Source organism: Pelobates fuscus, chromosome 5, assembly GCF_036172605.1.
Source record: "Pelobates fuscus isolate aPelFus1 chromosome 5, aPelFus1.pri, whole genome shotgun sequence".
Lineage (NCBI taxonomy): Eukaryota > Metazoa > Chordata > Amphibia > Anura > Pelobatidae > Pelobates > Pelobates fuscus.
The window spans coordinates 24,085,817-24,229,995 of record NC_086321.1 but is presented as its reverse complement, the minus strand read 5'-3'; the positions used below and the strand labels follow the sequence as shown (position 1 = coordinate 24,229,995).

Below are 144,179 nucleotides of genomic sequence, written 5' to 3'. Positions count from 1 at the left end.
TAGACACCTTGTATCCTGCCTTCCAGAGAATGTGTAGTAGATCGTGCGTTGCTTGCTGACATATTTCCTTTGTAACTGCTGCTATCAACAAGTCATCTACATACTGTAACAATACACACTCTCCTGGGATGGACTCGAAATCCAGTAGATCTTGACTTAGAGCTGAACCAAATAGGGTAGGTGAATTTTTAAACCCTTGGGGCAGTCTTGTCCAAGTCATTTGGCGTTTTGAGCCCGTTACAGCATTTTCCCATTGGAAAGCGAAAATACATTGACTTTCTGCGGCAATTCGGAGGCAAAAGAAGGCATCTTTGAGGTCTAAGACTGTAAAGTAAGTAGCCCCGCCCGGAATTAAAGCAAGCAGGTTATATGGATTGGGTACAACTGGATGTATACTAACAACCGCATCATTGACTGCTCTCAAGTCCTGCACAGGTCGATACTCATCTGTACCGGGCTTTTGAACAGGCAGCAATGGGGTGTTCCAGGGGGAAGTACAGAATTTTAGGATACCATACCGTATGAACTTATCCAGATAAGATTGGATGTTCTTCTTAGCCTTCTGCGGGATGTGATATTGTCTTAGGCTCACTGGATAAACCCCAAATTTTAGTTCAATTTTAATAGGTGGAATATTGCGGGCCAGTCCTGGTGGGTTGTTCTCTGCCCAAACTCCTGGTATGTTGAATAAGGACTCATCACTCCTAGGGTTTTGGCTAGTCAACGCTGTATAAAGTCGCCACTCTTCTTCCTTTGGTACGGATAATGTCATAATACCTGAAGGTCCATTAAACTTTAAGGATGTTGTTCCATTTGGTAGGAACGTAATCTGCGCTTGTAATTTAGATAGCATATCACGTCCCAGCAATTGGACTGGACATTCAGGCATATAAAGGAATTGATGTTTTACTACGTGGCCTCCCAATGTACAGAGTCGACTTTTAAGAACCGGTTTTTCAGCACTTCTTCCAGTTGCTCCTATTACAGTAATAGTCCTTCCAGATGGAGGAGCAACTAGATTAGTCACCACTGAATGTTCAGCACCAGTGTCGATCATGAACGCACTCCTTTTTCCCCCTATTGATACATCGACCATAGGCTCCGCTCGACCAAGGGGGATGGAGCCCGGTCGGTATCAATAGTCCTCCATGACCGTGTCAGCCAATCCTACAAAGTCCCTGCCTTCTCTATCGCGGGACCTTTGCGCTGCTGGGAAATACCTATCTTCCCTAACACTTCCTCTGTTCCCATTGCTCCCTCTATTACCATTGCTCCCTCCGGGGCCTCCTCTACCTCTCGCTCTGCCTCTAAAGTTTCCATAACCTGTCCTAGGTCTGTCTCTCTCACACTGTTCTCTTCGCGGAAACTCATTTCTCCAATGCCCTTCTTCCCTACAGTATGCGCACTGATTTCTACTTAGAGGTTCCTCATTCCACTTACTATCGCCTCTATCTGGGCCCGTCTATCTACGCCTGCGATCGCTACCGCTAACATATCTGCCTTTCTACGCATCTTGCGCTCTTCCTCTTTCTTACTTTCTGTTTCCCTGTTCATGTATACTTTATTCGCTACCTCCATTAGTTGGGTGATAGACATACCTGCAAACCCCTCTAACTTCTGTAGCTTGCGCTTAATATCTCCGTAAGCTTGGCTGACAAAGGCGGAGTTCACCATTCAGGAATTATCTGCGTCTTCCGGATTAAAGGGGGTATACAAGCGGTATGCCTCCAATAATCGGTCATAAAAGACACTGGGCGCTTCATCACTTTTCTGAATCACCTCAACTGTCTTCGACATATTAATGGCTTTCTTTCCTCCAGCTTTCATGCCAGCAATTATAGCGTCTCTATAGGCTCTGAGTTGAACCATATCAGCACCATTTACATTCCAGTCGGGATCGGTGTTAGGATAATGTGTTGCGGCCCATGCTGATGGATTGGCTTGATTCAAAGCACGGGCTTTATCCTCTAGCGCTTTAATGGCCGCTTGATTAATTCTTGTCCTTTCCTCATTATTGAACAAAGTCATTAATAACTGCTGGCAATCAGCCCATGTCGGGTTATGTGTCTGAACTATTGAGGTGAACAGATCAGTCATAGCTTGTGGTTTCTCAGTATACGAGGAATTGTGGGTCTTCCAATTCAAGAGATCGGTTGTCGTGAACGGGACATATACGAAGACTGGGTCAGCATGTGCCATTTGACCTGCGGCATCGATATAGGCTGACCCTGGATTCAGACGAAGAGGCATCTGATAATGTTTTAATTGTTGGGTACCGGTCAGTTGTCGGGTTAGTATGGGGCTACGTGGAGGGGCGTCAGTTAGAGGTTCCGGTCGGGGGGTAATAAAACATGAGGGTGTGGGAGCTTGGTTTTGGGAAAAGGTAGTAAATAAAACACTTCGAGCCGAGCTAGAAGAAGCTTGACCGGAAGTCTGAAGTGGCGCCAAATCAGGATATTCAGATCTAATGGGGGTTGGCTCTGGTTCTGGAAGGGGAGATTTAGTACGAGACGGGGTGGATTCTGTACTGGAGGAGGAAGCGGAAGTAGATGAGGGCAACGGGGAAAGGGGTGCAGGACTTCCTGCATTTGCGTCACTTCCTCTTAACGGAAAGTAAGGGGGCGGCAAAGGGATCTCGGACTCAGGGGGCGTGTCCAAAATGGGCCTAACACCAGTCCTAGTGGACAAACAAGTCCTAGCCACCATGAGGCGACATTGCTCCTCGTGGCATGTCTGAATCCATTTTGGCGAGTCATTTACGGCCTGTCTCCAACAATCAATATAAGGAAACTGCCCGTAAAGTTCAGGCCTACCCGATACAGCCACGTGTAAGCGCTGTACCAGAGTTGGATCCAAACTGCCACGTGGCGGCCATGCCGCAACCAAAGTAGGCCACTCCCTAGTACACAAAGTGACCAAACGTTGGAGACATTTTAACCCCAAAATCACATGTTTTGAATCCCTTTTTAAAATTCTTCACCATACAACCTAAGGGATCCAGAATCGTTGACTGCGACGCGCCCATACTTATCAATGGAACGTCGTTGACAACGAATACTATGCACGCGTACTATTCAACAATCACACCCGTTTCCTCTGGCAACAGCACCACGTGGTACAGTTACCAAGTGAAACGTACACAATAACACAATAAACACTCAGGGAATTCCCGTACACACACAGCTGTTACACCAGTCACTAGATAATCAATATTATGCCCTTTGGCGAAACTATACAGTCACCCACGCTATAATTCTCTATATATGAATTACCCGTCTATAACACACCCCAGTAACATCGTCTTTTACAAACAGCGGTTACAGTACGGTTAGCATAGGTCAAAGCACAATTTAAGGTCACAATACAATTATTAGTGGTTATGGTGTTAAACATGCAATAGACGACAATGATTAGTACTTATATACAGTGTCAGTAAATATACAGGGTTATGGTACCGTGCACTATGATACAGCAACACACTATTAACACTCTCGCTAGACGGCTGAGCTCGCGCTATCTAACAAGATATACACTTTACTAACAATCTTTAACACATATACAATCCCAACTAAACTATTGGCCAGTACCTTGAATGGACTACCTAAAACTATCTACATCCGTTTTGGTTAGCCACACTGCCCAAGCACCACATATAGCGAGCTAGAGGACCGAATTTACACAGACGCCTCTTAGTCGATTACTATCAAAAATCTAGTGGGTTCCAAATTTACACGCCTTCCCACTTAGCCAAGATAGGTTGAGAGCTAGCGAACCGAATTTACACAGACGCCGCTTAGTCTCCCGGTCCCTCCGACCTAGCGAACAAAATATACACCCTAGAACGCTAGTCTAGACAAGACACCGGTGTCCGGCTAGGGCTATTTACACCAGAGCCCCGCCTGACTAACAAAATCAAACGGTCTGACTAAAGAGCGTTCGATCGAGCGGTGCGCCTTCGCTCCTTCCCTCCGACAGAGGGGGCAGATTCTATACACAATTCAAACCCCTTATGGGCCTACCGCACAATCGGTATACCCCTAGTGGGTCTGCCGTCTAAAACAGCAGTTGTCTTACCTCCTCGTTCCTGAACCTGAGTTCACACTCATCGACGGGGACACCCCAGCACTTCTCACGTAGAGGCCGATGATCTCCTGGACAACAGACCAGTGGCGCCGAGACGAAGGGAGGTCCACGCAGAAGTTCAGGGGTGCAGCCGTAGAGAACGTGGGCAAAGATAGACCGTCTCACGCCTCTGCCTCTCAGCTACCGTTGAACGATGAGCTTCCCGGCCAATGCACCAAATGATACCGGAGAAACTGACGGAAGCGAAGCACAGAGAGATGGACACAGGTTTCTTCAGGAAGGAAGAGATTCTTTATTGGATCACCGATCGGGACTCAGAGGGACTAATGTCACCAAAAATACAGCAAGTTCTGAGCCCCGGACAATAGTGCAGGCTCCTTATATAGGCACATAACTCCTCCCATATTAAGCTCCACCCGCACATTCTCTTGACCAATCAATACAAATAAGAATTAACTTCCTGCTTGACCGCATGGCATGTCCAGCACAATGGAGGAGGGGAATACTACATCCTGTATTCTTGCACATGCTCCGTACACTACTGATCGTATCTTGCCTCGTGCAACCAACTGATCGATACGTCAGCATATGCACGTACACATGCCACGTGGTAATCTCGGCCTACTAAATTTATTTTTACCGAGATTCCACCACACTAGCTTTTTAGATTTTATTCATATAAATTACGTTTCATATATAAATATTTCACTTGAAATGAAAGCCATGCTTCTCATGAACAAAATTATATATAAGTGTGGGTGCATGAAATAGGTGAATTATGGTTGAACAGTTATATAGTCAAATTCCAGGTTTTGTTTTGATCAGAACGTGTACATTTGTCTCCGTCCTTGGGGGGTTAAAGGAACACTATAGTGGCAGGAATACAAACATGTATTCCTTACACTATACGTCTAAAACACCATTTGGTCCCCTGGCCTCCCTTGAATTAATGCATCTCTCTCAGGAATGATTAGCGCCACCATGCAGAGCATTAAGACGCTGAAAGTCTGTGATGCATATTGTGCTGCACTGACCAGGAAGCACCTCTAGTGGCTATTTGAGTGACTGTCACTAGAGGTGTTACTAGTCAGCAATTTCTCTGAAAAGGCAGTGTTTACATTAAAAAGCCTCCGGGGACATGGTATAGACACCAGAACCACTACAGTAGGCTGTAATTGTTCTGGTGACTATAGTGTGCCTTTAAATATTGAATTGCAGTGAACTGAAACACAAATGTTGAGCAATACAGCTGATATGAAAAAACACTTCAAAAATGTATTCACTAAAGTCCAGATTGGAGAAAAGTAAAATCATTGAAAACATGAGGCTATAATACCCAGGCTGTAAATGTAGATCTTTTACAGATTGGTTCCACATCTAGTTTTCTGTATAATGTGTTATTTGGATTTCAATGAGCTACATTAGTTCGGAGCTTAGTGAATATCACGGCTGATTATTGCCTGGATTTGCAAAGTCTGGTTTTAACTCACTGCTTTGTCCATAAATCAGGCTTTTTCCATATTCTGAATGAATCAGACTGACTGGTAGAGGGTTTATTCACTAAACAGGGCATTTTAGGCATGAATGGCAAAACCTAGGAAATTTTCCAAACCGTCTCCTTTTGCCATTCAAATGTCAGATCCCTCCACTGCGAGTTTAGTAAATATCCCCTTAGCGATATTAATAGTACACGTGGATCAGACTCTGTGCTCGCAATGCACTGCAGACCCGATGGCTGTGTACAGCTGGCGGTGAGAGAGAATGGAGGCTGCGCTGGGTTCGATTGGAACGCGTCCTTGGAACGTTGACCTACACTGCGACCTCAGCGCAGAGCATCCTCAGCCCGAGCACCAGGAAATCGTGCCAGGCTGGGGCAGAGGCTGTCAGGGAGCGCTGTGGGCGGCTTCCTCACTGTCACTCCTCCTCTTCCCTGTGTGTCTGTGTCTCACCCTCAGATCGTGGCTCTCTCTCCAAGCTGTGAGCTCTCTGCATATCCCTGGCAGCAGGAAGAGGCGGTGCCGGCTCCCAAGGTACTGTAACCTCATAAAATAATATTAATAAAAATAATAAGGACCATGCATGGCTTGCAGGCTCTATATCCACCCATTACTGTCTGCAGGGAGAGAGCTGCTGACCCCAATACTGAGAGGGTTTGTTTCTGCATGTGCCTTTGTGTAGAGATTCCGCAGATTGAACGATGGAGGCCACATTGATACATTGTATCCCTCCATGGGGTGACCAGCATTGCTGGTGTGAGATGTGACCCTGGCTAATACAGCACAGCTGGGAGGTGTGGGCTAAACCTGGGGGGAAGACAAGGAGGGGTGGGGAGGACAACTCTATGGTCTCCATCATTAGATGGCAGCTTGATCTGCATGGATGGAGTGAGTGGGACTCTCTATCAGATGGATGGAGTGAGTGGGGCTCTCTATCAGATGGATGGAGTGAGTGGGGCTCTCTAGCAGATGGATGGAGTGAGTGGGACTCTATCAGATGGATGGAGTGAGTGAGGCTCTCTATCGGATGGAGTGAGTGGGGCTCTCTAGCAGATGGATGGAGTGAGTGGGGCTCTATCAGATGGATGGAGTGAGTGGGGCTCTCTATCAAATGGATGGAGTGAGTGGGGCTCTCTATCAGATGGATGGAGTGAGTGGGGCTCTCTATCAAATGGATGGAGTGAGTGGGGCTCTCTATCAGATGGATGGAGTGAGTGGGGCTCTCTATCAGATGGATGGAGTGAGTGGGGCTCTCTATCAGATGGATGGAGTGAGTGGGGCTCTCTATCAGATGGATGGAGTGAGTGGGGCTCTCTATCAGATGGATGGAGTGAGTGGGGCTCTCTATCAGATGGATGGAGTGAGTGGGACTCTGTCAGATGGATGGAGTGAGTGGGACTCTCTATCAGATGGATGGAGTGAGTGGGACTCTCTATCAGATGGATGGAGTGAGTGGGACTCTCTATCAGATGGATGGAGTGAGTGGGACTCTGTCAGATGGATGGAGTGAGTGGGACTCTCTAGCAGATGTATGGAGTGAGTGGGACTCTATCAGATGGATGGAGTGAGTGGGACTCTATCAGATGGATGGAGTGAGTGGGGCTCTATCAGATGGAGTGAGTGGGACTCTCTAGCAGATGCATGGAGTGAGTGAGGCTCTCTATCAGATGGATGGAGTGAGTGGGACTCTCTCTCAGATGGATAGAGTGAGTGAGGCTCTCTGTCAGATGGATGGAGTGAGTGGGACTCTCTATCAGATGGATAGAGTGAGTGAGGCTCTCTATCATTAGATGGATGGGGTGAGTGTGGCTCTCTCTCATTGGATGGGGTGAGTGTGGCTCTCTATCATTGGATGGAGTGAGTGGGGCTCTCTATCAGATGGATGGAGTGAGTGGGACTCTATCAAATGGATGGAGTGAGTGGGACTCTGTCAGATGGATGGAGTGAGTGGGACTCTGTCAGATGGATGGAGTGAGTGGGACTCTCTGTCAGATGGATGGAGTGAGTGGGACTCTCTGTCAGATGGATGGAGTGAGTGGGACTCTCTGTCAGATGGATGGAGTGAGTGGGACTCTATTAATAGATGAATGGAGCGAGTGGGGCTCTATCATTAGTTGGACGGAGTGAGTGGGACTCTCTATCGGATGGATGGATGGAGTGAGTGGGGCTTTTTATCGGATGGATGGATGGATGGATGGAGTGAGTGGGGTTCTCTATCAGATGGATGGAGTGAGTGGGACTTTGTCACTAGATGGATGGAGCGAGTGGGGCTCTATCATTAGATGGATTGAGCGAGTGGGGCTCTATCATTAGATGGATGGAGCGAGTGGGGCTCTATCATTAGATGGATGGAGCGAGTGGGGCTCTATCATTAGATGGATGGAGCGAGTGGGGCTCTATCATTAGATGGATGGAGCGAGTGGGGCTCTATCATTAGATGGATGGGGTGAGTAGGGCTCTCTATCATTAGATGGATGGGGTGAGTGGGGCTCTCTATCATTAGATGGATTGGGTGAGTGGGGCTCTCTATCATTAGATGGATGGGGTGAGTGGGGCTCTATCATTAGATGAATGGGGTGAGTGGGGCTCTCTATTATTAGATGGATGGAGTGAGTGGAGATCTCTATTATTAGATGGATGGAGCGAGTGGGGCTCTATCATTAGATGGATGGAGCGAGTGGGGCTCTATCATTAGATGGATGGAGCGAGTGGGGCTCTCTATCGGATGGATGGAGTGAGTCGGGCTCTCTATCATTAGATGGATGGGGTGAGTGGGGCTCTCTATCATTAGATGGATGGAGTAAGTGGGGTGTGCACTGGCTGTATGATTCCTGTGTCTCTCCCAGCAGCACCTATTATTATTATTATTATTATTATTATTATTATTATTATGCACCCCGGGAGCTCGGTTAGTGACAGGATTAACTTGCTATCTTAGAAGGAGTTACTGTATTTTGTCTTTGTTATTATTTACAGAGATGCTCTGCGGAGGGAGCAGGCCTGTGTTTTACTGGGTAGGGGTGGGGCTGTATGAGTTCAATAACTGTAATAAGCTGGAATAGGTGAATCTCACGCCTGTGATCTCGCTATTCTCGTCTCATCACACTTCTGTGTTTGTTATTGCAAATAAAATGGCTACACTGCATCTTCTAATTGAAGTAGACATTGGGGAAAAAAGCCCATAGCCCTCTGTTGCCAGAAAAAAAAAATCAATGTTACTATTACTGCCTGGTTAATCTTTTCAGTTCTTGATTTTGTTCATTTTCTCGTATATTTAACGCCAGCTGGTTGGCGTTTTTTTATTGCCCTGTGCCACTGGGCCATTACACCATGATGCTGCAGAAAGTTATATTGCTCCTGTCCGCTCCACCTTCTCCTACGACAGAAAGGGCCTCGCTGAAGGCAACGGTTCTGTGTGACGTTTGCCAATAATTTTATATTTATTTTTTTGCATTTTATTTAGACCAAAGAGACACTCTGGACTAAAAATACATTTTACAAATCTAGCTAATATCTTTATGGCTGTTTACCCAAAGATGCTTGCTTTAATAGCAATAGCATATTTTACCATGACGACTGAAGGTGTTGGTTTTGTAACCGCTGGTTTCCTGTTACCAGTTTGCGTGATACAGGCAGGGGGTTAAGGGAAGAGGGTTGCTAGGTAAACCTTGTTAGTTACTGTAACACCGTATCAGGCTGCACACACAGTATACCTGCTGTAAATGGAATTTGATAAATGATATCATACATTCCTGTGTATGTGGTGACAGTCCTTCATGACCATGTGATTTGTTTTATTTGTTTTTATCTTGTGTGTGTGTGTGTATACAAACTTTCTATTAACCCCTTAAGGACAGAGCTTCGGAAGCTTGTCTTTCACTTAATGACAACGGCATTTTTTGCTGTTTGCGTTCAACTGCAATTTGCATTTTACTAATTTATTGCACCGACGCATATTATATACCGTTTTTTAAAGGACAGAAAGGGCTTTAATTTGATGTAACATGTATATGCAGTGATCAAAACACAGATCACAGTATTATACTGTGATCTAATTTTTTTTAACCCTTGACGATTAACTTTTATTTATTTTTTAATCCTCAGGGGTATACATGCTTATTTATTATAAAAAAATACAGATAATAATGTGTGCACAATTAGTGCAGGTTAAGGAAAGTAATTAAAAATAAATTCATTTATTTGTTCTGAATTACAGAATATATAATGTGTCTGGGATTTTAATTTGTTTTTGGTAGTTACAGGTCACAAAGCACAAGGAGTAAAATAAACTTTTAAAGGACCACTCTAGGCACCCAGACCACTTCAGATTAATGAAGTGGTCTGGGTGCCAGGTCCAGCTAGGGTTAACTAATTGTTTTATAAACATAGCAGTTTCAGAGAAACTGCTATGTTTATCAATTAGTTAAGCCTTCCCCCTAATCCTCTAGTGGCTGTCTCACTGACAGCCGCTAGAGGCGCTTGCGTGATTCTCACTGTGAAAATCACAGTGAGAGCACGCAAGCGTCCATAGGAAAGCATTATGAATGCTTTCCTATGTGACCGGCTGAATGCGCGCGCAGCTGTTGCTGCGCGTGCGCATTCAGCCGACGGGGAGGAACGGAGGCGGAGAGGAGGAGGAGAGCTCCCCGCCCAGCGCTGGAAAAAGGTAAGTTTTAACCCTTTTCCCCTTTCCAGAGCCGGGCGGGAGTGGGTCCCTGAGGGTGGGGGCACCCTCAGGGCACTCTAGTGCCAGGAAAACGAGTATGCTTTCCTGGCACTAGAGTGGTCCTTTAATGTGGAGCGATTTTAGAATTTGGTATGTTTGTCTTGTAAGCTGAATAGCCATAAAAGAAAACAAAATTGCCGCCAATCTCTGCTAAATATTGGAGTAAAATTGTGTTTTTGGGGGGTTTTGGCACACAAACTTATAACAAAGAACTTCTCATGTGTATTTTGTAAAGTTGGTGTGTGCTATTCCTGTACAAAGTTTTATTTTGTGTTCAGTTACATCTGCTGAGTAAAATGACACCCCATTGTATGTCTTTGGCACTATTTCGTGAAGTTACAGTGCCATATAGGAGACCTGTCCTTTTCAGTATTCACAGTCGAATTTTGAGAAACGGATTTAATGAGCCTATGCTTCCATTTGGGCTATTATAGTAGTTTGACTGTTCAAAAAAAAACCCACAAAGGCCTACCATTTGTAAAAGTAGACACTCCAGGGTATCTCATAAGGTGCATATTGTGCCTTAACATGCCCCAATTTTTTTTACCATTAAATGCCAAAGTATGTGGTAAAAAATAATTTTGTGCATTTTTTACATACGGATTGCATTTTTTTGGGGCATTTTGTATATTTCATATGTGCCACTAAGTTCAAACCCCCCACATTATGCTCAGCTAAGTCTTCTGAGTAAAAGGACACCCCCATTGTATGTATTTGGCACTATTTCGGGAAGCTACAGTGCCATACAGGAGACCTGTCCTTTTCAGTATTCACAGTAGAATTTTGAGAGACTGATTTAATGAGCCTGTGCTTCCATTTGGGGTATTATAACAGTTTAACTGTTCAAAAAAAACCCACAAAGGCCTACCATTTGTAAAAGTAGATACTCCAGGGTATATCATAAGGTGCATATTGTGCCTTAGCATGTCCCCATCTTTTCACCAATATATGCCAAAGTATGTGGTAAAAAATAATTTTGGGCATTTTTTTTACATACGGATTGCATTTTTGCTGGGCATTTTGTATATTTCATATGTGCCACTAAGTTCAAAACCCCCAAATTATGCTCAGCTAAGTCTTCTGAGTAGAAAGACATCCCCAATGAATGTCTTTGGCACTATTTTGTGAAGCTACAGTGCCATATAGGAGACCAAGCCATATCAGTTTTTACAGAACTTTTGACGCTGGGCCTATGTGCAATTTTCAAGCATCTTCGCAGGTTTTAAATTCAAACTACCCCACAAAGGCCTACAATTTCTTAAAGTAGACACCCCAGGGTATTTCAAAAGGCATATTTTGAACCTTAGCGTGGGATCATTTTTCCGCTAGCTTGTACCAGGTGTAGTGGTAATAAGCGTTTTTTCTGCCTTTTTGACACACAAAGTGAGTTTGCACAGTTTATTTAGCAAACCTTATGTGTACTACCACTGTATAATACTTCATATGTTGCTCAGCTATGTCAGCTGAGTACAAAAATACCCCCGTATGTACCTTTGCCAGGTATATGTGGACATCGGAGGGGCACATTTGGGACATAGCCATTCCAGTTTTTTTTCAAACTTTAAATTTTTACGCTGTGCCCATGTCCCATTTTAGAGTATTTTACCAGGCTATATAATTCAAACTACCCCACAAAGGCATACCATTTCTTAAAGAAGACATCCCAGGGTATCTCAAAAGGCATATTTTGAACCTTAGCGTGGGATCATTTTTCCGCTAGCTTGTACCAGGTGTAGTGGTAATAAGCGTTTTTTCTGCCTTTTTGACACACAAAGTGAGTTTGCACAGTATATTTTGCAAACCTTATGTGTGCTACGACTGTATAATACTTCATATGTTGCTCAGCTATGTGGTCTGAGTACAGCAATACCCCCGTATGTACCTTTGCCAGGTATATGTGGATGTTGAAGGGGCACATTTGAGACACAGCCATTCAGTTTTTTTCTTACTTTGAAGTTTTACGCTGTGTCCATGTTCCAATTTGGAGTAGTTTAGATGGTTGGTTATTGAAACTTCCCCACAAACACATACTATTTATTAAAGAATACACCCTGGGGTAATTCAAAAGGCATATTTTGAACCTTAGCGTGGGATCATTTTTTCTCTAGTTTGTTCTAGGTGTAGTGGTAATGAGCGTTTTTAAATGTATTTTTTACCTTTTTTTTTTTTTAAACTTTTTTACTTTTAAAAACTATTTTTTAAACTTTTGTTTTGCTTATTAATTTTTCCTAAACTTTCTTAAAACTTTTTTTTTTACAGATTTAACATTTTTCGAAGCTTTTTTTTTACCGTTAACCCCTAACTAGCAGTAAGCAGCACTAACCGTAAATTCCCCATTTTCCCATAACTCCCACCCACCCCAGCTAGAAAAAAATATTTAATTATACAATATTTAAATTAGTTAATTAAATAAATTGAACCCCTGAGGATTAAAAAATAAATAAGTTAATCGTCAAGGGTTAAAAAAAATTAGATCACAGTATAATACTGTGATCTGTGTTGTGATCACTGTAGGCAGTGATCGACTGGGAGGGAAGGGGTTAATTTTTATTTGGACTGGGTAAAGGGGGGTGTTTTTAGTTTTTTTTTTTACTTAAACGTTATTAAAACTTTTTTTAACTTAATTTTTTACTTTTTAAAGCTTATTTTAAAACTTTTTTTAACGTTAACCCCTAGTTAGCCTAACACCAAACCCCCCAATTCCCCACTAACTTCCACCCTCCCCAGCTAGCTAAATATATAATTTTAAAATACTTAAATTAATTAATAAAATAAATTTAACCCCTTAAAAAAAAAATCAGATCATAGTAAAATACAATCCCTGCCAATTGATCACTGTAGTCAGTGATCAATTGGCAGGGAAGGGGTTATTTTTTTTATTAAAATGGGTAAAGGGGGGTGGGATTTTATTAAAACTTTATTTTTCTTTACACAGGGGGCAGGATCACTGATGATCCGTCTCCCTGCACTTCACACTGAACCCGGAAGTGCAGGGAGGCGGAAGGTGAGTATACTAAGCACATGTGCTCGCTCTGACATGCTGTCAGAGCGGGCACATGTGCTGAAACAGCCCGATCCGGTGCTCCCGATTGCGGCGATTTGGGGTTAATTTTACCGCGTGACGTTAAGGGTTTCCCCTGAGAATGTGGTAATGAAGTTGAGGCGCCCAGGATCATAATGTCTAGTTAAGAAAATCGTGTGTGTGTGTATATATAATCATTATATAAGGACAGAGACAGATAACCATTTACTGTATATTAATGGAAAGTCTCCATAATGTTCCCATGGAGACTATGTCTACAGTCAGTGGTGTATTCTGGGTTTGTGCTGCCCTAGGCATGGCAAAACTCAGGTAACCTCCCCCTTTCTAAATTTCACATCCTTTTAAAAACCAACACGCTCTTTGCCTGACAGACACACACCTTCACTGATGCATACACTGACATAGACTCACTGACAGATAGATGGATAGAGTGAGTGAGGCTCTCTATCATTAGATGGTATTAGGTCCTCCCGTATGGCATTTAAAGTGTTAAAAACCTTTTTTAATTACCCGGTTACAGTGCAGAGGATCCCTCAGAACTGCTTTGCTCTCTTTCCTTGGTGACGTCACAGAGGAGGCGTGGCATTCTTTGCGATGGTCCAATCTAAAGTTGGCCGTTCTCGTATTTAAACTTTCTCATAGCAAAGCATTGAATCAGTTTTACTTGGTCAGTGCAGCGGAATCGCCTTTAGCGGCTGTCATCCCAGTAGCCACACAAGGTGGCCTTTAAGTGGCACTATTGTCACCAAAACAAGCACTTTATTTTCTGTCCATGCATCTTTTATGGCTGTGACTCACACAGCCTCCATGTGGAAAATTGTTTCATTTTCAGATGTTAACTTGCTTTAGAGATTTTTATCTCCTGCTCTGTAAATTGAACTTTAATAAAATACAGGAGGCTCGTGCAATGACTAGCAAGCTATTAACCGTGCAGGAGACAAGAAATTCTAAAGGAAACGGTCTGTGCAGTAAAGGAGGTGTAAACATTAGATGTCTCTTTACAGGAAGTGTTAAGGAGGGCTGTGCAAGTCACATGCAGGGAGGTGTGACTATGGCTGCATAAACAAAGTGATTTAACTCGTAAATGGTAGAGAATTGAGCAGTGAGCATGGAAGAGCATAATATATACTTCAAAACTGCTTCATTAAGCTAAAGTTGTTTTGGTGACTATAGTGTCCCTTTAACCTCCTATGTACACAGAGTGCTAATCAAAGGAAGGGAAAGCAAAGAAAGGGAATTGCAAAGCACTAGCTCGGCGTCGGCTAAAAGTTAAGAAAATCTTTTTTCCAGGTTTATGTAGGTGGCCCAGTAACCTAAATAGGAAGGGAAACACTTTAACGTTATTGTTCTTTTAAATGGGCAATTAACTGGTAGGGCAGGACAAGCGCATATATGTCCCAGTGCTGAGATTAGTGGTATTTACAGTCCCAGTGGTACGTTGAAACATTTTAAAAACTGCACCAGCTGTCCCATGAATCTATGGCAGAACCAGGATACGTACGTTATTAACCCCTTCTGCACCACGGGGGAGGGGGGACCTTGACAAAGGGGGAAGCTATAAAACGAGTTTGTTTTCCTGGCACTATAGTTTCCCTTTAAGTAAATACAACCTCAGATGAACAACAACTTATGACATATTACACCGTGTCATGATTTATTTACCAAAAAGAATGCCAAAATGGAAAAGCCATTTATTACTGTTGTACAGTGCCATATTTACATGTTTCTATTAGGACAGCCAAGGACAGAACGAATACAAAACTCACTTGTGATACCTGCTTATTGCAGCCAATCAGATTAAAGACTTTAAACATTATACGATGAAACTGCAGCCAATCAGATTATACTGTGTTAATATTGTACTTTGGCTTGGTCAAGTTTTATGGCTTAGCGTTTCCGGATTTAAGATAACCTGATTCAGTCTTAAATCGTGATTGTTTATTAAAAGAACGTAGGCATGAATTGTAATAATGTGGCACTGCACTACGACATATTCACTAAAGAGTTAAATGTGGTGAATTAAAAATCAAATTACAAAAGTTAGGCCAAAAAATATCCAAACTGAAAAAAATAGCTGAATTGGTATGGATTCCCAATAATCTATTTTGGACTGTAATTGGAAATCCGGTTTTTAATTTAATCACAACATGCAATGTTTTTAGAATAGACTCCAAGGCTTATTCACTAAAGTGAGATTTCTCATAAATTCTAATTGAATTTCACATTTCAGGCCAAGGTTGCTAAAATGTAATTTTTCCAGATCAGCTATTTTAGTCATAAATGTGGAATTCTGACAATTCTCACTGTAGTAAATACCCCTGATAAACAGCCTGATGTCATCACTGACTAGAGAGGACACCCTGTGCCCGGTGGGGATCCAGGTAAGAGGTGAAGCTGTTGCAAAACCGTTTGCACCATTACGGGAAAATGGAGCCAGGGTATTCCTGACATTGTAACAACAACAGCAGGCTGTAAGGGTTGTGATGCTTGGCCGTGGAGTAACCCTTTAAACTGTTTAGTGCAGGGCTTGACAAATCCCAGGTCGCCCGGGCGACTAGATATTTTGTCCTGACGCCTGAGTGTTGGTCTGTTCAGCAGCTGCCCAGTCGGCCCCACCGTAGTCTTGTGGTGGCCAGCTGAGCGAGATAGGAGGCGGGTTGCTGACTGGTGCAGAATGAAGGCTGCTGGCTGGTGCAGGATGTAGTCTGTTTGGGAGCTGTAATCTTCTTGCTCTGCAACCCTCGAACGCCCTGTAGTGATGAGCTGAGATATGACATCACTCTGGCTCCGGCATTGATAAACCGCGCACAGGAAAGCAGAGCATGAAAAACTTTAGTAGTGACACTGTACTGTACCCCAGGGGAAGATCTACTCCAGCTCTTCCAAAGGTAGGGAGGCTGGATAGACCTAAATTAAAAAAACAAATAATAATTAGTGAGTGTGAGAGAATATGTGTGTTTGTTTGCCTCTTAGTGAGTGTGTGTTTGTCTGTGTGTCAAATCAGTGAGTGTGTGTATGTTTGTCAGTGTGCCTGTCTGTCATTGAGAGTGTCTGTTGAGATAAACGGCCCCCTTCTGACCACAGTTGTAAGATGTTTTACTCACCTTTTTTCCCCAATCCGTGCCGGTCTCGCTGTAGCTAGTCCTTGATTATCTCAGCCAATCCAATGCTTCCTATAGGAAAACATTGGGAGGCTAATGCGCATGCATAGCACAACACTGTGCTGTGCAAATTGGCATCTCCTCATAGAGATACATTGAGTCAATGCATCTCTATGAGGAACATTCAGCACCTCCATGACGGAGTGAAGAACCGGACTAAGAAGCACCTCTAGTGGCCGTCTGAGTGACTGTCACTAGAAGTGTTACTAGGCAGCAATGTAAACACTGCCTTTTCTCTAGATTCCAAGCAAATTTGTCAAGCCCTGGCTTAGTGAATGTACCATAACGCAGAATCACATTATTACAATTTCTGGCATACGTTCCTCTAATAAACATTCATGATTCAGTGTGTAGGGATTCATAAGAATACCCCTAACTGTCTGATTGGAGATTTTGCATTTTAGCTGAAAGCAGCAAGGTGAATTGTTTGTGTAGAGTTTGACAAGGCAGGTGAGCTTGCACTCTAATGGCCATAGGAGTGATACTAAGACCTCCTGTTATTTATATGTGCATAGGAATTACATTATTTTCTACTTTACTATAAATGTTGTGCCAAAGAAAAAAAAAACACTAATGTCTTAGGTGTCTGCTCCATTTGGCCATCAACACCTAGAAAGCATTGAAGTGTTTATAGTTCAAATCAATAAGCTGAAAAACTGCCAATAAAAGACTCCAAATGAAAACCACTCACACTCCAGTGCCACTCAACACTCTAACGCTCTGGGAGGATCATGCCTGTTATGTGCGGTGGATCCTAACTCTCATCAGGCACATTCTCACTGAAAGCAATAATCTGGCCCCAGAAACACAAGTAAAACAAGATTATAAATGGGGACTAAGCTAGATACTCGAGGACACAGAAATCTTGTTTCACAATTGTATTTTGGTATCAGCATAAAGCCTTTGCTGTCCCCTCTCAGGTAATTTTTAATTTTTTCAAATTTTTGGGCTGCCACACAGCAGTCAGTAGTGGGAATATGCGCGCAAGTCTTAATTTTTTGTGTTTGTATTTACTTCCTCATGAAGACCTCTGAAAACGAAAGGTCTAAATATTCGGTGTTCTCATACACAGCGTGATGATGTAATTGCAGTATAAACAGTTTGGTGTTAAGAGGACAAGAGTTGACTAGGGCTCTTTTTAAGCAAAGTGCATATTTTTTTTTTGTATTAAGATAATCTTTACCGGCAAGTACGCTTTCTCACTGATGAATCACGACGATTGACGTCACAAAACAAACATACTTTATGTTACTCATTTTTGCCCTAACGGCCCCATTTTACCGTGTGCAGAAGCTCCTGCATGCTGATACGTTCAGAACGGAAGGGCATGGTTTGCTCTGCAGTTTGAGTAGACATTCTCCTTCCTTCTAGAAGGACAATAATTGAACTCGTCGTTCACGTACATCTCCATCCCTTCCATCCACTGCTGAGATGCACATAATCTTCTTTGAGAACAATGATCATTGCACAAGGATGAATTTGCTAATACATGTTTGCTCTTAGAGTTGCTTTCTCTAGTTAAGCTTATGATCCGGGCCCACATTTAATCTGGAAACAGCTAAAGCTGTTGGATAAATACTGAATTTAACCATCACTTCTAAATGAGCATGTTCTCCTTCCTTGTTGTCAAGCATTCTAATTGCTTTAACCCATGAAAGGCCATTTTACTATACACACTGTAGAAGCTATAACTGCTTCATCTCATTTAAGTGGTTATAGTGTCTGGAGTCCCCTGGCTCCATCCTTCCATTTAGCATTAAACCATTTTTAATGCTAAAAGAGAACCCCAAGGAGCCCATATGTATGTTCTGCTTGGGCTAATGAGGAGGTATCAGCCTGGGCAGCAGGGGACGACAGAGAGTGTCAGCTGATCACATTTCCCACTGCAGGTATGAACTTGTATGGCTAGAAGGAAGTGCGTAATCTTCCTAAGCCACATCTCCACTAGGGGCAGGTCTGTGGGTGGCCAGAGACAACTTTTTACTGTTAAACTGCTCGAAAATGGTTTAATATTGAATGGATGGAAAGCCAATGAAGATTTCAGGCATTATAACCAATTCAATGAGATAAATTGTTATAGTGCCTATGGTGTCCCTTTTGAGGTTCTATTCATGTAACCTTTATGAGCTCATTTAGTTACCCAGACAATTTCATCTCCATGAAGTGATCTAAAGGCAGTGGCCCTGTCTTTTTAACCCTGCAACCCTGTAAACAGTGCATTTTTTTTTTTAGAAACGGCAATAGTTAACTTGGAGGGTTAAGTCCACCTCAAGTAAAACTCGGTCACGTGACTTGGAAGCCCTCACCGGAAAGCACTGACTCAAAGATTTCCTTTGAGGAAGTTTGAATTCCCGTGCACCACGCACCACGCATGCACACTAGTTCACCAATATTCCTCTATGAAAAGTTGAGGTGGAGAGGTGTACATCGCTAAGCCTCCCCAAATAAACCATACCAAGGAGGAAAATCTGATTTATTACATATGCACGTACCTCCAATACGTTTGCCATAACTCACGCCTTTTCTAAATGAACCACAGCATCGTTCTTAATAATTGATGGCACAAAAGGATCTCCGATAAACTCAAGTGTCAACATCAGGAAATGAACAGCAATCACAGGGCAATTTTGTTTTCAATGCCATATAGTATGAAGTTTTTTTTTTTCGTTTTCTTTTTTTAACAGACTATGTCAGTGATTCCAATGGGTTATTAGATGACACTTCAATATGTAAGCGGCAATTCCATGTTTTTATTCTACCCACTTACTAAACAATGACTTATAGTGTGAATTCAAGGGAAAAAAGCATCTGCATACGTACGTTATATGACACAGTTCAAATAGGTCTAAGATTATTTTCTACCTGGAATTATGCAATTTCTACTGCATTATTTACCAAACACACAAATATAATGCATTCATACACAAAACATTACACGATACATACATTAAGGAATTTATTCCAAAAACTGTGAATTTCACAAACTTTAGGCCAAGCATTGCTCGAAAAAGCAGCTAACTTGGAAAAGTTTTTACAATTCAACAATTTTGTCCCAATTTAAATTTTTAAATGTTAGGCCGAAATTGCCCAGTGGCAAACATGGCTGACTTTTACTTCTTGATAATTGACACGTTATTAAATGACGTTCATACTGTTATTGTGTATTTGTCATGCATGGTGTATAGCGTGCCGAGTATTCTTGTCTCTATAGAATCATGCATTTTAATCTATGCCGTGAATGTGTGAGGAGAGGTTGGATTTTGTTAGTAAGTTGCTCTCCCACTCTTGCTGTTTTGGAGTTCCCATGCCCATGGTTATCTTTTCAAAATGTTGGCTTAGAGGTCGAATGGAAGACAACAAACTCCTCTGTGAATGTCAGTATCTGATGTGTCAGCCTGCTCCCAAATTCCACTCTCCTGATATTACATTTGCTGCTAGTAATAACAGCCTTTGTATAACACGGTCCTGCTACTAACCCCATCTGTGCCCTGCTAACGGTTAAAGGGACACTATAGGCACCCAGACCATTGAAGTGGTCTGGGTATAGTGCCCCTTTTGCCCTTAGTGCTGCACTGTTTACATTGCAGTTCTAAGTCTGCCCACAGTGGGTGTCTCCCAGACATCCACTGGAGGCGCTTCCTGCATTCAAACAAACCTTTGGTCCGGTATCTGGCACTGGACATTCTCACGCTCTGCATGAGGACATCCTGCATCAGAATTTATCCCCATAGGAAAGCATTGATCCAATGCTTTCTTATGGGGAGCTCTAATGCGGAGCGTCGACCTAGCGCTGGGATAAAGTAAATAAAGAGTTTTTAACCCTTTATTTACCCGGGGAGGCAGAGGGACAATAGTGCCAGGAATACAGCATTGTCCCTTTAATACGCGTGTAAGGTTTCAGTAAAGTAAAACTGTGCTCTCCCCTGCCGGATCTACAGGACTGGAGGGGAGATCAGAGATGTAGTGGTTATTGTGCCTAGATTGTTTATTTAAATAATCTACCAGTGCCACTCCCAAGATTAGGGGCCCAGTATATGCCGCAGGGCTGTACATATCTACAACCTAGAAAATAGTTCTGACTTGGGGCGCCTTGGAAAAAATATTGATATATTAAGGGCGCCTTGAACCTAAGAAGTTTGGGAACCACCGGTTTAACCCCTTAACAACAGAGACAATTGTCCAAATTCTGAACCAAAACAAAACCTGGAATTTCACTATACGTCGGTTTAACCATAATTGACCTCTTTCATATTAAATGCAAACACACCTATTATATATCATGTTGCTCAGGAGCAATAGAGCTTTCATTTCGCATTACATATTTATGTATGAAACATAATGTAATATGAATAAAATAAAAAGAAAGTGTGAGAAATTAGGAAATATTGTTATTTTTCAAGTCTTGCATGACATTTTAACTGTGAATTTCATAATACTGTTAGCGTTGACCGCAATAAAACTCTCCTATTTCTATGCTGTGATATCCCACAAGTACAACGCTGTCTCCCATTTACAGGGTTTGTGGGGTTTTGGAAAGTTACAGGAGCAAATATAGGGCTTGCAAATCAAAATCTCTGGTATTTCTGTTGAGCTGTTATGAATTATAGTAATACATATATGTGTGTTTATATAGATATATATATGTTCACATACATGTATATATATATATATATATTTCTTGTTTTTATTTCAAATGTATATTATATGTATAATATATGAATTTATTAATAATGTTTCAGGGAATATGCCTGACAACCCAGGAAGTCCCCCTGCAGCTAATTTAGCCACTACGAGTCACGACTCGGAAGCCGCAGGAGGACTGTCTGGGTTGTCAGCAGCCCCCACCGATCAGGCAAGCCAGAGGGAGTGCTAACGCTATTAAAGCCTATATTTTGTAGTACTGCATGGCATGTTAACACAGTCAGTGAGCATTTACGGGGTTGATTTGCATGCCACCATCTTGGAATTGCATGATTTGATCTTGAGGAAATAAAAACCCTTCATGACTTAGCAGGGCTGATACTGTATGAAGTTTGCTCGGTTCTTTGTTGTGAAAGACTTAATTTGTGAAACTGTTGGCCGTTTTGCCAGCACGTTGTATAGATGAAATAAGTAAATATCCACGGATCACCTCGATATTCATGCTCTTCAGGAATGACCGGAAGGATAAACCTGTCTGTGTAGGATTTAGTATTTTAAATTTCTATAGATATTATTTTTTTGTTCAGCTGTGGTTCACATGCTGGATTTAGGACTTCAAAGATCTGGATGTGAAAAATGTAATAGACGTAATGAGAGTTGTGGAACATCAATGGTCATTGTCAGCGCACACAACGTGGAACCGAACCGACACACAGTACCGGCCAAAACTGGGAAACCATTAATACATAAATACAGTTTGATAGCAGCGCAGTGTAGATTCAGCAGACTGTCTTATTATAAATTGATGAAAATAAAATTACAAATAAACTGTGGGTACTGGTGGCCTATTCCAAGCATGGACCTGGAGTTTCGGCTCCAATAGCTCCTTAAGTAATCTGGTCCCAACAGCCCTGAAGTGGTTCTGGTGCTTTGAGTGTTTCTGCAACACATTAGCCTCTTACAGTCCATTCTATTATATATTTACCTATGTATTTCTCCTTTTAAGGCTCTGTTTGTGAGTTTATAAAACGGTTATTTGTAGCACCTCTAACTGCCATTTTCTCTGGGTTTATGTGATTCTTTATAGCAGATGGCGCAGTTTCATTATCGTAGAGAGTATGGACTGTTACTAGGACACTAGACACCAAAACCACTACATCTTAATTTTGTTTTGTTTTTGTGGTTTTTTTTTTAAGATATGCTGTCCATTTTCTCTGGCAGTACAATATTGCAAATTTTTACAAATGGTAATGTTTACATGTGTTAGTGTCAGTCAGACAACCATTATAGACACTTCTTCTTTAAAGGGACACTATAATCAAGCAGACTACTTCATCTAAATGGCGTGGTCTGTGTACCTGTTTTTTTAATATTTGTAGAATAATATGATTATCTAGCCTATGGCACTGAGAATCTAATATTTAATGGGTAATAGATAACCCATGATTCTTATTGTTTATTTATAAAGTGCCAACACATTCCACAGCGCTGTACATAATTTCAATTGGTACAATACATCCTGGGGACAACACAGATTTTGACAAACAAATACTGGAGGAGTTGAGGGCTCTATTCCCGTGGGAACGTACAATCTAGACGGGTAACAGTGTGCAGTTTTCTGTAGAAAACAGGAACTAATAATATTTGTTGTCACTCTTTAATTACATGAGCGCATTTCTCACCAATTTTATTTATTTATTTATTCTCTTGAAGAACCAGGCTATTATATATATGAAAAAAAAAAAAGGGTTTAACGATGTGATGTTCTGGTAACACATAGTGTATTGTAACCGTGGCAACATTGCCCACGGTTTACACCTCCACATTATTTATCAGCACAAATAATTGTAAATCTGTTGTTTATGCTGTGACTTCGCTGCCCATTATGTAATGGGTCTACTGGTCTTGATACAGGGTACCTGAATGGCGATGCAGGTAGGCAGCAAAATACTTTTGGATAAATGCATATATAAGTTTAACCACAAAGAATGAGGTTGGGTCACTAGGATACAGGGAATTACTTACGAGTGACCTAGAACATCTCTCCCCCCCAAAACAAAGTGGGAGCCGGATACTGTAGCAGGATTTGATGCTAAAGGGGCAGAGGCAAATTGCGTATTTTGTATCCATTTTCAGCAATAGGAGCTCTGGATAATAGATGATGACAAGGACAAAATATTGCAAGAAAACTAAGTAAAGGTTAATGGGAACATGCATCAGGAATACGGCAACATTGTAACAATAGTAACTAGCACAGGAAACAGAGCAGGAACACAAATAGGTCATGAAATTGGATCAAGGAGCTGGATACACACATCCTAAAGCAGGGAACCTGCATTAAATCGTTGCAAAGGGAAAATTAAATCGGACGAGAATGCCAGCTGAAAAGGGGCAAAGTCACACCGGGTAAAGACCAAGTCATGCCGAAAACAAGAAACCAACATTCATCATATGCAAATGTCGAGTAAGATTGAAGCCAATGTAGGCAGTGCTATTCGAAAATAGATATTTCAATTGCAGGAGAAAACCAGTTAGGAAAGAACAAACCCCAAAACAATAATGTAAAGGAAAATGGGTGTTCTTATTCATGTGCACACATTACTACAGTAGCATCACTATTCATTACGACATGCATGCGCATACAATCGCATATAAACGGTCACATGTGACGGGTGCATGCTTTCACCAAAGCGCTGTGACGTGATCATAAATAAGGAAACCAAGAGTTTATTAAAGAAGCGGGTGCTGGCATATTAGATAGCTAGAGGTTTAAATGTTTATTTTATCTTAAAGGGACACTCTAAGCACCAGAACCACTACAGACAGTCCCTGCAGGCATTCAATTGTAAACATTACCTTTTCCCAGATATATATATATCTGGCCTCTTTGGAGGAGCTGGAGAAGTCCACCTCCAGGTTGGAACCCAACTAGGAAACGGAACTGAGCAGGACAAGTCAGCAGTGGGACTGGTGGGTGCCCTATTGCCCGCTATTTAGTTATGCTGTGCGTACAATTTAGTAGATCATGCCTATAAATTAGTTTAAGCTGGTGCACTAGAGAACTATCTCCTAGGCAGGATTTACTAAATTAAATTATGTACATTTAAAATGTGTTATTTAAATTTTTTTTATTATTAACCATGAACATGCCGCATACAACAATTTTGCCTAGTTAAGACACTCACCAATATTTGAGGAGAGAAGGGGTAAGGAGAGCCCTAAAGATACTAGGAAAATTTCATATTTTATCCTGCATTCTTTGGTTATCTGGAAACTCCAACTGAATTTCTGTTAATTCATCTTTTAGTGGAAAACGTTACATTTTAATTTAATAAAACTTTACATTTTAAGTAAATTAATTAATTTACTTTCTTTACGTTGAAAATGCTGTTAGCATCTCCCACAGAAAAGAATGGGTGCCTTTAGCCGCTACTTAGAAACTCTCTTTTAGTAGCAGCTGCTAGTAACTCCCTTTCGCTACTTGTAAAATTTTGTAGTGTGGAAGCAGCTACTGCTCGCTAACAGTAATAACCGGAACATTAACAAGTAGAGGCCGGTCCCTAGAAAAATGTCCGAAACGAATCCTAAGTTTCAAGCCACATAGGATTTTAACTTTCTGTTACTTTAGATAATTTTGCACAGCATCTTTATGATAGGTTTTCTTGTCTAATTTTTTTTTTCTTTCCTTTGCGAAGAACATTAGAGATGGGCATCTTTTCTCTGTCCTTTGGCCATATTCAGTTACTCTACGTTATGGGGCCTACCTAGTCAGCAATCATCTTTTCTCAACCCTGGCAGTAGCCTTGCATGTAGCATTGAGTGGTTATTATCTCCTAAATTGTACATTTGTCACATAAGTTACACAAATGCATAGTCCATAGGTATAGCCTCAAGTAAACGTTTAACGTTGCATTGATGTATCCATAAGGGGATTTGAGATTAATTGATAGATAGATAGATAGATAGATAGATAAACTGCCACAGCTAAACTATCCAACTTACAAGCAGAGGTCAGAGATAGGAAGACAGAAAGTATGTATCGGTCCTTATAATGGCTGGGTTTAACTTGCGAAAAGAGAGGAGTGTAAACGTGATACTAGCCAAGGCCGGGAGACCAGGAATACGATGGAACTAGCCAGGTCAGGAGAGTCAATAAACAAGCCAACATCGAACAACCAGAAACTCAGAGAATATATAATATATAATGCACTATACAAGAAATTAAGAGGAAACCACGGCGGGGCAATGACTATAGGGCTGAAAACTTTATTTACACGCTGAGGTGGGCTCTGAATGAATTCTTCTATATTCTGTTTTTTTTTTTTTTTTATCTATTCTATAAATAGTATATTTGAAAACATTATGCAAAATAAAAAAACATGCACATTTTGAATTTTTGAATTTCAAGTACCGGTATATCCCCTGATTTGATCTGCACTAAGCACTGCCCAGGTAGGGAATGAAAAGTGAACTTCAAATAAGGTTAAACTTGCTAAACTGGAAATGTATCTGTCTCCAGAATGCTTCCAGTTTGGCTACTGTGTCATCAAGTTTGAAATCCACTTTGACTTCTCACTTTAGTGAATAACTCATGTAAGGAAGCTCACCCTCTGCCTCTCCGGTATCCGTGCACAGTCAGCAGTTTGGCAGAAACCTGCAGCTGTGGTGTGACTGCGAGCAGCTCATTAAATGAACACTGTAGTGTTCGTCATACAAAGCTGTATAGTGTCCCTCTGCACCATGCCCTCTTTTGGCAATGAAAGGGTTAAAAATACTTTACAACACTTAAATGATTACAGCCGTCCGCCTCCTCTGATGTCACTGTGTAATGGTCTCATGTATTGTAAATCCCCCCCCACCCCCCCTTTTATAATATTGTAAAGCGCTGCGGAATTAGTTGGCACTATATAAATACCAATAATAATAATAATAATAATTACTAGGGGGAACCTAATGTTCATGCTCAGCAAGTGTGTGCGCATTAGGCCTTCCCCATAGGAAAGCATTTAATCAATGCTTTCCTATGGATTTTGCAAGATGCTGGGTGTCCTCATGCAGAGCCTGAAGACACGCTCTAACCACTATAAGCAGTCTTATCCCTGCAATATAAACATTGCTTCAAAAACTGCAATGTTTTACATTGCAGGGTTAAATATACAGGGACATTGCACCCAGACTACTTCAGTGCGATTAAGTGGTCTCGGTGCCTATAGTGTCCCTTTAAACACTTTCACTAATTCAGTGTGATGGGTGTAACTGTGGTTGTGCATTAACAATAGTAAAACAATAGATCAGAACAAGAGGCTCCGATTGGTGGAGTCTCTTCCTTGTCAGTTAATGGTCTCGGAATGACAACACTTGCCTGTGGAAGTACTATAGTTTTATGATTTTTTTAATTATTCTTTTATAATTTTACTATTCTTTGCATGCATATTTTGCTTACAATATTGTGAGATCTGTTGTTCCTTCATATTGTGTCTCTGTAACTCTCTCTGCAGACAGTGGGGGAAAATAGGTCAGACACAGATCACACACATGGACAGTTAAAATACATTTACTATCTGTCTGGCTTGGTGTCCTCTTGATGCACTTTCTTTTAGAAAGCAGAAAATATTCACAAGAACCATAAATATTGGCCAGTCTTGATTTTGATATTTGTAATTATTGCTTACATTTTTAACAGTTGATCTATCTTATTAATATGTCCATGGACCTCTGTGTTTTTATTTATTTATTTTAGGAAAGCCAGATAACGTCATTATGGAAGTGGACATTAACGGAGATAACAGGACTAATATTTCACCCATAGCCGTGCCTAATGCAATAGAGCGGAATTCGCCAGTAAAGGTAGATGGAGAGAAACCTCGCTGCTCCAGCACCCCCTGCTCTCCAATTCGTAGAACAGTGTCAGGGTACAAAATTCTACATATGGATTCCAATTACCTCGTGGGCTTTACTACTGGGGAGGAGCTCTTAAAGTTAGCTCACAAATGTACATCAACAGAAGAGAATTCTGGGGAATCCTTGTCAACCTTTCGTTCCAAGCAGCATGATACTGGACTTTCACGTTCTTCTCGGATATACAAAGCTAGAGGACGACATTACCAGCCATATGAAATTCCAGCGGTCAATGGAAGGAGAAGACGGAGAATGCCCAGCTCAGGAGATAAGTGCAATAAAGTTATTCCTTATGAGTCCTATAAGCCTATTCATGGTCCTTTGCCTGTTTGCCTTCTCAAGGGAAAGAGAGTACATTCAAAGTCCTTGGACTACCTCAATTTAGATAAAATGAACATCAAGGAGTCAGCAGACACAGAAGTTTTACAATACCAGCTTCAGCATCTAACTTTGAGAGGGGATCGAGTGTTTGCCAGAAATAATACCTGAAGAGTTTTGGAGTGTGTTTAGTTAGCATCTGTCTGAGTTGTTGCACTGGAAGAAAACTCTTTGGAAACAAATACAATTTAAAAAAAAAAAAAACATAAAAAAAAATGATAGATATGGTAATACGTGTGTTGGGTTTAAGTTGCATTGGTAGCAACATGAATGGGGGTAGAAAAAGCACTGCAAACATTTATCTACAACCACGCACCTTGCGGAAGACTGAATTCTCTTTGTATCTCCTGGTAGTAAAGGTTCGATTAGATGGAAACAATTGGTACAACGGAAAGTTCTTTTGGATTTATACAACAAGTTTGCACCATGCAGGAAGAACTGGATGGACATTGCTAACTTTTTATCTAGAAGCATTACATACAGGTTGTCACTGATTTTAAATTAGAATATATTGTGGTTGGTTATGTAAAATGTCGTTGTAAGCAATGGCGAAAAAAACAAACAAAAAAAACAACTACATGTTTTGTGATTTATGCCCTATATGGATATTGAAGTAATTCACACAGATTTGTTTTGCTGTTTACTTATTGAGTATTTTAGGACTTATCTTTGGTAATTTTAATTATAGCTAGATTAACCCTTAGACTAGGTGATTTCTACAGTCACTTCATTTGTATCCCTAGAATTGAATTCATTGCTGATTATGGTTTCTTGAGATCCTGCTTTAGAAAAAGATCCCGTCGGGAGGTTTGTAAATTCCGGTAGTTAAAATTTACATTTGTGATATATATATTTTTTTTCATACTTCTCAAAATCTTAGATGACAATGTTATTTATGTCAAACATCAAAAGAATTGTAGCTATCAAGCAAATCAAGGATATTCAAAAAAATCTGTTAAAGGTGAAGTCCCATTAAGATTTTTTTTGTAAAAATGCATCGCTGTACCAAACTGGATTTTATATTTGAGCTTTAGAACTCTGGAAAACACGATTCACTATGTCTTGCATGTTGCATACAATCATTAGTGGGATGGAGCAAGAACACACAATGCTATGGTTCTAGTATGACATTCATTTTTAATTCATTACCAACCAAGCATCGTAGTTAGTTTTGTGCATGCATCTGAAAACGTTTGTACATCCATACCCCCAAATGCCTTTATGTAAATATGCACAAAAAGTAGAACGACAATCCCTCCACTTGATAGCTTTACCACCAAATGTAAAATGGTGGGGCAGGGCAGAAATATTTACAGTAGAGTCCCGTAATGTGCATTCCTCAAAATAATCCAATTAAACTACTCAACGGGTCTTCTAGTGATTGTGGAACCATTTCATTTCTCATATTTAGATGGTCCATTTTAAAGCATAATATAATGAACTCTTCCATGTTTCACCTTACCACTGCACGTGTTACCAAACCTCCTTACATTTTAAATGTTCACAGAACAGATCTTTTATTTCTTGCAGGGTGAGACGGAGGGTGAAGCATTGCTGACAATTTTGAGGTGTATTTATGTTTTGCTAATTACCAGTTATGAAGTTGATAGTGAACACGTAAATACACATTTCCAGTAGTTTAAGCACGCATTTCAGGTAGCTGTATTGATATGGACTCTGAGACACACTCGTACTCACAAAACAGTGAGTACATATAACGACTGACACTAGAGGTAGATAAGAGAGCAGGGCTGGGTTTACATCACAATTAATTGTCAATACCACCCCATCGAGACCAAAACAATATATATATATATACTGTACACAACATATGCTGTAGTGTATGTGTGAATGTATGCATGTGTGCTTTTTCATATGTGTAGCAGCATGTACAGTAGAGTAAGAGTGTGGGTAGAAATAGTGTAGCAGTGTGGGTATCAGTGAGAATGTGTAGATGTGAGCATAACAGTGTGTGTGTAGTAACCGTGAGTGTGTGTGGGTATCAGTGAGAGCAGCAGAATGTGTGTATGAGTAGATGTGAGCATAACAGTGTGTGTAGTAACGGTGAGTGTGTGTGGGTAACAGTGAGAGTGGCAGAATGTGTGTATGAGTAGATGTGAGCATAACAGTGTGTGTAGTAACGGTGAGTGTGTGTGGGTAACAGTGAGAGTAGCAGAATGTGTGTATGAGTAGATGTAAGCATAACAGTGTGTGTGGGTAACAGTGAGAGTGGCAGAATGTGTGTTTGAGTAGATGTGAGCATAACAGTGTGTGTAGTAACAGTGAGTGTGTGTGTGGGCTAACAGTGAGAGTAGCAGAATGTGTGTATGAGTAGATGTGAGCATAACAGTGTGTGTGTGTGGGTAACAGTGAGAGTAGCAGTGTGCATGTTCCTGTAATTGACCCCTCTTCCTCCTCCATTTGCCTCAGATTGCTGTGTTAATTCTAAAAGAAGGCATGGAATTGCAAAGATTAAGGCTCCCTCAGACTTATCCAGCAATCAAAAAAATCAAAGACTCCGGTACAGGTCTTTGCTGTCTGGGAAGTCGGCAAAGTGCTGTGAGCGGCGTTTACCTGGCAGTGTAGGTACCTGCAACACTCCTCTTAAACACATGCACGTAGGCAGATGCTTACTCTGCTTAATGAGCAATCTAGCCCTGTAAGAGATGAAGATTTGGATCATAAACCCAAACTGTCCCTCTTAGAAGGATATGACTCCCCTTCATATCCAAATAAAAGTGAATGAATAATTCTGCAATTGTTTATCACAAACTAATATGAGAAAAGCAACACTGATCAACACTGACCACATTGCCACTTAGTTTCAGCAGATTTGGATCTTAGCTACTCAACCGAATACTGGATGGGTGAGTTCTTATTGTTTCTCATTTTATAAGTCACTGGCTCTTTTTGGACAGAAACATAAGTTATGTATATGTTATTAGCTTGTTGACCATTTCTGAAATTGTACAGTTAGGTCAGGGACTCAGTCTTTAACTGTTATTCCAAGAGCCATAAGGTTTCCAGTGTACTGGGGAAGGCACGGTAAACAATATATTATGAATGGTTGCCTGGGGCCAGTGAAAACCCAGTCAAATGACATAAAGGCAAAATGTCTAGTCATTTTCCAAAAGTTAAGAGGTTGAACCACTTCTTCTCCTTCTGTATTCTGATTTCAGTAGTGCTACGGCTGCCTTCTCCTTCTCTACTGTGTCTTCACTATCACCACCAATCCCGCCTCCTTCTCTACTATGGCTTCAGTAGCTGCTGATTCTAATGCTCATACCTGATGACTTTTCTAAAGCTTATTATCTCACCCTCCTATGCCAGTGGAGGAAGGAGGGGAATGACTCTGGCAAAGAAGGTGGATGATAAACTAGTTTGAGGCCGAACTTAACAGGGATTGAGTGGAACTAGACGCCATTACTAACAAGTAATGAATTTCTCAACAATTGGCCGAGTATCTAGATCGAAGCCAATAAATTCTGAAGTTAATTCTGCTATTCTTTATTCTCTGATATTTTCCTCTGTATTTCATGAGTAGAAATAGTACTAAATAAAATATATACTCTTGTACATCTCTGATTATTCCCTGTATTTTATTTTGTGTAAGCCACAATCCCCATTCTCTTCCTGTTTTAATGTTCAGTGAGTACTTAAAGGACAACTGTCACCTCAAAACAATTTTTAATATAATTATTATATCATCAATTTTTTTTTAAAGGAAATAGATTTCAATGAGGTAAAAATATAAAAAAGAGAAAAAATGCATCCTCTCCTTACTATATGATGGTATCCTTCAGACATATACATGCACTATGGCTTGGACAGTGTTTGAAAACTGACGGTCTCTATGGTTTTCCCTATTCCACTCCCTGCACGGAAACGGGGAAGACCATAGAGACTAACCATCCGTTTTCAAACATTGTCCGAGCCAAGGTGCATGTATATGGCTGAAGGATCCTGTCATATACTAAAGGTATGGCCTGTGGAAGTACTATAGTTTTATGATGTGTTTTTTCCATTTTTTTTTTTTTTATTGTATGTTTTAATATATACGTTATTATCTTGATGGAAAGATTACTGCATTAAAAATTGTTTTGACGCGACAGTTGTCATTTTAAGATTGTGTATATTTAATATAGATTCCACCTGTATTAGTAAAAACTGGAATACTGGAATACTATGATTTGTATAAGTCAAAGGTTCTTATACCAGATCAAGACCCAAAATCAGACATTGTCATTTTAGAAGGTCCCATTACAACATGCACTTAGTCTTTCTTAGAACCTAGACAAATACCTACAGTAAGTTGTTAACCCAAGTGCAGTGGAGGGCAGTGCAGTTGATCTGAAAATGTTGCACAATTTATTATAATGTGCTTTAACTTTGACTATATAACGCGTTATCTGGGCCTTTGCCAAAAATACCACTGGTACATTTAGATCTGTTCACATACCAATCTGGTTGAACATGGGACTGCACCTTTAAGTATGTAATGACTTAAGTATATTTTATAAAATGTTCGTTTTTATTTATACCACTAATAATACTGGTGAAAAGAAAATGTGTTGTGTGCCTTCTGAACAGTTTATTGTGTTTATGACTAAGCTTAGCAATAGGCATAAACAACACATGGCAAAATATATTATTGTGTGCTTCACATTCTGTCTCCTAGTGTCAATGTTAGATTAGGATCTATAACAAGCTATATTACCAATGCTTTTTATAAATATGCACCTTTTATGCTCTATACTCATTTACTAAACCTGTGTGAACTTTTAGAGTAACAGAAGAGGAACTATGTCATTTAAGTCTTGGGTGCAGACATGTTTTAGATTATCTGTGTCCTATTTAATACCAGGACTGCGTTTCAAGGCCTAGACCCTTTTAGGGTTATTTCTTAAACAAGGAGTTGTCAGGATTTCCTTAGTGAATATCAAATTATAGGCACAAATAACAGAACCAAAAACATTTTTCAATTCGGCTATGTTTGCAGTTTGTCTATTTTGGCGTAGAATTAAAATTTTACTGACTATTATCAAACCGTTCGGGGGTAAAGTGCATAATCTTTGAAATCTTTAATTTCCTGGCTGAAAACTGCTAAGACTTAAAAATAAAAGGTACTGTTAAATGGGTTAACTGGATGTTGTATTGGTGGAGTAAAACGCATAAAATCAACTCTCACAAACCATCAGAACAAAAGTTTTTTTTTGTGGTCACAAATGTGCAATTTATAAAGCAAGGAAATATATTGACCTGGAGTTTGATTGGAAAACAAAGAGTTTAATGTAGAACGTTAGGAGCTATTAGTGATATCTGTAAGAGGCTTGGTTTGTGGGATGTGTTAAAGTTTTCTATATAACTCGTCCGTGTGCTTGACTTATTTGTAAAAGGCCAACTTAATGCGTAACCGTGGGTGGACAACATGTACGAGTAAATAAGTTAAGTGTAACTAAAGTGAATGAGAGGTAACAAGGGCCCTGCTCAAACAAGCATACAATCTAAATATCTGTTTAGATATTTCAACCATTTCATGTGAGTAAGACATTAAGCTTTTATATTCTTAGACCATTATGGAATGTATAGACAGGGCTCAAACTTCCACTTGTTACTAGCCAGTGCAGAGTGAAAATGTATTTCTCGTGACTGTGCCATTAACCTTCCATGTTTGCATTGTCGAGTGATATTTAAGGCATTACTAAGGGCCTAGCACTTGAAATTGTAAGCCCTGATAGGATCTGAGGTACAAGTTTACAGCTTTAAAGTTTAGCCCATTCACCAAGTAGCTATTATATAAATAGGGATCGATTCATTAGTCAGCCATTACATACAAGTAAGAAATGCTCCAGGAAGCCTTTATATCCTCAGGCCATTATGGAATTTACGAGTCCCAGCTACCAACTCTGCAGCCCCAGGAGCCCAAATACTCTAAATCTGAATTTGGCGGAACTAAACTGTTCCGGTGAGCTGACAAATAACTTGCAGAAGAATGTAGGCCAAGTCAGCCTTGGGGACGTTCTTATAAGGCTCTAGTTTTGCTGTATTTTGAAAGTCAATTGCGAACTCCACTCAACTTGTACTTTAGTGAATCCAACCCTGATTACAGAATTGGACTCTGATTGTGCCATTAAGTAAAGTGCGATTTGTTCCGAACGTTCGTGCAATTTCAAGTGAATTACATTTTTAGGTCAAAACAAGTGAACTTAAGAAAAAAAATAGCTGAATTTATAGATTTTTTTTCTAATTAGACTATTATGCCTAAATGCCGAAATTCTCCTTGAATTCGTCTTCGTAAAAAGCCCTGAAATAGTTTCCACTGGTTAGAAGAACGCTTGACCATTTATCTCTGAATTGTTTGAGACGTGTACACTATTCGCTGTCCATGGTGCTGAGCAATTCAGAGCTTGTTTTTTTTGGTTTTCTTAAAGGAACACTATAGTCACCTAAATTACTTTAGCTAAATAAAGCAGTTTTAGTGTATAGATCATTCCCCTGCAATTTCACTGCTCCATTCACTGCCATTTAGGAGTTAAATCACTTTGTTTCTTTTTATGCAGCCCTAGCCACACCTCCCCTGGCTATGATTGACAGAGCCTGCATTGAAAAAAAACTGCTTTCATTTCAAACGGATGTAATTTACCTTAAATCAAGCAAACTATGACTATAGTGTCCCTTTAACATCTTTCTAAAGCAATATATCTGCAGAAGCATTAAGCTTCACTATATAAAACAAAAAAAAAAACTTAACTCTGTTAAAAAAAAAAAAAAAAAAGTATATTAGTACATAGAGCCTCAAACTCGATGGTCACTTCAAACGTGAAATATTGGCCACTCCGTTTCTTTCCTCAGTAATTAAAAGTAGTTCCTCTTCTGTTTTGAAATAGTTTGCTTGATTTATGGTACCTTTAGAAGTTAGTGCAAATGTTGCATTCTGATTGCTGTTGATTAGTTTGTGAACAAAACAAATGATATAATAAATCTACTTATCAAACAATGTTTAGAGGAACACAGAATGTCTCCTGTCAATTAACTGAATTATTTCTTATCTTTGATATTCAGCCATAATGACATGATGGGTCCAACTTAAACTGTTAAGGACCATGTATTGCTTGGTTGAAATGCAAACTAACATTTTGAGCTTGCTTGAAAATGCTACTGTAACGTTTGCTAACATTTGCAAGGGACTTATTCTGATAGCTGTTTGTTCTTGTGATCTGACCATATGATTTCCAAAACAATTTAAAGGAACACTAAAGTCACCTAAATGACTTTAGCTAAATAAAGCAGTTTTAGTGTATAGATCAATCCTCTGCAATTTCACTGCTCAATTCACTGTCATTTAGGAGTTAAATCACTTTGTTTCTGTTTATGCAGCCCTAGCCACACCTCCCCTGGCAGAGCCTGCATGATTGACAGAGCCTGCATGAAAAAAAAACTGGTTTCACTTTCAAACAGATGTAATTTATCTTAAATAATTGAATCTCAATCTCTAAATTTAACTTTAATCACATACAGGAGGCTCTTGCAGGGTCTAGCAATATATTAACATAGCAGGGGATAAGAAAATCTTAATTAAACAGAACTTGCAATAAAGAAAGCCTAAATAGGGCTCTCTTTACAGGAAGTGTTTATGGAAGGCTGTGCAAGTCACATGCAGGGAGGTGTGACTAGGGTTCATAAACAAAGAGATTTCACTCCTAAATGGCAGAGGATTGAGCAGTGAGGCTACAGGGGCATGTTCTATACACCAAAACGTCTTCATTATGCTAAAGTTGTTCAGGTGACTATAGTGTCCCTTTAATAATTTTGACAGTGGTTTCAAAACCTTAATGAGGATTGATAGTCCTTAAGAAATACATACACACTCTGAAATTGTAGCGAATTGAAATACAATCCGCAAATCATTATCCTAAAATAGCCAAGCTAGAGTTGGATATTTTCAAATCGGTAGTTTTAGTTAAAACATTTACATTGGGATATTAATCGCTGCAATTCTTTTAGTGAATAGACCTGTGAACGAAAGCATTACAATTATGCCGTATCTTTCTGTATAGCGTTGCACGGTAAGTCTTTTGACGGCAGTGGAACATGCTGCCCTTTTAACACAGCCATATTTTTTAAATGTTTTTGTTTCTGTTTAGTTGTTGTAAATGATACTTGCACTGAATTTTAATTTTCCAGGAAAACTTGCTCAGAATATAAAAAAAAAACCTCATTTGTGAGTTGATCTCTCCATTTGGGGGTATTAGAAGCTTAACGAAAAATAATATATTCTGACATTTTTTTTTAATCTTACTAACTGGAATAAAATATGTATCATTATCCAATAGGACAGTTTTGAGGATTTATTGCATATTTTTTAAATATCTATGATCTCACTACACATTGTTTAATTTCTAATTGTCTTAGGTAAATGCTGACATTTTGCATATTTGCATTAATGCACATGTGAATATTAAATACTGTTTTACTGATTTATTATTTATTTATTTACTACCTATTTTAAGAAAAGCCCAGGGCTAGTTTAGACTGTCATACTCCTTAGTTTGTTTGCTTATGACACTGGAAATCATTAAACAAATTAAAGGAATTAAAATCTTACAATAAAACGCACTTTTCCTAGGTCATGTTATGGTGAATGATATGTGTATATATAATGATCTGTTTTAGTTTGGAGGATAACCTAATAAAACACCAATTGTAGAAGGCATTTTTATAGGCTTAACTTAAAAATAAATCTTGAGGATTTAAAATGGAACTGTTTTCTGCAACAAAACTATAAAAATCTACGTATGTTATCGATGTGTGTGATCTTTTATTTGTCGTTTAATTTTCTTTATTTAATATTTGTATGTGGTTTTAGGGGCGTCCTCGTTTCACATCCTGATGCCTTTTGTGTTTTGCCGATCAGAATATTTTCTGTGAGCATGTCACAGAGCTCCACAGCAATAAATCCCATACTGTTTGTGTGTTTCTCAGAATTATGTAGTGCAAAAACTGTGGAGCTTACTGTATGAGTGTTGTGTGCATTAATGCACCACCTAATTCCACCTAATTCCACAAAAACGTGTATGTGTGTGTTCACATGACGTATGCATTGTTGTCCTTTTGGCATATGCAAAACATTACCCCAACCCAAAAAAAACCAGACACCACTTGTTTGGGAAAAAAATTGTCACAGCTTCAATAGGTGATAAGATCAATAAACAATGTAAGTATTTGCCACCATTAACAATTATACCCTGGAGAATGAACCACTTAAACAATAAGTTGGTCTCGCATTACAAACAATCTAAATGACAAACCACATAAACCACTGCCCCCGAGGGCATCATTTCCATGTTTCACAATGTAGGAGTATACTGAGATACCCCTACACACAACAGGTTCGGAGCTACCAACGAGCTTGAAGCTACCACTACCATTCCAAACCAAACCATTTTTACCGAACTAAAAACTCCCACTTATGGAAAACCGACCTACCCCCTCCAACTTTTCTATCCATCCTCTGCCGCCGTGACTAAAATGTTAAAAACAAAAAAGGGAGGGAGTGAGTGAGGATTAATAAAGATGGCCTCTAATCTAAAATGGTACTCAATCACTGACACTGCCAACATTCTATGCCTGTCTCCTAGCAATGTCAAGACCCATTCCCCTTAGCTACACTGCTCCATGGACTACAAGATTTGATTCACATCAATGTGTAGATACACAGTAGTAAACCACAGTATAATGTAAAACTACACCTTTTGTATTACCAGTCAATTAAATTAAAATGCTTTCAGGATTATCCATCAAAATGTGAAGTGTCATAAATTCAAAGTGGAATTTTAAAGGGACACTATAGTCACCAGAAGAACTACAGCTTATTGTATTTGTTCTGGTGAGTATAATATATTTATGAGTATAATTATTCCCTTCAGGATTTTTGCTGTAAACACTGTCTTTTCAGAGAAAATGCAGTGTTTACATTACAGCCTAGTGATAACTCCACTGGCCACTCCTTATATGGCTACTAGATGTGCTGCACTGTGTGACATTCAGTGCCTCCTCCCTCTGCGTGCAGACACTGAACTTTCCTCATAGAGATGCACTGATTCAATTTACCTCTATGAGGAGATTCTGGTTGGCCAGGGCTGTGTTTGACTTGTGCTTGCTCTGCCCCTGATCTGGTCACTAAGCTCAAAGGTATTATTTACTGAGCAATGAATTGTAGACTCAGTGACTGATAGGCTGCATAAGAAGTTAGACCGCACTAGGCAGATTCTTCTGTGTTTATTGAAAGGGTTACTCTGAAGGCAGCTCTGCTGAGAAATACATTTCTGGCTTGGTTTAGGCAGTTCCAGCCGCAATTTATATACTGGTTACAGCATGATTACGAAAATTATGGTTACTAATGTTTTTACGAAAATCTAATAATTGGTTAGAACATTCTTACTTAGAATTGAAGCAGAAAATGACTGAATATACTCGTCAAAAACAATAAAGCAGAGACCTTTCTGGGTGTTCTAACCAAACAAGGATATGGGAGGCACAGAATGAATCCATTTCTAAGTTTTATTATCATACTACACTTCAAGGACAAGATATACTCTTTGGAAACCACACCAGAAAAGAAAATTGTTAGACAAACAATGAGAAGAAGAGAGTTCACAAAAAATAACTGTGTGCTTGAAAATATACCAAGAACCTTTGATAGACCTCTGGAAAAAAATGGCAGCTGCAAACAAAATGGGGGTCAGTCATTAACCATTTTCTCCCAGTAAGCAGATTATTATTATTGCCATTTATATAGCGTCAACAGATTCTGTAGCGCTTTACAATATGAACCTCAATTTTCCTCAAATGTTGGATTGAAGTTTAAAATGCTAAATATATTGCAAAGAGAGTGCAATAGACTTGCATAAGCCGGAAACTGCATCTTCCTAATATTACTGAAATTAATTAATTGTTAAAGGGACACTATATAGTCACCAGAACATCTACAGCTTAATGTAGTTGTTCTGGTGTCTACTGCCTGCCCCTGCATGCTTTGTAATGTAAATGCTGCCTTTTCAGAGGAACCCCTCTAGTGACAGTAAGCCATATGGTCACTAGAGGTGCTTCTTGGGTCTGTGCTGAGGTTCAGCATCTCCACGCTCTGCATAGAGAGGCTGAATGCTCCCCATAGAAATACATTGATTAAATGCATCTCTAGGAGTAGATGCGGATTGGCGTGGCACAGCACACTGTTTTGCTACTCATTGCTTTCCTATGGAAAAGGATTGGATTGGCTGCAATGTTCAAACTTAATGATCTCAGCCAAGGAGGCGCTGCACTGGAAAATTACCAGTAAATCACCTTTTAAACAGGGGGGAGGGAGGAGGAGCACTTAAACAGTGGTTTTAGAACTATAGTGTCAGGAATACATGTTTGTATTCCTGACACTACAATGTACCTTTAATATAAATGCCTTTATTTTTTTTATCTTAATTTCTCTTTGTTACAATTTATGTATTTTTGTGCTACAAAAACAAATGCAAAATGTTTAAATAGAATTAAATAATTAAGATATGGAAAAACCCCCATTAACCCCTTAAGGACAGACGACGGATATATTCCGTCATGATTCCCTTTTATTCCAGAAGTTGTGTCATTAAGGGGTTAAATTAGTAACATCAAATTAATAATAAATCCATATTCAGTGGTTCCATGATTCGATCGGATTGAATATACAGGTACCAGGCACTGACATGGAAAGCTTGATACTATTAGCTGCCGGCTCGCAGCGGCACTGTGACATCACAGTTATCAAAGTATAAATATGGGGATTTGTTTCCACCATATGGCCATATGTTGTGAAGCCCACCACTACTTTCAAAGTACCCCATTATTGGTGGGTCCTACACTAAAATGTGTGGGGCAAATAAATAGTAATAGTGTTGAAAATAAAAAAGTGTTAAATACTAGTAAGAGCATAGTGAGTATACAAACATAAGTGATGAAAGCAATTAAAAACAGTTTGTATACTCACTATGCTCTTACTAGTATTTAACACTTTTTTTATTTTTAACACTATTACTATTTATTTGCCCCCCACATTTTAGTGTAGGACCCACCAATAATGGGGTACTTTGAAAGTAGTGGTGGGCTTAACAACATATGGCCATATGGTGGAACCAAATCCCCATATTTATACTTTGATAACTGTGATGTCACAGTGCCGCTGCGAGCCGGCAGCTAATAGTATCAAGCTTTCCATGTCAGTGCCTGGTACCTGTATATTCAATCCGATCGAATCATGGGGATATTTATACTTAGTTAGGCATTTTAGTAGCCTTCTTTGTTTCTTGTATTTGTTTGTAGTCTGAATGCGCCGCAACTATTTATTCTCTCATTCATGAAGTTTTGGTCACAGCGGCAGCACCTTTCATACAAAATTCAGGTCTCAGGAGTGCCCCCTATCCTTTCTCTGTTTATATTACAGTTTTCAAAGTCACCATTTGGGCACCTGACAGCAGCTGCTAGCTCAAGTCATTCTCAACAGTCTATACTGACACTAGCGTATCATGCCGACATCTTTTTTTTTTTTTTCGACAATCTTTAGTTTGAGTGAATCACATCATAGTATACATTAGATACGATGAGTTGAGTAGGTCTCGTTTAACAAAACATTTGGCTCATCTTTGCAGCGAGCTAGTAAAAGTTTAACATGTTGCAAGATGTGTGGAAAAATATTGAACTGATAACTATTTAGGTTTCCTTAGGTGGGTGTAGAAATCGAAGTTAATAAAGTCAAGAGGGTTGAGCATGCCGACATCTTTAATCTTTTTACTTACCTACTCAGTGGCGGCCGGTGGAGTTTTCAGATGGTAGTTTTTTCCCCCCAATTTCATTTAATATGGATGTATAGGCCCATATGTTAGACACATATTTAGGCATTTATGTTGGCATATTTCATATACCTCTAAGTGTGTGTGCGCATGTATGACTGAAATATTTATCTATAACACCTACTGTTCTTTGTGTGTATCTGGGTGTGTGTGCTTGCTCAGCTAAACAAACCAAACTAGTGATAGAATCTTTCGAATATCATCTGTCCTGCAAGCTATTCATTAACTAAGATAGCACAGTCAGTTACTATTTGTGGTAGATGTGGAATATATGTAGTTTTGTATTATTTTTACAATTTATACTTTTTTTATAATTTAGAGGTACAAATAAACATTTTACACATCAAAGTTTTAATATAGTTAGAGCTGGATTAGCTGTGTTATCAAGGTCTTGCTGAGCTTTGGGTTACAGTAAAAATAGGAAAGAGGAGAATACTCTAAAATGTTAAAAGGTTACTCTAACACTTCATTTTTGTTTGTTTAAAATGCCCTGTTGGTAATCATGTAATAGCCCCCCCATTATAAACCAAAAATAAATGATTAAACTTATCTGGTTTCTAGCACCAGTGAAAGCTCCTAGCGTTGCCTTCCACACCCCGTCTGACATTTACGATGCCCATTTGTGCAATAATCGCTTCTCATAAATATGCATGTTATTGGACCGTTTCTCCACCACGTGTAGGGGAGGGAGAAAAGGAAGGGGTGGACAGGGGAGGGCAATTAAAAATGCAAACAAAAAACAATTTAATACAGGGAGGCGAGAGGCACTGCTCAGTGGGAGGGAAGAAAAGAGGAAAAATCAAGCTTCCCATTGCCTGGGTGCTGCCTACAAAGGAGAAGATGGTCATTGCTGTCACCAACACAATATGTGGGCTGAAGACAAACCTAAATATTGCAATGAATTGGAATTTGGCAATTCCAGGCTGTTCCAGGCTGCCAAAGTCACTGGTGCCGGGGTTGTAACGAGCCCCTGGCCCACAAGTGCAAATATCAACTACATTATAATATTTTCAGAAAATGGCGGTAAGAAAATCCATACACAAGTTTTAATATAAATTTATTTTAAAAATAAATAATCAAAATTTTCACAAAAGCAGAGTAATTATTAAGGTATAAATGCTGGTCAGGAAAAGTAAATTCAAAATATAATACCTATGTAAATCGTAGAATCAGTATCTATCCGTAAAGATCAAGAAGAAGATCTGATACAAATTGTTTTTATATTAAGATCCCCTATAAAGACTAGTAATTCATGAATGCTAATGTATTTGAATATGTAAGCTAATTATGCTAATCAACTTATGCAGACTTAGGCTTAATCAAATATGGCGTTCTATGTAACCACATAATGATTTAGTCATTGTATTAAAGTGACATTAAAGGAATGGAACATATCAGCTATGAAGAAATGTTAATAAATGTAAACCTCTTTAGTTTAGAAAAACGTCACCTGAGAGGGGATATGATAACATTATACAAATATATCCCGGGCAAATACGAACCATTGTGTGGATATCTATTCACAAACCGGACTTTACATAGGACACGAGGCCATGCGTTTAGACTGGAAGAAAAAAGATTTCATCTAAGGCAAAGAAAAGTTTTTTTTACTGTAAGAACAATAAGGATGTGGAATTCTCTGCCTGAAGAAGTGGTTTTATCAGAGTTTGTACAGATGTTCAAACAGCAACTAGATGCATACTTGCAAAACCAGAATATTCAAGGATATCATTTTTCTATGTAGGGTAAATGCTTATTGATCCAAGGATTAATCTGACTGCCATTCTGAGGTCAAGAAGGAATTTTTTTCCTAGTTTGTTGCAAAATTGGAAGTGCTTCAAACTGTTTTTTTTTTGCCTTCTTTTGGATTAACAGCAAAAAACAAATGTGAGGAAGGGTAAACTTGATGGATGCAAGTTTCTTTTCAGCTATGTAAATATGTAACATGTAAAGCTAACCTTCATATGTAAGTATGAGATCAAAATCCTAAACTAATAAAAAAAAAAAAACATGCTCCGTTAGATAAGATAATGTTTTGGCTTCTTTCAAGGCAGTTCGGATTCTCAGGCACCTAGTGAAGATTCTTGGAGCTGACTGACCTTCTATTTACTGAATGATTAGATATGTCACTAGAACAATTGTGTGAAAGTGTTCAGCTGGCAGAAAGCAAATATATTATTCTAGCTCAAATTATCCTGCTTATACACAAATTAACTATTTTATATCCAAATGCCCATATCATACTGATAATGGTAATTGTGGTCAGAGTAACCCTTCAAGAAATTAAAAGAATCTCAGTCTGATTAACATACTCTATCGAGTAAGATTAAAAATTTCACACCAAATTTCTTTATTTCTCATAAAACGCTATAAATGTATTCAACTGTTAATTAAACATATTCAGGATATTTACTAATGTGAGAATTCAAAGTGAATTTAAAATCTAAGCAAATGAAAATATAAACAGTTGTAAAAAAAAAAAGGGTGGTATCTAAAACATAAAAAAGTGCTACTGTAATCACTCCACACAACACAATCAAGTGAAGAAATACTCAAAATACCAAATAAAGGTGAAAAGCACACGCAGAAGTACCAAAAAATGTTACCATCAAATGTATTTCAGGGCAAACGATAAATCATATACAATCCATAGTGTACTATATAAGATATGCAATAATATAAAATATATGTACAATTATGTGTATTGCACTCACATACTGCTGAGCCACTTGTATTAGAGCTCTAAAGTGTTGGGTCTCCAGCCAGATATAATAGGCAGGATGTGTAACGAGAATATACCCCAACACGCAGAATTAAGCTAAACAGAAGAAAACACAGAGGAGAGATATGTCTACCGGACCTTAGAATGGCCGGACTCGACGTATATGAGAGGAGTACAGAGTCAGGAGCGATCCGAGGTCAAGGGCACAAAGAGACAGCGTAAACTAGGACTAGCCGGGGTCTGGTACACAGTAAACAGCAAGCCGGCAAACAGAACAGATAAGGATAAAGAGATAACGTAGTCAGAAACAAAGCCAAGGTCAGTACGAAGGAACACAACTGAACACAACAAGCGCTAAAGGGAACTGCAACAGAAACCACGATAGGGCAGGGAGTAAAGGGAGAGGTAAGTATATATAGCTTCTAAACTAATGTGATTGGCTCCTGTCATATCCACACCCCCAAAAGGTAAGTGTATGGGGAGTGTGGCATGACAGGGGCCAATGGGAGCCTTTTGGCAATTTAGGCTCCCACTGTCTCTTTAAGAGCGCGCCCGAGATTCGCGGCACGCTCTTAGATTCAGGCGGGACATGTGACCGCTTCTTGCGGTCACTGCCCGCCTTCCTATTGAAGCCGTCGGATGAGCCGCGCGCGGCTCGTGCAGCAGCAGGACCGCGCGCGGCTCGAAGAGAGGACCGCGGCTGGCCCCTGGACAGAATCTGGAAAAAACAGGAGACATATACAAAACAAAAAGAAATAGCACAACATGTTTCGACTGTGGTCCATCTACTTCAAATGATGATCTTTCCTTCTTATAAAACGCTCCATTGTTGATTTCCACATGTTCATCCAGACCAGACTTCTGTTTACGTCATCTTGAGCATGCATCTCTTCATAATTACGTCTGACTTCACTGCGTAATTGCGTATGACATCATCTCAGAAATGCCTCCCACTGGCATCTTTAATGTTATACTTAACTTATGATTCCATTACCAGGCAAAACTATTCACGATATAGTAGCAATCAAGGAGGCAACATATAAGGCAATACATTCATTAAAACTAATTTAAAAGCATGTGGTATCTCACCTAAAATGAAAATGGGTTAATATAGGTAGAGATTCTGAGTGACTGATTTGGGCGGCATTTTAAGGCATAGACGGCTGCTTTGGTAGTTGTTCTATATTGATTAACTTCTAGTTTGCATTGGTATTTTGTCCCATTGATTTCACTCCAAGAATGAATATTTACAGGTCGAAGTGAATCACGAACCCATGGCAGAACCCCATAAGGATGTGGGATGTACTATGCCATTTGGCAAAATGTGGGCTTTAACACTGCAGGTCAGCATAGTAATCCCTGCAGACTGCAACCCCCACACCATGGCAATTAATACTTACCTACCGTGGCGATCCCGATTGGGGGTACTGCCTGACAGTCAGTCCAGCTATCCCGGGCCATGTGATCGCGATGACATTGCAATCACATGACCCAATCAACAGTGAGCTGCACTGCCTATAGGAGGACTTCCTGGGTTGTTAGACATTCAAGATTGAAATAAAGTTAAAAAAATATATAATTATAACAAAATTCATGAAATAATAAGGAATTATATAATATAATAATAGCAATGTTATATATTGCATTTTTTACATAATATACATATATATGTATATATATTCACACACATATATACAGTTGTGCTCAACATTTGCATACTCTGGCAGAAATTGTGAAATATTGGCATTGATTTGGGAAATATGACTGATCATGCAAAAATGGTTTTATTTTATTAAAGGACAGTGATCATATGAAGCCATTTATTATCACATAGTTGTTTGGCTCCTTTTAAAACCATCATGACAACATAAATCACCCAAATGGCCCTGATCAAAAGTTTACATATCCTTGAATGTTTTGCCTTGTTACAGACACAGAAGGTGACACACACAGATTAAAACGGCAATTAAAGGTTAATTTCCCACACCTGTGGCTTTTTAAATTGCAATTAGTGTCTGTGTATAAATAGTCAATGAGTTTGCTAGCTCTCACGTGGATGCACTGAGCAGGCTAGATACTGAGCAATGGGGATCAGAGAAGAACTGTCAAGAGACCTGCGTAACAAGGTAATGGAACTTTATAAACATTAAGCGAAATCAAACAGCCTTTAGTCCGAAGACAAGAAAAACAAAAACTTGGATCAGTCAAGAATAGGCATTTTTAGTCTAGTTTGACAGCAAATTAAAGCAAACAGATGCCAATACGTTTAAAAAAAAAAAAAAAGGAATTGCAAAAAATGAAAATGAGTACACCTTCAACAACATTTCTAAATATGACCTAAATAATGCACATGGAGTTCCAACTTGGTCTCCTGCATGAAATATGCCAAACAGCCGTCATTCAGCTGATGAGAGTTAAAAAAAATAAAAAAAATAAACCGTTGTTGCAAAACATAAGCTTTTGGGGTTTTATGACATATTTGGCCATTTCTACTCAGGTGTAATCATTTCTTATTTTTTGGCAGAAAGTATCTTTTTTTTATTATCGATATCGGTGGACTGATGATTTTTTCACCTACTTGTCAGCGTTAGTCTGTCAGCAGCTTCCGGTAATTAGAACATCAATGAAGGGATGCACGGTGGGATGCTGCTGGGAATGTTCTTAGGAAACAGACAGTAATGAAAACCATAACAGCTGACTAGTGTTTGAAGAGTTTACGTCCCCCACCAATAGATTTCCATCCACAATCATTACCTGTAGAAGATCAGTTGTGTGTTCCAAATGAGAGACTTTTCGTTTCCAGATATGCTCTTCTTTGCATTCTGGTGCAATGGGAATGAATAAACGATATAGGTAGCAAAGATACAAAAGTTTCTAACACTAGAGCAGGTCCATGCTCCATCTCATTCACTCTGCCATATGGGCTCCACCATTGGATATTCTCTTGTTTATCTTTTTATACATGTGACGTATTGGAAATATCCACCACCACTACTGCTGACAATATATCCTGAGACGGGGATTGTACCGTCAACGCTGAACACAGCAGAGCTCTTTGAAGCTCTAGAAAGTGTGAGTGTGTTTTTTGCACAATACTCTCTCTCCCCCGTCTGTAATTAGACATACTGCACTATTCATTTTTCTGTTTCTTTATTTCTTTGAGATACTCAATAACTGTGTAAATCCGAACAGAGGATTCTATCGACATATGTATGTATGTGTGCCTGTTATGTGATTTCACAGAAGGGTTATTATCTTTTTAGGTGCAGATATCTATATTTTTCTGTTTTTACTCTCATTTGTTCACAAGGTTTTGGGGAATCCTTGTTACGATTGTCTGCTGCCTGTCTATTGAAGTATATAGCGAGCACCTTCCCCTTTTTGTATCCATATTACCCTATAGTTGTATCAGAGTAACTGGATCAAACAAATTAAGGAAACTTAAATGTAATAAGTTGCCAAATTAGGCCTCAATTTGAATATTTTGGACAAGCTTTAATTGATTTAATATACTGAAAATATTTTATTGTGTAATATTTTTGATATATTGATATATTTTTTTATATGATATATATTTTTCATATTTTAATTTGCTTAATAAATAATTTTAAACATTTTATCTAAAAAATATTAAATCATTTGGAAAGCTTATTCCACAATATTAAATTGACGCCTACTTTGTTTGAATAATCAAATTGGCAATTTACACAGCGATCCAACTAATTTTATTAACTACCAAAAAGCAGCCAAACTAAAATGCAAACTTGATTAAAATACAAAAAATAGCATTTTGTATTTTTGAAAATAGGGTTTTCTGTTCTACATACTATAAAACCATAATTAAGAAATAAAAAATGTCGTTTATGACATTATCTAAATCAGATGTGTGGGGAAAAAAAAGAAAATTCCGTCAATCATTTGTATTATACATCACTTGTTAACCCTTACCTATACACTGTAAAGAGACACACATTTTCTCCATGATCGTGAAAAATGAAAAGGTTATTAAACAAAAAAAATTGTTGAGAATTGACAAAGAAACTGCAAATTGTATACCAATAGAGACAAAACGTTTTCCAACACAGCTTTTTTGACTTTTAATAAATTTCTGGCATACATTTTTTGAACTTCTCTTGTGGGTTCCGGATGGGTCTCTGTTCCGTTAATAATCCTACATTTATAGAAAATGTATATAAAAGTGATCAAGTTCTTTCTTACAGACTGTCTGAACGATAAAAAACATATTTATTTCAAAAATATCTGGTTATTGTATACGGATTTTAGCTTCCAATGTTTCTAGTAGCTTAGTCAAGAGACAGCAATAATATAACTAGTATAATGGACACAATGAGTGCACACATTTGCTCTTTAATTCGTGTCACTTTCAATTTCCAATTTTTTATTTTTGTTTTATTGTCCGTATTACATTACATGAAATGTTCCATTAGTACTTAGTACTTGATTCTCAATAACGCACAATGCATTCATGAAATATATACAAATGTTTCAACAGTAAGTGAGAGCATAACAATCCTATACTTTGGTTTTAGCCAAAGGACACTTAACAAAATGTTGCGTATTTAGGATATGTACACGCTTTGCATCTATGTTCTGCATAATCTTAATGCAACCTGATTTATTCACTAAACAGTGGGACATGGTGAACATAGGCAAGTCGGAAAGTGATACATTTAAAAACAACAAACACAGTGTTACGGGAAAAAAAATAATTTTGACGAAAATTCATTGTATTTATTTTTCTGTTTTTTGTTTTTTTTCAACAAATCTGTTGCTTTGGACTTAATTTTTCAACTTTGATGTCACCATCAAAAAATCACAGTTTAGTTTATACAACTCATGGAGTACCATGTATGTTTACAACTTATTGTACAAACATCCAAACTAGCTCAAATTCTGGCACTCAAATTGTTTTATATTTTTATTTGATATTTTAACTTGTTTTTGTTTTGTTTTTTTTACATTTTGTGTTAAATTATTCCTCTTCATCTTTATCAGAAATCTCCAATTTCGGCATCTTAATTACATTCTGGTTTCCTCCAGCGGTCGACTCATGAAATCCTGGATTGCTTGATGAAGGGGTAGCCATTTGTTTATTGAGATCTTCAATGATGTTATCCAGCTAAATCCATATAAAATATAATATATATAATATATCAACAATAAAACCAACAAAAAAGTATGTTTATGTTAATTATACATTATAATATGAAAACAGAAGTCTGCAAAACACTCTACGTGTCTCTCTACTGACTTTCCACAGCCCTTCCTAAGTCATATCCCAGGTTTAGTCCTTTTACGGTTTCTCTTTATTATTGAGGAATGTGCCAATCATCTAATATTTTTAGCCCAGGGGGTCCTGAGATGTAAGTCCAGCCTTGCTTCTGAGTTCTTAGGCAAGTTTATCGATATTGAACATATATCAGCAACAGATGGACTTTGGGCAGACAGGAGTCTGACCTCTACTAAAGTTAAGAAACAAAGGCATGTCAGTTCTACGATTCAGATGCACTGTAGACAGTGACCAGATTTCTACAAAAATTTCCCTAAGGAAGATTGCATTTATGGTGTGAAAAAGGTTATAAAGAGTACTATTTACATGTCAACTAAAACAGCCCAGAAGATCACAAGGATGCAGGAGTGGGGACATGGTGCCAGTGGACCTGACTGGGACCTAGGGAACATGAGAAACGGTATGTTAAAAAGTCTTGACACCAGACAGATGCCCCATTAGTTAGGTAACGGTTTACTATAGAGAGTAATTTTAATTTTTTTTTTACTTTACCTATGTAGTTTCTTAATTAACTGTTTATTGGGTTAATCATAAAGGCATTTATTTTATTATGGTGTTGGGATAATGGCTGTTGTTTGTTGTGCAGATATTAGAAGAATAGCATTGTGGTGTTGCACTAGGACTGATGATGTTTTTAAGCTAATTGCACTGGGAGCTAAGTCTAGTGCTTGCTAGATTTATGATGGACAAACAGGTCCACTCCCATTTGGTTCTACTGACAAGTAAGACAAACTCACAGTTCAGCTATCCTATTAAACATTTGCATGGTGAGCATTTTATATTGGGGCGTGATGCTCTTAGTGTAAGTCTATAACATTCTTTATTCAAACTCATTCAAACCACTAATGGAATCTAGAAGGTCCCTTGATATTGTACTTTGAATATATGGCTCAATTTTGAAAGTGCAACATCATTTTAGTTCAATTATACAATTGTATTGCTCATCTTACTACCTTACAGACTAAACAAGTGTTTAGCTTGTAAGATGTGGTAAAAAAAAGAGAATTCTTATTTAATAGTATTATTGTACAAATAAGCTGCTATTGCCTATTCATTTCTATACCACACATAAAAAAATCTGCATGGCTCGGCAGAGGACACCTTAAGGCAGCACATCTGCTATTGGCAAGAACAGGACCCTTCAACTGCTGTAGGTCATCAGTTCAAAGTATTGATGCCGCTCACTGGCTTTATGAGAAATCTAGCTCATTGGTAGAAGGAGGGCCAGGCATGATTTGTCTGCAAATAGACCCAAAATGTCTGGGTGGTATCTGTGTTATAATTCAAACCAATGATTTTGCTTTGCTGTCTTCATGTGTAGCTACTGACTACACAAAACGTTTAAATTAAAATAAAAACTTTCTATGTAAAATACAAAATGTTTAATAAAATAAATATTTTCTATGTAAATGGTGAAAGTGTGTACATTTTTACATGAACAGTTTTCATTGCAACATTAGATAAGCCTGAGCTAATGTCAATGGCCATATTCTCTACGTAGAATAGACCAAAGATTCCGTGCATTAATGACGGCTAGGAATGGACATATACATACCGCTTATTTTCCGCTGCATTTCCTGCGCTCAGGTAAAAGGTTTTAAATTCTTCAGATGGAGGCCGGAGCTCTATGATACATCGTTTTGAGTTCACAGATTGTTCAAATACGGTATACCCTTGGAGGTAAATGCCACCTGCCACGTGCAAAAGAGAAGAGTTTAAAAAAAAAAATCTACTTTTACACCCGCGGATAGCCACGGTTTATCCTTAGCAGAAAGAGATTTGTATTTTCAATTATCAATCCTTATTAGCCAGTAATTGCGGGAGGGTTTGTTATGTAGTTTTACCTACCTATCTTCTGTCCCCAAAGCCATTACATAACATTTCAAAATCATGGCATTGTGTTGCCATGGTAATAAGAATTGATTGAGCACAACATCATCTGCTACTGATTGCTGTATTGTTGGGCTATATTAAAAAATTCAATCTGCTCAATGGCCGTCTGTTATTATGCATACACCATTCAGGTTACACAGGCCTCTATGTAAATCTTACTTTCATTAGTTTTGTGAGTTATATTTTCTATACATTATTTCCTCCCCCCTGCATTTAGCTTCCCGAGCTTCACATTCTAAACAGCTTTCATGCACCATGTAACAAACAGCCCTCACTGTAACCAATGCTACCAGTTCAACATGCATGACTTATGCATCATACCCAGCCCTCTCTATAAACATTACCATTCCCAGCTCTTTAAACGATGCATCATATCGTTAGATGTGGCTCTTTAGAGGCTATACATGTCCTATTACACATTTCACATTCATTTGTTTGGTATGTTACTCATGATAAACTGCCCTTACCTTTAACTCAAGCTCTTTGAGCTATGTATTTTAAACAAAACCAACTATCAACTATAATGTTGTATCCTCTAAGTAAGAGCAGTTGTTATAAAACATTCAGCTCTATAAAAACTTTTCCCTATTAAAGCCTTGAACTATTCCATGTGCTTTAGGATTTTACGAAAATGCTATGTATTTCATACCGAGACACAGGAGGACATTATAGATTGTTTTTTTATCATGCTGGGGCAGAATTATACACATATACAGGCATAACTCGCTTTACATACACTCACTTTAAGTACACTCGCGAGTACAGACATACGTAAAGGTGCCTTGCGAGTACAGATATTCCCGCGAGTGAACAGGAAATGGAAGGTTCTATTCTTTCCCAGAGCAGCTCAGTTCAGTGTCCTTGGGGCAAGACCTTTTCACACTTTCTGACATGGCACAGGTTAATCATCTCAGATTTATAATGTCTACTCCTAGCTGAAAATATATATCTTTTTTTCTGCCCCTACATTGTTCATATTCTGCAATCGGCGCCATCCAGTAAAAAAGGTTTACCCTGTCATTTTCTATAACTATGATTTAGCAGCTTAGCTGCATTAGCCACAATACTGAGGATTCAAAGTTAAACCATAAATGCTTAAAATGAAGAAGACATATTTCTAAACAAAGTGTGCAACTAAGCTGCTACCAAATACAAATTGGCACTGTATTTACAGAATATGGCCCAGTGGGCAGGTTTATTTTACTATTCCTCCCAGTATAAGGTTGTCAGATGAGTAAAACATTAAAAATAAACGGTACAATCTGGAATGAGATTTTTCTTTTTACTGTTTGTTTTAACTGAATAAGCCCACTGGAAATCACTAAATAAATCACTGGAAATAAAATCACTGGAAATCTGCAGTTGCAGTATCAGTTATGCCTGTAAATTACTACTGCAATGCAGCACATGCATTGGGAAGTCAAAAAAGGTATTACTTCACTTTAAGTACTTTTTCATTTTACATACATGCTCTGGTCCCATTGTGTACTTAGAAGTGGGGTATGCCCATACATCATTGGCGGATCCAGGGGTGGGGCAACGGGGCAATTGCCCCCCCCGAGATTCTCCCCTGCCGGCTAGTGCAGGGCTGACATTGCCCAAGTGCCAGCCCTGCATTGTGCCTGCAGACCGGGAGGGAGATCAGTGATCAGTGATCTCCCTCCCCGGTCCGCAGGCACATTACTGACAGCCGACCGGCAGGGGAGGGAGAGAGGACCCGGGAGCTGTTACCAGCAGCTCCTCCGGGTCCTCCTCTCGCGAGATTTGGAGCATTGCCGCGGTTACCACGGCAACGCTCCAAATCTCGCGAGAGTGAACTCTAGCCCTGGAGCGCGGGCTAGAGTTCACTGGAACCACTGGACCACCAGGGATTCCCCACTGGGACCACCAGGGATCCAGAAATGTCCCCCCTCCTCCTCAATAAAGGTAAGAAGGGAGGGGGGACATAATATATTTTATTAAATACATTTTTTTTTTTTTTATTAAAAAGCCTCCCTTCCCTCCTCCCCTCCCCCATACACACTGCCCCCATACACACTGCCCAACATACACTGCCCCCATACACACACTGACCCCATACACACTGCCCCCATACACACTGCCCAACATACACTGCCCCCATACACACACTGACCCCATACACACACTGACCCCATACACACACTACACACACTGACCCCATACACACACTGACCCCATGCACACACTGACCCCATACACACACTACACACACTGACCCCATACACACACTGACCCCATACACAAACTGCACACACTGTCCCCAAACACACACTACACACACTGTCCCCATACACACACTGTCCCCATATACACACTGTCCCCATATACACACTGTCCCCATACACACACTGTCCCCATATAAACACTGACCCCATACACACACTACACACACTGACCCCATACACACACTGACCCCATACACACACTACACACACTGACCCATACACACACTGACCCCATACACACACCATACACACACTACACACACTGACCCCATACACACACTGACCCCATACACACACTGACCCCATACACACACTACACACACTGACCCCATACATACACACACTGCCCCCATACACACAAACACTGCCCCCATACACACAAACACTGCCGCCATACACACAAACACTGCCCCATACACACAAACACTGCCCCAATACACACACTGTCCCCATACACACACTGTCCCCATACACACACTGTCCCCATACACACACTGTCCCTATATACACACTGTCCCCATATACACACTGTCCCCATACACACTACACACACTGACCCCATACACACACTGACCCCATACACACACTACACACATTGACCCCATACACACACTGACCCCATACACACACTGACCCCATACACACACTGACCCCATACACACACTGACCCCATACACACACTACACACACTGACCCCACACACACTGCCCCCATACACACACACACTGCCCCCATACACACAAACACTGCCCCCATACACACAAACACTGCCCCCATACACACAAACACTGCCCCCATATACACACTGTCCCCATATACACACTGTCCCCATACACACACTGCCCCACACAAACACTGCCCCACAAACACTGCCCCATACACACACTTCCCCCTTACACACACTGACCCCATACACACACTGACCCACAAACACTGCCCCACATACAAACACTACACACACTGACCCCATACACACACTGCCCCCACAAACACTGCCTCCATACACACACTGCCCCACAAACACTGTCCCCATACAACACTGTCCCACAAACACTGTCCCCATACACACTGCCCCATACACATACTGCCCCGCACACACTGCACACCTATACACACACAGTGCCCTACACACCCTGCTGCCCCCCCATACACACATTGCCCCAAACACACACACACGACCCCCCCATACACACAGTGCCCCCCATACACACACTGCCCCACACAGACATACAGTGCCCCCCATACACACACTGCCCCACACAGACATACAGTGCCCCCATACACACACTGCCCCCTAACACACACACTGCCACCCTTACGCACTCACACTCACTTCACCGCTCACACACACACTGCACCTTTCACACACACTTCACCCCTAACACACACCACTTCTCCTATGCCCTATATCCCAGCAGACCCCAGGTAAGTTGTCAAACTGTTCTTAAACGGTATGACTACTTACTCCGGGGTGGGATCCTGGCACTACTGGCACCATAACTACTACACTGAGCTGTAGTGGTTATTGTGCTAGGATTATTTTTTTTATATAATCTACAAGTGCCCCTCCCGAGATCAGGCTCTGGATCCGCCACTGCCGTACATACTCTTTTTTTCTGTGTCATATAAAGAATATATATATATATATATATATACACACCGTATAAATATATATTTTAAACAGAGCAGATACATTGAACTCACTGAAATGAATTAATTTTATGAAACATATAGACATATTTTTTGTTGTTTTGCCTAAAGGCAGTTGGTGTGTAAAAATAAATGAACATATGTTTAGCCCTTTATGCATTCCCCCAAAAAGAACATGGAAACATAGTCTGGATACGTCTTTGATAAGGTGGATCCTCAGTGTTAAGGTGACACTGCTTCAAAAAATTTTTTTAGGCGGGGAGGTGGATATTGGGTGAGTTCCCACACTTTTCCCCCCAGGACTTGACCCCTGAGTCCCTCCCCATCTCCTTCCACTTTCTCGTTTCTCCCTCTCTCAATTTTTTATGTTTTTATGATCTAAATATATCATAAAACTGGTAACCCAATGCCTTAAAACTAAGTGAATTCTGTTTAGATGAAGTTTCATATTCCAAATAAACAGCTTTTGTAAATAACTACAAATGGATTGGCACACATTATTTTCTTTCAGTATTGTCCATTGACAGCTGTTTGAATTGCTGCTTCGTTTGAAAAGTACACAAAGGATTCAACGTTATTCCTAAACAGTACTAACTCAGGAAAGGAACCATGAAGTTGATGTTCCAAACTAGGTTGTAGAAATACAAAAACAAAAAATAGAGGAAAAGTCCTCCGTGCACTGCTTTCATTAGAATAGACACTGCCCCTTTTTTTAGCCACTGGATGAAGTTTGTAAACTTACTTTTGATTTGCTGTGTTTAAAAAGTATTGAAATTTTAAAAATGTAAAAAAAAGATTTCACTGTAAAAAAATTAAATGTTCTTCTACCTACCTAGAGCATTGGTTGAGCGAATACTAGAATAAAAATATAGACATCCATCCTTCAGGATACAGTAATGTTGAACCCAAACATCTTTGTTCTTGTCCAGTTGATGAAGAAGTCCCAAGCATTCAGGATTTTTAATAGCAAGAGGAGGAAGGCTGAAGTTGTGCATGGTGACATCGACCCATACATGGTTCTATGAAATGTAAACCACAAACAAACATTACCATAAAAACTGCAAGAGTTCACAAAAAGTACGAAAGTACAAAATTCATAATGCAGTTCATAAATACAAATTGGAAATGAGTGGCCTCTTGGACTATTCTACACAGATCTAGCCTCTTTGTAACTCTACCTGGGTCAAGTATATCCCTCAAGAGATCTCCAGCTTCTACCCAGGTAATACAGATTGTTGGAGTTAAGCACCCGTCCACCGCAACAAAACTTAAGCATATCATATCTATCACCAGAATTACAAATATTCTACTTCAATATCCCACCCGACAGGCTCTGTCGTTCCTCAACTTCCTCAGAGTTTCCATCTGCTTGAATAATGTATACTATTAACCAAAAGTAATACATCAGTAAGATATATTACTGCTTGTTATTAATGCACCTTTTTTAAGAAGGCACTAAGGAGGTCGTGGTAGGACAAAACACGTAGGGTGGGGGCATAGAAATGCAACATTTGCAATCCTGTTCATATATTTGATCTGCCTGGATTTTGTTTTCAAATGTTTTTGGAGGTGCCGTTCTCTCTCAGTTCCTCCTTTCAACCTGGCAGATTTTACATAATAGGAATGGAACTTTGGACTGCAAAACGTGTATCAATATATGTGTGTGAGTGCAATACCTAACCTATCGTTGCTGAGTGACACTAATATGGTTACACTACTCTACATATTTTGTGTTCATTTAAGACTGGCTGTATCTCTATTCCCTTGTCATGTTTTTCATATCTCTATGTGGCACTAAGGGGATGGTCCCTAGCAAAGCCGTCTATTTGATTTATGTATATTTATATATTTTTCCATTCGGTGCAGTGGATGTGTGAGGATATATATTACTTAACAATTATTGGTACTCTTCATATTTACTTACAAAGTATGAAACGTACAAAGAACATTGCAATAATTTGTAATACTTTTTCAATTTATCATATCATGCTTGATGTGAATGGGTAAAAATGTGTTACCTGGCTGAGAGGATGTATGGCTTTATCCATTGCATCCAGCCATCTAAAACAAAACAAAAACAAATATAAAACAAATACTAAAGAAAGGACAATTAAAAAACAACAAGAACAATGCAAGGTGTAATGTATTAAAATCTAATAAAACAACCTTATATCTGGTAGGTAAAGGACAATTTTTCTATAGATGTCAAAAGAAGGACATTATATATTGACCAAGGTTAAAGGACCACTATAGGCACCCAGACCACTTCAGCTCAATGAAGTGGTCTGGGTGCCAGGTCCCTCTAGTTTTAACCCTGCAGCTGAAAACATAGCAGTTTCAGATAAACTGCTATGTTTACATTGAGAGTTAATCCAGCCTCTAGTGGCTGTCTTCCTGATAGCCACGACGAGAGGCCCTTCCGCGATCCTCAATGCGAAAATCTTATTGAGGACACGCTGGAAGTCCATAGGAAAGCATTAAGAAATGCTTACCTATGGGTGGTTTAAATGTGCGCGTGGCTCTGGCCGCGCATTCGCATTCGGAGCTGACGTCGACAGGCGGAGGAGAGGTCACCAGAATCGAAAGAGCCCGGCGCTGGATTAAGTTAAGTGGCTGATGGGGTTTTAACCCTTTCAGCCCAGCGGGAGGGCTGCCCTGAGGGAGGGGGGGACCTAAGAACCCTTTAGTGCCAGGAAAACAAGTTTGTTTTCCTGGCACTATAGTGGTCTTTTAAGGTTAATTCTCCTTAATTCACATCTAATATAGTATTTCTTTAAACAAAGGCACATTTATAACATGGTAATATCTTCTAAACAGGTGTCTTTTTTACCATCTGTTGCCAAAAATTAGCCCACCACATTCTTATAAATTCACGCATATAGTGACTTTAGTGATGGAAAATGGTGAGTAAATCCATTTCATAATTATCCTTTGATAGAGCTGATACAGTATGTCAAATATGTTTCCTTTTGTTTTTTTGTATTCCAAAAAAAGCCAGTTTATGTTGGATCAGCACATTTAATAAGGACAGTGAAAAGCAAGCTTTTGGAATTTAATTTAATTTTAAATTTTTTTTATATTTTGGGAAATATACAGTTATTGCCCATTTTAGACAGAAAAAGCGATCGTGAGAAATTCTCCATTATTTATTTAGACGAGTTATTCGGGCCCTAAAATTTGCAATTCGATGATAAATTAGTTCAAAGAATGAAAAAAATATTACTCATTTCCAAGGATCTCAAAAATCCTTTCACTGACAGGGCTTGAAAACAGAGCTACAAACACCAATGTCACCTGTTTTGTTAAGCTAAAAATATTGTAACAAAAGCATGGTACCATAACAACTTCAATAAGCTAGAGCAGTAATGGTAGCCAGAGTGTCCCTTTAAATTGGAAGAACTGCTATTTGATCATTGTGAAGGTAGTATCTGACTACAGGCAGAAAATAAGAAATGAACACATTCAAAGACTAACATGATGTTATGCTGATTTCACTGTTTGAGAAATGGGCTGCAACATCAAAGGGAACTTTTGGTATAAAGGTAAACCTTTGTTAAGATTGTATCTGTTCTGGCAATAATCATATACATTAGTTTATAAAAGGATGTACCTTTTCATCTCTTGGTTAGATGTTGCACAAAAGTAGTAAATGCGGTTTGCAGACAGAGGAGCACATCTAAACACAAAGGGCTTCCCCAAAGTAGTGTCAACACCAATCTCAGAACCTTCTAAGTTTGTAATTTCAAGTGGCCGGCTTTTGCCTTCATCCTGCAAAGTGAAATATAGATACTTTTTTATAATTAATAATCAGCCATTGTTTCCTTCTACGAGTGAACCCTTTTATAAATCAGTCAACTTTTTAATTTTTTTTTATTTAAGCAAAGAGTAGACAGTTGTAGCGGTACTTACCTTATCCGGGGGCCGGACGAGGTCCTCAGTTCCCGCCGCGCGCGGCTCGCTCGGGGCTCGAATGACGGCAGACACTGACCGCGGGATGCGGGCACACTCTTATCGCACCTAAGACCATATAGGGGACTGGCCTTGGGTGTGATATCTAAGTCCCCCAAATTGCCTCTTAACCGATTACTTCTCCCTGTTTCTCTGCATGTGGAAAAGAATTGCATAGCTGGGAACATACTAACCCTGGTCGATTCAGGGGCAGCTGAGAATTTCATAGATTCTGGTTTTGTTAGGGAAAACAACATACCCATTAGAGAGAAGAAGACACCCTTGGCCGTTGAGGCCATAGATGGTAGACCATTATGCTCCCCAGTTATTACTCATGTAACCGAACCGTTGCATATGTATACAGGGATTTTACACTTGGAAACCATTCGGTTTCAGGTAATTACCTCTCCTTCCTCTCACATCGTGTTAGGGTACCCATGGTTACGTTCTCACAATCCCATTTTTGACTCCACTTACCACCCCCAGTCTAATGGAGCTGCAGAACGTGCCAACCAATCCCTAGAGCAGTATCTTCGTTGTTTCGTATCCCACCATCAGAAAAATTGGGCTGACCTTCTTCCTTGGGCTGAGTTTGCTCGTAATAACGCTGCTCATAAATCTTCCGGTAATAGCCCTTTTTACGTTGTTTATGGCCAGCATCCTGTTGTTCTTCCAGCTGCATTCTCCTTACAGGGCATGCCAGTTCTGGATGAGCATTTGGCTGGTTTACGTACTACTTGGGAGCAGGTTCAGCGTTCTTTGGTGGACTCCGCTGCTCGCCAAAAGGTTCAGGCTGACAAGCATCACAGGGCGGCTCCATCCTATGTCGTGGGGGAGAGGGTTTGGCTTTCCACTCGCAATATTCGCCTTTGTGTGCCTTCTATGAAGTTGGCTCCTCATTTTATCGGTCCTTTTCATATCTTACATAAAGTTAATCCTGTTTCGTATGCCTTGGATCTTCCTAGGCTAACGTCTTTCACACCTCCTTGTTGAAACCCCTCCTGTGTAACCGTTATACCTGGCATGTTCCCCCTGCCCCTCCTGTTTCTGTGGAGGGTCATGTGGAGTTCGAAGTAGCTGCTGTGCTTGACTCTCGTTTTCTCAGGGGTCGCCTACAGTACCTGGTGCATTGGAAGGGCCATGGGCCTGAGGAACGCAGTTGGATTTCCGCTGACGCTGTTCATGCTCCTCGCCTTGTGCGTTCCTTCCATTCTCATTTTCCTGCCAGGCCAGGTCTTCCCCGCCCGGTGGGCGTGTCTTCAGGGGGGGTACTGTAGCGGTACTTACCTTATCCGGGGGCCGGCCGAGGTCCTCAGTTCCCGCCGCGCGCGGCTCGCTCGGGGCTCGAATGACGGCGTGTACTGATCGTATCTGGGTGGCCGCCGTTTGGCATATGAACACGTGGCGGCGGCGGCCATCTTACGCACGAAACCTCAGCGGTGTTTGGTCGTTGAGTGTCTGGAACTCAAATCGGACACTCAAGTACCCGAACACCGCTGAGACCTCCAGAGCTCCGTAACTCCCGAACGGAGGGGCCAATCAGGCCCTCGTTCGGTGAATTCAACGTACCGAACAAGGGGATTCATACGAACACCGTTTTAATAGTGGATGGCAAAGATTTATGTATGTTTTATCTCCCGAACGGAGACCGACCACAGGAAAACACATGGAACCCTTTTCGGATACCATCTGATGTGCGGCCGGTCAAATTGTCTCTTCCACATAACTCCCGAACCCCTGGTCCGATCTGGGTGAATTTTGAATATGTTAGTCACCCAGATCAGGGCTACCAGGGGGTGCCACTTAGAAAATTGTACCTCACAGTTTTAGGGTACATCCAGACACCGGGTAAAACTGAGTAATGTATAAGTGGATTATGTGTCACACTGAGGGGAGGAGATGTATGGGAGGTAACTATTGTACTATTGGCTAATGTATCAATTACTGTAACTCCCTCCCTTGCATGGGAGAAGCCTTTATAAGGAATCTGTGTGATTAAAAGTTCAGTTCTGCTCCTGATGCTGTGTGTCGTCCAGTCATTGGGATTGATGTTGGGATATAGTTGGATTGTTTTGCCTGCTGGAATTATTGCCGTATCGATTTATAATTCTTGTTCCTGAGCCTTGCTGGGATCTAAAGTGGAGATAACCTGTGTAATAGCAGCTCTCCGCTACAAAAACAATGCAGGTTAATAATTCTAGCTAAATGCCCAGTTGGTGATATTTAATATAATCTGTTAATAATTGTGATATTGGATGAAGGAATATAAACCATATTATTGTTAATTATTTACCTGCAAAATATGGCAACAGTATTTAATGATAAGAATCATGGGAAAACTATTTGACTTCTATTAGATAATAAGAAAATGGTAGGGAAATACTTAGATTTTAGTAACTTTTAGTATTCACTGTAAATGTTAAGATTTACACAATTGTTTTGCTTTAGAGGAATGTTTTGATTTTTAATAAATTATACATGACCTAACAGATTGCTTCCCCTGCAACTGTAGGAGATTATGAGCAGGCTTAGTAATAGTCATTACTTGATAACAGAGGCATGTGCCCTGTACACAAGCAGCAGTTTAAACATAAGCCTATTTTGGAGGTAAGCCGTTTACATAAAATACTTAGACTTACACACGGGAAATTTGGAAAACAGGATGAAATGGGAGATTTTACGTGTTTTGGGGGGGAAAAAGCAATAATGTGTTTTGAAATGACCTCAGACTACTTTGAAAGACATTGGAAAACCCATATTTTTTATTTTTTTGAATGAAATGAAGATATTTATTTCCATGGCAGATGAAATTTAATGTTGAAAAATGCAAAGTTATGCACTTCGGCGTAAAGAATACACAAGCAACGTATACCCTTAATGGAAGCGAATTAGGGATAACAACACACGAAAAGGACTTGGGAATTGTTATAGACAACAAACTATGCAACAATGTGCAATGTCAATCCGCAGTGGCCAAGGCCAGTAAGGTATTGTCATGCATGAAAAAGGGCATTCATTCTCGGGACGAGAATATCATTTTGCCTCTCTATAAATCACTGGTAAGACCACATATTGAATATGCTGTGCAATTTTGGGCACCTGTTCTAAAGAAGGATATCATGGCACTAGAAAAAGTGCAGAGGCGGGCTACAAAATTAATAAAAGGAATGGAACATATCAGCTATGAAGAAAGGTTAACAAATTTAAACCTATTTAGTTTAGAAAAACGTCGCCTGAGAGGGGATATGATAACATTATACAAATATATTCGGGGCCAATACAAACCATTGTGTGGAAATCTATTCACAAACCGGACTTTACATAGGACACGAGGCCATGCGTTTAGACTGGAAGAAAGAAGATTTCGTCTAAGGCAAAGGAAAGGTTTTTTTACTGTAAGAACAATCAGGATGTGGAATTCTCTGCCTGAAGAAGTGGTTTTATCAGAGTCCATACAGATGTTCAAACAGCTACTAGATGCATACTTGCAAAGACAGAATATTCAAGGATATAATCTTTCAATGTAGGGTAATAACTGCTTGATTCAAGGATAAATCTGACTGCCATTCTGGGGTCAATAAGGAATTTTTTGTCCTAGCTTGTTGCAAAATTGTGCTTCAAACTGGGGTTTTTTTTTTGTTTTGTTTTTTTCTCTTTTGGATCAACAGCAAAAAACAGGTGTGAGGAAGGCTGAACTTGATGGACGCAAGTCTCTTTTCAGCTATCTAACTATGTAACTATGTAACTATGTAACTATGTTCGTAAAATACTGTCATCTAATAGCCCCAGCTAAACAGCAAAACATTTTAATGAGTTAAATGAGCACAATTGAGCAAAGACGAGTTTCCCTAAGCTTTTGTCCATTCTCAGAGTTCTGATGGTGTCTGTTTCTGTTTCAATGCACTGGCTTAATTAAGACGTGGACCCTGTGCTCACTGTGCCTAGATGGATATTAGCTACACCTCACTGATGCGGGCCAAATAAGGCCAAAACAATCGTCTTGGGTTGCTGTATCTCTCGTTAAGATAGAACTTGTTGGCATTTCGGTTCTAGACTGCCCTTATGGGTGAGATCCGTCTGATATGCCTTGGAATTGGTTCTCTCTGCAATGGTACGAGTGAGCAAAACCTATTTTGTGACCTGAGTGGGGAATTTACTGAAGGGCAAACTACGGAGTTCCTCTAAGGTTTTTTGTCTGTTGTCAGGGTTCTTATATACTCTGTTTTTGTTTAAACAAGACTTGAACTTGATAGAAATCAGTATACTTTCTTCTGACTATGAAGTTATATTCTAGTTTCCGAGCTCTTAAATATGGCGACTGAGTAAAGTACAGAATGGAACTCCAGATATAAAGCAACAAATGAATGTCAAACTAGAAGACATGAACTAGGACAGAAGATAGGAAGTACGATAATGTTGACATTAAGATCAAAATTAATTATTAGATGACTCACATAGAGAATAAAAAAAAGACTAAATTGGTATAGGGCACTTTGAAATAATCCAGATATTTCTATTTTGTCCCTTATCTCCTTTTTTTTTGGTCTATATTTGTTCTATGATGGCTTTCAAAGCTTTCACAATTTATCTCCATGTGTGTATATATGAAAAAATCTTTTACATGTATACTGGCTTACCAGAGGTGTTCATAGGACAGGTTGAATGCTTAGTTGAGCACATTATAATTGTATCTATTTATTTTAAATTAAATTAAAATTATAATGGAAAATGTTTGGAAGGATGCACCGAGAATTACTCTACTACTGGCTGATAGTTTCCATCCTAAACATACCTTTAGGGGTGTTCCGAGAATTAATTTGCCTAAAGTATAATTGCTCTGGTTTAGAGACCTTTGAGATACATGACAATTTATTCAAAATCCTGTTATGACAAATAGGCAATTCTAAGTCCCAGTTCCAGAAAGACTATGTGTCAGGTAGGGCAATAAGCAGGACATTGCTTTTGACCAACAGCACACATTTTGAAAAATCTAGCTGGGTGTCTTACACAATATTCTCAGGATAAGATTTATGGCTTCTCCAGGATCCATCAAGTGAGGGGTATTGCTGAAAAGGGGCCTGGTCGGGCGCCGCAGTCTTGTAAGATCATGACCGGGCCCCTTTCACATCGGCAAATGGAAGATCTTCAGCTAGCATAGCATCATGGGAGTTGAACAACAGATGGAGATCTACCTTTTGGCCACCCTTGCGCTAAAAGGGCCCAAAACAATTTCTTGCACCAAGGCCCTCTCTACATGTGGATGCATTTGCAAATTCTGTAAATTTGTCTTGAAAGGGTATAGTTGTACCTCTAATACAGGGGTGCCCAAAAACTACAGCTTCCATGATGCTTTGTCATTCTACGGGCAGTCTAAAGGCATGCAAAGCAACATGGGAGTAGTAATTCTACAACATCTGGGGATCAACTTTTTTTCGGCACCCCTGTTCTAATTTGACTCAGAAACTTTATACAATTAGGACCTTCATTTGTTGTTGCTCTAAAATAGTTTTCTATTTATTATCCTGTTTGGAATGCATCAATAAGTGGGAGAGACCCAGTGAGAATTCACAAGTTACATCAATGGTTGCTTAACATTTGAGTGCAATGAGGGTGACACAAGTAAATTGTTGGCTAGGCACAGAAACATGTTTGACTCCTGTTAACCCCTTAAGGACACATGACATGTGTGACATGTAATGATTCCCTTTTATTCCAGAAGTTTGGTCCTTAAGGGGTTAAGGGTGGAGATGTCCATCAGAATGGTAGAAACAATTAGGCTTTTTGGATCTTTGAAGTGTGTACCAGGTTCCCCAATGATTTAGTAAAGCTTGAGATATTGGCTCAATTATTAGACATTGATATCACTTTATTTTTTATTTTTCATATTTAATAATATAGAACTATTTCCTGTTTATAATAATATTATACATTGTTATGACAATACATTGTTTATAACAATATAGTTTATAACCTGTTTTTGCTCACCTTGGGTTTGTGGATTGCTTGTTCTTTGCTTTACAAGCTATTGTATATTTTTCTAGGGGTGAATTGCCATACTGTATTTTTTTTATTAACAAGTTAATGATTACATGCAGCTAAGCCAATGTTTGTTTCTATCTTGTTAGACTCTGGGCTCTTATTTGATTGGTTATTTATTTATTTTTTATTTTTATTTATTTTTCTTGCTGGAACATAATGTTGCTGTTTTTTTTTTTTTTTTTTAATAACCATACTATTTCTCTTTTATATATAGAATCCCAGCAGGTAATTCTATTTTTTTTATTTTTTATTTTTTTACTACTTAGTGAATCTCCCACCTCTCTCTTTTGTGGTTTGAAACAATCAGCATAAACTAGCAGTTCCCAAACCAGTCCTCATAACCCACCAACTCTCCAAGGTTTGCCAGTGTCTCCACTGGAATAAAAAAAGGGAATTACATCCTGAATGGTTGGTGGGCCATGAGGACTGGGTTGGGAATCACTGGCATATACTATTAGGGACATTTACTAAATGGAGAATTACAATTGAATTAAAAGTGAATTTTAAATTTAAGGCCAGAAAGTAAAGCAGAGACGTTTTCCAGTCTGGCAATTTGACCTCTACCTGTTGCTTATAACTTTGTGTATTTCAACCCCCCAATGGCTGAGATTTTTACATTAGTCTTTGCTTTTGAGAAGAAGCAGTTTTAGCACTTTGAGTATATGTGTATTCCACTGTAATGTCCAGCTTTCTCTTTCAAAACAAATCCTCCAATCTCCGTTACCATGATAGCATGATGTAGTGGTTATGATTCCAAGATAACACTCCCCAATGTAAGTAGTCAACCATTTCAGAACAGGTTAAGCCAAAAGCTTCCAGTTCTGAGCTAATCCTGGCAGTGCTGGGCTTAGCTCATTGGCTGAAATCATCCAATTAAAAAAAGCCCTGCACCGCAGGACTCAGCTCAGGAAAGGTAATAGAAGCTCCTGTAAGACCCTTCTCAGACAGGAAGGAAGTAGAAAAGAAGGAAGTAGGAAGCAGAATCCGCCAGACCCAAAATACAAAGTCAAACAGGGCACTCCTCACACTATAAGAAGGTAACAGTCCTGGGTCTCCATTCCAGAGGGCTTCTTATTACTAAGTGATTTAAGTCCACTTTAAAATGAATGAATTACTGTAGGAATTATAAAAACTTTAATAAGATGTTGTTATAGTGAGCACAGTGTTCTTTTAAGTTTCATTAACTGCAAAACACTTTTAGACAATGAGAAAACAGCTACAGCTCAAACAAGGATCACAGCCATCTTGTTTGAAAGAAAGAACACAAAAAGACAAGAGAGAACGTGTACAGCCTAAAATCCACTATAAATAAACCCTGGTGTAAAACATATAAAATATAGAACTAAACTATAAACTATAACTAAAAAAGCATAACTAAATTGCAAAAAAAGAAAAAAGGTTGCATTTACGTATTCAAGTATTAATAATTGTGGAATTATTCCTGATAGTACATTTTATATATATATATTTTAAAAAAATGGATCAACATTACAAACTATTTAGGTCTTTTTGAGGATCTTGAAAAAGACCCGAATAGGTCAAAACATTGATTTACCTTTTCATATAAAATGTACTTGGTTGTGGAAGATATTTCGGTTGCCAGAATCCTACACTGTCCCAGTATCCACATCAAGGAGTAAGAAAAACGAGATTTCCCAACAAGCAGCACTATAGGTAAGGGACCGCACTTAACTTTAATTAAAGGAAAAATGGTCAGAGCAAGAAAGGCTCAGGGCCTTCATTTCTTTGTTGGTTGCTAGCTGCAGAGAGGTCACCAGAGAGGTGACATGTAAAAGTGGTTTATTTGCCTGCTGTATTTTATTGAGGCTCGTGAATGGATTCAGCCACCCGGCGATAGTCAGGAAGTGATGGTGTTTTAGTTAGTGTTCAGGTGAGAGCTAGGATTTCTTTTCTGTTATTTAGTTTTGGGAGTTGCTGGGAAAAATAGCCATATTGGACTGAGATCGATAGAGATATTTTTCTGCCCTTTGCCTCTGGTCATTTTTATACTCACGTTTTTATGCTTATAGTATTGTAGAGTACCATCATGTTTCAGGACGAACCACCTCTTTCTCCATCCTTTGAATAATCCTGAATGGGTACGCTTATGAAGGTATCCACGACAAGTTGGTCTGGGGGTGTTGGGAATCCGGCTGATATCTGTTCCAACGACCAGTGTTAACAGATCCGGACCTGTAGTGTAATTAAATATGTGCACTCTGTAATTGTGCAATGAAACTGTGTCCAAAATTAAAACACATACATATAAATGCACAGTTTCAGTCATGGCTACTCTGTGCCACCTAGTGTCAGGTCAGCCATTCACCTATTTCAGAAAAGTATTTTCAATTTATTTCCAGCCTGACTATTTTAACCTTAAATTTACGAATTTCTTGCCGATTCTATGAAATTCTTGAATTATTAGCTAACGTAAATATATTTTAAGAAATTAAGCAAAATTCCTTCCCAGTGCTAGGTGTTGGCTTACTTCCTATACAGTAAAGAACTATGGCTGCCTCTTTATCTCATCCTATGTTTACCCAACAATTCCAAGTGATCAAAATACCAAAATATTTCTCACTAGTAGAGATAGATAAAGCTAATGTAAACACATTTAAACAATTCCTAGCTACCTTTCCCACTTTACCTCTAGAAGAAGTGATATTAATGAAGTGATATTGTCTATGGCCTTTAATTTGAAAATATAAACCATGAAAAACGAAATAAAATACAGTTATTTTGGCAATTAATAAGAATCCCTGATCTATCAGTCCAATGACTCGAGAGAAAACGAGACAACAAAAAATCTCATGCAAAATAATCTAGACTCTCCAGTCTGGTGACTGTTAAAGGAACAGTCCAAAGACGATAACCACTACAGAAGCAGTGCTTCTCATCTCGACTACTTTTGCTGGAGAGCCAGAAGCTCCCAAGCAGTAGCCATGCAATATATTTTTTGGGATATTTTAGGTTACAGCTGAATATACTATAGCACTCTATTACCCAATCTATGTTTATTCATGCTTCACTTGGATAGTACTATGGTCTAACCTTGAGTCAATCTCTGTTACTTATCACTCAGACCATGGTTTAACCCCTTGTCTACCTGGGCTAGTATATTTCACCTGCACTGGGGATATATGTGGTTTGTGTATGTATTGGTGCATTGCAGAGTGGACTGTGATCCCATTTACCTCAGGATACTGAGGATACATTTTTCCAGTTTTTACCTCGTCCACTTTATTGTGGATTAGGTGAATCTTTCCTGCGATATATAAAGTAACAGAGAAGCAGAAAAGGTTCGAGGAAAAGAAAGAGGGATTGAGGGAGAAGAAGGAGATAGGGCCCCAAAACCCTGCACTGAGTATCCTAAAGTATTTTCCTGTGGACACAACCAAGCTCTACCAGGGACATATATACATACACACACACACATATATATATATATATATATATATATATAGAGAGAGAGAGAGAGAGAGAGAGATCCAGAGAAAGAGAGTGAGATCCAGAGAGAGAGAGAGAGAGATCCAGAGAGAGAGAGTGAGATCCAGAGAGAGAGAGAGAGAGATCCAGAGAGAGAGAGTGAGATCCAGAGAGAGAGAGAGAGCGAGAGAGCGAGAGAGAGAGAGAGAGGTTCAGAGAAAGAGACAGCTATTCATGTATTCAGGAAAGCTTTCACATGTTAAATTACACCCAATCTAAGTAAAACTTAACGTTTCACAAGTCTAAACTAAATCTTTAAAAGTGTGTCCACGTGTGTTAATTCTGATATCTTTTATGATTATATTTATTTCTAAAAAGGACTGGAGGTCTGGATTGAAGATTCCAGGGTATGCTGAATATTCTAACACATTTTCCTATGGCTCCAGATGTGTTTTGATGAAACACTGGCTGCAACAATACTGAGAAACGCATTGATACTATGATTCAGATTATCTCAGTTACTCTACTATTAAGATAGTGCTGTTTGCTATCTATGACGAAGGGCCCACGCAGTGCACTAGTGTAACCTTGGGAGACATAAGTTTAGCCTATCCAGACATCTGAAGAACACAAACAACAATTACTGAAAGCCTTGGATCATCTGCAAGCGGAAGGATTAAAGTTATTTTTAGTGATGTATGCATTTCCTAGAAGCTCCATAGCTTTTGTAAGCCATATAATATTAGCAGATCCTAAAGCAGTAAATCTACCAATGTAGGGAAGTTTGAATTATGGACTGATAACAATCTCCTCAAAGGAACCATGTAGCATTAGGAATACATATCTGTATTGCTAAAGTCCTGGTGCGCCATATCACCCCCCTCCCCATCTGTACAAAACAATAAAATAACTAATTACTCACCTTTTCTCCAGTGGCAAGTCTCCCTCAACGCTGCCGCAACACCCTATTCAGGATGCATTATCCTGAAAGCATGCCTCTGGGATGATGGGCCAATCTAACGCTCCTCAAAGAGGATCATTGGGAAACTCGCCACTATGCCCCTTCTATTCCTCCATAGAGAATCATTGAGTACAGCTATTCTGTATGGCCAACCATGATGCATTGGCGTATGGCGTCATGGTATGTTACGGTATAAGAATCGGAAGGGAATATTCCCGACTCTCAAAACCAAAGCGCTTGGATATTTGGCTTTAAGCTGCACTTCCAAGCCTTCTAATTAATATAATAGGTTATGAGGGTTAGGACACCGGGTGTAGGAGGAGGGGGTGGAGGGAACAGGACTGCACAGGCACTACAACAACTTTAAAAATATGAAGTTGTTAAAGTGTCTACAGTGTCACTTTTAAATATATCTTGACTAGAGCAGTGTCAGAGACACCAGACATACTATGCCCTTACCTTTTTTAAATTATACACTCTGTAAAGTTGGCCCACCAACATAGGTCCTGAAGACCACCTATGTGACCTAAATCCCACCTGTAGAAGGTCAGATACAAATCCCTGGTACTGAAATGAGGTCTTTATGTAAAACGTCTATCATAGAGGATACTGAGCTGCACTTACCAAAGCTATATTGTATTGACTCTAAAAGTTGTAAAGAACCTACAGAAAGGACCAACCTGCATTCAATAGGGTTTTCTGCCACATATGGTCAAACAGAGGGAGAATGAGTATTAAAAAAAGGAACAGGGGAAATAGGGCCGAAATAGGTCCTCCACCTCAAGGGTTATTTGAAAATCATGCCATATGCATTATATGAGAGCTATATCACATTGGTAGTGTATTGACATGGAATGTTGACAAACTAATTTAATGGCAGCAAAAGTAATTTTGTGTGATTTATCAAGATTTCAAAATAAAATAATGAACGTGAAAAAGTAATTTCAGTAGATAAGCTGGACAGATGTAATGAAAATATAAACAAGAGAATTGTTAGAGAAGCCATTCCCCAATAATCAACATTTATAGTTTAGCATTTTAGAGAATTTTTCAAGTGCTTTGAGATTATGAAACAAGCAAAAGCCATTGAGGAATATAATTCATCTTAATTCATCCATAAACTGATGGGGAAAACGTCTCACCTATTAAGTCTTAGCAAACAGAGGTACAAAAGGCTAGTTATAAATTGAGAAGAACTAAATGTATCTAATAGCAGCCCTCGGAACTCCTTATCACTGGAAGCAACAACGTAATTTAAACCCTTCACTTCTAAACAAGTCTAGGCCCCACGCAAATTACCTCTAAAAATGGAAAAAAAACATTGTGAATATTTTTGTAAATCAGAATTGCATGTTCCGTTTCCCCTCACAAAAAAAAGCATTAATTCATAAATAAAAAAAGGAGTGTACATTTCAGTAAATAGGAAGAGGCTTGACACTCGTGAAAGACCCTGTTGGGGAGAGGCCAAGAAGACCAAAAGTCAGGTCCATAAGCTATCAAAAAAAAAAATATATATATATATATATATATATATATTTCTTTAATGCTACTGGAATTTAAGCCCATGTTTTCAACACACCATTGAAAATCTCTGGTGAAAGAAGAAAAACATTGGGTGAGACATTTGGATTGTTGTTAGTTTGTATATGTATTATTTTCACTGTAATATAGTGCATTTTTTTTTAATAGTGAGTGGATTTATGGATTTCACAATTATTTAATGTCCTTCTGTGATAAGGTTCATCCTGTATCAAGAGGATATGGAACCCATAATATAAGCCAATTATATACCCTATAATAAATACTGATTTCAATGAGTTATTGATACAACATATTTCATGGAAATGCATGCATATAGCTTTCCATTGTATACATTTGTATTTTTTATGATTATCCTTCTGATTTATTTAAGAAAGATATGACATGATATTTGTTCTAAAAGAGAAAACCCAAACTCTCAAATGGGACTCAAGTTCAATATTTCGTGTTGGACTTAGATTCCTAGGTGACCATTGTATACCACTGGACAGGAAGTTATAATAGATAGATATAGAGCTCCCTTTAAAAAAGATAAAAATAGAGGAATAAGAAATCACTACCAATTTCAGGTGGAACCAATAATTATTTAGAGAACTTAGTTACATATATGATTTAGAGCCATGTAGAAAAGAATATTAACGTACTAAAAAAGATGAATATAGCAGATTTTAAACATCCTTCAATGTGAATGTTTTTGCTGAGATGCTCTGTTACATACTCTATGCATTCAAACACCCAAACAAAAAACCTTTTCGGAATTTACAGAAATAAGTGAAACCAGGTTGAGAAAGGACTTGTGTTCCAAAGATGGAAATTGGCCACTGATGGCTATGATTGTACTCGCATACGACCAGATGGCCCATTGGATATATTGCCTCTCTATATCTATATCTAGCCTTTGTCAAGATAAATTGATTAGTAAACATGTGGCTATCATCAGATCCGTTAACAAGTTACCATACTATCTCATCTCAAACTTTAAGATCCATTCCCCTCTATTAACAAAGCACAACATTTAAATAGTTTTTTTTACCTCTCTGGTATGAGAGTGGTATTATTAAACAAATAATTCCATTGCACATGTTACTCTCTCAAGGTTTCACCTCTTGTATTTTATGTCGTAACTCCAGATACCAAAATTACATCTTCTGCTTCCATTCACTCACTACCTGGTTGCTACCAAACCACCAGTTGCCCTTCGTCCTCTAATTGAATATCTAAGCTATCAATCTTGGTTCAATTTTCTTACACAATTTTGTACTTCTTGAGTTCATTCCATTCCTGTCTATGTTTACATTCCTTATGTATTGCATAGTGTGGCATATTACCATATAACCCCCATATTACCCACTTTTCTAAACGTAGTTTGTACGCTCTACAACCTACCATTTCTAATACAACCAATTCCCGGTGGTGTTTTTTTTGGCTAATATCTCAGTAACTTGACAATTGACCTGAAAAATTAAGACAATAACAACAAGTTTTTGGAATGTGCTGCTACAGAGGTATATTCAGAGATCAATATTTTTTAAATGAACTTATCATTATAATGTATAACAATAGTTGGTAGGTCTACTCAAAGTGTCCTTTTAATTATTCTGTTCATATGAGTTCTGACTCTAACCATTTTCCATATAACTCTTTTATCTGTTCTTTAAAGATGATCATAAAAACAACTTATATTGAAGGAATTATCTAGGCAAATGGCCACTAGAGCAATCCTTAGTGGTTATATTACTGTACGTGTTACCTAAGCATGCTATTGTGTGTCAATGTCAAACTGTTTAGGAATGGATTGGCATAATTTGAGCTCTTCCTGTAGCCTAGAGACTGCCCTTTCTTGGATTCATTGATAACATCAAAAATGAACGTCTGAATTATGAATGACAATTTCAACGAACGCTCCCAATAATATCTGAAATCGTGTGACTATGCAGTTTCATGTTTAGTGATTGGAATTGAAAAACGGGGAAATGTGAGTTGATCTTAAAGACTAATAAAAACCTTTTTGCCATTACACTGTGATCCTTGAAATGCTACCACCTGAATTATCATGTATATTAAGCATCGAATTCACTATAAAGCACTGGTGTCATTAATAATTACAAATTGGGCCATATGATCAAAGACCATATTAAGGAATAAGAGCATCCATAAGGGGTTCTATTTCACTTCTCAATTGGTGCAAACACCCTTCACTTGAAAATGTTGTCAGGTGAAAATGAAAACAAGGCTTATCTAAAACTATTATAATATTTAACACGGAGAAGAGGAATTTGGAGGGCAATGATATGGGTCGAGGATATCTCCAGCCTTACCATGATTAATGTCGAATGTAAAGAACTGATGTATGTTTCCTATTTTTGGACCATACAAGGGGGAAACACGTTTTGTAACCACAGCCATTACTGTTCTGTAACTGCAACTTTTCTCTGATGAAAAAAATGAATGTATTATTAACATTACTTGTTTTTAGAATTCCCATTACTATCACTGAGCACTGTACGCAAACGATACGCTATAGCACTATGGCATGCATGAGTATATAAAATACACATAGACTGCTATACTACATGGTAGCTAAGCTATGTTCATACTTAAGCAAATCCTCAAAACTACCATACCTGGGAACTTGGGAAGCCAGATCGGACAAATTTTAACAGGCACATATAACGTCTACAGCTGTTGGGCAGCACAGGAAAACTGCTACCTGGCAGTATGAAGAAGTCATATGAGATTGGAGGGAAGTCAATTAATTAATCAAGGCTGCATCTCTTAAAAATACAATGAAAACATGTGCCCCTAGAGGCAGAATACAGAGATTGCACTAAAGATGAAGTGTCTCACAGTGTTACAATCAGAAGGGCAAATCAAAAAAGTCTAAACAAATACAACGTGCAATGGGTACACTCCACTGAAGGAATAGAGTCCGAAACTACTTTCGTTCTTCTCCAAATTGTGTTTCTTTGTCCCGCTGCCCCCACATTTTTTCGTGGAACTTATGATATGTGTGGAAACATACCTATCAGCAGCATCACATAGCTGAATATATACATGTATAATTTATTTAAAAAGCAAAAACGCTAACAATTTTTTAAATGTTTACTGGAGACTTCCCTTTGATTTCCAATTTTTCTTTCTTTAAATACCTACTCATCCACATATGACAACATACATAGCTGTTATCAATTTTTTTCTCTCTTTGAATATATATTATTTCTAATCTGAACTTTTTAATAATTACAAAATACTAAAGATTATTTTTTGAAATGTACACAGGTCAGGCGGTATTTGTCAGTGAAGCCCAGGAGGAAGGAAATGTCTTAGTTATGAGACCACTGCATAAGGAACCTGGAAATGGAAATCTTTCTCCTGGCTGTGAGAAACAGCATGGGGGTTGAACAAGAAAAAAGTACCAAAAAAAGATAAGGCCAAAGAGGTAGTCAGGAATTCCAAGCAGAGTACAGTAGATAAGGAACTTTAGCCATAGGTCAGAAAGCCAAAATATTGATGTAGGGAATAGTATGTGAGGAGCTACAAAGTGATACCACAAAACTCAATTAATTCTTAGAATTATTTTCTTTAAAAAAAACAACAAAACCTCACAGATGCCTTTGGCACCAAAACATATGGTAATACATTTCAGTGGCTTGGTATGTGGTTGGCGTATGGACATATATGCTGTCCAACATGAAACATACAGGATGATGACATGTACATGCTCAGAGCTACGCACATCAGCCACAACATTAAAACCACCTGTCTAATATTGTGTAGGTCCCCCCCATGTTGCCAAAATAGCTCAGATGGGCTCCATGAAACCATTGAATGTGTCCTGTAGTATTTGCCACAAAGAACTTAATAGCAGATCCTTTAAATCCTGCAAGTTGCGAGGAGGGGCCTCCATGTATTGGATTTGTTGTTCCAGCACATCCCACAGATGCTCAATCGGATTGAGATCTGGGGAATTTGGAGGCCAAGGCAACACGTTGAACTTTTTGTCATATTCCTCAAACAATTCCTGAACAGTTTTTACTGTGTGGTGGGGTGTATTATCCTACTAAAAGAGACCACCGTCATCAGTGAACACCATTTCCATGAAAGGGTGTAGTAGCAACAATCTCTAGGCAGCTGGCATGTGTCAAAGTAACATCCGCATGATTGCTAGGATGCTAATTTTCCCAGCATAACACAGCCTCTGCTGGCCTGCCTTCTTCCTTTAGTTCAACATGCTGCTATCTCTTCCCCAGATAAATGACGCACAAGCACCCGGTCATCCACCTGATCTAAAAGAAAAGATGATTCATTAGACACTTTTGGCAGTGGACAGAGGTCATCATGGGCCCTCTGACCGGTCTGCAGCTAAGCCACCTCATACACAGAAACTCTGATGCACTGTGTGTTTTGATACCTTTCTATTATGACCAGCATTAAGTTTTTCAGCAATTTGAGCTGAGGTTGCTCCTTGCTATCAAACAAGATGGGCTAGCCTTTGCTCCCCACGTTCATTAATGAGCAGTGGCGCCCATGATCCTGATGCTGGTTCACCGATTGTCCTTACATGCACCACTTTTGGTAGATACTTACCACTGCATACCAGAAGCGTCCCGCAAGACTTGCCATTTTGGAGATGCTCTGACCCATTCATCTGTTTGGCCCTTTTCAAAGTCACTCAGTTTTTTTCTTGCCCATTTTTCCTGCTTCCAACACATGAAATTCAAGAACTGACTGTTCGCTACCTTTTTAATATATCCCTCCCCCTGACGGGTGCCATTGTAACTATTTAAGCAATGTTATTCATTTCACCTGTCATGGTTTTAATGTTATGGCTGATCAGGAGACCTGTGGAAGTGCCAGATTAGGTTTGAAACATGTCAGATTAAATAATTTCCTCCCCATGTAATGTCTTCACTGTGATGTTGCTTCAGTAAGTTTCCTTTTCTCCTTATTTCTTAAGGAACCTAATATCCAGCAGTCACAGAGCTTGCTAATACCAGATTTAAGGTAGGTTTAATCAAAGGTTTCGATTCAGCCTGGAAAGCTGTTTTTTTTTTCTCTTCCTCCAGTATTTTTTTTAAATTTCGTATACTGTAATAATCTATTATATAGAGGATTGCAGGCCCCCTCTTTCCTTTTCCTAAGGCCTTGCTCCCTCCTCTTACATTTCCTGCAGTATTAGTGAGCCATGTTGTCTTAATCATAGAGTGTGAGAGAGTTTAGAATCTTCCTACACACTGCAGAGAGATTTAATGCAGAGAAACTAAATACTCCATTGGGTAGAGACTGGCACTGCAGCAGAATTGAATGTAAATAGGCTTTGCTCACAATGCAAAACCCCAAATTCTTGTTTATATATGGAGTAAGGAGGGAAGAGATAAATCATAGACTTCATCATGGATTTAAAGTTTAAACCAGGGGTAGTCAACCTTTTTCTACCTACCGCTCACTAATGCATCTTTCTTGATAGAAAAATTTCCTTACCGCCCACCAGTTTTCGCGCAAGTGCTGAATATTTTTTAGAATGAGGATGTTTTTTAAAAAAATGTACGTACATTTATCTTTTTATTTCTACTTAATGCATGTTTATAATGTTTTTAACTTTATAAAGTTTAATGAGAAAACAAAGTAAATTGAAATTACCTTTACTAGTTATTAATGAGATCCTTGAGGTTGATGCTGCAAGACTAAATATTTGATATCTGGTTCGATTTTCGTAAGCAACAAACGAAGGTCTCCTCTTTCGATGATATTCAGACGTTTTCTCTGTTTGCTCATAATATGATTTCTCATCTGTGCATCAGCTCCCCTCCTCTCCCTCCTTAATTCCCCTCCCCACCTTTTTTTCCCCTTTTTATTTTTTTTTTACCTTCCTTATAGCAATGCCCAGCAGGAAGGCTGAGCTAGGTAGCCCACTTATTATTATTAGCCAAGAACAATTCTCTCCTTTTCCTTTTTATATTTTTATTTTCATTCTTTCTCCTTTTTTTTACAAATACTCTGCTGCTTCTTTCTCCTATTCTACAAGTACTCTGCTCTTTCTTTACAAATACTCTGCTCCTTCTTTCTCCTATTCTACAAATACTCTGCTCCTTCTTTCTCCTATTCTACAAGTACTCTGCTCCTTCTTTCTCCTATTCTACAAGTACTCTGCTCCTTCTTTCTCCTATTCTACAAGTACTCTGCTCCTTCTTCCTCCTATTTTCTCCACTCCCTGCTATCGTGTATCCCCCTACCTACTCAAACTCCTCCCCTTCCTCTACCCACGTGTTACTCTCGTTCACGAGCACACGCATTCGTACGTGCATACGCCCATGCGATATGGGCGCACATGCACGTTCAGGCACACATGCTAGCGCTTTCATGCACTCGCATCTGCAGCCTCGCACTTCCTGCTTACCACTGAGTGCACGAGAGACAAATAAAGTGTTCATCTCTCTAGATGGAGGGAGGATTCTGCTACCGCTCACCTGGAACCCCAAAATGCCCACTGGTGGGCGGTAGGGACCAGTTTGGCAACACATGGTTTAAACAATATCTAGTGATTGTGCTGCATTTAGAGTTAATACACACCAATAAAGGAACAATCATCTAGTCATTCCTTGATAAAATTAGCATATGAATTAATTATGTGTGACTATGGGATTCATTTGAAATATTTTTACAAAACATGTATGACAATCTCCACCATGAAAAATTATTTTTGGGGCACTATAGAAATTTCACATTCTGCTGGACAGCAGTTGTCCTGCACCAACGAACTGCATTAAAATTAAAGGAACAGTCCAAGAACCATAACCATTGTAGGGAGTTAATCTATTTTGGAACAGTTTGATGGGTTATCAGTTCACGGGTCTGCCAGGCACTACTTCCCATCTTCAGTACTTTCTATGGAGTGCTGGATTCTCCTAAGCAGGAGCTTCTGTTAGCTCTCTTGACAATGTAGGGCTAGCTCACTGGCCAATAGCACCAGCTGATCATTCTCAGCCAATGACCTAGGCCATGTACTCATGGGCATAGCTCAGTTAGTAGAGCTTCCAGCTCACAATAGAAACTAATGGAGGTGGGTATCAGCAACAGGTGGTTCACAGGTAAGGAGTCAAATCATTCTAAAATGGTTTGAATTCTTACAACCAGGGAGTTCCAGGGCTCTCTTGGCATCAACTCAGATACAGTGCACTGCAGTGGTCATGGGACTTGAGGTGTCCTTTTAATTCTCAAGAATCAAGAGTCTTTTAAGTTCCTCTCTTCTAGCATCCATCCATAATTGGAGGAGGGTGGAATTTCATTAGGGGTAGTCTGGAAGTGGAAGATACTTATTGAGGTTTAGACTTACCTTACAGGCTAGCATTAAATTGCTTTACAAATTTAAGAGTTCCCAGGTATGTCTAGTGCTACAGCTACATGTCAGAATATAAAGTTACCAAACATGATTTAATATGAAAAGACACGAAACAATTCAAAATTACCTAAAGTGGAATTTTGGATGATCTAAAATATAGCAATTTGATTCATAGATGTCCTAGCTAAATTGAAATAAAATGCATGATGTCATGTTTTTTACACAAAATCTATTGCATCCAGGTATTAATGCACATTGAGATGGTGATTGGATCTTGTGTGTAAGCAAGAGAATTGCAGAGCACGATTTGTGATAACGCACAGTAAGTTTCCCACATTGTGCTATGACAAATGCGTGCATTTAATTTATAACCACAAAAACATATACATAAAATGATATATTCTATGCAAAGTTGATTTTGTTAAAATTTGGATATGGATGACAGATCCATGTTGATTTATCTTCAAAAACAATGTGCAATCGCTTGAACATTGAAAATGGAGTATAAATTGTATTATCAATTTGAAATGGCTCAGCGTTTAAATTGGATGGAAACCAGTTAAGTGTATTGTTCAATCAGACCCTAAATAGTGGGAACTACACAATACAAAACAAAGCATGAAGCAAAACTGCCGAAAGGCGTATTAGATGTCCAAGTATTGTAATTTGACATGTAATAGAAAATAATTTATAAAAAAAAAGAATAAAAATCTAAAAAAAAAAAACCCAGGGTAAAATATAAATTTGGCACATACAATTACACTAAATGTCAATATTCACAAAAAATAATGGTGATGTAAAATATAATTCTACAAAATTGTATCAATTGGAAGTGTAGCACTCCATTGTTATATTTATTTAATTTCTTTGACAATATTAAGAGCATTATATTAGAAAAAAAAGTTGCTGTTACAAGAGGAAAACTATCTTGACTAACGTTTTTCATGCTCACATGCTAATTTATCTTGATCCTTTGTTTTTGCTTCTTATCTTGTTTGAGTAATCAGCTAATTTGGAAAAGCCATTTATTCCATGTGATATATTGAGTTTTCCAGAATTTAAATCTTTTAGCAATGGCATCTAAAAGGATTTAAATACTTATAACACAATATATAGTCATTTTTTTTGTTTTATTATTAACTAACATTTTTTTTAGGTATCTTTGATGTAATTTAATTTGAAGAACAACTAAATCTGAGTGCAATGCAGAGTAATTGCAGAGTAATTTGCCACTGCTGGATGCAAACATGAATATATATATATATATATATAATTTTTATATATAATTAAAACAGAATAGGCATTAATCTAATATTTTTGGATACACTTTCCAAATGATTTCATATTTTTTAGATAAACTTAAATATTTTTTTTCAAAATATTGAAATATCAAAAAAAACTGCATGTATAAAAAACAATATCAATATATAAATAAATCAAAATATTAACTAATTTTAAAAGTTCATTCAAAAATATTAAATCATCTGCAAAGCGTATCCAAACATAATAAATCAAGGCCATAATTAGCTATAGATGTTTACATTGCCAGTTAAATACAATTCTTGGAGAGATGTACAAAGGTGTACTATGTTATGACATTTTCACTCCAGTATGGCTATCCTCTCCTTTCAGTCTCCTTTCAGTCCATCCAAACTTGATGCTAAAGTGAGGCAGATTTCACACTCTGTTTCTTTTCCAATAGGCACAATCAAGTTTATTTTGAAATATCGCCAGAACTGGTAGCTTATAGCTCAGAACAAGAACGTAATTCATCCTACATAACATATGCCATGTAATCAATGTTTTTAGAAAGGCCTAATCTCACCAAGTGAGGCCATCACTGTCATCATCTACTTGGTCAACTTCAGTCCATCAACTCATCCTCTGCAGGTGACTGAAAAAAGACCTACTAGGGTTATATACAGCAACAGAACATTATAAGGGACCAGACATATTATTATATTATTATTATATTATTATATTATTTATAGAGCGCCGTCAAATTCCGCAGCGCTTTACAATGCGTGGACGAACAGACATGTAATTGTAACCAGACAAGTTGGACACACAGGAACAGAGGGGTTGAGGGCCCTGCTCAATAAGCTTACATGCTAGAGGGAGTGGGGTAAAATGACACAAAAGGTAAGGATAGTATTAGACTAGTGACAGTTGCAGAAGAGGAATCAGTTGGGAGCTATTAAGAGTTTAATTGATACGCTTTTATGAAGAAGTGGGTTTTTAATGATTTTTTGAAGGAGTGGAGACTGGGTGAGCATCTAACGGAGGAGGGAAGCGAGTTCCACAGGAACGGTGCAGCCCTCGAGAAGTCTTGAAGGCGAGCATCAGAGGTGGGAGTACGGACAGAAGATAGACGTAAGTCTTCAGCAGATTGTAAGGGCCTAGACGGGACACACTTGTGTGTAAGGGAGGATAGATAGGTGGGAGCAGCATTATGTAGACATTTGAAAGCAAGAACCAGAATTTTAAATTGAGCTCTATATTTTATAGGAAGCCAATGTAGGGACTGACAGAAGGGTGAGGCATGGGAGGTGCGGGCGGACAGGAAGATGAGCCTCAACGCCGCATTCATTATGGACTGTAACGGCGCAAGTTGGGAGCACGTATAGAAGAAGTCCCTATTCCAAGGCATACAAAAATATATGTGAAATCTTTCTTTTCAACAGTTTGTGAAAAAAAAAATCTCCTAGAGCTGAGCACTACACCAACTACAGAATATATTTAATGTGACCAAACCAGCAATGTTGTTCACTAGATGTATCTCCCATTTCCACAATTTCTCTCTTGCCACTCTGGGTACTTAACTCTACCCCGGGAAGGTAACTAGCATTGGGGGTTATGAGAGATGGAAATTCATTCATTAGATCCCTCAGCACACCACTCATACTATTGACTAGTAACCCGTAATGTGTACAAACAAATGACAATATCTAACTTTTCTCGCTGTATCACCCAGGTAGATACAGATCTGCTGTCAGAGGTGAGTGCAGTGAAAACTAGTGAATTACCTAGATATTAAATATAAATTAAAAAAAATATCTCATAAATATAAGAAGTAAATCAAGCTCTAAAAAAAATAAAAGCCTAAGTCTGAAATCATGAGAATGTGGAAATCTAATATTATTTCCCAGTTTGTCCTGAGTAGCTCCTCTGTGATTAATCAGCTGTAAATCGTGCAAATCCCAAAGCATCATTGAGCGGGTATCCCACTCATGAGGTTTCCTCACATACATCAGATCCAATATCTTGACTGATGTCTCCATTGAGTTGCCACTGTAGGGAATATCATAATCAGGGCCAGATTAATGTAGGGGCTGATGGAGCTACAGCTCCAGGCCTATGCCTAAGGAATAGGCCCATTGATTTAAACATGTTCTTGCTTAAGTATGAAAACTTAAGAGGGATGTAGGGAACAAAACGTGTGTGGACTAGCTGACAATTAAATTAGTTAAGGTAAAGCTGACCTTGCGCACTATATGCTCTTGCTGCTTCAGTCTCTCTAACACTGTGGCATGTTTCCTTTTCTTCTACACTCACTACATACACTTTTTCTCTGTCCCAGACTGTATAACAGGAGCTTCTGCCTGCTAGTAAGAAGGTTAGGAGAGGAGTGCCTAGCGAGTGCTAGGGGAACAGTCCTTAGAAAGCAATAACAATATAATAAATGAAAATAGAGCACTATTTATTTGAATAATTCAGACAATATTAGATATTTTGCATAGTTATTTTGTTCAAATTCCAATTCAAATCATGGAAATGTAATTATTGTAACAAGTGCTTCCTATTTGTGTCGCTATTGTGTCTGAAATTTGATGTCATATAATTGCATTTCAAACTGTATGTATAGAACACACTATCATTCAATGTTCAGTCTTATCTTAAAATAAGAGAGTAATAAATAATGATAAGAATTAAAAAAAATGTCAACAAGCATGGGAAAATATTCATGTAGCAAAGAGTATTTGCACGGGTACATTTTCTTAAATAAACTGGGGTTTAGTTGTGCTAGATGAAAAAATCCCATTTTAAAAAGTAAGAACCCGTCATGCTACCTATATATTTCCAAAAATGTTTGGATACAACAAAAAAATGTCTCTCTTACTTAAAAAGAACCCAAAAGGACACACAGAAACATATACTGAATATACTCGTTCAATCTGTAAAATTCATAATTATAAAATGTGTATATATCCAACTTGCATTAAATCAAATAATAGACCTAAATATGGGGGGCATTGATATAGTCAGGTACAAATGAAACAATTTCATTGCATTTGCACAGTCTGCAAGCCACAATACACAATATAATAAATTGTATGTGTTTGTTTTTGGTGAGGATCAGAAACAAATTAGAATTAATTTTGGAAGAAATAGATGTTATAATGACAATGTGACAATTGTACAAATGCAACAATCTAAAAGGCGTCTTTTTGACATCTGTGGGTTTATTCACTAACCTCGGAACTGTAGCAAATTCAAATCCAAATTTTAAAATTATGGTTAAAATAACTGATCACGAAACAAATTCTCCAACACAGCTAAAATCACAGAATAGCTATTTTATTTAGAATTTTGTAATTTAATTTTATTTTGGTATGATTTGGAGTTAAATGAATATCCCTGTTACTATTATTAAACTTATCTGACCATGCATATCCACTTTTGTCATGTATAAATCACCGAGTACTTTCTTCTAAGATATAACCTTTGCCAACCACAAGTAGAGGACACATTCATGAATCTAATTTAGGGTAGTATTCATTAGCTGAACTTGTTATACTAAAAATAATATGGACTTTATGCAAACTAAATATAAATAAGCACATTTCATACATTTAAATAGGGTTTGTTTAGGTATATTGTATGCGGCTTTTATACAAATATGACTTAATGAAATTAAAAAGAAATTGCTCAGAACCGACCTGACAGTGAAATAATTAATAGTAGGATTATAGTAGACATTCACCTGATTAGGAGATTGCTCAACAATGCCCCTAAGTATATTACTTCTATTTACACTGCCCATAGAAAAGGTAAACGCGTGGGATCATTGCACAGTGAACCACGCTCCCCTCCCACTTCCGATTAGTAGGGTTATGTTAAGCTATGGTAGAATAGCCAGCCCCAATAGCAATTCTGTATGACGGGTATCTATAGATAGATGTATTTTTCCGTATTCCCAGGATCATCTTATGTCAGGAGACTTTTTATTCATGGAAGAGCTGACCCTTCATCTAACAATTTCATTGGAGAAACTCTTGGGTGATAGACCACGAACATCGCTGATAGAATCTAGCTTACCCCACTCCGTTTGTGAGATATATTGAACTGTGATAAGTTAGAAATTGTTTTTTTAAAAAAAAGTAAATAAATTGTTTTGTGAAATCTTTACTAGGGTATAGAACATCTTTCTCACTTTAGTACATAAGCTCAAGATACTGGAGTGGTTCATCACACATTCGTTCATCTCCCCAAAGATATATTGAAATCAATCAAAATATATTTTACCATAAATGTTTAAAGAGTGATGTAGGCTTACCTTGTCTTGCGAGAGTCGCTGCTTCCGAGTGGGGGATGCTAGTGACATCCGTTCCATTAACAGCCATTACTATATCTCCAACCTGAAGGCCGGCTTCTTCAGCAGGTCCATCTACCGGACGATAGAAGCTGATATTAATTCCAATGAAAAAGTAGATGTTAAATACTTGAGGACCAATAATTTACCAGGCATGCCATGATTTAATAAATCACAGAGTCACTGATCGTTACAGGGTTTAAAATCAACTAATTATGTAAAGAAACAATTTGAAAAACAATTGATTTAAAAAAAAAAAAAAAAAGAGTTGCCAACTAACAATGCAGCTCTGGATAAAATAAATATATTTAGTCATCATTGCCCACTACTAATTTAGGCCTCAATTTAATATTGCTGAATAAGTTTTTCAAATGATTTAATGTTTTTGGATAAACCTTCAAAATTATTTAATTTTATGAATTTGTTTTTTAATTTTGTAAGTTTTTCATATAGTTGTTTTTACATTTTAAAAATATTATCGATATTAATGTGAGGCCTTAGTCCTGTGATTAAGCATAGGGTCCATCATCAGGATCCACTCAGATGCTTATAAGATGATTAAAGTGCCAGGCCACAGGTAGGTCGGGTTACAAGAGTCAGTTTCAGAAAGAGATGCAACTACCATGAAGCCTATAAAAATCTTCTTTGCAACTTTATACAACTTTTCAGATCTCAACACTTTAATCTCCCGCCCGTGCCTTTTACCAGTCGTGACACCTGACCAAAAATAATTTAATTACGTTTGCTAACATTAGAAGACATACTTGGAATATAAAATATATACCATTCAAGATTTGAATAACCTTTATTTTAAATATAGGCACACAAATACACACTCACAAAATGGGCACTCAAAGCACCTTAATCTCTAAAACATAAGGTAGTGGTGATGACTCAAATAGTCATTGGATATTCCCCCCCATAGCGGGTACCAAGCCACTGCTGACTGGCTCCCTCAGCAACAATACCAAGTCCTCAAATGTGTCTAATAAGGAAGAGTGAGCTTTTACATTGAGAGTACAATTTTGGATGGCATTGCTAACATAATGAGTTTGATAATATTGTATCAGCCAAACCACAGTGGAGGAGGCAGACTTTGGGTGCAGATAAATGGTTTGACACAATATAGGGAGAGAGCATTCAAGGACTCCTGGAACAATAAACATTATAACTAGCCGTAGTGGCTATGATGCTAGTTTACCCCTTTAAACGATATCTATGAAGAATAAATGATACTTACTTGTATCCACTTCAGTAACAAGAATAGGTTTCGAAAACTGGATACGGAAGCCCCAAGGGTAGTCTCCTGTACCCTTTGTAATTCTCACTGTCCGTTCACGAACTGTTTAACAGAAAAGCAGCGCATTTATTACTGAATTTCAGCCCAGGGAAAATTACCAGACAGACGGCTTTCTGCGTTGCCTTTTACGAGGATCTCAAATGCATGACAATTCCAGGGATTTATTCAAAGAAAGCGTAAGCAGAAGCCATAATATGACAAAAGGTGCACAAGTATGTCTTACATTCTTTAAGGAAGAATTCTGTAGCCAATTATTTCTAATGTCTCTATAATCTAAACACAAACATGCACAATGTGGTGCTGTAAACGTTTGTTAATGTGCTTTTTATGCTGAGACATGGGTTTACATTGTTGTTTTACATAATGATATCCAATAAAGAATTGTTTAGTAATTTTACATTAAAGGACCACTATAGCATTAGGCAGACAAAACTGTCCCGCTGTCCCACTATAGGTCCAACACTTACACTTATACTTACATCTTGCCAGTGCTGAGGACCCTGGGCACTTGTCGAGGAACCGAATGAGCATACTCAAAGAGCACAACATTTTTATTAGTTGCACTATTTGCCTTTCTTTGGTGGTATAAATAAGTATGCGATCTTTGTATAGATATATATTTGCTATACTAGATACATTTGTAGAAATATGTCAGTCCAGACAATTCTTTCAGTTACAGATAATATGTAGTCTAGGGAGACCTCTAGTGGTACATTTCTATATAACAGTGACTCCTGATGTTAAAGCCATCAGAGGTTATTCATAAGTTGTTCCATAGAAATAACTTGTATCACATCTGTAATAGGTTTTTTTTTTTCTTAAATGTTATCTTTAGTCCAATATTTTCCCCGTATGACAATAAACGTTTTATTTTTCAGGCAGCTTGCGTGAGAATCTTTTTATATTTGATATTCCACTGAAGTTCCCATCCATGTCTCCTATTGTGATTACACACGCCATGTGTTATATTTTACATACTTTTCATTTGTTTATCTCTTTTGTGTAGCCTTTGTTCCCGTAGTTGCTGCTAATTGTCTCACATTCCTGTACTTTCTATAGTAAAAAACTCACAGTAGAAAGACGACTCCAAGAGACTAGTTACTATATAGCATTTTAGAATGGTGCAAATCATTGCACTGGGGCAGCAATGCATAACAAATCTATTATATATCAAAGTGAGGAATTATTATTTTTTTTGTGCTAATTTCTGCAATACATTTTGCTTAAAGGGACACTCCAGGCACCCAGACCACTTCTGCTCATTGAAGTGGTCTGGGTGCCAACTCCCACTACCCTTAACCCTGCAAGTGTAATTATTTCAGTTTTTCATAAACTGCAATAATTACCTTGCAGGGTTAACTCCACCTCTAGTGGCTGTCTACTAGACAGCCACTAGAGGTCACTTCCTGGGTTCTAGCACAGGAAACCTGTGCTAGAGCGTCGCTGGACGTCCTCACGCTGTGTGAGGACCTCCAGCGTTGCTCAAAACCCCATAGGAAAGCATTGAAATGATTTTTCAATGCTTTCCTATGGGGAGACGTAATGCGCATGCGCGGCATTTCCGCGCATGCGCATTAGGTCTCGCCCACCGGCCGACGCAATCACTGGGAGGAGCGTCGCGGAGGCGGAGACAGCGGCGAGGGACATTGCCGCTGTCCCAGGTAAGTGACTGAAGGGGTTTTCACCCCTTCAGTAACCGGGGATTCGGGGGTGGGAGGGAGAGGGACCCTCCAGTGCCAGAAAAACGGATCGTTTCCCTTTAATAAAGTGTAAATATTTGAAAATTCACCGTGAACTCAAAGAAAATTTATTTTTAAGGCAATATAGCCAAGTTAGAACATTTTTCCATTTGGACTGTTTGTCCTCAAAATCTAAATTTTCCTAGAATTCACACTTTAGAATAACCTAGTGCAAAGGGAAATATGGACTAGGGACTTTGTAGCACTATAATTAATGCAAAATATAGTGTGTTGCTATGGTACTTTGTACATTAATTTACGTTTTCAATGAAACCCCTGAATTAATAATGTTTAGAAATAAACAACTTACTTGCAACTGATCTAGACCTTTTACTGAGACATCTTGGACTATTTTCCGAACCAGCGTCATCACCTCTGAAAATCCACGCAGCCGAGTGAAAGCTCTCGGTATATAAACCTTTATCCTTGTTTTCAGCTCGAACTCCAGTCTCTGCAGAACGAGATTCTTCAGAGTTTCCTATGTACATACATAACACAAAGTAAGAAAAGAGCAAATAATGGAAAGAAAACAGTATGCACTCAATAAGATAAACTTACACTTTAACAAAAAATGAAAAAATGGAACCCCAAAAGGCCCCTAATTGGGAGAGTAGTGGTGAAAAGGGAGTCCCTGCCTTTAATAATCCTAGGGATATAGGGGAATAAAATAGACAGGAAGAAAAGACAGGGTACAAGGATTAGATGTGTAATAGCACATACAAATCCTACCAACTACTAAACAGGGAGATAACCAAACCCAAAGTGGTTGGTATGAATTCCTCCAAGCTGCAAAGTGTAAAGGTATAAGTAGGTAGAGGAAGGAGTAAAGGGTAAGGGTGGAGGAACACCTCCAGGGGGGGGGAGGGGGGGGAGGGGGAAAAAAACACAAAAATTCCCACAATCAAAACCCCCCAAGCCCCAATCCCAGTAAAGAACCTACTGTCTGAGAGAGGTCCTAACCCTATTGTACCTCGGCACAGTGAACTCCACAAGTGCCTACCTGTTACCCTTCTGTCTCCCTGGCTAGGTAACTAAAATTACAAATCAACTTAAATTAAACTAATCCATAAGTGCTACCTCAGTGAACAAACTGACCAAAATAAAATAAAAAATAAATGAAAACTCGACGCGCGTTTCAGCGTGCTAACACGCCGTCGTCAGGAGTAATGAACCTTTGCATGGCTTTCTGCTCGTTTATATAGGGGTTGTAACAATTAACTTGTAACAGTTTGCTGGTGTGTATCCAGTAACGGCAAGGAGGGGAAGAAATTTCAGAGATTCTTTGGTCCAGAGTCACCTGGCACCAAGAAAAAGAGGCACCAATAACTACTTACCGAAAGGCTCATATAGGTGCGGGCACTGTAGCGCATGTGAGTTTATGGAAAGAAAGTCCAAGGAATTTACTGATAGCAGCAATACAGAGGTTTTCCCTGTTCGATCATTCTTTAACTGTAGAACGGAGGGCGTGATTTATTTACTAACCTGTTCATGTGGTATCAAATATGTGGGGAAAACCTTTAGAGCTTTTAAACTGCGGATCAGGGAACACATTAACTCAGTTAGGAGACCGTTAGAAACTCCTATATCCCGCCACCTTAGAATACACCATCAAAATTCCTCTAAAAAATTGAGGTTTATGGGAATTGAGCACATCCCTCAGACCCAAAGAAAAGGTGATTGGGATACGAAACTTAAACAGCGTGAGTCCTTTTGGATTTACAGACTGAAGACCCTTTCCCCTGCTGGACTAAATGAAGGCTTTTCATTTACCGCTTTTCTATGATTATGACTACTCTTCGAGATGTAATATATAATTAGGGACATCCCTCATAAGTCCTGTGTATATAGTAAATAAGTTGGACACTTGTATATAGTCACTGTTCAAGTAAATGTATATATCACCCTTTGCATGCTCTGCGTATTAAGGTATCCAGTGTGAGATTTAACAATGGGACTATTAATCTGGACATTTTGTATGTCTCTTCTGGATTTATCAGGTTTATTTGTTATGCTGCTAAATAGGGAGAACAATAGAGATGTATGTAACTCTCAATATTCCTTCATAGCAGCTCCCCCCTTTATACTCTCATCACTGGGTCTCTCGTTTTTATGTTTCTGGTTTTTGTTTGGGTATGTTAGGAATACTTGTTATACAGCTTTGTTTATTATAGGACCCTATGTATTGATATCTTAGCAATACATTACTATGACATTGTGGCAATAGGACCATTATTCCTGGCTTAATAGCCAGAGGTAGGTCTGATAGACTTATGACCCACCTATTATGTGCCAAACTCCCCTTCAGAGTATTATGATGGGCGGCTCTGGACACATAGAATGCGGTGGGCCCCTTTAAGTATGCCAGTCCGAGTCACCGGAGGGTTCCTACGTAAACTGTATGCTGCATGAGGGGCTGGGTTTGGAAAATTCAATGACGTCAAGATTGACGCGATCTAAACCACTCCCCCCCCATATCCCCACGTGGGTATTACCCAATTGAATAGCGTTCTGATAGACTTATGACCCACCTATTATGTGCCAAACTCCCCTTCAGAGTATTATGATGGGCGGCTCTGGACACATAGAATGCGGTGGGCCCCTTTAAGTATGCCAGTCCGAGTCACCGGAGGGTTCCTACGTAAACTGTATGCTGCATGAGGGGCTGGGTTTGGAAAATTCAATGACGTCAAGATTGACGCGATCTAAACCACTCCCCCCCCATATCCCCACGTGGGTATTACCCAATTGAATAGCGTTCGCCTGCGGTCACATGGTCCAAGCAGTAACCCAATCACGGACTGTGTGGGCTGCGTTGTGACCAATCAGTGAACCGCAGACGGAAGGGTACTACCCAATCGAACGGAGTCTGCCTGTGGTCATATGGTCCAAACAGCAGCCCAATCACAGACTGTGTGGGCTGCTTTGTGACCAATCAGCGAACCACAGGAGACGGAATGGGGATACACACGCTGGATACACACCAGCAAACTGTTACAAGTTAATTGTTACAACCCCTATATAAACGAGCAGAAAGCCATGCAAAGGTTCATTACTCCTGACGACGGCGTGTTAGCACGCTGAAACGCGCGTCGAGTTTTCATTTATTTTTTATTTTATTTTGGTCAGTTTGTTCACTGAGGTAGCACTTATGGATTAGTTTAATTTAAGTTGATTTGTAATTTTAGTTACCTAGCCAGGGAGACAGAAGGGTAACAGGTAGGCACTTGTGGAGTTCACTGTGCCGAGGTACAATAGGGTTAGGACCTCTCTCAGACAGTAGGTTCTTTACTGGGATTGGGGCTTGGGGGGTTTTGACTGTGGGAATTTTTGTGTTTTTTTCCCCCTCCCCCCCCTCCCCCCCCCTGGAGGTGTTCCTCCACCCTTACCCTTTACTCCTTCCTCTACCTACTTATACCTTTACACTTTGCAGCTTGGAGGAATTCATACCAACCACTTTGGGTTTGGTTATCTCCCTGTTTAGTAGTTGGTAGGATTTGTATGTGCTATTACACATCTAATCCTTGTACCCTGTCTTTTCTTCCTGTCTATTTTATTCCCCTATATCCCTAGGATTATTAAAGGCAGGGACTCCCTTTTCACCACTACTCTCCCAATTAGGGGCCTTTTGGGGTTCCATTTTTTCATTTTTTGTTATTTATCAATTGTGGGTTATTCCCCAGCAGGGAGGAGGTAGTAGGGCTTTTTTCATTTTTCTTCTGTAAAACTTACACTTTATTTTCTTTTGCTATATGAGTAATTATACTGTTTTATATAACAAAGTTTATATATGTTATTATTATTATTTCTAAAGCACCAACAAATTCCGTAGCGCTGTACAATGGGTGAATTAACAGACACTTGTTTTTAACCAGACCAGTTAGACGCACTTAGGGGTTTGAGGGCAGGGCCGTATTAAGAGCCCATTGGGCTTGGTGCTGACAATTATGATGGGTCTAACTACAGAATCTTATGGACAGAAAAAACTAAAACAGTTATACCTCCCAAGTGTCATGTGTTTGGTGGAGGTGGTGCTGGAGGGAAACTCACAGGATCTAGCTATCAGAAAACACATATCCTATGCTAATCTCTCACTTATATCTTTCAAGTAAATCCATATCCAGGGCCGTCTTTAACGCAGGGCAAACGAGGCAGCTGTCCCAGGCCCAGTTGCTGCTGGGGTGGCCCAGAGCAGCTGCCCTGTGGGCCCCACGATTTTTTACAGCCCCATGGACCATGTGGTTTGGCTGCACAGAGCCGCACCGGCCCGCACACTAAGGAGGCCCCCGGATGGCCCATGCACTAACGGCCACCCGGTGGGCATGTGTCAGCAGGGGCCCGGTTGGGCGCTGTGGCGCTTACACAGTGCAACCGTGCCACTTCCTGTTCGGCAGCCGGCTGGGAGGAAGTGAATGCCATGCGTCACTTCCTCCCACCGGAGATCACAGCCACGCGGGAGGAGAAAGGCAGGGAGGAGGGGAGTTCCAGAGGAGAACTCCCAACTGCCTCAGCCTTCCACCGGACCCCAGGTAAGCAGGATTTGAATTGTTTTTAATATATGCATGTTCTTTTTCTTTCTTTCTCCTCACTCTGAATATGCTGGGTCTTTGTTAATTACGGATACACTGCCTACACGTATATTTTTTCACTCCTTATAGTCACTTTTTTCTACACTATCGACCAAGCACATCCTTTATTGAGGACATAGATCTTTTGCTACCATTATAGATCTTTATTACACAATCACGTTTTGCATACAATACAGAATTGTATAGCGATCATATTTATATTAGTATCTTAGCAACGAGCCACACGTCATCACGCCTCACTACGGCTAGTCACGTGATCGCGGTATTCACTTCCGGGTACACACGAAGAGAATCAAGGGTTTCTTCACTTCTGGTGAGTACACTTATGTATTTCTTATATATATAACTTTTGAATGTTGGTACATTGACCTTGAGAAAGACCTGTCACTCGAATGGGTCGAAACGTCGGTTATTTTTTCAATGTAATACCTTCTTTAATAAATCCTCCTATTTTCATTTGTAAAGCCCTGAGAGTGCATCTCTTCATTTTTTGTTTATATATCTCTTCAATGTGGGATTGCACCCAGGCAAAAATCAATTGCTGTCTGAGAAAGGGTGAGTGACAAGTTCTTTATTTTTATATGTCGCTATATATATACCTATATATAAATAAAAATAATGAAAAAAAATTATATACATATATATATATATATATATATACATATATAGATATATACACACACACATATATATATATATATATATATATATATATATATATATATATAATAATTCTACGTATACATTTATGTAATAAAATTTCATAATTAGGTCATTTTATTGATTGCAATTTGCGGGACCTGCCTGACAACCCAGACCAAAAGTCCAGGGAATTTAATTTGCTAGCACTATATTTAACCCTGTAACTTTCCAAGACACCATAAAACCTGTACATAGGGGAAGACTTCGCTGAACACAAATATTAGTGTTTTAAAACAGTAAAATGTATTACAACTACGATATTGTCAGTAAAAGTGTCATTTGTTTGCATTTTTCACACACAAATGGCACTTACACAGACAATATAATTGTTGTGATACATTTTACCATTTTGAAACACTAATATTTGTGTTCAGCGAAGTCTCTCAAGTATAACAGTACCCCTCATGTACAGGTTTTAAGTGTTTTCAAAAGTTACAGAGTCAAATATAAGGCTTGCATTCAGTTTTTTCACATTGAAATTCACCAGGTTGGTTTTGTTGCCTTTGAGACTGTATGGTAGCCCAGGAATGAAAATTACCCCCATGATGGCATACCATTTGCAAAAGTAAACAACCCAGGGTATTGCAAATCGGGTATGTCCAGTCTTGTTTAGTAGCCACTTAGTCACAAACACTGGCCAAAATTGGCGTTCAAATTAGTTTTTTGCATTTTTCACACACAAACAAATATCAACACTAACTTAATTAGTAATTCTCATTCCTGGGTTACCATACGGTCTCACAGGCAACGTAACCAATCTGAAAAATGTAACACGCTATATTTGACTCTGTAATTTCCCAAAACACCATAAAACCTGTACATAGGGGGTACTGTTTTACACGTGAGACATTGCTGAATACAAATATGTGTATTTTTTGCAGTAAAAGCAAACAGTATTATGACACTCACAGTTAGAATGTCACGTAGAACTCATTTAAAAAAAAATCTTATTTTTTCCCATTTTTATATTTTATTCATATTAAATTATGTTTTATACCTAAATATTTGATGTTAAATAAAAGCCCTGTTTCCCCTGAATAAAATGATGTATAATAAGTGTGGGTGCACATAATATGAAAGAGGCGAATTATGCCTGAACAGACATATAGCGCAAATTCAAGTTTTTGTTTACGTTTTGTTTTGATCACATGTACATTTGGCTCAGTCCTTAGGGGTTAAGGAAAGAAAAAACATAAAAAATGTTGGCACGCATGTTAAAGGTCTACAACTATGAACAAGCTGAGAGGAGAAGGTAATATCAGAAAAGTAGATGGCGAAGAAGCATTGGAAGAGGTTAGAAATGGACCACAACGCAAAAGAGTCATGAAGACCTTGGTGAAGAGGTGGAAAAAGGTGTGTGTGGTCAACAGTTTTACCAGCAGAAGATAGTTGGTGCTATATAAGTAATATTACTACTATACTACTACGACTTTTTATTAAGCAACAATACAGCAAGCTGTCATTCACAAAATAATTAGCTATAAGACATTAACAGCTGTAATATAAGTAACTGGACACAATCCTCTTATTGTCAAAGATTTGAGGCAATGCAAAGTATATGGTGGGGTAACTCGCAGCACTCCAGGAAGTAAACTATTGCCTACAACGCGCTATGCAGTACAACAGAGCGAACAGCATCAAATGCAAAATATCGTGGAATAAAAATAAATAAAAATTAATCACATTTTCTATTAATTGAAAACATAGTAAGCTCATACAATGTCACATTATTATTATATTATATAGTTACATGAAATTTTACAGTATGGCATGAATAAATTATTATTATTATATATAGACATAAAAACTAAATATAATGCTAGCATTTCACAATTTTATTTTTTTGACAAAGAGGTTAACAAAAAAAAAAAAAAAAGCCAAATCCTTCAAATCATTTTGATGCCTGTAAATATTTGTCTACTTTACTGAAGACAGATCAGATTGACAAAACACATACATACAGTTATTACCTGGCCTTTTATCCTGAAAAGAAGATTTATCCATTAGAACATAGTCATACTACCTAATGATCTGAAGAGATATATGTATCAGATACCAGCTGCATTTATTTTACTTTAACAGTCTGCTTTATTATGTCGTATGAATCATCAGCATGAAAAAACTGTGTTAATAAACAGATGGTTACATAATCTGCAAAATTCTTTGAAGTAGCCAAACCTACATGTCACATCTTCCTGTAAGTGTATCATTTTCAACCATTAGCAAAAGAAAACCCCAAAACAGAGACATGTTTGTGTTGTTTATTTGTGACATATTTATCAGGCCAAATTTATGGCATTCGCTTACAGTGACTTAAACAGATTTTTTTCTGGGGGGAAGGGAGCTGATATACTGTACCCACTGCTAAACTGTACGAAAATCTGTTTTGAAATCACAATATATGGCAGTGGTAGGCAAATTTAGGCACAACATCAAGGGAGATGTAATCCATCTGGAATGCCGAAGGTTTCCTAATCACGATATATGGTATAGAAGCCTTCTTCATGGCAAAGCTATCCATAAAAATTTTGGAAATTTACAATAAGCACAAAGTCAGATTTATTTTTGTCAAAATAGTCACATTTGAAAAATGATCCAGGTCAGCTATATTTTTCTCTTAGCTATTTTGGCCTCAGAGTTTTTAAAATAATTGTCTTGGAATTGGCAGAAAATCACACATTGGTGAACAATGCAGTGAGTGCTGATTTCCAAAACAAAACTTTGTGCCTGTGGAAGTTTCAGAAAACATTTCCCTTAGTATAATAGATATAGCTTTTTCTTCTTGGTGAAGTAGACATTCAGGACATTTCCTTTATTCATTGAGCATGAGGCAGTGGGGCTGACAACCAATTTGCCCACTGCAAGCCAAAATAATCAATTTCAGCATGTCCAATTTCCCAGGTTGTTTTCCTACTACTATACAGAGCTATTTGCTAAAGTGAGGATGCAAAATAAGTCCAACGTGAATTTGACCAGTTTTATTCACTAAAGTCTTTCAGATTGCATTCTGATTGCAAAATCTGGGCATTGTTGATGGAATTCAGCAATTTCCGGATTGTGTAAATCAGGTCCCGAACAGTCGTAAATTCGTTCGGGATTTCATTCGTACTGAACACCACCGGATAGCTGAAATCTGGATCAGATGAATTAAACTTAAAGGCTTCAATTCCAGGTCAAGATTAAAAAAGAAAAGAAAATTTGAACTATTCGTTTACTGGCAGTGCTAGCAGCCAGGGAGCAAATAGTCAAAAACCCACTGTGGTGTAAGGGTAATTACGTACACGCTAAACAGCAATTGTTAACTGGCCGCCATATAAAAAAAAAAAAGAAAAAAAATATGATATAAATAAAAATTCTATTGGGGTCCATATTACCATAATGGTGGTATTGTACCGCTACACACTGATCAGCCACAACATTAAAAATTTGTTGTTCCAGCATATTCCACAGATGCTCAATCGGATGGAGGTCACGTTCCTCACTCCTGAACAATTTTTGCAGTGTGGCAGGGTGCATTATGCTGCTGAAAAATGCCACTGACATCAGGGAACTGCATTGCCATGAAGGGGTGTATGTGGTCTGCAACAATCTTTAGGTAGGTTGTACGTGTCAAGGTAATATTGACATGATTGCCTGCCTTCTTCCCATAGTGCATCCTGCTGCCATCTCTTCCGCAGGTAAATGACACACATTCACCCGGCTATCCACCTGACCTTTATAAAACGTGATTCCTTAGACCAGGCAATCTTCTTCCATTGCTCCATGATCTAGTTCTGATGCTCACGTCCCCATGGAAGGTGCTTTAAGCAGTGGACAAGTATCATCATGGGCACTCTGACCGGTCTGCAGCTAAACGGCAAACTGCAATGCACGGTTTGTTCTGACACCTTTCTGTTATGGCCAGCATTATGTTTTTCAGCAATCTGCGCTACATTAGCTCTTCTCTGTGATCGGACCAGACAGGCAAGCCTTCAGTCCCCACATGTATTAATAAGCTTTGGGTGTGCATGACCTTGATGCCGGTTCACTGGTTATCCTTCCTTGTACCACTTTTAATAGGCAATAGCCACTACTGGGAGAACCTTAAAAGACTTGCCATTTTAGAGATGCTCTGGCCCAGTCATCTAGCCATCACTATTTGGCCTTTGTCACTTACCCATCACAACACATGACATTCAAAAACTGACTGCCTTATATATCCCACCCCTTGATGATAATGATATAACCAATGTCTCTCACTTCATCTGTCCGTGGTTTTAATGTTGTGACTGATCAGTGGGTGCCCCCCATGGATGATTGGAAGGATGGAAGAAGGATAGAATAAGCACTCCTACTGCCGTGTAGTTGAGACAATATGTGAACATTGATATACAAATACAGATACTAACCGGATTCCTCAGTGAGAATACTAGTCAATGAGCTACCTCCAGCAGAATTGTAATTTTTGGTTTCTTTAAATTGCTTTCTTTTCTTTGCCCAGCGATCTGACGTTTCCTCCTGCATACTCCCACTGTCTCTTGTTTCTTTCAGAACTGTATCCATGGGCAGTTTTAAATGTTTGCTGGCTATTTCTGATCTTTTATCTAAATTAGAAGATAAATATATTATCACAAAGATGTTTATCTCCTTGTGTAATTAAATAACTACTTGAATACACATATCGTTTGTCTGATGTACAAAACATTAATTTATTAGAATTACATAGATATATTAAATAATACAGTAATACAAATTTGTACAGATATTCACTAAAAGGTGACTTATTGGTAGTTCAAAGTGAATTATTTTTTTTTATACAATCCCCCCTAAAGGGGGGAGTAAGACACAAAACTTAAAGAAACAATATAAAAAAAGTATAATAACAAAATAAATATAATAATTAAAACAATGAGCTGCTCCTCTCTCAGCCCCTATCCTACCCCACAAACCCTCTCTTTCACACTACACACATACACAATGCACCCTTACACATACACAGAAACACACAGAGCATCCCTACACACACACACACACATGCACAGAAACATGCAATGCATCCCTACTAACACACAGACACACCGAAACATACAATGCATCCTACACTCACACAGAAACACACAATGCTTTGCTTACACACACAGAAACACATGATGCATCCATTACACACACACACAATGCATCCCTTACACACACACTGCATCCCATACATACAAAAACACACAATGCATCCCTTACTCACACACACTGCTTCTCTCACACACGCACAGAAACAAAATGCATCTTTTACAAACACAGACTCACACAATGCATCCCTTACACTCACACACCCAGAAACACACAATGCATTCCTTACACACAAACACACACTGTATCCCCTATACACACACACACTACATCCTTTACACAAATTGGTATCCCCATACACTACATTCCATATGAACATACACACAACACATCCCCTACACTCATACACTCCACTCCCTGTGAGCAAACTCGTGGGTGGGCCATGTAGGTGGACTTATGGGATGGCCTTGGAAGCATACTCACGTTCAGGCCCTGGGGCCCAGACATTGAGCTGTGTAAAGGGCCCCAAAAAATAGAGCTTCCTGTTCGTTGATTTTTGTGAGCACTGTTACAAACAGCCTCCAGAGAGCATGTTCTACACCACACCAGTGGAGCCAGACTGCAGCCTGAGCCCATCATCATCCTCTTGTCCTCATCTGGTGGTAAGTAGGCAATCCAGTATATTATTAGTAGCACTAATCTCTAATTTACCTCACATTAAAGGGACACTGTAGTCACCAGAACTACTACAGCTTAATGTAGCGGTTCTGGTGCCTATAGCTTGTTCCTGCAGGCCTGTTAATGCCTGCAGTGACAGGCTATAGGCACCAGAACCACTAGACATGTGCAATTTATTTCGGTCCGAATTTAAATTCAGATGAATTTTGGCAACCCTACCCGAATTGCTGAAGTGCCGAATTTCAGAAGTGTTGAACCGAATTCCCAAAGTGCCGAACCTAACTGCCAAAGTGCAGAATTTTGGAAGTGCCGAAGTGCTTTGGATTTCTGAAAAGTGGCAAAACAGGAGAGGGAGGAAAAATTAAGGGAATGATGACAGGAATCCAACCCTAGCCCTAATCCTAGCCCTAACCCTAGCCCTAACCCTACCCATAACCCTAGTAAGGTTAGGGTTAGGGGTAGAGTTGGGGTTAGGGGTAAGGTAAGGATTAGGGTAGTAGTAAGGTTAGGGCTAGGGTTAGGACTAGAGTTAGGGGTAGGGTTGGGGATAGGGTTAGGGCTAGGTTTAAGGGTAGGGTTAGGGGTATGGTTAGCGGTAGGGTTAGGGCTAGGGAATTGCCGAAGTCCCAAAGTGCTGAAGTCCAAAAGTGGCGAATTGCCAAAGTTCTGAATTTCGGAAGTGCCGAACCGAAGTGCCGAATTCCCGAATTGCCTAAGTCCCGAATTTCGGATTGCCGAACTGAAGTGCCTAAATGCTGAATTTAGGAAGTGCCAAATTCGGAAATGCTGAAGTGCCGATTTTCGGAAGTGCCGAATTCCCGAAATTAGAAAGTGCCGAACCGAACCAAATTTTTACCCATGCACATCCCTAATGTAAACACACTGTATTTTGAGATAAAAGACATTGTATGCAGCACTGGCATTGTCCCATATGGCAGATCATATGGGGGGTGCATTGTGATGTCACCTGGTGGGCAGAGCATATGGGGGATGGCAAATGTTTGTTTGCCTAGGGCAGCAAAAATCCTGGCACTGGCCCTGGCAGAAACCTCCTGTATGTGACTTCAATTTACAGAGCAGGATATAAAAACGTATAAAGTAATTATAAAATCATTAACATCCCATTGAAAATTGAAATTGATGCAGGCTGTGTGAGTCACAGCCAGGGGAGGTGTGGCTAAGGCTGCATAAACAGAAACAAAGTGATTTAACTCCTAAATGGCAGAGAATTAAGCAGTGAGACAGCAGGAGCATTATCCATACACCAAATCTGATACATTAAGCTAAAGTTGTTTTGGTGACTATAGTGTCCCTTTAACCTCCAGAGAATTATCTTTGCAATGTTGCCAAATTATGAAGATGGTAATTGGTGCTGTTCAATTTAGCAAAATGTTCAATTGTTTGGGGTAGTGGGTAACCCCAACACCCCAACTGCCAAATGCACAGATCCAGCAATAAAAATTGGAATTGTTAATAGTTATTGCAATTTAATTTAGACTAACTAAAACATTACCAGACAATGCTGCTCTCAAACATTTCAAGTGAGCCTTACTATGCAGTATGTTCGTGTTTTCACTCGTGTTTTTAATGCACACTGTAGCTTAACATTTTGTTACATATATGTGTGTTAGGTTTATTTCAAAATCCTGCCTGTCTGTTATTGGTAGATTATGTTTTCACCAGTTTATCTCTTAGTTGAGTTGGTGGGTTCTTGGTGGCCAGAATCTTACCATTCTGATCAACAGGGCCACCCTAAGAAATGTCAAGTCTTATGGCAAGAAATAATTGTAGGGCCCTATTTTAAATGATCGGTTAATATCATTATGGTTTTTTTTTTTTGTTTAGTTTTTTTAATAAAAAAACTAAGTTAAGCAGCCAGACTTACACTGACTCACTTGTTATGAGCAGGGCAAGACTGAGACAAAAATTTGGCCTGGTCATTTACAAGCATGCCACCCCCAATGTGAGCATGTTAGTTCAATGCGGTTCCAGGGCAACCTGTGTGCAAAGTCTTACTAAAGAGCCCTCAAATGGGAAAACCCCTGGTATTTATTTTGGACAGGACAAGTGAATTTAATGATACAGTTGCGCTGTGTTTTCTGGTGGCTTGTATGTGGTGTCTCCATAAATGGGAGGAGAAAAGGGCCAGAAAGTATGTAGTGAGTGTGTATGTATAGTGGACAATGTGTGGGTGTGTATAGGAGCGGATGTGTGTATAGGGGATACAGTTTGTGCTTGTAGAAGATGTCATGTGTCTGGACGTTAGTGTGTGTAAGAGTGTAGGAAGTGTGTATGTGTAGAGACTGCAGATAGTATGTGTGTATAGGGAACCCAGTGTGTGTAGGGGATCAGGGGATGTAAGTGTGTATATGTAAAGTGGATGTAATAGGTGTGTGTGTGTGTGTGTGTGTGTGACTGTGTGGGTGGGACTGGGGCTGTGTTGTGGGGAGTGAGATAAAGACTTAAAGAAGTGTGTGTCTGATGAGGGGGTGGAGAAATGTAATACTTTTTATTAATTTTTATCATGCATGACCCTAGTCGTTCAGTGGTGAGAGATCCTAGCCTGCATCTTTGACAAGTGCAGACTGAATGCATGTCTCTATGAGTTCTGGCAATGTGTAGTATTAGATAGTTGTTATGGTATCCCACATCAATGGCCAGACCTTATGGTTATGGTATCCCACATCAATGGCCAGACCTTGGGGAGGGTACACATAATCTAAAGTTTTGCTGGGCTGGTGAGGGTGATATTTGATCTCTTCAAAAGTCCTTTGATCTCCTTGTGTCAACCTTGGTCCATGGTCGTCACAGCCTACTTGGAATTTGCCTGGTTTGCCCAATGGCCAATCTGGGGTTGGTTATGTAATTGTAAATATAAGCCTAAAATAGTCAAAGTGGAAATAGCTCCAGTTTTTAGCTATTTTTTCCAGCTTCATTATTTTAATCTAAAATTCTATATACCTCACAGTTCAGTGAATAAACCCCAGCCATTAACTGAAGGAAACACTGACTAAACATCTCACTATTAATATCTCATCCATTTTCTATATTTCATATAAGTTATATGATTTAAACTATATATTTCAATACTTGCTAAATTGCATCTCTATTGTTAATTTAAAATGTCATCCAATAACTCATCTCACCATAGGTTGACCGATATTGTCATATTTCTTCAAATAACATTTAATCACAGATTATTATATATTTATAAACCAGTTCATATTAATTTGCTATATCTAGATCCATCCATATGGGAATATTCATTATGACAAATTTACTACATGGTCCCCTTATCTATCACACCTCTGTTTCGACAACAGCCTCCACCCTTTCAAGATATCTACTACATGGCTCACCTTCCCAAATATCCTAAACAGATAACCTTTCACATGCCATAATTCCTCTGCACAGACTCAAAGGTAATCTTAACTAGAGGCAGGATTTAATCACGTATAATCCCATACCCTTAACATCCGATACCCCGTAACATTGATGCAGCCATATAGATAAAGAATTAAAATAATTGAAGGATTTAAGAGTTCATTGCTGGACAATACCTTGAGGATTTCTACAAATGTGCCTGGGACCCTAGTGCTTCAGTTCTGGAGCAAGAACAGGAGGTGTGTACCTATGTTATGCCCCACTGCACCTTAGCAGCCTGGTTGTCTTAAGGAAACAACAAAAGACCTTGTTTTCTGGACTTGGTATTTAGACAATTCTTTTTTTTTTTTTAGCTTCTTATAACAAATCAGAGACTTCTATGAAAGTCTTTGTGGTGGGGTTTGTAAACTAATGGGCCTGGGACACAAATAATTTGTCAAGGGCCTTTGTGTAAAGACACATATGAAATTTCTTAGAAACATAGAAACATAGAATGTGACGGCAGATAAGAACCATTCGGCCCACATTACTGTCTTGCCATATTTCTAAGATTCCCTTTAAAATAACTTTTGGAAATTTAACTTTTGGTATTACAATAATTAGGTGGAACATGTCTCCCACTATTTTAACTAACAAGTAGTTGAACTTGTTTTTTCCATCCTTCCTTGCTTACATTTACCTGTCTTACAAGTCTTCTTCCTAGGACTTCCTGGTTTTTCTTGGGCTATATCTTTAGACTCCGAATTCTTTCGACTATATTCTTCAGAATCTGATTTGACCAAACGTGAATTCTGGTATGTCATTGATTCAAAAGAAGTTCCTGGCATTGCACTGTCAGAGCTATTTCGTGGAGATGTATCTTGTTGAAAATTGTCAGACATGTCATTGCTTTCTTCCCGTTCAGAACATATGCCTTCATTTGCTCTTATACTTGCAACATCTGCCTCATTACATTGCTTTTCTATTGATAAAAATGGATCAAATGTTTCAGATGTTTGGGAAGAAATATGCTTGAATGTGTATGGGTTCTGATCTTCAAAAGAACTGTTCAGTTTTAAATCTAGCTCTTGTTCTTCTACATCTGGTACTGGTGTAAGCACAGAGTCTCGAAGTATAATGCAGGATTGCTTAGAATCTTTTAGGAGCTCTCTTTGTGCTCTAGAAGCAATAGCTTCACTAAGAGCTTGACTATCACCTTGAATTAATAGCCTTTGCTCAAGGTCACCTGTTACAACTGTAACAACTGAGCCTTTTCGTTTTCTGGTGGGTATATCAGAGTCTGTGGAACCTGATTGACATACGTCTTTTTTGAGTTCTATGTTATGTAAAGGCTCAGAAGGTGTTTCGTTATGGTTACTTTTCTCAAAAACATGTTCCTTCGAAGTACTTCGAGATGGTGGTGTAACTTGAATCAAAAACCCTTTATTTAGTGATTCAGGATAGTCTGTATGATTGTCACTATCCAGAATTTCTTCATCAAAGCCACTCTCTGCAAAATCAATCTGTTCGAAAGTATGTTGCATTAAATCCTCAAAGTCCTCATCCTCGTCAACTGTTTTATCAACAGTGTCTAAATATAGGGGATATGGAGAGCATGTATCTGATTTTATGTCCTCAGTAAGTATATTACCATCAGGGTGATTTTCTGTAGAAGGAACATCATCAATAAAAGTATCAGTTTCTACAGATTGTAAACCAGTTTTCATATAATCTGATTTAGAAAACAGGTGGTCATTTGGAATTCCAACAGTGCTTGAAAATGGTGAAGAGCTTAATGATCTTTCCAGTTCAACTGTAGGAAAATATCTATGCCTCCTGTCCAAGTTAGCATTTGAAGGACCAAATAACTCTGGGCATACTGTAGACATAAATGGATGGTCTTCTGTGTCAAAAAAAGATTCTCTAAAATGATTGTAGGCTCTATATGGATCATAGAACATTTCTGGCACAGTTCTTCTTCGTAGGACTTTGGCATCAAAACAACAATCACTTTTGCTCTTGTGGCAGAATCTAGATGCACCTAGCTTTAGTTCTTGTTTGGAAATAAATGGAAATGTATTTATCTTGGCTTTATCTGACTGACTTGTTCTCTGAGAACATTCGGCACATTTTTTCATATACTGTAAACAAAGGCCCTCATCAACTTCAGCTGTAGTTTCAGGTATGCAATATTCATCATTTGCTTGATCGTGATTCTCTAACTCCCACCAACAAGGTGATATAGATGGCAATGAATATGACTCTTTCACAGAATCTTCAAAAAGTAAGGCCTCATCAACTGGAGTTGGATCGATACATTTTTCTTTTTCATCTGCAAACTCTTCAGGGGGAGGTACATCTAAATACCACTCTGGAGATACAGATCTTGCAAATTGTTTGTTCCTTTCATGCACACTAAAGTCAGATACAGGGTAAGAGTTGCATGATCCTTCTCGAGATACATAGTCAGTTGTATTTTGTGCACAGTCGACTTGAAAATCATCTTTCTGATTGTGAACTTTACCAGCTTCTATGTGAAATATCAAATTATTGTTAATGGTTTTACATTTTACTTCAATTCCTTCTCCTATAATCTCCAATTTGACCAGTGGTCTTTCAGACCTCTTCTTTTTAGTCATTGAACGGATTTTATCCTTGCCAGGTCTATAGCCAGCAAAATCCCACCTACAATCCCCACTTTGCTGACTTTGTTGATGCTGCCTGTCGTGGTAACTACGACTTTTTGTTAGAGTTTTTTTGTTTGTTATTAGAATCTGGGTCCGGCTTCTTGGACACTGTCTGTTTTTTATTGTAAAGTTCATATGTATGCAGTTAGCTTTCACCTGTGTAGCAATTTCTTCAACACTTTCATCAAGATTCTGAGGCAGTTCAGATTTCTCTCCCGTGGGCAAAGTGGAATTATCGGTTACATCTACATTTTGTGTCATGTTTACTGCTGAAGCTGATTTCCCACCCTCGGTTTCATCTTCAACCCTACACACCTCTTCTTGATCACCTTCTTCACATGTTAGTAATTCTGTCTGAATTCCAGTTGAGTCTTTACATGAATTTATTTCACCATCCGTTCCTTGATCTGTCTCAGAACTCCACTTTTTGAAAACAGGCTTTGGGCTTTCTTTTGATTCTGCATTGTTTCGTTTAGTAAACACTTTCTGGCATCTACAAACATATAGTGGCTGTTCACCTGAAAAGAATATAAAATAAATTATACGTGCGTCAATATCAGATTTCTGAGAAAATTAAGAAAAAGTATCATTACTAATTACATCTATTGTTGTAGCAAGTGATGACGTCACATGTTAGGAACAAAACAGTTATTAAGAGCACATATCACCATCTAGGCTAGTCACTAAACCATGAACTTCGCAAGGAAATTACAAATATTGGCCAAAATACTATACTAACCATTTCCAAGTCAACTATGCTCTCAGTTTGGCTCTTTCAGGTTGAAAGGGACATTATATTCACCGAAACAACTTTCGCCTAATGAAGCAGTTTCTATGTATAGATCAATCTCTGCCATTTAGGAGTTAAATCACTTTAGTTTCTGTTTATGTAGCCCTACCCTCACCTCCCCTGGCTATGACTGACACAGTCTGCATAAAAAACAAAATGGTTTCATTTTCCATCGGATGTAACTTACTATAAAGGTAATGTAACTTACTGCTCTGTAATTGAACTTTAATTACTTTTAGGAGGCTTCTGCGGGGTCTAAACTACTATTTACAGAGCAGGGAACAAGAAATTATAAATTAAACAGAATTTGCAATAAAAGACGTTCAACCCTTTAGTAATCAGACCGCTTTTCAATTTTCTTACCGTTTGGGACCAGGGCTGTTTTTACATTTCTGCGGTGTTGTGTTTAGCTGTAATTTTCCTCTTACTCATTTACTGTACCAACACATTATATACCATGTTTCTCGCCATTAACTGGTCTTTCTAAAGATACCATTATTTTCATTATATCAAATAATTTACTTTTTTAAAACTTTTTATTTACTATAAAAAAATATAAAATATGATGAAAATTTTTTTAAAAATCCACACTTGTTCTAACCCCGAAAATCTGTTGCGCATCTAAAACTGCCAAAAAACACCGGTCCTAAATAGTTAACATGTACTTAGCTTTTTTTGGAAAGTTATAAGGCTATAAGTACAAGTAGCACTTTTCTATTTCCTAAACCATTTTTTTTCCTCATTATTACCTTTAAAACTCAAAGTTAACATTGTAACACTGATATCTGTCAGGAATCCCTGAATAACCTTTCACATGTATATATATTTTAAAAGAAGACAACCTACGGTATTAAACTTGGGATATTTTGACTCTTTTCATGCTCTTTTTATGTAAAAATTTTACCACCAATCTATGCCAAATAAAAAAAATAATTGGTGATTTTTTTTGACACACAGAGCAATTTAAGAATACATGTATGGAGAACTTTAAGGGTTACTGCCACACAACACCCCAATATGCGTTCAGCAACATCTCCTGAGTACAGTGAAACACCCCATGTATAGGTGTGTCGGGTTCTCTGGGGACTAAAATACCTTATTTGGAGGGTGTGCATTCCAGTTTTAGAACTTGGAATTTTCACAACTGGTCATCACCCATATCCTATTTGGGACATTTCTGAAGACGGCCAATGTAATTTACCCCCATCAAACCATATTTTTTGAAAAGTAGACAACCCAGGGTATTCAATATGAGGTATGTCCAGTCCTTTGTAGTAGCCACTTAGTTACAAACACTGACCAAAGTTAGCATTTATATTTGTTTGTGTGTTAAAAATGCAAAAACTTTGGCCAGTGTTTGTGACCAAGTGGCCACTAAAAAAGACTGGACATACACCATTTGCAATACCTTGGGTTGTCTTCTTTTGCAAATGGTATGCCATCATGGGGGTAATTTTCATTCCTGAGCTACCATACACCCTCAAAGGCTACTTAAACAATCTGGCAAATTTCACTTTTAAAAAATGGCCTACTATTATACTCGGTAAACTTCACAAATATTAGTGTTTCAAAACAGTAAAATGTATTACAACAATATCATCAATGAGTGCCGTTTCTGTGTGAAAAATGCAAAAAACGTCACTTCACTGACAATATCATCGCTGTCAACACTAATATTTGTGTTCATCAAAGACTACTAAGTAAAACAGTACCCCCAATGTACAGGTTTTAGGGTGTCTTGGAAAGTTACAGGGTTAAATATAGTGCTAACAAATAAAATTCTCTGGAGTTTTGTCCTTGGTTATCAGGCCAGTCCCCCAAATTGCAATCAATACAATTACTTAATTATGTAAAAATATTACATAAATTTGCACGTAGAATTTAAATATATATACATATTTATATATTTGAAGTCTACGTCTATATTTATGAAATTATGTATATGGACATATGTATATTTCGTATTCTTTTTATTTATATATACATAGATATATATATATATATATATAATTTTATTCTAAGTGTATTTTGATATAAATATATATATATTAATATCAAAAAACAGTTATAATAAAATGACATATATATACATATATAATTTTTTTAATATTTTACAATTATTTTTACATTTTTTAAATTTATCTTTAATTAATTATTATTTATTTTTATAATATATATATACACATAATATATATGTATAGTTATTATATATATATATATGTATATATATATATATACACACACATGCATGTGTAATTTTACTCTAAGTGCATTTTTATATTCATATATGTAAATATTAATAAAAAATACACATAGTATGACTTTGTATACAAGATATATATGTTGGAAGGCCATTTGGCCTGAATTTGTGGGAGGAGTTATGACCCTTTATAAACCCTACCCCCCTACTTACCTTTGCCATTCAAGCTGTTTTGACTGTCACCATAGTTACCTGCATTTCCGGTCAGCTATTCCCGCCAAATCCTGCATCAAGCAAACAGTCTCCCTCCAGCAGCACCTACCGGCTGCCCCGCATTTTTCCCTACTCTTGACCTGGCTGTCGAGCTTCCGGTCACGAGACCGGCACGCAAACGTAAGCATCAACGTGGGAAATAGCGGTCGGCTATTTCCGACGTTCGGGCCTAAAAACGCAGAGATTGGCTACCTAGATATATTACTTACCCATTTGTGTAAATCCGCCGTTCGTGTACTTCTGCGTTCGGGCGTTTTTTTAGCCGACCGCAGAGTACACACGCTTTTCGTTCTTTCTTTCGTTAAAATTTTACCGAACGCTTATACTCACCTTACGTTCGACTGTTTCTCACTTTCGTTAGACGAAACACATACAAGCGGCACTAGCATTTTGTTTCATTAAATCTAACACATGCGGTCCTATTATATTCCTCTTGCACGTTCGTTAGCCGAACGCATGAGGTTCTATGCATTTTAATTTTCATATTTAAGTATGTTCCTCTATGTATTATTTTATATCATATGTTCACGGTTCTACCTACGTTTTACCTTACTCTAAATGGCATTATTTCGCCACTCATTGTCACATATAATTATGTATTTATTCCCAGGGGTATTCTCTTAAAGTAACAGTTATCCCCTTTACGGTTTGGTTTTTCCTCTCTCAAAGGGCTGAGCCCCATCAAACCTCTTAAATTTATCAAGCTCCACGCTCACTTTTCAGTAGCTCTAATTTCCAAATCTTTGTTTATATTGAAATACTATACTCAGGTTCCTTATTCTTACTTAATGAAAATGTTTTAGGTTGTACTACTCTATCTTCAAGAAGACTCCAGGAGGTGGTTCCAGTATCCTGTGTCACGGTATCAGTTAAAATAAGGTTAAAACTATTCACGTTTCTCCTGAGGCCTCATTTCAGCCTCCACGGCCTTTTTTACAATAACCTCCCAAAGTGGGCTCAAAACTTTAAACACACCTGGTTAAAGATGCCTCAGTCTCCATGTTACTATTATAGTAAGTGTTAATTCTGTTTTAATTTCTACATATCATTACTTAGACCTGCACCATTGCACAGATTCACTACACCTTCAACGACCATCAGGTTACCTGGTTCCCGACGTTTCAGTAGCAGGTATTCTTAAATCTTACTCACTACAATTACGTCCTTCTAAGGCCTCACTTCGCCTTCATATCTGTCACAAAATACTGCTCAGTTGTGGGATCCCAGGGGCTTGTCTCAAAAATTAGGACCAACGTTCAGGTCCCTCTGATTACACAGGTGTTTATGATACAGTTTTACTATTACACACCATTCCATACGTTCTACATTTTTACACTTGTCTTACCAATGGCACGCCTCAGGCCTACTAGCATCTTTCTTACCCCTAGGTTCCTGGACTGGACCTGTTCTTCACAGTATATATAGACATATATATTAAAGTCGCCCTGAGCATTATCCAAATATACAGAACAAACACTCAAGGTCAGTATCTACATACATTATATACTTCCTTCAAGAGACAACCCCCATCAGGGTAGAGAACTGGCTTTCAGGGTCAGGTGCTGACCCTAGCTTCCTCCAATAATACTGCGGTCTGCATGGTCTACACCCCTACCTCATACATGGAGGTTCAGCCCCACGACCAAATCATAGCTAGCCACCTCGCTCGCTCTTCTTTTGGGCTTCAGTCAGGGCTTCCCATGTCACGGCCACATGTTTTTGAATCTCTTACAGTCACCGAGAGGCCGACATCCTGCCACCTCGTTCTGGTGGCCACAAAACCCCCTCGGCCCAAATCATAGGTAGAGCCTCTCACTGCAACTTGGCAATAGCAGGGCCTCACCTGTCACTTGGTTCTAATTATAATTCTTCGCTTTGGCATTAGCTAGCAGGCCAGTTCTCCGGAGGTCTCATCCCACCTCCACTATACCCTACTTATCCATATCATTATTCCTTTCAGGATGTCTCAAAAACCAATCATCGATCCCCCCATCAGACGATATACCCAGCACGCCAGCCAGGCCTGGGTCTCCGGTGGAATCCCTCACTCCTTCTACACCCAGATCCCTAAGATATTGGACCATTCCAAAAATATCGGCTGAGCTCAGGCTCAGGGGAATCCCCTTTCCATCCACCACCAGAAAAGCGGAACTTTATAAACAGCTGATGACTCAGGCCAACGACCCAAGGCCCGGCACGAGTTCACAAGGGCCTCCAGTTGGCTACTCTGATTCCACCCAGGAAACTCTGGCGGCTATACTGGCCAATCTGCAATCCATTAACAGCAGGTTGCTGAAGGTGGAATCAGCCATAGCCACTCCAGGTGACTTAACAGCCCCAGCAGTCCCTACACCGGTATCCTCGACCGCTCTGACTGCCATTCCCCTCATATCCCTTCCCCCACCCACCAGTTTAAACTTGCAATAAAGTGTGTTTACTTTGAATTCCTTTTTGCCCTCTTTTTACAGGCCTACTCATACGTTGGTTTCGGCACACCTCAACCAACTTAACTTCTCCTCTACATTCCATTAACCTAATAGAGATTCCGAGCACAAGTTGGAAGGACATTTGGCCTGAATTTGTTGGAGGAGTTATGACCCTTTATAAACCCTACCCCCTACTTACCTTTGCCGTTCAAGCTGTTTTGACCCCACCCACCTACACCCTCCTTTACACATTTCTCTTTGTGGGCCCTCGTACGTTGGTTTCGGCACACCTCAACCAACTTTGCTTCTCCTCTACATTCCATTAACATAATAGAGATTCTGAGCACAGATATATATACACTGCGTGCAGAATTATTAGGCAAATGAGTATTTTGACCACATCATCCTCTTTATGCATGTTGTCTTACTCCAAGCTGTATAGGCTCGAAAGCCTACTACCAATTAAGCATATTAGGTGATGTGCATCTCTGTAATGAGAAGGGGTGTGGTCTAATGACATCAACACCCTATATCAGGTGTGCATAATTATTAGGCAACCTCCTTTCCTTTGGCAAAATGGGTCAAAAGAAGGACTTGACAGGCTCAGAAAAGTTAAAAATAGTGAGATATCTTGCAGAGGGATGCAGCACTCTTAAAATTGCAAAGCTTCTGAAGCGTGATCATCGAACAATAAAGCGTTTCATTCAAAATAGTCAACAGGGTCGCAAGAAGCGTGTGGAAAAACCAAGGCGCAAAATTACTGCCCATGAACTGAGAAAAGTCAAGCGTGCAGCTGCCAAGATGCCACTTGCCACAAGTTTGGCCATATTTCAGAGCTGCAACATCACTGGAGTGCCCGAAAGCACAAGGTGTGCAATACTCAGAGACATGGCCAAGGTAAGAAAGGCTGAAAGACGACCACCACTGAACAAGACACACAAGCTGAAACGTCAAGACTGGGCCAAGAAATATCTCAAGACTGATTTTTCTAAGGTTTTATGGACTGATGAAATGAGAGTGAGTCTTGATGGGCCAGATGGATGGATTGGTAAAGGGCAGAGAGCTCCAGTCCGACTCAGACGCCAGCAAGGTGGAGGTGGAGTACTGGTTTGGGCTGGTATCATCAAAGATGAGCTTGTGGGGCCTTTTCGGGTTGAGGATGGAGTCAAGCTCAACTCCCAGTTTCTGGAAGACACCTTCTTCAAGCAGTGGTACAGGAAGAAGTCTGCATCCTTCAAGAAAAACATGATTTTCATGCAGGACAATGCTCCATCACATGCGTCCAAGTATTCCACAGCGTGGCTGGCAAGAAAGGGTATAAAAGAAGTAAATCTAATGACATGGCCTCCTTGTTCACCTGATCTGAACCCCATTGAGAACCTGTGGTCCATCATCAAATGTGAGATTTACAAGGAGGGAAAACAGTACACCTCTCTGAACAGTGTCTGGGAGGCTGTGGTTGCTGCTGCACGCAATGTTGATGGTGAACAGATCAAAACACTGACAGAATCCATGGATGGCAGGCTTTTGAGTGTCCTTGCAAAGAAAGGTGGCTATATTGGTCATTGATTTGTTTTTGTTATGTTTTTGAATGTCAGAAATGTATATTTGTGAATGTTGAGATGTTATATTGGTTTCACTGGTAAAAATAAATAATTGAAATGGGTATATATTTGTTTTTTGTTAAGTTGCCTAATAATTATGCACAGTAATAGTCACCTGCACACACAGATATCCCCCTAAAATAGCTATAACTAAAAACAAACTAAAAACTACTTCCAAAAATATTCAGCTTTGATATTAATTAGTTTTTTGGGTTCATTGAGAACATGGTTGTTGTTCAATAATAAAATTAATCCTCAAAAATACAACTTGCCTAATAATTCTGCACTCCCTGTATATATATATATATATATATATATATATATATATATATATATATATATTTTAATTTGTTAACTTTTTTATTTATTTATTTTACTTTTTTCACCAGCAGGGGGACTGCCTGTCAGTTCAGGTAGCCCCCCTGCTGGCAGCACTATGGACACCAATTGCGGCCATGTGACCGCTCCTTGAGAGTGATCACATTGCCCCTGGGGGTCCTAATTTGCAGAGTGGGGAGTGTCTGGGCTGTCAGACAGTCTCCCCATAGAAGAAGAACTCTGATCGCCGGTGAAGGAACGGCGGCGATTGGGTAAGTACATATGGAGACATAGGTAGGCAAGGGGTTAATTTTTTTATTTGTATTTTATCTGTTAAAATTTATTTTCTCTTCACTGAGTGCCTCGACCCCTCGAGGCACTCAGCACAGGCGGTGAGGGGGGGGGGGAATATTGCACGATGCCTCGACATCGAGGCATTACTGCAATACCATCAGAGCAGCTGGAAACGATAATGATCGCTTCCAGCGCTCTAATTCGCCGCGGACGTATCAGGTCCTTAATGACCGTTTTTTGTCAGACGTACCTGATACTTCCTAGGTCCTTATGGGGTTAAACATAAGACGACTCTTTGTTGAAAGTGTTTAGGAAGACTGTGTAAGTCACATGCAGGGAGGTGTGAGTAAGGCTGTAAAAAAAATATTTTCATTCCTAAATGGCAGTAAATTGAGCAGTGAGGCTGCAGGGGCATGATCTATACACCAAAACTGCTTCATTAAGCTTAAGTTGTTTTGGTGACTATACTGGCCCTTTTAATTTACAATCATCAGAGCGCTCACGACGATAGCAAGTTTAGTGAATAACTGTGTATACATATTTAAAAAATAAAACGTATAATCTTGTTTCCAAGAGTAACCAGCATATTACTATTTTATCGGATTGAACTAAAACATTATTAATTCATCTGTTATTTATCTCACTTGCTGAGTTCCTAATATCACTCTTGCAATGTCTGTTTTATAATGTTTGTTTATGTCATGGTACTTACAGTCATCGCTGTCAGAACTTCTTTTGCTCTTGTTTTTCCTTCTTTTTCTGCTCATTTCTATGTTGCAGGATTCTCGCCAATACGTCTAATGTAATTGTTTGAAAGAAACAATAATTATTATGCGAAATCATGTGCAGGCACTTCACAGCTTTCCTACCTGAGAAAGATATATCCGTTTTTATCACCTGTTTATTAGCTACACTATAATTATAAGCCTGATTGGGAAAAAAAAGAAAACTGGCATCTTTTCTAACAAGCAGGTAAAAATGAAAGGGTGAAATCATAGCTCCAAATACAAACTACACCCTCATCGCCCTATCTATCATCTGCTCATAGCAAAAGAATAATAATTGAAAATCACTTTTCTAAAGGACAAATATTCTATTTTAATAAAATGAACTTCATGTGAACCTGTCACTTTAACAACTAACAGCTCTGAAGTTCATTATATATTTGTTTTTTGGAACGGTTACATTTTTTTAACTTACCTGAAGCCGCTTGCTCCAGTGCCATCATTCTCGAAGGTCTGTGCATATTACAGTACCATAACACCCATCCTCCAGTACTGTCCCTGTCTGCTGGGATTGGCACAGTTTGCTGACAATTTTCAAAGCAGGGACAAACTCAATGCTGATGCTAACACGCTGTCTTTATTGCCAGCAGTTTGGCATTAGCGTGTCCAATACTCCCCCAGCAAGTATGTAGAATGCCTGCTGGGGAGTAGCAGTGTGACAGGGAGTAAGAGAACTTTTGTCAACTTATTGACTTCCTTGTCATTCAATCCATTGGCATTGCACCTTGTGTGCCAGCAGATCACAGGTCTAGTCCTGAGCATTTGCTTAATTGGTGAGCTAGATTCCAACATTAAATGGACGGACGGACAGACAGACAGACGGAATTTGATGCTCTTTAAAATGAATCTACCTTCTGTGTGACAGATACACTTTACGTTTAAGAATTACAGTGTAGTTTTAATTAATTTAGAATGAATAAAATGCTTTACTAAATAGTTTACCCTATATACAAGTAGAAACTAATTTTCCTCTTAAAAAACATTTTAGAATAATCACACACTTCAGGTAGACATTTCAAAAGCATGACTGACTTTATTTATAAAGGTATGTGCAGGGAGGGGTTTTGTCTGCCATATATATAAAAGTATTTTAATTTTTAACATTTTTAGTGCTATGAGTGTACTTTAAGGGGAATCTGGTATCTAAACGTAAAATGTTAGCAGTTAAAATTAACATGTGTATTTATATATTTTGCAAGAATTGATATTAGGCCCTACCTTGCTAAAACAAAATTAAAATAAATAATAATTAAAAATAAAACTATTACTCTTTCTATAATCCAGGTCTGGGGCAGACTTCGCTAAGCAGCTTGATGACCTCAGGTCGAATCCAATATTTGTCATGCCGTGCTCTGCCAATACAACACTTCTCATAAAGAAGCAGAAAAACCAATGCTCCAAAGATCCCACTAAACTCTAAGACCTTCAAAAAGGAAAGGTCCTAACTAAGAGTTGTCTCCAGCGGCTGGCTATTTGAAATCCACCAAATGTATTTGTTTCCAGACAAATGTAAACATTGCGGTTTCTTAAAAATGGCAATGTTTTGCATTATCACACCTGCTCCTATACTAAAATTAGCCTATCGAACTCTCTGAGGAGATTACTGCAGTTATGTGTATAATAATATTTTTAATAATACCAAATAATTAATTCATTACCCAATTAATAATAATAATAATAATAATAATAATAATAACAATAATAATAATAATAATAATAATAATAATGTAATTGAACGTGAAAATGTGTTTCACACATAACGTTCAGTGTTGTGGTTCATGATAACCCAAGAGCCCTCAAAGTTTATGTTCCAAAAAGATATGTTTCAGCACTCTATGAATATATTAAATACGTATTTTGTCATTATTCTGGATTGAATCGAGTAGTATAGTAAATAAAATAATACAAATGACTCACCTGGAATGTTTGGTTTCTTGAAGAAATTGCTAAAGAACAGAATCTTTTTATGAAGACAAAGGTAAATCAGGTGTCTCGTTCAGCGTCCAGACTTGTTCTGCTCAATTCATTGCTATTTTAGTCACATAAGCCCAGAATCTGCTTATCCCCTTTAATCCCCGGTAGTATCAAGATGCACTCCTTTGTTTTAATCAGCCTAGATACTATTATTAGATGTTTCGTTTATATGTACATGTCAAGAGCATTCCACAAATGAAAACGAAATCACAACACACAAAAAGCACATATAAGCAAATATTTAACTCAGTGAGGGACAGCACACGAACCCCACACACGCAATGGTGTAAATTTAAATGATGGGGTGAGTCAATTGACCTCTCCGTAAAAAAATCAAACCCTGTTTATTTTACTTTATGAAAAACATAATTTTTATGACATTTTCTTATTATACAATGATTTATAAACTAAAGATGAAAATACTGGCAGCAAAATGGGTTGTCCAAGACTCTATGATTAAGTCCATTCCGCTTTACAAAAATATAAGAGGATGGACTTGTGTTTCCCTTCGAAGGAACTGTAAGTTTATGGAGAATCTTCAAGACAGTTTTGTTTTGTTTTGTTAAACTGAATGCTTGTACAAAGTATTTTTTCACTATTACCTTATTTTTCACTATTACTTTAGAGAGATGTGTGCATACATTTGATAAGGAAGCATTTTTCCAAATTGAGTGGAGTGACTAAAATGGCAGACGTATGGTGCAGCATTCTTCAAAACTCTTGTTTTTATGCAACACCTATAAAGATTTAGACAATCAGCCCCCTGGTTTGGGAGGAGTACTGATAATGCAGGTATACCTGGCCAATCAAGGTAAACTTTTTGTTGTCAGAGTGGACTTGCACAGCGGGGTAAGAGCTAGTGTAATGAATGACTTTGGAACCAATACTTTCCTTTATGCCCAGTTCTGTATTCCCATTGGTTTAAATCTAGGTATAGATTTATAGATTTAGGATCACATGCAGACATATAATAATCTGTAGAAGAGTTACTTGACTTATGGTCGGAGTCTCTGGTTATTCGTAGAATCAGGAAAGAAACTCTTTATAGCCTTCAAGTGTCACGTTATGCAGATTAGGTAGGTTGTACCAGGCTGGTAACGTAAAGGAGGCTGGTAACAAAGCAGGTCTGTAGCGTAATTACTGTGGGAACAAAATTTAATAAAAATGCATAAAGTTCTGAAATTAAGGTTTTGATCCTGACATTACCTAACAGCTCCAGTAAATGCTATGACTCAGCTTTGGTAGTGTATCCACTGGTAATGCAGGATATACTGCTCTAGTATATGGTTACTATAGGATATTCTATCTATCTAGTCCTCTGGCAATAGTCTTATTAGTAACTTCTCTCTAGAGGACAATGAATAGCAATATACCTGTGAGACCTTAAGGAAGAGAGAGACCAGCTTCTTCTTGGCAACTCAAAGAACTCGGTTTATTGTAGAACCTGCCATCATATATAGATCACAGCACACAGTAAAACATATTGTACACATATTTACACCAATGGGAATACAGAACTGGACTCGGCAAACAGAGCTTAAAGGAAAGTATTGGTTCCAAAGTCATTCATTACACTAGCTCAGGAATAGGCAACCTTCGGCACGCCAGATGTTGTGGACTACATCCCCTATAATGCTCTTACACACATAATGCTGGCAATGCATCATCGGAGGTGTAGTCCAAAACATCTGCAGTGCCGAAGGTTGCCTATGCCTGCCCTAGCTCTTCCCCCGCTGGGCAAGTCCACTCTGACAACAAAAGTTTACTTTGATTGGCCAGGTAAGTATCTGGACTCACTGTCCCTTCAGAGCAATCTCTGATTACATTAACACAGCCCTTTGATGTAGTAGATAACATGTAATTACAAGTGTAGCAGATGGTCACTTACAATATCGAATTGAACTTAATTAACTTACAAAATACATTGCAAACGGTATCTCATAGCATCCATTTTTTAGCCTGACAAAGTGGCGCTGCCAACTTGCGGCTTGTGCAAAACAAATCAGGGGGATCAGGCCATCCATTACACAGGGGTAGCCTCTACTACTTCAAATCTTTCACGCAATGTTTATAATTCATTGCATCCTTTGGCACAGAAGTCCAAGTCATATATGAAGGATATAGAGAACAGTAGAAAATATTAATTGGGAGAAAAATTTGTTTTTAGTGACATGTAACGTCACATCAATGTATAACTCCATTAAACCTGATAAAAGCAGATTTTTTTTTTTGCAGACTACTGGTACATCAATAGGGGGCCAAATGGTACCCCGCTATACCACTTTGTTTATGGTAGATTGAGAAAATTCCTGTGTATGGCAAAAGCATGGTTGGGTTGCAGATCTGGTCCTTTATAAATGCTATATAGTTATACCCTATTTGTTTTTTTGAGAGGTCAAGAATCTGAACTTTTAAATGTTTTTTATTGTCCATTCATTCCAATTCCACAGGTATTTCTTTAAATTACAAATATAGTTTTGAAGAGTTTTTAGATTTGGAATTGTTTGTTGAGAATCAGACTATTAAATCTAAGACTTTGTTTCTAAGTGATTTATGTCAGCAGTTTTATTTTTACTTCTATTTGTCACTATGTACCGTGGCTGAATAATGTACCTTATGGGCAATCGAAAGTCATAATTGGACAGATTTAAAGTTTTTTCTTAGGGCAAAGCTAGGTGATTAGAGAGAATGAAAAAATAACTTTATTTAGGTGAATCCTTTATGAGAGTGGAGATTGAAGATAGAGGTCGACTTTTTTTTAGTATTGAAGAATAAAAATAATCAGAAAGGGATTGAGCCATACACATTTCCATTGATGTTTGATTATAAGTCTGATAGTATTAAATTAATCATCAAAATGCATAAGACTTTTTTTTTTTTGATCGAAGATCCTATTTTGACCTCTGCTATTCCTAAGCATTCTTAGAGAGATTTTAGAGGGGACTCTAATTTAAAGAGACACAATAGGCACCCTGGCCACTTCACCTCATTGAAATGGTGTGGGTCCAGTGTCCCTGTTCCCTTAACCCTGCAATCTAAGAGGTTGTAATTTTTGAGAAACAGCATTGTTTACATCGCAGTGTTAAGACTGCCTGTAGTGGCTCTCTACCAGAATCCACTGAAAATGCTTCCTGAAGTTTCACGGAGAAATTACGCTGGATTTCCCCACACTTCGCATGAGGACATCCAGTTTGTTGAAAACCCCCAAAGAAAAACACTAGGCTCCCCTATTGGCTGATTTTGGAGGAAGAGCTCGGCCAATCGCCGAGGGACATTGTTGCTGGAATCAGGTAAGGGGGCAGAGGGTTCCTATAGTGTTATAAATATACCTTTGTATTCCTAACACTATAGTGTTTCTTTAAGATACACGTTAGTTGTTTTATACCCCATACAGCAGCCATGTTTTAGAATAGAATAATGGCTCTTTTGAATGTGCCAATTATTGCAAATGAAAAGTGGGTAATTCCTCCATACATAATAATTTATTCCTTCCCTTTTATTAAATTATTTTTAAAATTCTCAATAGACACAAAATCGCCTAAATGGTAACAATCTATTCTTCCAATAGTTTATATATACACTTTTCTAGAATCTGTTACCATTTAGGCGATTTTGTGTCTATTGAATATTTTTTAAATAATATAATAAAAGTGAAGTTTCAGCCTATAGAAATCTCAAAATCCTTCAACAAAACCCCACATTGCACTCCAACTTTGCTTTGTGTTGACAATCTTCATATTTAGGGTTACCGCCTTGAGGAGTGTATAGATCAAGCTAATTTTTTGTTTTTTTCCATACATTTATTCCTTCCGGTCAACTCGACAGTGACCAAGAAAACCTGCAATATCAGAGTTGTCATTGCTTGTCATTCTAAATGTGTAAAATATCTGATATGTGGGTCAATCTAACAGGAGCCTCAAAGTCTGTTTGAGGGAACATGTGATTAGAAATACGAGAGACATTATCCTCCAACTGTGCCCAAGTTCATTGGGGGATCCAAATACTTAAAATGTTTTAGTTATTCAATTTAATTTTACTATAAGTATTTTTTCCTATTAATTTATAGTGCTGCAAGTTTGAAAATAATTCACACCCAGAATATGCATTTTCCAGTAGTGCTGCTTCTGTAAAGACCAAATATATGGTTTCTTAAGATCACCTTATATCTTAGCAAACCAATACGGAGATTTAGTTACACCAAATGGCCATACGGTGTTAAGACCATCCCTTCGACAATGCAAGATGTAATGGACCAGTGCAAAATTAATGGAAACCAAGAAATGTGGAACCAGAAAGACTCTGCCAAACATCCCAGACAATGTTGGCTAAACCATGCAACCTGACTACAATGACACTGTTTTGTGCAACACTATCAACCTCGCAGTTGTGTGCACTGACTTGATATGCTGTTTAAATGTTCTGGTTTTTTTTTTTGCCTGTACTGGTGTTTTGTTGTATACCATTTCCCCCACATTGTCATGGTCTATATGTTGTCTTATGCTACTCACCATGAGTTGAATATGGAGTTGCTACAGACCAGTCCTTGTGTAAAAATAATGTAGAGTGGAAATAACCACAGTGGGGCATGTACCAAAACTAGATAGCCCAAATACCGTTGCTTGTTTGTTTTTCAGTGAGTAAGATAGGTGAGTAAGTTAGTTCCCTGTTATTTGGGCCACCATTTCTTCTTTAGAGAAACTCTTTTCAGGGTTGGGGCAATGCACCTAGTGAGCATGGTCAGAAAATGATAACAGAAATGACTGGGTATGAAGGGGACAACACCTGTCATGAAGAAAGATTAGACAGAAGGGACAATAATTGTCAGTCCAGTGACCTTACCCTGAGATGGTCCAGAAATACAACAGAAGTTTCTTGGTGGCAGAAGATAAAAGATGGACAACATAGCAGGACAAGTCTGCATCACAAGCGAAGGGCCAGTCCTCCTGTTTCCATTATAAGTGTTAGCTTAACTTTAGCTTAAATAAGCAGTTTTGTTGTATAGATCATGCTCCTGTAGTCTCACTGCTATATTATCTACAATTTAGGAGCTAAATCTCCTTTGTGTCTGTTTATACAGTCCCAGCCACACCTCCCCTAGCTTTAACTCATGCAGCCTCCCTAAACACTTTCTGAATACATTTTTATTTTTACAGCATAGTGTGTTTACTTTAGAAATGTGGCTAAGCGGCATAAAGAAAGTTAAATAGCAGATAATTGAGCAGTGGGACTACAGTGGCAAGATCTACACACCAAATCATTTAATTAAGCTACAGTTGTTTTGGTACTTAGGGTGTCCTTTAAAACAGGAATTGGGAACTGAAAATGTAAGTTCATATTTTAGACCTTATAGTTATGTTTCCAGTTTTGGACAACCATTTACAATTCTGTGAAGGTGCTCTTCATTGAAGGGACACTATAGGCACCCAGACCACTCTAGCTCATTGAAGTGGTCTGTGTTCAGTGTCCCTGTCCCACTTGGTTCTGCAATGTAAAACATTGCAGTTTTTGAGAAATTACAATGTAAAGTACTGTGACAGCTTCTAGTGGCTGTCTAACAGACAGCCACTAGAGGCACTTCTGGGAGTTTACTGGACTATGAGTCTCCTAAATGACGCTGGACGTACTCACTCTCTGCATGAGGACATTCAGTGCCAATGCTTTCCTATGGGGAAGACCTAACACGCTCACAGTGCAAAAATTCCCCCCTTCGGATGTTTCATTTTTAACTGAAATATTCTACATGAAATGGTTGTTAATGGATTATTTACATTTCCCTGAACACTGCAGACTGTGTCTGTGCCCACAGATAAACACTCCAATAGGATTAGTAGGGTTATTACCTAAGAGGGATTTTTGTAAAAGCCACAGTGGACTTAGTTGCTGCTATCAGTTACAAAGATCTGCATTTTCTGAGTACAGATGCAGCAATTAGGACTAAAATAATGATATGTTGCAGTAAATGTATTCATCTCTTATGTTTATTTTTAAATTAGATCAAACACAGAGATCAATGTTTTCAATGGCAATCTTTCATTTCAAGGAGAAGATTAATTAGTGCCTTTCTACAAATCTGAATAGAAAATGTTAATGAATACATAAAATAATTATTAATATGAAGAAGGCAAAAAAATTTATTCTCAAATATAGGATCATGATACTTCATAGTCAATATACATGTCTGGGTTACTGGAGTTACTCTTTATGATTTGTGCACCTCAAATAATATGTACACAATAACCAGTGCTAACCTGACACAATTTGAGAAAAACATATCAATTAATTCCAAAAAAAGTCAAACAAACAGGGTATATCATGGTGGCTGTATATTGAAGTACAACAAAGAATTGCATAAAGGTCTCTTGCGTTAAATCATTGTTTTATTAATAATTGACCCCCATACATACAGTCATGGGTAAAAGAAAGACCACCCTCTAAGAATTCTATGGTTTTACATATCAGGACATAATAACAATCATCTGTTCCTTAGCAGGTCTTAAAATTAGATAAAAGCAACCTCAGATGAACAATAACACATGACATACTAAATACTATGTACAACTTCTTTATAATTTACAGGGTATCTGGATAGTTATATTCACTTTTCTGGTTTTTGACATGTTTGTTTAATAGTGTTTTTTGTTGTTGTTGTTTTTTAACCCTTCCCCCAACATTTGTCTATTGGCAGTTTGCAACACGTCTGTTGTAAAGTATATTGCGGTTATATCATAACAGTCACTGTAGATATCTCTTATAAGAGAAGCAATACATAGTATTTTGTTTCTTGTTTGATGCGCAGGATGCTGTTATGAAGAAGCAGAATGTGATCTCTCGGAGGGATTCATTTTTTCAGTAGATGTTTGTGTACAGAACTATGGGTTCCATTGCTCCATCTCTTTAATATACAGCGGATGACAGTGTTAAATTAATGATTCCCATAGACAGTCGTTGTCTTATTCTGCTGAGTCCCAGAATGCAGACTGATTATGATCTGAAGAGGAAACGACAGACAGGCAGGTGGGGAGCTGAAAGAAGAATTCTGAGTGTAAGTAGTATAGATTTGTTTTTACAGGTAATGGGGGAGTAGTTAGGACCTGGAGCACACCTAGCCCCTGAGGGGGAGTGTCAAGGGACCTTGATTTTGGTAGGTGCATACTACTGGCATGCCCACCCCCCTTTCACTTAATATCCCCCCAGAGGATGTAATCTTGGTGTCTGGGGAACACCCAAATTAATTTTGAGCCCCCACTTGTAGGTGCAGAGTTAGACAGTGGCATGTACTTCCCCATAATAAAAATTTAACCCCACCCAATGGGCAAAGGAGAGGCTTATATGGAGTACCTTTGCCAGCCCATCCCCCCTCTATTTAATGGCCAGATTCCAATAGCTCTTCATTCACTTGTTTTTTTTAGCCCCAGAACTGCTAGGGCCAGGTGTCAAACTCTACACCCAAACAACATTCATGCTTATCACTTCCCAGTGCATTTCGGCTGTTTTTGCTTAGCAGTACTCTGACCTTTTCATATGCTAACTGACAATTAGCAGTCAAGAGTCAATTATCTACCAAGGGTCATATAGCCGAAAACAATACTGATCATAATCGAATAATCGTGCCTGCTAAACATACTCAGAAAGATGAGAGTATACTCGTAGGAAGAAGCCAAAACATCACTAATGTACCTTAACGCATTTGTGGAAACTGTGGAAATCTGCTATATTAATTTATAGACAATTTGAAGATGTCTTTGAAACAAATAAACTGTGACCATATGTCAGACATACAAGAAGAGATAAAAATATTTGTATAAACTCCTTAACATAGATTGGTGTTTGAATCTGTGAGGAGAGAGGGGAGGTGTAATCAACCTGCCCGTTCCTGCAGTCACGCCTAACATCTGCCCTTCGATACTTTGATCCAGCTTGGAATTCTGGGAAGCCTTGGAAACTTGCAATGGCACAATGGGTATAAAAGCTATGACATATAAATGAGCCATGTGCTCATGTGCGAGTTATCAGTTCCCCTACCTGTATTCCCCCAGGACAGAAGATACAATTACTGCACTAGCAAAGCGAGTAACTGGGATTTTCTGTTAATGTATCATTTTTATTTTTAAGTGTTTGTTGGTGTAAATCATTTATCATCTTTTTATGAATGCACTGTAACAATGTTTGTTCATTAAACATTTTTTATTAAGTTCTGCCTTTGCTTGGTAAAATAAAATCATGCCAATAGTATTTTTGACTACACAGACATTTTGATGTATTGTGTGTTGTGGGTTGTGTTGTGATACATTGAGTGTTGTGATAAATTGTGTGTTGTATGTAGCCGACTGGTTGTTTCAGATTTGCTTAGAATGATCGAATTTTGAGCAGATTTGGCTTTAGTAAATATAAGAATACCCAATAGTTATTTTTACCAAATGTCTTCAATGTTTAATGAATTGCCTTCTTCAAACACTGCCAGTGCTGAGATATCGTATTTTACTTTCCTGAGTGCAACTCCAATTACAGCAGCTGGCATTAGTTAGCAGAGAACCAGGCTAACGCTCCACCATACCTGACAACCCCCTGCCGAGCTTGCTCTTAGCCAACGGACAGCCAATGCTTCTCTACGAGAAACATTTCATTGTACACTGCTCAGCACAAGCCAACAAGTTCTTGAAGTCAGATCTGCAGCTAATGCAAGACAAGGATGTAGGACTTAGGAAAGTAATTTTTAGAAAAATAAAATGCATTTTCATGCACATTAAATAAAAGCATTGATTAGCTTACTGCTCCTTTAACTTCACCAGTCTATCTCTCTGTTGGTCTTTCAATGGAATGGGTCCATACACTGTCATCATTATCTGATTCGTTCATATAGCTTGTGAGCTGTATTCACACGTGCACTGTAACCAGGTGATTTTAATTACCATGTACCAATATTATGCACATTTTTTATTATGGGTGTATCCCTTTGGTTTTCATCTCATTTTTTCTTGTTCCTGTTCGAACTATAGAATAACTGAATAATGGGGGGTTATTTGTTATATCTGGAGGTGTGAAACATTGCTATGATGGCAAAAAAACAAACAAACGCTTGAAATTGCTGAGCTGCCGAAATAGTTTTGTTAAAAATGCTTCTAAATCAGCTGTTTTGGCCTATAATTTGAAATTCTCAATTTTCCACAATTACTGATCTAATTTTAGAGTCCTTAAAAGAAGAATAGTTCTTTTTTTTACAGGGACTATATTAGACACCCAGACCACTTATTCTCAATAAATGGATCTGGGTTCCATGCTTTAAACCTGAAACTAAAAACATTGCCATTTTACAGGAACAGCAATGCATTGCAGGGTTAACATGCCTCCATCTTCCTGACAGCCGCTAGAAGCATTTTTGCACCAATAAGCGAGTTAAACTTCACACTTGAATCAGATGGTCTCATAGAGACCATTTGATTGGCGCAACGTGATGTTTTGCAGCACATGCCCTTTGGGGAAACTTTGAATTGGCTGAGATGACCAATGTTGATGATCTCAGCCAAGAAGGTGAGCTTCATCAAGAATACTGGTGGTGTGCCAAAAGATATGTAAACCTCACCTAAGGAGTGGAGACCAACATAGGCAGGGGGACACTTTAGCATTGTGAATACAAACAGGTTTTCCCTTTAAATATGGAAAACATGAACATGCATATAAATTGGACATAAACATCCAATGAGGAAAAAATAGAAAAAGAAAAAACTACTAGAAACTACTCATTGTAGGGTTTGTCATTTTAATAAATAAATGTGTCCGTGCAGACAGCTATTATGGTCTGCATATTAAAGAGGAACTGTCGCTTCTCTAAAACATTGAATATCACGTATAACTTTTAATCTCATGCATTTTTCCATTCTCTTTTACATGTATCTTAAAGATTTAGCAATAATTAATCTAGTTAATCGCAGCCCAGGTACACATTGCATCGGAGGAGGAGAAAGAAAAATTGAGGGTTTTATATATATATATATATATATATAGAGAAGTTTTCACTTTTACGTTTGTTGCAGTTATGGTTGCAGGCACAATTTTGATATCAATAAAGCTGTTACTCCACACTTTATACATGCCTTTGTTTCCCACGTTTTTCTGTATAGCACCAAAATAATAGCAGTTTTTTATTCCCTTTTTGGGGGGATTTTTGCGCCTTTTTCTTAATTTTACCAATAATTAAAATGGCAAAATAAGATAAATGAGTAATATTACCAGAAAAAGGCACATTCACAATTTGAAGAATTTTTCGATATATTAAACAAAAGTGAAGAACATGAAATCTGCTTACCTGTAGTTTTATAAAAAAAAATGTATCAATAAAAACAATTTGTAAAGGAATTCCACCAATGAGACAATGGCAGAACAATTTATCAGAAAGAAAAGGTGCAGTTTGTATTTAATTTTCATGCTACAAGTGACAAATTTGTGAACAATGGAACCAATTGGACTAAGAATAAAAAAGGCAGAAGACGTGCAGTTAGGTATGTTTGGGCATAAATAGGTGTAAATGGGGGAAAGTGAACTTGATCTTTTGATGCACAACCTTCTGATTCTTTGTGTCTACTTTTCCACCAGTTTCACTGTGTTCATTCCGGGCCTATAACTACCTCCCTCCAGGAAGATATGTGATGCACATTGTGTGGTTCTATGCTGACTGATAGATGTAAAAAACATTGTATTTATTGTAAGGTCAGAATAAATATAGTTGACAAGGTGCTAAAATGTATAGGGGAAAATACAGTGGTAAGAATTTCTACATTTAATGGTATTTTTCAGATATTTTTTTTAAATACAGGGGATAAGTAAACATTATAATACAATTAAATAACATACTGGGAAGTGACTGTCCTCCTTTAAGAGGCATTGCAATACAATTTAACAAAATCATTTTGCAGACACTGGTCATTTTCCATTTTTGGAGTATACATTACACCCCCATTTGAAGGTGAATTTGTCGACAGAGTTAAAATCACAGGTTGAATTTTTATAACATTTTACAATGGTAACAGCATACATTATACAATATTTATTGTAAAATAACTTGCAATTATATTACACAATTTGATATTTATTTACAATTTAAGTGATCTAACATTGTGTTTCTTTTTTTCTTCCTTTGATACATTTTTTTTTTTTAAAGATTAGCATTCATCCCGATCCAGTGTTTTATTAATTGATAAGCGATAGCCTGTCTTGGTGGTACTATTAATGATTGCTGATTTCCTTTGATCACAGCTTCTACAACCTGGAAAGAAAAAATAAAGCAGATTGCACATACATTTACACACTACAAATTGGACCTTTCTCTTAAAATCATTTATTTTAGTTTTTTTGCTTGACTTCTGATTTCTGATGTGAAATCACTCATATTCTGATTAGCCAAGTGCCTATTAATTGATATCTTCAAAATAAATAATAAAATAATTTAAAATTCTATCACTTTCTAGTGTTTGACAGACAGACAGATAATATTTAAACCTTCTTGAAAGCATAGTTTATATATATATATATATATATATATATATATAAAAAAAAAAAACTCTCATTATAACCCATAATAGCTTCTTAAAGGAACACTATAAGGTCAGGAACGCAAACATGTATTCCTCACCCACCATCTAGCCCCCGCCCCCTTAAATATACCACAATCTTACCTTTCTTCCACTCTGCTGTGCTGGCTCTGTCCCTGATCTGCCTGCTTGGCTGACGTCATCAGAATTGGTGATGTCAGCCAATAACAATGCTTTTCCATAGGAGATTGTTAAGGAGGCAGATCAGGGGCAGAACCAGCACAAGCCAAACACATCCCTCCTCATAGAGATGCATTGAATCAATTCATCTCGATGAGGAATGTTCAGTGTCTCCATGCAGAGGGTGGAGACACTGAATGTCAATCACACTGTGCAGCACTGACCCAGGAGGTATCCCTATACTGTAAGGTAAACACTATGCTGTAAGGTAAACACTACCTTTTCTCTGAAAAGACAGTGTTTAGTGCAAAAAATCTGAAGGGAATGATTGCAGTCACCAGAACAAATACAATAAGCTGTAGTGTTCTTTTAAGTTAAATCAGATATCAAGAGTTCGTCCAAAAAATCTTCACCCTACATTTAAATGCAATGCATTTAAAACATACCATTGACGACAATATAAAAATGTCATGTCATAGGTATGGCAATCCAAGCACAGTCCCTGACAAAACAGGATTATGGTGGGGTATGTTGCAAAACATATGTAATAAAACAAATCAATATCTGTAGGACATTACTTTGAACTTTACCTGTTCTCTGGTGAACCAACGGGCATCCTCAATTTCAATCTTGTCAACTCTAATTTCTGTAGATATTGCCACAGCTAAGCATCCAATCATTAGGGATGAAGGCATCGGCCACGGTTGACATGACACATATTGAACATGTCCGACTTTGACTCCACTCTCTTCTTCAACTTCTCGTCGAACAGCATCTTCTATAGTCTCTCCTGATAATACAGAGTGAACTACCAGATTAAAACATGGGTTTTCCAAAACAAAATATTCAAAGCATGTTTTATTAAATGCAAATATGGAAACTGTATTGTTGTTGTGTAAAACCATGATCTTGAATGAAAACCCATTCCATTTTTAATTAGTCAAAAGTTTGCACTTACGACCAGATCTTATGTTCTGTATTCTGATATTGTTTTAATATTTTAGATTCTTACCTCACTATGTATATTATTTGTCATATTTTACTTAATATTATAAAAGACTAAAGAATATTGTATTGATATTTCTATAGTTTTTGATTGTTTAAATTATTTGTATATTGGTAGGTCTTTTAGAATTTTGTATCTTTAAAAGGTTTTACCTCTTTAACCCCTTAAGGACACATGACATGTGTGACATGTCATGATTCCCTTTTATTCCAGAAGTTTGGTCCTTAAGGGGTTAAGAAGGTTAGCAGTGGTATGAACTATTTACTAGCTTCCTATAGTATGCTATCTAATTAGAACTTTAGGTGTAACTTCAACTGTTGCATTACCCTCCCTAAAAACTATAACCTCAAAATGTAAAATATATATCATTGATGAAGAATAAACTATATGATTAGTTAAAATAAAAATAAAATGAAGAGTACACTTTATATATATATTTTTAAATAGATTTTATTTTAAAATAATTTATTAATGAAATATCCTGATTTTAAAATAATATATGCTTGTTCCCCATTTTATATATGAATTTGTAACATATACAACTATATTCCACTTTGAAAAACGCCGGTCCGGAAATCCTATTAAGAGCACGAGTGAACCGCATGGTGAAACGCAAGGAAGTGACGTATCGGCGAATACAGAGAAACCGGAAATGACGCGACGGAACACAAACCCGGAAGTAAATAGGAAAAAAAGGCTTGAAACGCAGGGCGTCACCGTTTCTATGGTGATTGCCCGCGAAAATACAAGCCTGGACACCAATCATTTACCCCCTAGAGGGGTACATATAGCAGGGAGAATCCATTAGAAGACTTCATCACTACATCCAGCTGAGGAAGCCTGCACGGCGAAACGCGTTCTGGAGAGACTGTGAGACTTTTGGACTATTGGATTTTATGCCAATTTAATATTGTTTTGTAAATATATATATATTTTTATATCTTTACTGTTTTAATAAAGTATACTATATTTTTATACTATATATTATTGGCATTATCCCTGCTATTTTTAAAAGAAGGTGTGTGGTCCTTAACCACACAGGCGTTTGGATTAGAGCCGACCTGGATGGCTCTAAGCTTGTGAGTACCCCATCTCAAATAATTCTCACATTAAAGAATTACGGTATTGCACCATATATGCTTTTTCCATCTCTATAGGAAACAAGGAGCATTTATATACAAGAAGGGTGAGTGTCGCCTTTACGGACCCCAAGAACGCTGTTATTGAGCTATTACACATTAGCTCCATAAATTGTGAGTGGGAATTTTTCCCTTTTTCTCTTCACACTTGTTTATATCATTCAGTCTGCACTATGTTTGGTTTGTTTGTTTTTTTACGTCTTATAGAATTCATATTCAAGTACGTGAAACTAGACATAAAGAATATTCAAGGTATTACTACCAATATTTCCTTTCTCCACTATCTCCATCACTATAATTTTAATATAGCGCTTCACCTACCCAAGTTTTTGGTCTTTACAGGAAGTGTTTAGGAAGGCTGTGCAAGTCACATGCAGGGAGGTGTGACTAGGGTTCATAAACAAAGTGATTTAACTCCTAAATGGCAGAGAATTGAGCGGTGAGACTGCAGGGGCATGTTCTATACACCAAAACTGCTTCATTGAGCTAAAGTTGTTTTGGTGACTATAGTGTCCCTTTAATATCTTTCTTTTCCCCCCTCTGTTTCTAACAACAGGCTCTGTGAAAAATGTTATACTTTGTATATGGCAAAGAAAATAGATGACTTACCAGTTTCAATAAACCCTGCTAAACAAGAAAACATGCCTGCAGGGAACCTCTTCTGTCTCCCCAAAAGGCAATGGTTCCCATCAGGATGAATTACGAGCATTATAACCACTGGGTCTAAAGTTGAAAGACGAAGAAATGGCAACATTTTATACATGTTTCACTCAATAAAACACCATCCAAATATTTTCTGCATAAACATTTTATTTAATAAGGTTAGTTTGATTCTTCTAGGCCAATTTAAAAGATATTGTCATCAAGGGCGGATCCAGAACCTAAGGGGCACTGGCAGATCATTTAAAGAAACAATCCAGGCACAATAACCACTACAGCTCTCTGAAGTGGTTTTGGTGCCAGAGGTGCCGTGGCGCCCTCCCAGAGTAAGTAGTCAAACCATTTAAATAACGGTTTGATAACTTACCTGGGGTCTGCCAGGATAGGGGCAGTAGTGTGTATGTGTGTGAGGGGTGCAGTGTGTGTGAGGGTTGCAGTATGTGTATGGAGGGGCAGTGCGTGTGTGAGAGAGATGCAGTGTATGTATGGGGGAGCAATGTGTTTATTGGGAGCAGTGTGTTTGTGTGTGAGGGGTGCAGTGTGTATATGGAGGGTCAATGTGTGTATTGGGAGTAGTGTGTTTGTGTGTGAGTGGTGCAGTGTGTGTTAAAGGGGTCAGTGTGCTTTTGCGTGGGGGTGCAGTGTGTGTATGGGGGTACATTGTGTATATTGGGGGTTGTGTGTATATAAGTGTAGTGTGTGTAAGGGGGACTATGTGTGTATTGGGGACAGTGTGTGTATTGGGGACAGTGTGTGTATTAGGGGCTGTGTGTGTATTGGGGCAGTGTGTGAATTGGGGGAAGTGTGTGTATTGAAGGCAGTGTGTGTATTGGGGGCTGTGAGTGTATTGGGGGCTGTGAGTGTATTGGGGGCTGTGAGTGTATTGGGGGCTGTGAGTGTATTGGGGGCTGTGAGTGTATTGGGGCTGTGAGTGTATTGGGGCTGTGAGTGTAAGGGGGGCTGTGAGTGTAGGGTGCAGTGAGTGTAGGGGGCAGTGAGTGTAGGGGCAGTGAGTGTAGGGGGCAGTGAGTGTAGGGGGCAGTGAGTGTAGGGGGCAGTGAGTGTAGGGGGCAGTGAGTGTAGGGGGCAGTGTGTTTGTGTGTGGTGCAGTGTGTAGGTGGTTATAGTTTGTGTGAGAGGGTAGGGGGGGCAGACTAAAGATAATATAGGTTTTGTTTTTTAATTATTATATAAATATAGTTAATGCCCCCCCCCTTGTTACCTGAGGCCTGGGAGGGGGCACAGTGCTTCCAATCCCTGGTGGTCCTAGTGGTGAGAGTGAACTATAGCCTGCAGCTCAGGCTAGAGTTCACTCTCGCGAGAATGGAACGTTGCCATGGTAACCGCAGAAATGCTCCGTGCTCACGGGAGGAGAACCCGGGGGAGCTGCAGGTAAGAACTCTCCCGGGTTCCCTCTCCCCTCCCTGCCAGCTATGTGCCTTTGGCCCGGGGAGGGAGATCACTGATCTCCACTCTGGTCCATGAAGGCAAACAACAAATATCAATATGTTCTGCGAGGGATTTCGGTAAAAAAAAAAAAATCACCATTTTACTTTTACTTGGACTCTTCTACAATGATCTAAAAATGCAGTATGAAGGCTTTGGCATGACTTCATTTAGAAGTCCTAATTTTACATATTAACTAAACAACAGTTGCATTTATTTTATAGTCTTACCGACTCTTGGGTATGATGTATTATGAACACCTTTTAGACTGGGGCAGCCTTCTTTCAAACAGGTTCTCTTATAGCCACCTTCGTCAATTGTTGTCGCACTACCGCATGTTGGACAGAACTTGTACCGACTGTGCCAGGCAAGGACCGCTCTTGCTTGTGCCAAGACACCTTAAAATATATTTGTCACAATTCAAACATGTACTAGACTTGGAATAAAACAAAGCAAAATAAAATACAATTTAAAGTGAAAGGAACTAACCTTGAAAACAATTTATGATCTGGATTCATGACTATTCATTGTGTATTTTTTATTTTTTTTATTAAAAGACACTAAAGTCCCCCAGGCCACTTCATCTCAATGTTCAGAGGCAGCACTTGCTAGCCAGCCACCACATTAGGTCATCTAGTAAAGCCTCTTTTGACGATGAGGAAAAGACTGTTCGACCGGCTGTGACCAGGTATAATTAACTACATTCTACAGTTAAAGACACCCTCTCTGTGACAGTGGAATGAATAAAGAGCCTCCTACAGGACATATCAACTATATTGTGGCTGATATTGGCCAGGAAGAGCTAAATGGGGTCTGAAATGACCACAGTGAACGCATATCCACCCTGTAATAAACAATGCAAGCACTGTAATAATCCCAACAACAACCTCGGCAATAGGTGACTAACATGGAAGGTAAGAGAAGACGGAAGAAGGTTAAGGACCAGGGGCTGTCTGATGTTGTAGATTTTTATTGAATTTCTCCATCTTGTACAGAGTCTAGTTTTCCCAATTATTTTTAGCCAAAAAGGCAACGTCCACACTTCTGGACAGCTGTTATCACATCCTTAAGCCGGTGAGTGCTTTGGTCATGCATTAACAAAGCCACATTGTCTTAGGGAACCAATATTGGATTGATAAACCCCCACACACTCAAATACAAGTTGTTGTTTTTTAAGTATTTGGCCACTGGCTGCAAGTGATGCTGTCTGGGATATTATACAGACTTTTACTATACAGGTCTGGATTTTAGCAAACCAAGCCTGGATTTTAATTCTTGGATCCAGATTTTAGCCGTTCAGAGTTTGTTTAGTAAAACCTAGACATTGCTGAATCTTATCGAATGGCGCTGTATTCAACAGATTTTCCCTTTTCGTATGGAGCCTTTTGGACTTTAATGAATAACCCAGACATAGTCATAAAACAGAGCTAAAACGCAGTATTTTTGGACTTCATCTATGTAAATGACATCAATCTCTGTGGTATTTTTTATTTATTTATAAATATATAATGCAAACTAATTTAGGTAATACAAAAATTATTTTAAAATCTATCAATTTTAAAATCTATCGGATTCTTCTTCTCATATCGCCTTTATTGAAGAATTAGTGAGGAAGTCTAATGGTATGGGATCGCACGGTACAGCTTAGAGAAATATTTCCTGAAATGTAAACATATCAGTGAGAATCATATTATCATATATAGAACTGATCAACGATCATATCCTGATTTTGCGATAATTAACAATTTTTCTCCCTAAATAATGATAAAAATGTCGGGATTTGAAACATATATGCTACAACATTTCAAATAAACATTTAATGTAAACACTGCTGAAAATCAGTGGAGGAATGGTTCTAATGACAGACAAATTAATGACATACTATATTGCCTCAAAATGGTACATATGGGAGGCAAAATTAACGTTTTCTTTATGCTTGCTGTTGGCAAAAACAATGGTCGCATAAGCAAATAGTTAATAAACAAAATAAAAAAAAACATCGGGACACCCTATCAACTGGTGATACAGGCATACTCATTCGTACCATTCGTGCAAATCTCACTTCTAGTTCAAAATAGCCATGGTGGAGACATTTCCAAATTCACCTACTTTAGCCTGAAATTCGCATTTCCCTTTACAATTACTGATCATTCACAGATTGTTCAAATAATACATTGCAACTCCAAGATTATGTTTGTACAAATTCACTATAAGAATAACACATCTTTTTTTTTTTTTTTCTCAATCTTACCAGCTTCTATGTGTGTCAGTTGTAAAAAGGCTGTCATCGGGGGTTGAAGAAAATAGCAATCTTCATATTTCCTTTTAAATTGATCTGTAGAAATATCATTTATATTCAGTGCAAACCAAGCGATCAATGGATCATCCTGGCCTCCCGAAACCTGATTTACTTCTGCAGAATGATGAATACTGGATTGTTTCTCAACACCAAGAAATACAAGAACGGCATCGTCCGGTTTGGACAAGTATTCCTTAACATCTTCGACTTGAAGTCTGCAAAGCTTGATTTCTGGATCTTGTGAGCCATCTTTTGCTTCAATTAAGGTTACTAAAGGGTTTAAGTTTGAGAAAACGATATACACGGAACTGACTTGTGTTTGCTTGGCTTTAAGCCAGTCGGCACCTGTCCTTTTGTCACTTCTTCTGTCCAAAAATGTACTGGCAAAGTAATTTTCATATTCTTCTTCAGCATTGACTAAAACATGAGGTATTGGTCCACCTTTTGAATTGGAAAGTAAGTTGACAATGTGTTTGTGACCCCAAAATTTGGCAATATCCAAAGCCGTCTGCCTGGATTTATTTACCAATGATTTGTCACACCTAGAGAGAAACAAGAAACCAGAAGAGAATATTTAAACCTGAGGCATTGCTAGTAACCAATGGAAATAATGAAATAATGGGGACCAGGTCCAGCAATTTCATCAGGTTTTTTTTTTTTTTTTATGTGAACTACAAAATAATCTTCCCTGTTGTAACTGTCCTTGCCTCTCTCCCCTATGTGAAGCCCCTTTCTTACTGTCCCTTCATATTTCACAAAAGCTTGTTGCTATCCTCCTAAAAAGCATTAAATGAGTCACAATGTGAATGGTCCATGTTATGAATCAGCACAATGATCTCTGTTGTGCAACCAGTTAGCTATTCGTCAAACTAGATTCACGTCTATTTGTTTAAAGACCTTTTACCTTTTAAAGAAAAAAACTATAGTGTTAGGAATCTAAAACTGCTTTCCTAACACTACAGTGATCTCTAGCCCATCGCTCTATGCCCCTTCGGCAAGTCCAAAAACTCCACCTCTTGAAAGAATTTTAAAGTGACTTACTTTACTCAAGCATCACAAGGAAGATCTAGCACAATGTTTGTCAGTAAAAAGACTTCTGCATTGTTCAGAGTTCTTTACTGCATCATTGACTAATAACTAATGAAAACAGTAAAAGGATCCTTATTTGCACCATCACAACTTTGTATAATTGCAAAGGTGATGTTACATACAGCATCTTAAGAAAGCCCTCATAGCGGAGATTGGTTTAGACCTGCACACATTTGTAGCTATCACTACAGCTCTAAGCTTGGCCCTCAAGTGAGGTTTATGGAATAATATACTCTTCCTCGTAAGGCAACAGTGCATTGAGGGTCACTTTAAGGGTAACATTTATTTTTTTTGGTTATATTTGTGTTTTGCATTTTGTTTCAATTCACTAATTCAATAAGAAAAATTCAATAATTTTTAAAACAAGCCCTTAACAAGGTCAATTACAGTGTACCAAGTATCTTCATTTTGTACTAAGATCGTAAATTTCAGATGAAGACAAGTCACAGGTAAAGTATAATGTGGAACATGTATCCAGGGGTGGCATGACGATGATTTACATGTTTTCCTGGCTATAATATTTTGCGGTATGGTTGCCCAAACATAAGCAAAGGTCAACCATCCAAGCATGTCCACAGTAAATAATTAATTGAAGTGCTTGCCAGTTGGAGAACATTGGAAATCATTAAGAGAACATGCAACATCCGCTCTACAATTCTAAAAGTATTACCCTTTCTCCAAGAGACTTTTCACTACATCAAAGTGCCCATTCCTAGCACCATACATAAGGGCAGTCCATCCGTTTTCAGCAGTCTCGTTAATCAGAGACGACGAATGGCTGAGGAGTACATTCAGCTTTGTGGTGTCACCCAAAGCACAGATATTGTGGAGCTGAGCAACCATCTCTTTCTTTGGATTCTGCATTCCTAAGAAACAAAACAAAACAAAACACTTATGAACATTATTGTAGATAACATACACTCACCATAAACAGGATTTTACACTAACCTCCAAATTATTAGGTGGCCTGACAACAGAGTTGATGAGCGAAGTATAGGTTTTGTTTTTATTATTATTCAACCACTTTTTTTCCCAAGACTATAAAATGCAAATATCATTGCAGGGTTATGAGCTGAAGTGGTCTGGGTGCCTATAGTGCTCCTTTAAAGGGACATTATAGGCACCCAGACCACTTCAGCTCATTGAAGTGGTCTAGGTGCAGTGTCCCTGTCCCCCTTAGTCCTGCAATGTAAAACATTGCAGTTTTTCATTCTATCAGACAGTCACTAGAGGCACACTCTGAGTCCCTGCATGAGGATATCCAGTGTCCGTGAAATCCCCACAGGAAAGCATTGATTCAGTGTGTTTTTTATGGTGAGGGCTCACATGCACATTAGGTCTCTCTGTTAGAGGACATGGAGCACCGGCCCAGCACCAAGGAACATCGGTGCTGGAATCAAGAGTGGATAAAGGGTTTTAACCCTTTATGTGCTACAGTGGGGTGGGAGAGAGTCATGAGAGAGGGGGACCAGAGGGCACTATAGTTTTAGGAATATAGCTTTGTGTTCCTAACATATAGATCCCCTTTAAGTAAATGTACAGATATTTTTTTATATAAAAAATATATAGGGGGCGTGTCCTGACCACGCATGTGAGCAGACGTGCAGAGGCAGAGCTCTCCCGGTTAGCGGCACCAAACCGACCTTCACAGCGAAAATAACCCTCGAAACGAGCGGCAAAACCGACATCCCGGCAGGTGAACGCCACAGCTACTGATGGCATCTAAAAAATTCAAGCAAAAGACCCTAAATCCGCACTTAGAACGACCGCAAACCGCGGAGCCGAAAATCCAAGATGGCGCCGACGGACAGCACTCGCCTGCACATGGCACTAACACAGGAGACTGTATGTCGGAGCTCAGCAGCCCAGCGACAAACGCCTCTATCAGGCTCATAATGCAAGAACTCAAAACCTCATTTAAAGCTGATATCCAACAAATGACAGCGGATATCAGGGCAGATATACACAGCATGGGGGAGCGCACTACCCGCCTAGAGGACAAGACTGAAGAGCTGGTGGAAGCACATAATTCCATAGCAGAGGCCTACTCAGACCTGGAGCGCAAATTAAAATCTCTAGAAGACAAAGTGGCTGACCAGGAAGACAGGAGCAGGCGGAATAATATCCGTATAAGAGGCATACCAGAGAACATTTCACAGCAAGATCTGCCTAGGTATGTTAAGGATTTATTTAAAGCCCTGATCCCTTCACTGTCCGAATTTGATCTCATCCTGGATAGGACTCACAGGCTACCCAAGCCCAAACACCTTCCGCCCGACACGGCAAGAGACACAATCACTAGAGTGCATCATTTTACTGTCAAGGACAGAATCATGCAGACGTCAAGAAACAGGGACAACTGGCCGGAACGACACAAAGACATCAGGCTCTTCACGGATCTCTCCTCGGCGACCATGCTCAAGCGCCGCACCTTTGCACCAATTACAGAGGCGCTGAGAAACGCAAATATCTTTTACAAGTGGGGCTTCCCCACAAAACTGCTAATTAAACGAAACGGTGTGGACAGATCCATCACGACCCCAGAAGAGGGCCAAAAGGCGCTTCAAGAATGGGATGTACCCCTACTGACTACCAGCCCGCGGAAAAAGCAAGCAACGGCCCAAGCACCGAAAACGATTTCCAAAGACTGGTCGCGAACCCACAGGGCCTCCCAAGCACACGCGGACCGGGACCAATCACCGACCTGAGGGCCCAGACCCGCCGCCGCTTCACTTCCTCCTATGGACTTAACATACAGGTTCCACATGTTTATGCTTATGTTAACATTGCAGTTTACCCCCGATACCTACTAAGGGTTTAACAGTAGGCCACGGCCTAGCCGCACCGGGCGAGCGATGCACTACGCTCGACCCACGCTATTACTGATCTCCTCTACACAGAGATCCAAGTACCACACTTCGTGTGATACACCCCCACGGCTTTTGTAGCCCACTTTCTCCGTTGCTCCAGGCAACATATGCCACCAAATGGTGACTTACGGAATATTGTATATAGTTTGCCCCCCCGTTTCCCCCCTCCCCTCCTCACTACCCTCCCTCAGAGAGTACTATGCCAGTTCAGTGTAATGGTTATGCCAAAATTCATGATTCTCAGGCCACCTAGGCCCACAATATCGATGAGCAAACCCTTGATACAGCACCCCCCAAGACGGCCAGATGGGGATTAAGCTCATGTCCCTAAATGTTAAGGGGCTTAACTCCCCTAATAAGCGGAGACTAGCCCTCCAGGAAGCGAAGAAATGCGGGGCCCAGATTGCATTTTTTCAAGAGACCCACTTTCAGTGGAAGGTTCGGCCCAAATTTACCTCTAGATGGTATCCTCATGATTTCCACACATGTTATTCGGCTAAGAAAAGAGGGGTATCCACATTAATTAGTAAAGACGTTGCATTCTCCTTGATCAGGAAAATTAGCGATAAAAAAGGTCGATATTTGATTTTACAATGTATGTTGAATAATGCACCGTATACTTTAATCAATATGTACAGCCCTAATGACAATCAAAATGAGTTTTTACAGATGATTTTAGCCTTAACTGATATGTACAAGCATGGGGATGTGATCATTGGAGGCGACATGAATTGTCTACTAGATAGTAGACTGGACTCTTCTTCTACCGCCCAACTCAAGAGTAGCACACTCAGACACAAAAACACTCTAACCACAAAAATATGCTCTACGCTACAATCAGCTCACATGGTTGACCCATGGCGCATCTTACACCCAACTGACATAGACCATACATGCTACACAGCGGCCCACAACAGTTATTCTAGGATAGATCGATTCCTTATCCCTGCCACGTCAATGACCCAGATAGAAGGAGCAACGATTGGGGTAATGACGTGGTCGGACCACGCTCCCATCACGCTCAGCATTAAAGAAGCGTTTCCTAACAAGGGATCCGGCTCCTGGAGACTTAACGAGTCCCTTCTAACGGACCCGTCCATAATATCCCAGATAACGGAAGATCTCCAAAACTATATTAAGGAAAACATGACCGCTGATTCCACTATTGAACAGATTTGGTTAGCACACAAAGCGGTCATAAGGGGCAGTTTCATAAAACATGCGAGCTATGCTAAAAAACGAAGATTAGCTGAATATACCAACCTATTAGACGAAATACGCACCCTGACTCACGCCAACAAACGAGACCCGCACCCAAACACGAAATCAAAACTTCTAGTTCTCCAAAGCAAACTACACAACATCGAGCTAGCCAAAACCACATACCATCTTAGGAAACTCAAACACAACTTTTTCATGAATGGTAATAAAGCAGGTGCAATTCTAGCATCACAACTAAAAAAACGAAATGTCGCCTCCAGGATCGCCTTCCTTAATGCTTCTAAAGGCACAAAAGTGACGAACCCCCAAGACATTGTGGACCAATTCGCCCATTACTACGGCGAACTATACAATCTCAAACAAGATCCCAAGGTGACTGAACCTACCCCTGACAAAATAGACGAATTTCTAAAAGACTTAGACCTACCCCAACTGTCAGAAGAAGACCTGGCGCCCCTGACAAAACCCTTCTCTCTAGAAGAACTAACAAACGCAATCTCCCAACTCCCAACGCACAAGTCTCCAGGTCCTGATGGTTTATCCAACGAATATTACAAAACTTTCTCGCCTACCATAGCACCACTGTTCCTCCAATTAGTCAATAAATGCGCTGAAACAGGCGCACTCCCGAAGGAAATGCTGCTGGCTCATATCTCTACCCTTCCCAAACCTGGTAAACCCCCCACGTATTGTAAAAACTTTAGGCCTATATCCCTCCTAAATGGAGACGCCAAGCTCTATGCGAAGCTACTCAGTAATCGGATAGCACCCCTCCTTCATAAGATAGTTCACAACGACCAATCTGGGTTCGTCAGGGGGCGCCAGGGCTCAGACAACACCAGAAAAATCTTAAATATGATCTCCACACTGGAGTCCAAAAGATCAACTGGCCTCCTTCTCGCCCTAGACGCGGAGAAAGCCTTTGATCGCTTACACTGGGCTTACATGACTAAAGTCTTGGAACGATTCAATTTCCCAAAACCCATTATAAATAGCATAATGGCTCTGTACAACCACCCGGCAGCAAAAGTGTCACATGGAGGGTTCCTCTCAACTACTTTATCACCAATGGCACCCGTCAGGGATGCCCCCTTTCGCCCCTCTTATACATACTCGCCTTAGAACCCCTGGCCCAAAAGATCAGAACACACCCCGAGATACCAGGTGTCAATATCCACAACAAAATATACAGCCTAGCACTGTTTGCGGATGATATCTTTATAGCCCTATCAGACCCCAAACGATCTCTCGCACCCTTGCTCAATCTGCTAAAGGAATTTGGCGATGTCTCTTATTACCGTCTAAACCAAGACAAAACTCAAGCCCTACCAATAAACATGCCAAAGCCCCTGTTAGACACATTACAGACCTCCTACCAGTTTGACTGGAAACAACATTCTATAACGTATCTGGGAATAAAAATAGCACCCACGATCTCTGCCATCTCCCAACTAAATTACAAGCCCCTGCTAACGCTCTGCAAAGTAGAAATGAATAAATGGAAGCACACCAAACTCTCATGGTTGGGCAGGATAAACTCTTACAAAATGATGATCCTCCCACGAATACTCTATATCTTCAGGATGTTACCTTTAGGGATCACTCCCCAATTCTGTAAAACCTTACAAAAATTATGTGGCACCTACATCTGGCAAGGGAAGAGACCCCGAGTGTCCCTGGCACTCCTCCAGGCCGCCCCACGACTCGGAGGAGTGGGCCTCCCCAATCTGCAGCAATATCACAGGGCAGCGATTCTATCCACAAGTATACTCCTACATGCTCCCCCGGGCACTCTTCAATGGGTAGACATGGAGAGAACACAATTCCCAACCACATCTCTCACCGACCACTTATGGACACCAAGGAAGTTTAGGACCAAACGCACTGACCTTTTCCCGACCACACAGCTTACCATTTCCATATGGGACACTTTTATGGACACTTTAGGACACAAAGATACATTACACGTCAAATCTCCACTCTCTGTGTTAAAGATGATAATACCCGACATCCCCCTCAGAGACTGGACTATGGCGGGAGTGACGGAAATCTCACAACTCCTAGATACCAAGGGAGTGATCCCGTTCCCAATTCTACAGGAGCAATGGTCCCTTCCCAGTAGGGCTACTTTTTCTTACCTACAAATAAAAAGTGCGTTGCAGGTACATACGCCTACACCACCTCCAACACCTGACGCAGACAGACTTACCTCTCACCTACTCCTAAAAAGATGCTGGACAGCGCCCACAAAACCCAAATCACTTGCTCTTTGCTACAAAGCATGGCAGGAACTCTCAACCACTACGGCGCATCCCCACAAACACCATTGGGAGACAGACTGCGGGACGGTGCTGACAGAAAGCGACTGGCTAAGCGCACTCAATAACCTCTCCAAGTGGACAAAGTGCTATACGCACATTGAGGCCCATAAAAAACTCCTCTACCGCTGGTACATGACCCCGCAGAAACTGCACCGCATATACCCCAACACACCCGACACCTGTTGGAGATGTGGGGCGTCTGTAGGCACGCTAGAGCATCTGTGGTGGTCGTGCGTCGGCATCCGACCACTCTGGACCGCCGTATCCCAGACATTAGACCAACTACACATCCCTACATTCCAACTATCGAGGTCTTCATGTCTCCTTCTTCTGCTCCCACCACACCTCACTCTAGCACAGAAACAAATTACAGCACTCACTATCTTGGCAGCAAGAAACCTACTAGCGCTGCACTGGAAATCGCAGATATGCCCATCCCTGACCCAGCTCCAAATTAAACTCACCCAATACAAAGTCTACGAAAGGATGGCAATAACCTCTCCACAAAAGAAATTAACGTTTGACCTAAATTGGGGGGAATGGGAAGGAGTGGGAGATGACACAGGAGAAACACAAGGATAAACCCCAAAACAGACGGTACGGCCACGAACTAGACGATCCCCACTTCTAATTGGCGTGACCCATATGATATTACTACTCTATGCTCTGACAGTACTTTCACACCCCACCACCCCTCCCTTGCCCACCCTAGATTACCTACCACCCTCCTCATCCCCTCGCCAAGTTCCTACCCCTCAGGTAGTTCCCACCTATGCACCAGCTTACCCATTAGCCCAGGAATGTTCTAGCGATCCTCAATACACAGCTCGAACCCAAGCTGACGCAATACAATGAAACACCGAGAACTTCACAGCCCCTAAGGATACTCAACCGACAACTTCGACCAGACACACCCACAGCCAGAGCTAAGGTCGATCCCCTGTACAGCACATACAGAAGAGTAACCAGCACTAAACCAACCTATGGTCACGAACCGACTCAATATATGCTATATATGATATATGCTGTAATACTTCACCCTGTATGACCGCAGCTGTTGTAAATATTAAATGGATGTGAAGATCGAATACAGTGTTGCATAATGTGTCCCCCAATAACATTCCCCTTTTACTTCTGTACCCCCTCACATTTTCACGTTTTCAAAAACAATAAAATACAAATTTAAAAAAAAAAAAAAAAAAAATATATATTAAGTTTTTGCAAATTAAAACGTAAAGGAAAAACTGACTCAAAAATAGCTGATTGGAAACAGTGCCATCTTATCAGCATTATGGGACCCCGGGCAAAGCAGTGCACTGGGGCCCTGCCTACACAACAACTCACAGGAATAAAAATTTTAATTATCGATAAAATGAAACTTATATTTATTGGTACCTCCAACAAATGCAATACATACAAACAAACAGACTGCTGAATACGCACACACAGACTCCTAAGTAAACACACAGACAGACTGCTAAATACATACAGTCTGCTGAAAACTGCAATAATTGCCTTGGAGGGTTAACGCCACCTCTAGTGCGGTCTACCAGAGAGCCACTACAGGGACTTCTGGGTGGCTAGGAGACTTTTAGTCGCCTGACGCTGGATGTCCTCACGCTATGCACGAGGACATCCAGTGGCACCCAAAACCCCATAGGAAAGCATTATATAATGCTTTTCTCTTGGGGAAGTCCTAATGCGAGCGTGGCGCTCACCGCACATGTGCATTAGGTCCCCGCTGCCGGCTGACGTTGGCGTGGGAGGTGCAGTGGCAGAGCTTGAACCAGTGCCGCTAAAATAAGGTATGTGACAGGAGTTTTTAACCCCTTTTACACCACAGAGGGGGTATGGGAGACTCAATAGGGAGCTATAGTGCCAAGAAAACAACTTTGCTTTCCTGGCCCTATAGTGTCCCTTTAAGTGCAGTTTACAATCCTTACTGAGAAGTACCCACACAGAAAGGATATAATAGCTTCTTATTAAATAACAGTAAGAGAAGATCATCTCAATGACCTATATTTAACCTTGACAACATTTAAAGAACGACAAAATGGCCCTTAACCCACTGAGTGCCACACAGCACAGCTACGAGTTATTCACTGATCTGGAATTCAAAAGGTTAACTCACCATAAACCCTGGTTTCTTTATATAGAGTACAATGTACACGTCTCGGCTACAAGTTGGTTTTAGCTGCAGTGAGTGACTTGCTTATAATGTATCTATGATCAGACATGAATTCTATTCACATATTACAATGCTGGCATGTCAATCATACCCCAGTTATATAACCATAATAAATGTTGCAACAGTAACCCTTTCCCTGACTGCTTAGCTCTGATCCTCTCCATTCTCTAGTAATCTGAGGCTGCTGCAGCTATTCCAATACATTCTATACTAGTGATACATTCATCTTGGGAAACTTACTTCAATTCACTGATCTGAGAGACCCTGGACAGACAGCTGGAAGGACAGAGCTGAATCCCCAGCAGGGCAGAGTTCATTGGAGGATTGCATGTAGGAGATGTGGGGAGGAAAAACAGCAACACTTCCTGGTACCGTAATACTCCTACAAGATGTGCCTTTCTAACCCAGGAAGAATACAGAATCAAGCAGCATGTGGAAATGTGAACAAACAGCTGTGAACCTCCCCCCTGTTTATGACTTATACATTTACACTAATCCTGTCACACTCTCTCCTCCAACCATGCTATATTCCCCCCAAACTTGTGACACACACCACCCAACCATGGCACACTCACCCTGTCACAGTAACCCCCTTAAACTTGTCACACACCCCTCCCCTCACCTTTTCACATGCACTCCTCCAACCATGCTACACTCCCCCCACAATCTGTGACACTCACCCCCCAATTATGCTACACTCAGCCTGTCACAGTAACCCCCTTAAACCTGTCACCACCTCCCCTCGCCCTTTCACATGCCCTGCTCCAGCCATGCTACACTCCCCCCAAAATCTGTGACACTCACTTCCCAATTATGCTACACTCAGCCTGTCACAGAAACCCCCTTAAACCTGTCACACCCCCCCTCCCCTCACCCTTTCACATACATTCCTCCAACCATGCTACACTCCCCCCAAAATCTGTGACACTCAACCCCCAATTATATTACACTCAGCCTGTCACAGTAACCCCCTTAAACCTGTCACACTCCCCTCGCCCTTTTACATGCCCTCCTCCAATCCTGCTACACTCACCCCCAATGCTGCCACACTCACCCCCCACCAACCATGCCCCACTCACCCTATCACATTAACACCTCTAATCGTGTCACACTCAAACCCCCAACTATGTCACTCTCACCCCCCCAGAAACCATGCTCCACTCCCCTATCACATTAACACCTCTAATCGTGTCACACTCAAACCCCCAACTATGTCACTCTCACCCCCCCAGAAACCATGCTCCACTCCCCTATCACATTAACACCTCTAATCGTGTCACACTCACCCCCTAAAACCTGTCACACTCACCACCTCGTTTTGCCACACTCAACCGTCACATGAACACACTTAATCCTGTTACATTGACACCCCCTACCATGCCACACTCACCCTAATCCTCTAAACATGTCACACTTACCTCTCCTTGCTCTGTCACACTCCCTCATCCAACCATGCCACATTCACCCCCAACTCCCTCACACTTACCTCCCAATTCTGCCACACTTATCCGGTCACATTAATCCCCATAATAATGTCACATTCACCCCTAATCCTTTCACACTCTCCGTCACACTCACACTCTCAACCCTATCTCATTAACCCACTCATGCCCTGTCAAACTCAGTTACCCATTACACACCCTGTCTCCGTGACCCCCTAAAGACATTCATCATACACAGTCATGAAACACAGTTTTGCAATAAACACAATGCACAAGCAGCTCTCCCATACACACAACACACTACAAACAGCTGCCCAACATACACACTGTCCCAGAAACAAATATACACAAGCTCACAGAGATACACATTCACTAACAAGGATACTCACTGTCAGACACACACTGTCAGGCACAGGTAGACAATGCCAGACATACTCAGAAATACACACAGTCAGATACGCATTGTGACTGTACTTCTGTATTTGTCAAATGTGTGTGTCTCTGCGCATCAGGTGTTTGTGTGTGTGTGTATACATGTGGGTGTATTTGTTTGTATTAGTATGTATATTTGTGCGTGCGTGTAACAGTATGCATATGTATGCATGTATTAGTGTGTGGTATGGCATAGGCAACATATGTCATATATAATATACAGTACGTGAGGCAAAACATTTAAAGAACATATAGGATAATAAATATGTGAAGGGATTATAGAATATGCAAAAACTCTCTCTATAATCTGTTTCATATACTATGAAGCATTAGAAAAAGTTTGGCGACTGTCACACAACACTGTATGTATTAGATTATTATATTTTAAATGTGTTTATTTATGGATGGAAAACCCATTCCAGTGACACTTCTGACAAAGCCCTATAAGTGGTGAAACGCGTCAAGTGGGACTTCTCTAAGTATTTATATATTGTTTTTAACTACTTTTGTTTAGTATATTAAAGTTTGTTTTATATTTTATATATACTACCTTCTTTTCTCTGCATGTGCCTTTACATATGCCCTGCATATTGCACTTTATCGGAAGGACCTGAGGCTACCATACCAACAT

The 144,179-nt window shown here is 39.2% G+C and overlaps 3 protein-coding genes across 5 annotated transcripts; 1 reads left to right on the top strand and 2 right to left on the bottom strand.

The window, feature by feature from the left end:
• The first annotated feature begins 5,900 nt into the window (after positions 1-5,900).
• On the top strand, positions 5,901-27,837 carry MACIR (macrophage immunometabolism regulator). The gene is made up of 2 exons (XM_063453647.1): positions 5,901-6,113; positions 26,891-27,837. Exon 2 carries the CDS (start codon positions 26,911-26,913, stop codon positions 27,535-27,537), a length of 627 nt encoding a protein of 208 aa, XP_063309717.1. The 5' UTR covers positions 5,901-6,113; positions 26,891-26,910; the 3' UTR covers positions 27,538-27,837.
• A 19,569-nt stretch (positions 27,838-47,406) lies between these two features.
• LOC134612390 (uncharacterized) lies at positions 47,407-113,750 on the bottom strand. Of its 3 annotated transcripts, XM_063456738.1 has the most exons (14): positions 113,674-113,750; positions 111,684-111,768; positions 101,080-103,584; positions 95,684-95,878; positions 86,318-86,485; positions 84,209-84,310; positions 82,933-83,043; positions 72,355-72,468; positions 66,125-66,303; positions 57,734-57,891; positions 56,142-56,184; positions 54,956-55,142; positions 49,890-50,025; positions 47,407-48,163 (listed from the first exon to the last, which is right to left on the bottom strand). In XM_063456738.1, the coding sequence occupies exons 2-14, from the start codon at positions 111,736-111,738 to the stop codon at positions 48,064-48,066; spliced, it is 4,053 nt and encodes a 1,350-aa protein (XP_063312808.1). In that variant the 5' UTR covers positions 111,739-111,768; positions 113,674-113,750; the 3' UTR covers positions 47,407-48,063. The 3 variants fall into 3 exon arrangements, with proteins under 3 accessions (XP_063312808.1, XP_063312807.1, XP_063312809.1); XM_063456737.1 differs by lacking the exon at positions 113,674-113,750 and having other exon boundaries at positions 111,684-111,780; XM_063456739.1 differs by lacking the exons at positions 72,355-72,468; positions 113,674-113,750 and having other exon boundaries at positions 111,684-111,780.
• Positions 113,751-124,281: 10,531 nt separating this feature from the next.
• NUDT12 (nudix hydrolase 12) lies at positions 124,282-142,061 on the bottom strand. Its single transcript, XM_063456736.1, has 7 exons — positions 141,915-142,061; positions 133,745-133,940; positions 131,938-132,527; positions 129,917-130,084; positions 128,190-128,303; positions 126,026-126,225; positions 124,282-124,990 (listed from the first exon to the last, which is right to left on the bottom strand). The coding sequence occupies exons 2-7, from the start codon at positions 133,936-133,938 to the stop codon at positions 124,880-124,882; spliced, it is 1,377 nt and encodes a 458-aa protein (XP_063312806.1). The 5' UTR covers positions 133,939-133,940; positions 141,915-142,061; the 3' UTR covers positions 124,282-124,879.
• Positions 142,062-144,179: the final 2,118 nt, after the last annotated feature.

Excerpts from the sequence above, each read along its gene's own strand:
- LOC134612390 (XM_063456738.1), bottom strand. The coding sequence starts at position 111,738 with ATGAGCAGAAAAAGAAGGAAAAACAAGAGCAAAAGAAGTTCTGACAGC. Across the intron at positions 83,044-84,208 it reads TGTTACTGAAGTGGATACAA|ATGGACCTGCTGAAGAAGCC; the intron begins GTAAGTATCATT and ends ATCGTCCGGTAG. Across the intron at positions 50,026-54,955 it reads TCGCTCAACCAATGCTCTAG|GTGGCATTTACCTCCAAGGG; the intron begins GTAGGTAGAAGA and ends TGCACGTGGCAG.
- NUDT12 (XM_063456736.1), bottom strand. The coding sequence starts at position 133,938 with ATGCAGAATCCAAAGAAAGAGATGGTTGCTCAGCTCCACAATATCTGT. Across the intron at positions 130,085-131,937 it reads ACTGACACACATAGAAGCTG|GTGTCTTGGCACAAGCAAGA; the intron begins GTAAGATTGAGA and ends ATATATTTTAAG. Across the intron at positions 126,226-128,189 it reads AGCAGGGTTTATTGAAACTG|GAGAGACTATAGAAGATGCT; the intron begins GTAAGTCATCTA and ends CTGTATTATCAG.
- MACIR (XM_063453647.1), top strand. The coding sequence starts at position 26,911 with ATGGAAGTGGACATTAACGGAGATAACAGGACTAATATTTCACCCATA.